Consider the following 144,179-nt stretch of genomic DNA (forward strand, 5'->3'; position numbering starts at 1 on the left):
ACTCTGTGAGGGAAATGAGGAAGTTAGATCTAATCAAAGAAGTATACCGATTTCATAATATGAGGGGTTCATGGCCAAGACAAAAGAAAGTATCACTGATGTGTTTGAAAGGTTCAATAAGCTGGTAAATGACTTGCAGCTCCATGACAAATACTATGAAGCTGAAGAGGTGAACTTGAAGTTTTTGCTCACACTCCCTGATCATTTGGAGCAGAAAATCTCAGCAATCAGAGAAGGGAGAGATCTAAGCAGAATAACATTGGAAATTCTTTATGGATACTTGAAAACTTATGAAGTAGAAATGATTCAAAGAAAATCATTAAGAACTGGACAATGGCATGTTGTAGATGGTTCAAGTTCCCTAATTGTCAATGAAAGCCAGACCTCTAATGATGAGCCAAGATCCCAGACTCCAGCTACCTCAACAAGTGAGAAAAGAACAAATGATTCACAAGAACAGGTTATTCTGGAACTGGAAGAAGATGAGTTCTACACCTTGGATGAACTTGATGAGCTTGATCAGTCAATGGCCTATCTGGAAAGAAAATTCTCTAACATTAGAGTAAAGAAGCCAAGATTCTTCAAGGGTAAAGGACAGTATTTCAACAAAGACAGCAGCTGGAAAGGAAAAGTGAAGTACACATCTGATAGCAAAAATGGTTACAAAATTGGATTTGTTGATAGATCAAAGATAAGGTGCTTCAACTGGGATGAACTAGGCCATTTTGCTACAGAATGATGGAAACCCAAGAAAGCAAAGAAAGACAAAGCTTATCTTGAACTGGAAGCAAAGTATGAAGCTCTTCTGAAGCAACAGCAAAGTAAAGCTTATATTGCAGAGGAAAAAGTTGGGATGATTCTGATAATGGTGACGATGAGGAAGTTAGAAATTATGCTTTAATGGCCTTAGAGCAAGGAGAATCATCCTCATCAAAATCACAGGTACCAACTCTCACTACCATTGATTTAAATGTGAGTCAATATAAGGAAACTATAGAAAAGATGAGCACATAAATATTTCACATACATACAAGTATGGTTGCTGCTAATGAAGAAGTTAGCAGACTGACAACGATAAATGAGAAGCTTGAAAATGAGAAACAAGAAACTGAACTGTTGTTGGTAGAGCTTGAAGCTGTAAGACAAGAAAATGCATATCTGAAGAACAAGCTCAAGTGTGCAAATGAGATTGAAGCAGTGCTAAGGGAGAAGCTGGAAAAGAATGAAGTGAAGTTGAAGTCCTTCAGGAATGCATCTGAGTTGGTTGGACAATATCATGAGAAAAAAAAACCATGTGCAAATATTGCTATTGTCCTTGACTATGATGCCTTGAACAACAAGAAGAAAGAAATATGTGACAAAGGAAAAGCAACAGAAAATGAAAATGTTCCAGCTATGCTGAAAAAGGTTATATCACCTATGTTCAAGGCATGTGAAGTTAACTTTAGTGAAGAAGAGTTGATCATCAATCAAGAAATTGCTGATGAGGATAAAGAGAAGAAAAATGCAGAAGCAACTCAATCTTCCAAAATTGAAGAGAAGCTCATGAATAATCAAAGTCCCAAGAAACCTGTCAAAGAAACCAAAACTGAAGATGCAAGAAAGAAAAAGAAAAATAGAAATGGAAAAATAGGGATAAACAAAAGCAATAATTTTTCTTATGTTGCAGATGCTTCAAGAAAGAAATGTGAAAAATGTGGCTCTATGAATCACCTAACTCACCTTTGTAAAAAGGCAGTTAGCAAGCTAGTTGAAGGAGTTTGCAAATACAATGAAGCAGATGCAGATGATCCCTACTCTTTCTGTGATAAATTTGACTGCATCCCTTGCAACCTTAAGGTGATGAAGAGTTGCCACAAACTGAGAGTAGACCTCAACGAAACAAGAGTTGGGTCTACAACACAAAGGAAAAATGCACAGCAGTCAATGAATTCTATTTTATCTGAAACTACTCATTCTACTTCTGCTAAATCAATTAACAAGAAGAAAGTGCCCAACACTGCTTGGGTTGCTAAACACACTTAAAACTTATTGTGTGCAGGGTAAAGTGAAGAAGGTCATATGGATCATTGACACTGGATGTTTCAGGCATATGATAGGCGATAAAGCCCTGCTATCATAGTTTGACGAGAAGGCTGGCTCTTTGGTGGCCTTTAGAGATAACAACAAAGGATTCGTAATGGGATATGGCAAGATTGTTTCTGAAAATGTTGTCATTGATGATGTAGCACTGGTAGCTGGTCTTGAAGTGAATCTTCTCAATGTTAGCCAATTTGCAGACAAAGGTTTTGAAGTTTTATTCAACAAAGAAGAATGCACTTTAATTTGCAAGAAAACTGGTAAAGTTGCTCTAAAAGGAGCAAGGAAAGGAAGCTTGTTTGTTGCAGACTTGGACTCAATAAATTAAGATGGAATTTGTTGCTTTTACACCAAGGCATCAGAAGAAGAAAGCAAGTTATTCCATAAGAAGTTGTCTCACTTGAATTTCAAGACAATTAACACCTTGGTCAAAAAGGAGTTGTTAAGAGAGATGCCTAAACTGGAGTTTGCTCAAATTGAAGTTTGTGAAGCTTGTCAGAAAGGAAAAATGAAAAGATCAAGTCACAAGTCAAAAAATGTGAATTCTATAAGTGCACCATTGCAACTTATTCACATGGACTTGTTTGGACCAGTAAATATCTTATCTATTTCAAGAAATAAATATGCGCTTGTATTGGTGGATGATTTCTCAAGATACACTTAGGTAGAGTTCATGCACTCTAAAGATGAAACTCCACACATCATAGTTGAGCACATCAAGAAGATAGAAAAACAGGCTGAAGATCACAATTGTGTAAAAAGATTGAGAAGTGATAATGGAATAGAATTCAAAAATGCAACATTGAGTGAATTCTGCAAAAGTAAAGGCATTGCTCAAGAATTCTCAGCTGCTAGAACACCTCAACAAAATGGAGTAGTTGAAAGAAAGAACATAACATTAGTTGAAGCTGCTAGAACAATGCTGCAAGATGCTAGGCTGTCAAAGTTTTTGGGAAGAGGCTGTTAACACTGCATGATACACTTAAAACAGATATCTCATTAACAAGGCTCACGGAAAATCACCTTACTCAATCATGTCTAAGAAAAAGCCTAATGTAAAGCATCTTCATGTGTTTGGAAGCAAGTGTTACATTTTGAAAGACAACTCTGAATATGTGGGAAAGTTAGACTCAAAAGTCTTTGAAGCAATTTTTCTTGGATATTCATTGGAGAGAACTATGTACAAGATCTATGTGATAGATCAAAAGAAGATTATGGAAAGCACTGATATGACTTTTGATGATGATAAATGCCCAGGCTTGGAATACCTTGATGAAAATGAAGCTGAAGCCCTTGCATTTGAAAACCTCAACATTGATAGTGATTCTAATGGAGAAGAGGAAGTTGATGCATAACAGATGATAAATGAAGAGACTATTAAACAAGAAAATCATGGGATTGAAAGCTCATCTCAAACACCTGAATTTGATAGCACAAACTCAGGGGGAGAAGGAGAAGAAGGATATAGCAGTCATACCAATAATGAAGAAAATGATGAAGGCACAAGTCAATAAACTCATACAAGGAAGTGGGATAAAATTCATACTAGAGAAGCAATTATTGGTGATCCTACTACTGGTGTGAGGACTAGAAGTGCAACTGCTAATGAGTGCCTATATGCATGCTTTCTGTCTAAAATAGAACCCAAGAAAATTGAATAAGTTAAAATGGATTGTGATTGGATATCTGCAATGCAAGAGGAGCTTAATCAGTTTGAAAGGAACAAAGTTTGGGAGTTAGTTCCTGCACCAAAGAATAGAAGTATTATTGGAACAAAATGGGTGTTCAGAAACAAGATGGATGAAAATGGTATAGTTACCAGAAACAAGGCAAGGTTGGTTGCAAAAGGCTACTCACAAGAAGAAAGAATTGATTATGATGAAACTTTTCTCTAGTTGCAAGACTTGAAGTAATAAGGATTTTTATAGCATATGTTGTACATTCAAATTTTATAGTGTATCAAATGGATGTCAAGAGTGGCTTCCTAAATGGTGAGTTATAAGAAGAAGTTTATGTGCAACAACCACCTGGCTTTGAAGATCCAGAATTTCCAAATTTTGTATACAAATTACTCAAGGCTCTATATGGACTTAAGCAGGCACCTAGAGCTTTGTATGATACATCATAAGATTTTTTACTTAAACATGGTTTTACTAGAGGAACTATAGACACGACTCTCTTCTACAAGAAACATGGTGAAGATATGATCCTAGTTCAGATCTATGTGGATGATATCATCTTTGGTTCTACAAATGAAAAGTTGTGTCAAAGATTCTCCAAGCTTATGCAGAGTGAATATGAAATGAGCATGATGGGGGAATTAAGTTACTGTTATGGATAAAAAACTAGAGTATACTAATTTCTGTGTTTATTGCTAAGGTTCGGGAGCTCAAGGCCTTTAATGGCTGCTCTCGTGTTTCGTAGCTTAACTCTGCCTTTACGAGATGCCTACATATCTCTGTGAATTAGAGAATCAAGCCAAAAAACGTAGTTTTAATTTGTGGGGTGAGGCCCCTTATATAGATGTTGGGAGTTCTTGAATTGGACTTGGGTTAGGAGACTTGGTGGACAAGTCTTGGAATTAGAATGGACTTCGGAGTCCTAGGAAGTATGAAGCTGATTCCTTATCCCATGAGGTTCCTTGGAGGCCAATCTACAAGGATTTATAACCCCACCAGGACTCATCTTAGTAGCTATTTTCTCCCTTATTAATTAATTATGAAATTAATTGATATTCAGGGTTTTGGGCCTTCTTTGTTCCATCAGGCCTTATTTGGTCCATCAGGCCTGATCAATGTGTTAACCTTTTTGGTCTGAATGTCATACATCTTCTTATTGGGACTTATAGCCCAATTCACGTATAATTAATGCAATATTAATTACGTAATTAGGATTTATTTACTCCCTATCATTTGCCCCCCAACTTTTGGGAAACAGTGGCTCGGTTTCGCAGAAGTTAAGTTTACTTGTTCCCTTACAAGGTATCGTTTTTACGTAAAGTGTGGAGCGACCTACACATTTACAATGATTTGTTTTCATCCCTATTATTTAGGAATTATCTTAATTTCCAGGAATTTTTCCTGAATTCTGGGATTTTTTCCTTTAATTCTGGGATTTTTCCTTGTTTTTCTGGATTTTTCCCTTAATTCTGGGATTTTTCCTCATTTTTCTGGATTTTTCCCTTAATTATGGCTTAAAATCGATCAGGGGACATACCAAATCGATCAGGAATCCTGGTCAAAATCGACCAGGATCCTGATCGAACTTACTGTGATATTGTTACTCTGATCGATTGAATCTTCGATCGATATTTATGCAAAATCGATCAGGGTTCCTGATCAATTTTGATCAGGATCCTGATCGAACTAGCTCACAAAACACCACTCTAATCGATGGAATCTTCAATTAGGAATTATGCAAAATCGATCAGGATTTCTGATCAATTTCGATCAGGATCCTGATCGGACTAGCTCATAAAACACCACTCTAATCGATGGAATCTTCGATCAGGATTTATGCAAAATTGATCAGGATTCCTGATCGATTTCGATCAGGTTTCTGATCGAACTAAGTAACTTTTTACCCTTATAATTGAATAAAATATCGATCAGGGTTCTGTTAGTCCCTTAACAATATAGCAAGAATTACAGAAGGGGGGTTGAATGGAATTCTTGAACCTTTTTCTCGAAATAAAAATGTTCAACTCGATTATAGATATATTTGTTTTGATTAGCACAATGCGGAATGTAAACTTAATTGAATCAAAACATAAGTAATTAAAAACAAGAGTCTTTAAAAACTTTCTGGTAGATTTGAACAATTCCACCAGAGATATATATAATATATCGAGAGGACTCTGTGTGCAGAAATGCTCACAACTGCTTACAAATGGAACTACTGAGAATACAGGAAATGCTAAAGATTCTGCTTACAAAGTTTTTTCTATTTTTGTGTTTCTCAGCTATCTCAGTTATTTTCTATTTGCTACTCTCTTGGTTTATATAATACCAAGATTACAAAGTCAAAAAGACTGAACAAATATAAAATCTAACAGTCTTAAGCTTTGCTGTTTTTCATCCTCTATTACCCAATTAATGGGCTTCCACAGTGTGTTTGTATACATCTCGACGGCTGTGTGTCAGCTTTCACTGTTCAACTATTGTTTGAATTCTTCATATGATTATCCGTCGACTTTCAGAACATCCGTTGATGGTTTAATTGATCATCCGCCGACTGCTATATTAAACATCCGTTGATAGTCATTTGATCATCCGTCGATGACTTTGTTAATCATCTGTCGGTAGCTATTTTGGCACTTGACTCTATTTCACTTATGCAGAATTACAAGACATCGTTTATGTATAATTAATCAACCTATTCTGCATATCTAGTTAAAGTCAACATGACTTATATGCTACTACAGATTCTATACAAAGGTGCATACGTAACTGTGCTACAAACTTATTATTACATAAGCTACTCACTCGATGGATAATAAGTTAATCATCCGTCGGGACTATAATGAGTTATCCGTCGGGACCATAATTCTTATCCGTCGAGTGCTACATAATTTCACTAAGTAAAATCTACTTAGATGTCGTGTTTATGAGATCATCAAGTACACAACATATGCACAACAATCTCCCCCAATTTATGTCTACTGGAATTGTAGCCATAAATTAAGAGATACTTGATGATAACAAAACATACTGGACATATATCTTTAAAAATAAGTAGATAAACTAAAAGTACTTCAATTAATTAAAATGTGCATGGTTTGGCTCACAGTCAATTCAAGATGCTCCTCTAGCCTGAGCAGATTTTTCTAGTTCCTTGAAGGTCTGGATCTTCTTCCAAGCTTTCTGTTATTTTCTTCAATTTGATTCTGGAGCTGCCTGTGGAATTCTAGTTCATCAGATTCTGAGAGATCTAGCTTTTCTTACATTTCCAAGAGAGTCTCATTGCTAGAGATACTCAATTGGTCTTCTAATCTGAAGAATCTTCTTACACCCTTGTCATCCATGAATTCCATCAGCCAGTAGGGCCTTAGATGCACTCTTCTCCCTGTGCATGGGATGATTAGAGTCTTTGGGAGTGCATCTTTAGCTCTAACACCCCTCAGCTCTTCAATCTTCTTCAATACTAGTCTTCTTGCAGTTACGTTGAACCCAAAGTTTTTCTTGAAGGATGAATAGACTTTAATCAGCACAACTTGGCTTTCTTAAAGAATCCTGTGAAGTGGCCACTAAATCTCCCTTCCTTCTTTGTACTTGAACACCAACCTTTCAGGTAGGTTTCTGTATGCATCAATTGCCCTTACTTCATCCAGTTCATCCAGATAAAGATTTAGATCTGAAAATTCTTTGATGTCACACAAGTACAAGTAGTCTCCCCTGTTGACCTTGGGTTGAGCTTTAACTACTGACTTAGATTTGAGAGGTGACAACTTCACTTTCTTGACTGCCCTTGACTTTGTCCTTTTTAGCTTGCTAAGGATTGGTAAGTTGAAGTCAGGAATTGGTATTTTATCCCACTCTATTGGCTCATCCTTTGGCACAATAGGTTCACCATGTATGTTCCTGTAGGGATCCACCACCCTTATATCTTCAAATACCACAGAGGGCTTTGATGCTTGAGTTGTAGCTTGAGTGGATTCCTTAGGAAATTGATCTTCCAATTCCTTGTCAACAACATCCAGTTTCCTTTTTGTTCTTCTAGCCAATTCTTTCTTTCTTGGGGATTTCTTCTGTTCTTCAATCTTCTTCTTTGATTCAGCAGATTCAGATGGTTGAGAGGGAATTTGTTGAGAAGAATTCACAGCCTGTAGCTTGGCCAAGATAGCAATCTGTTCTTTCTTTTGTTTAGACTTCTTTGCATCTAGAGCAGCTTGCCTCTTTACCTGCTTTAATCTGGCTTTTTCTTCTTTCTTTGCTTGAGCAAATTGTGGATGTCCAGCTACCACACAAATTTCCTTGCCATTTCTGAATATCTTAGCAATTCTCCTTTTTGAAGCTGAATCAGCTGGATCTTTAAAGAAGACAATAGATCTTGACAAAAGCTTCTTTTCATCAGGCTTGGGTGTCTCATACACAGTGTCCATAGGGTTCTTCCAAGATGACTTTGGATAATTTGCCCTTGGTTTAAGAATTGTCTCAGCCTTTGTAGACTTGATGCAGGAAGATTGTCCTTTTTCCAGATAGTTCATGCTCATCTCATTCATACCGATTGGCTTGACATGAGAGTGATGGATGGCTGACTGAACTGGCTCCTTGACTAGTTTAAACTTTTTCTGTATCTCCTCATCAATCTTATTCCAGTTGATCAAACTCAATTTTCCTTTTTCAGCAACTTTCAAATTTGCTGCTGCTGCTTTAATTAGATCTATACCATCTGCAACTGTTGGCTTGGAGATAGTAATTGAAGGTACAATTACTTTGCTGATTTGTACTTGAAGTTTCTCCCCCTCAGTTGGTCCTTTCTCCCCCTTACTTGATTCTCTCTCCCCCTTTTTGTTATCATCAAGTTGAGGAGTTAGGCCTTGTGCTTTAGCCAGTTGCATAAGAAGATTTGTCTGAGTCTGTTGATTTTGAAGAAGGATAGCCACTGAATTCTCAATAACTTGAACTCTGTTTTCCAGCTTGGCTAGCTTCTTTTCAGAATCTGATTCTCTCCTTAATCTCAGTAATAGATCGTGTATGGTACCATATGGGATTACTGGATCCAGCTTCTCAGAATTGTATGTCTTCAAGTCAGCTATATCTCTTTTTAGTTCATCCACACTCATATTCTGTCTTAAGTGTTGGATCTTCATGAGATGTAAAGAGTCTAGGTGAGCTTGAAGAATAGCCTTGGTACCAACATCTGAAGTTTCCTGAAGGGCCTTTTGAGTAGCCATCACTTGCTTGACCAAAGACACATCAAATTATCCTGGTGTAAATTCCTTTGTCCATGCCCATCCAGGTAAATTTAAAACAGAACTTGGGTCTTCATCTCCCCCTAAGTTCATGCTTTCATCCAAAGAAACAGAGTCATCATCATTAGAATTTACTCCAAATTCTTCAGATAGCTCACCAGCTTGAGAAGGCATCCTATTGACAGCAGCTTTATCTCTTTGAAGAGATTCTGAGGTGTGTTCTAAATTCAAAGTCTGTTCTGCCTCCACATTACCCTGAGCAGCCAACAATTGATAGGCTGACACAGGATGAGTAAAAGTGTCAGCATCCAAGGAAATGTTATCAATTTTAGCTTTGTAATGTTGCTGAAATTGTCTTCCCTTTTCAGCATCATCCACAATCATTGACTCACTACCAATGGCTGGATCCATCCTTATTTCTCCTGTACCTGCCTTTCTCTCATAATCTCTCTTTTGTTGCATCAGGGTCTCACCCTGGCTCCCCACCCTCACACCCTCACCTTCACCTACTAAGGTGGGACTCCTTTCACTCACTTTTGCCAATCCTGAATAAATGGATTGTTGAGATTCACTCTTTTCCTCTCCTTTTGCCTGGGAGCAACCCAGCCTCTCACTCAATGCACTCTCCTCTCTCAGTCCTAAGAGTGACTTTATTACCACTAAGTCTTCTGCACTAGAAATAATTGAAGTTTGAAGTTGTGTAAAGACACTCGACGGATAAGTGATATCCATTGGGTGAGTCGTAAAGCTATCTGACGGATAACTGCTGTTAAGCTTATCCGTCGGGATACAATCACTACTCGACGGATGATCAATATCCATCGAGAGAGTAGAAATGAATGAGGTGGGAAGAGAAACTATTGTTGACTCTGTGTTGATTGAAGTTATTTGAGGCACATATGTCACAATAGTATCTGAAAGAATTGGCAAGTGAGCCAACAAATCATCTAAAAGATGATGCTCACTTGCACTAGATTTTGGCTTCCCCAACAGAGTTAAAGAAGGGGAATCAGGAATTGAAGTGTTTATCATATCCACTTCCAGAGAGTTTGTTGGTGAGTATGGTGTTTCAGAGGCTTCTATTATAAGAGATTTTGGCTGTGACTCCACATTTATTGGAGCCACATCAATCTGAATTTGAGAAAGTGCAGGGACTGTGTCTTTAGCACCAGTTTGCACTGTGTGTGTGCCCTGTGCATCCCTAGTTGTTTTGGATTTCTTCTTTCTTGTGTAAGTTTGGGGTGAGCTTGTGTCCCTAACCCTTTTGGCCTGTGCTCTTGGCTGAGAGCTTTGTTCAATAGCCACATCCTTTTGGGAGGATGCAGCTAGAAGTGAGCTTTTGTCCTTTTTAAGCACTGCAGTTTGTTGGGAAACTTCAGTGTGGCTAGGTTGGGATTCACTCAACTCTCCAACCTTATCCTTGGGGTTTCTTTGATGTTCACCCCTTCCCTCACCTAACTGAACCTCCTTCACACTCCCCTATTTGGCTTTGGTAGATTTTTCAACTGGTACCTTTTGAGAGATACCAGAGGGGGTTTTCTTTGACTTGGATTTAGAAATTATAGTTGATTTGGCAGCTTTGGTAGGCAACTGTTTGGTCATTATCACAGTTGCCATAGCTACTCCTGAACTCAAAGAAATTGAGGAGATTGGAATAGTTGAGGGTATGGATGAACTTACCTCACTTACCTGAGGTGTCTGCATTACAGGAAAGTAGAACATTGGCACATCCCTATGATGGTTGGCTCTGTTCAAATCCGCAATGATTCTTCTCTCTTGAACCCAACAAGCTAATTTGTTGTTTGGGTTCTCAAGTACAATCTCTTGACAAAGATGATTAGCCAATATCATGAAAAATCTAGCATAATATACATTCTTTCCCCTTTTGGCTAACTCACCTAGTTTAAAACCTAACTCATACAAGACAAGGTCACTGAAATTGTAAAATTTATCTGTAACTAGCATATATAGCATGTTAAGCATGGAAATGTTCACAGAATCAAAATTACTGACTTTTCCAAAGAAAACTTTAGTCACAACATCACACATGAAACTCCATTCCTTCCTAAGACCTAATCTTCTAATCTCACTTAGCTTAGTAGTAGGAAGTGCATAATGCATGGAATTAAGCATATTAATAATATCAGTGTCAGTGTGTGGTGAGGTTATATTATCATCAGGAATTTTGAAATATGCTTTTATCACATCACTATTGATACAGAACTCATTACCTTTGATAGTTAGAGTGATGGTTTTGTCAGTAGAGTTGTAGATTGCAGTGGTCCACATCTCTTCAACAACTTCACAGTAAATTGTGGGTGATTCAAGCATGGCATAACTTAACTTGCAGTTCTTCACGAAGTCCATCATCTTGTGATAGTCTTCTGATCGCTGAATACCCTTATTGACCAAAGCAGTGAAGTTGTTCTTCTCATAAATGAACCCAGTCTGAGACATGATCTTTACTACAGGTGCCATTGTTAGAGAATGAAAGCTTGAAGAGAAAGAGGATATTTGCTTGAGAGAGAATAAAATAAAAGCAGTTGAATTTGAGAATGATAAAAGAAAATAATTGGAATTAAATAAGCTTTTATACTACCTGAAAAACAACGGATGAAAATAATAAAGAAAAGTAAATTACCCAATAGAAATTGCCAAAAATGGCCGTTTAAAAATAAACTGTAAAAATTCCACCCATTATCCATCGTGTAATACTTACAAACTGTAAGTATACTCGATGGATAATGTTCAGGGAATTAACGGTTAAGATTTAGACAATTCGACGAATGAGGATAAACTGTTATCCGTCGAGTTTTAAAAGATTCCAGAAAAGTAATTGAATTTTTTTTTATTTGCACGTAGTATATCGACGGATAACTCAACTCGATGGATAATGGTCATCCATCGAGATGCAAATTTTGACTTAGCCAAAATTTCATCCATGACTAAAAATCAGTTAAATTTCTGGCTACATTTCAACTTGCAAAATAACTAAGATAAATTCAAGAGTAATTAAGCATACCTAACTCACTTACCAACCTTGAAAAGGTGGATTCATCTAGTGGCTTGGTAAAGATATCTACAAGTTGCTTCTCACTTGGAACAAAATATAACTCTACAGTACCATTCATTACATGTTCCCTTATGAAATGGTACTTGATGTCTATGTGCTTTGTCCTTGAATGTTGCACTGGATTTTCAGTGATGGCAATTGCACTTCTGTTATCACAGAAAATAGGAATCCTTTCAACTTGCAAACCATAGTCTAGCAATTGATTTTTCATCCATAAAATATGTGCACAGCAACTGCCAGCAGCAATATATTCAGCTTCAGCTGTAGATGTAGAAACTGAATTTTGCTTTTTACTGAACCAGGACACAAGCTTGTCTCCTAAAAATTGACAGGTTAATGTTGTGTTCTTTCTACCAATTCTGCAACCTGCATAATCTGTTTTGATTTCATTGATATTAATAAAAGGCTTGTTTTGTTTTATTACGGGCTCTATCTATTTAAGTGTTTAAATAAGATATACCATAGTTTAGAGTAAAGCTTTTATGGATTATGATGAGATCATAATAGTGAGACCTAAAAGATGATAACTCTAAACTTAAATAGTTCCTGGTCATAGGATTACTAACTGGTAATTAATAATCCGCAAAGATCGGTACATACTATGCTTGCTTTATTTTGAAGGATGTCTGTTCTCATAGATATTTGTGTGGTGACACTATAGCTAGTATGTAGGTGCTTATTATAGAATAAGTTCACTGAACATGACTCGTACAGCTGAACAACTGATGGAGTTCACTCACGTGTCAGCAGTTGTTCAGATAGTGATAGTTGTACAAGTATCCTTAGACTTGAGGTCATCATAGTCATCTTGTGTACACTGAACTATGCTTTGGTTTAGTTCTTAGTCTCCAGGGACAATTATTAGGGCTCTACTGGGTATAGGAATTTGTACACGAAGATAGTGTATGATCAATAAAGGATCTACCCCTTCCAGTGAAGGAAGCGAATGTTCAAGGCTGATCCACTTATGCTAGTTCAGGAATCTCTGGCCAGAGTGAATGAAATTAGAAAGGAGTTTCTAATTTGCATAGAACTAAGCACAGTGAATGGGAAAGCAAGTGATTAAATAAGATAGGCTTACGGTAACTACTCACTGAATAGGTTCTTGGTATTCTAAGCAGTGAATTCGTATTATCCGGATAGTTGCGATATGCTGAGAAGTATCCCTCACGATGTAGAATAAATATGATTAATTAATTAATCATATTTAATAAATTAGAGAATTTATATAAATAATGATAAAATAGTTTTATTATTATTTATTTCTACTACCGGCTTAATATTGAACCTATAGGGTCACACCATAAAAATAAAATGATTTAATGGTGGAGGAATTAATTAATAATGGCTAATAATTATTTATTTATGAAATAAATAATTAATTGGAAAATTTAATAATTGATTAAATGAGATTTAATTGATTATAAATTAATTAAGAAAAGTTCTTAATATTATTAATTAAGAATTTAATTTTCGGAAATTAAATCAAGAGAGAGAATTATTTCTAAAGTATTTAGAAAAAGGATTAATAATTAAAAGGTGTTTTAATTATTAATGAGAATAATAAATGGGTTAATAATAATAATATTTTATGGGAAAATTTCACCTGAAAATTTTGCCTATAAATATACTATTATAAACTCTATTTTTATTCTAACCCCAACCCAAGAATTTTAGAAAAACCTAATTCTCTCCACCTCCTCCTCCTCCTTAACGTCGTTTTCTTGGTGGATACCGGTGGAGTGCTTCACGTTTGAGGAGCAGCTTCTAAGGATCTCCGATCGTTGCTTTTGGATCGCTATTAAAGGTTAGTAATCGATTCATATGTTTTAATCATGATTTATATGCTTTTATTTGGATTTTATAAGTGTAAAAAGTGTTTTACCATGCCTCCGCTGCGATATAAATTCAACAATCTGCATCTGAATAACCAGTTAGATCAAAACCAGAATCTCTAGGGTACCAAATGCCAAGTTTTGGTGTTCCCTTGAGATATCTGAAAATTCTCTTAATAGCTATCAAGTGAGATTCTCTAGGATCAGCCTGAAATCTAGCACATAAACATGTAGCAAACATTATATCTGGCCTACTAGTTGTTAAGTACAGAAGTGAGCCAACCATGCCTCTATAGCTTGAAATTTTCACAAACTTTTCAGTAGTGTTTAATTCAAGCTTAGTTGCAGTGGCCATGGGAGTTTTTGCAGATGTGCAATCTATTAGATCAAACTTCTTTAAAAGATCAAAAATATATTTAGTTTGACTAATGAATATTCCATCACTAACTTGTTTAACTTGTAAACCAAGAAAGTAAGTTAGTTCTCCCATCATACTCATTTCATACTTACTCTACATCAGTTTGGCAAACTTTTTACAAAGTTTCTCATCTGTAGAGCCAAAAATAATATCATCTACATAAATTTGAACAAGTATGCTAGAGCCATTAACATTTCGGAAAAATAAAGTTTTATCTACAGTACCTCTTGTAAAGTGATTTTCCAAAAGGAACTCTGAAAAAGTGTCATACAAGGCTCTAGGTGCTTGCTTCAGTCCATAAAGTGCTTTCAGTAGATAATAGACATACTCTGGAAAATTTGGATCTTCAAAGCCAGGAGGTTGACTAACATACACTTCTTCCTCCAAATCTCCATTCAGAAAGGCACTTTTGACATCCATTTGATAGACCTTGAAATTGGCATGGGCTGCATTGGCTAAGAAGATTCTGATGGCTTCAAGTCTTGCAACAGGAGCAAATGTTTCATCAAAATCTATTCCTTCTTGCTGGCAATAGCCTTTAGCAACCAATCTGGCTTTGTTCCTTACTACTATGCCATTTTCATCCATCTTGTTTCTGAATATCCATTTGGTGTCTATTGGATTCTTTCCTTTAGGCTTGGGTACCAGCTTCCAAACTTTATTCCTTTCAAATTGGTTTAGCTCCTCCTGCATAGCTAAAATCCAATCAGGATCTAACAACATTTCTTCTACCTTCTTTGGTTCTTCCTTTGACAAAAAGCTGCTGTATAGACATTCTTCCTGAGTTGCTCTTCTTGTTTGAACTCTAGAAGAAACATCACCAATAATCAGTTCAAAGGGGTGATCTTTTGTCCATTTCCTTGGTTGAGGTAGATTAGCTCTAGATGAAGAGACCTCAATGTTGTCTTGATGTGTGATTGAGTTTTGATTGCTAGAAATTCCCCCTGAGTTTGTGGATCTTTGATTTGAGAAAGGGGTACTTTCTATGGGTGATCTGCCTTGACTTCCTGCTCCTTTTGATAACCCGACGGATGGTGAATTTTGAGTACCGACGGATGAGGCAGGTTGTCTACCGACGGATAACACAGATTGCCTTCCGACGGATGAAGCATTTTGTAACTCGACGGATGTTGAGTTTTGTGCTTCATTGGTGGTAGATTTGTCTGCATTATCCTTAGACACTGTTTCTTGATCACTCTCATCATCACTTCCATCACTGACCATCTCAACATTGTCGAATTTGAGGCTCTCATGGTAATCTTCATCTTTCAGTCCTTCAATCTTTTTATCATCAAACACAACATGTATAGATTCCACAAAAATGTTGGTTCTTAGATTGTAGACTCTATATGCTTTACCAACAGCATATCCAACAAAAATTCCTTCATCTGCTTTAGCATCAAACTTCCCATTTTGATCAGTTTGATTTTTTAGAATATAACATTTACAGCCAAAGACATGAAGAAAGTTTAGAGTTGGCTTCTTGTTCTTGAACAATTGATAAGGAGTCATGCATCTTGCTTGATTAATTAGAGAGATGTTCTGAGTGTAGCATACAGTGTTTACAGCTTCAGCCCAGAAATATGTTGGTAATTTTGATTCTTCAAGCATTGTCCTTGCAGCTTCAATAAGAGATATGTTCTTTCTTTCCACTACTCCATTCTGTTGTGGAGTCCTTGCTGCTGAAAACTCATGCAAGATCCCATTTTCCTCACAAAATGCTCTCATGACATAGTTCTTGAACTCAGTTCCATTGTCACTCCTGATTCTTCTAACTTTGAAATCAGGATGATTGTTAACTTCCCTTGTGTGATTGATGATGATTTCACTAGCCTCATTTTTAGACTTTAGGAAATATGTCCAAGAGAACTTTGAGAAATCATCTACAATTACTAGGAAAAATCTTTTCTTTGAAATTGACAATATATTGACTGGTACAAACAAATCCATGTGAAGCAGTTGCAGGGGCTCTTCAATTGCTGAATCAAGTTTCTTCCTGAATGATGCTTTGATCTGCTTCCCTTTTTGGCAGGCATCACACAGTCCATCCTATGTAAACTCCACTAGAGGAATGCCTCTTACTAGTTCTTTCTTTACCAGCTCATTCATGGTCTTGAAGTTTAAATGGGATAGCTTCTTGTGCCATAGCCAACTTTCATCTTGACTTGCTTTACTGAGAAGACAAGTTACAGATTCTGCTTTAGTTGAGTTGAAGTCAGCTAGGTACATATTTCCTCTTCTCACACCAGTGAGAACCACTTTGTTGTTTTGATTGTTAGTCACAACACAGGCTTCTTTGTTGAAGGTTACTGAGTTGCCTTTGTCACAAAGCTGGATGATACTCAACAAATTGTGTTTGAGACCATCCACTAAGGCAACCTCTTCAATGATGACATTGTCCTTGAAATCAAGCCATATCCCACAGTATAACCTTTGCTATCATCTCCAAAAGTAATACTTGGGCCAGCTCTCTCCTTAAACTCTGTGAGCAGGGTAGAATCACCAGTCATGTGTCTTGAATAGCCACTATCCAAGTACCAAATATTCTTTCTATTTCTCTGCACACATCAAAATCAAATCAAGTTGATTTTGGTACCCAAGTTTCCTTGGGTCCTGCCTTGTTAGCTTTCTTCTTCTGTTTCTTAGGTCTTAACTCATTTGACTTAGGAATTTCAAATTCTTCCTTAGTCATTTGGGTTGGGCCTTTGAAACAATTTAATGTAACAGAATTATCATACATATTATGGCTAACAGGAAATGACATGCTTGGTGCAAACATGTTATTCCAGTAAGGCATGCTAAATGGCATTTGAGGCATATTGTATGCAGCATAATATGGATTAGGTGCAAGTGGCATATTAGCAAACTGTGCATTTATGTTATGTGTAGGCATAGCATTAACAGGCATGGGAGGCATGGCATTCATGTTAGGAAATTGAGGCTGAACAGACATGCGAGTAGGCATGGCAGATTTGCAATTAACAGACAAATTATTTACACTACCACACTTGACACAGATTTTTCTAGGGGCATATTTATCAGGTGTGTAGTTATTGTGTTTGTTAATCCCTACTTTACCATTCTTATTGTTTTTCTTTTTAGTATCTGTTTTAACCTCTATTTTCTCAAGTCTATCACTTAACTGTTTGACAGTCATGTGACCAAAATTTGCCTTTTTCCCTTTCTTAGCTTGACTTGACTCTCCTGAAACAAAGTTCTTGGAAACAGACCCATACTTATCATTTAGCTTGATTAATTTGGATTTGCTAATGGGTTTGCTTACAGCCGACGGATGAGGATTTTTATCATTCGACGGATAACACTTTTTGTTATCCGACGGATAGTCCTCATCATCCGTCGAGTCTACATCTGTCAGCAACCCATCTACCAAAATAGGTTCTAGTTTCTCTTTATTCTTTTTACAGGCTTCATCACAAAAAGACTCAATTCCATGAACTTTAGTGATTTGAGCATGAACATCCCTGGATGTTTTCCATGCTTTAATCACCTCTTGTTCACGCTCGAGCTGCTTCTTCAAAATTTCTTCCTTTTTCAAGGACTCAGTTAATTCCTCCTTGGCAATCTTACACTCAATTTTTAGTTTCTCAAACTCAACAAAATGAGACTCAAGCACATTATTCCTCTCACTTAAAAACAAGTTGTTTTCTTTGATTTTAGCATTTTCTTTAGTGAGAGACTTAAGTGTAACACACAAATGATACAATTCTGTAGACATGTCATTTATTGCATCATTACACTCAGCTTTAGATAAATGTGCAAGGTTTGTAGTGATTACCTAATTGCTTGAGGAACTTGTCTCTATTTCATCAGACTTGGCCATTAGGGCTAGATTGATATAGCTGACATCTTCATCTTCATCCAAACCATCAGCTGCCCAGTCATTCTCTTGTGTAATAAAAGCCCTTTCCTTTTGTTTGTGTAGATCTAAGTATTTTTGCTTATAATCCACAGACTCAAACCTTTTCTTACTGGAATCTGACTTTCTACACTCATTTCCAAAATGCCCTGCCAAGCCACATTTGAATTTTGACTTATCCACCATGTTTCTATTTGGCTTGGCTGCTCCAAAGTTCTTCTTGAACTTGAGCTTGGCAAATCTTCTTGAAAGAAATGCTAGGTGTTCATCAATGTCCTCCATGTCATCTTGGCTCAATGAATCTTCACTTTCTGCAGCTAGCCCCTTACCCTTATTCTCACGGACCTTTGAAGTTGATTCTACAGCTTTCATCTTCACTTCCTTCTCCTTTTCCAGATCAACAACTAGTGCAATGAATCCTCCTTTCTTCTTTCCTCTCTCCATTCTTTCATCCTGCTCTATCTCAAGCTCATAGGTCTTCAGAATGCCATACAGTCTCTCCAAAGTAAACTCCTTATAATCTTGTGAGTTTCTCAATGAGACTGTCATTGGTTTCCATTCCTTTGGAAGAGATCTGAGAAATTTCAGATTGGAGTCTTTAGTCTGATAGACTCTTCCATGCAACTTAAGAGCATTTAGTAGTTTTTGGAATCTACTAAAAATGTCAGTGAGTGACTCACTTTCTTCATTATGAAAATGCTCATATTGCTGAATCAGGAGCTGCATTTTATTTTCTCTTACTTGCTCAGTGCCATCACAAATTATCTATATTATGTCCCAAACTTCCTTGGCAGTTTTGCAGTTGAAGATGTTATCAAACATGTCAGCATCAACACAATTGAACAGAATATTCATGGCCTTTTTATCTTTCCTGACTTGTTCAATGTCAGGATCAGACCATTCATGCCTTGGCTTTAAAACAGATGGCTCGTTTCCTGTTGCAGCTCTCATTGGAACATGAGGGCCTCTTTCTATACAGTCCACATAGGCCTCATCTTGACAAAGCATATGAAGATGTATCTTTACCTTCCAATGATGGTAATTATCTTTATTAAGAAAAGGAATCTTGACTCCAACATCTTTCTTGTTCATCTTGCTGAATTGTTTTGATCTTTAAACTCTTTGTAGATTAAGAGTTTGCTCTGATACCAATTGTTAGTCCCTTAACAATATAGCAAGAATTACAGAAGGGGGGTTGAATGGAATTCTTGAACCTTTTTTCTTGAAATAAAAATGTTCAACTCGATTATAGATATATTTGTTTTGATTAGCACAATGTGGAATGTAAACTTAATTGAATCAAAACATAAGTAATTAAAAACAAGAGTCTTTAAAAACTTTCTGGTGGATTTGAACAATTCCACCAGAGATATGTATAATATATCGAGAGGACTCTGTGTGCAGAAATGCTCACAGCTGCTTACAAATGGAACTACTGAGAATACAGGAAATGCTAAAGATTCTGCTTACAAAGATTTCTCTATTTTTGTGTTTCTCAGCTATCTCAGTTATTTTCTATTTGCTACTCTCTTGGTTTATATAATACCAATATTACAAAGTCAAAAAGACTGAACAAATATAAAATCTAACAGTATTAAGCTTTGCTGCTTTTCGTCCTCTATTACCCAGTTAATGGGCTTCCACAGTGTGTTTGTATACATCTCAACGGCTGTGTGTCAGCTTTCACTATTCAACTACTGTTTAAATTCTTCATATGATTATCCGTCGACTTTCGGAACATCCGTTGATGGTTTAATTGATCATCCGTCGACTGCTATATTAAACATCCGTTGATAGTCATTTGATCATCCGCCGATGGCTTTGTTAATCATCCGTCGGTAGCTATTTTGGCACTTGACTCTATTTCACTTATGCAGAATTACAAAACATCGTTTATGTATAATTAATCAACCTATTCTGCATATCTAGTTAAAGTCAACATGACTTATATGCTACTACAGATTCTATACAAAGGTGCATACATAACTGTGCTACAAACTTATTATTATATAAGCTACTCACTCGATGGATAATAAGTTAATCATCTGTCGGGACTATAATGAGTTATCCGTCGGGACCATAATTCTTATCCGTTGAGTGCTACATAATTTCACTAAGTAAAATCTATTTAGATGTCTTGTTTATGAGATCATCAAGTACACAACATATGCACAACAGGTTCTTTCCTTTGTCGATCAGGACTCTGATCGAACTAAGTGGCTTTTTACCCTTTAGATCGAATGAAATATCGATCAGGGTTCTTCCATTTGTCGATCAGGACTCTGATCGAACTAGGTGGCTTTTTACCCTTTAGATTGAATGAAATATCGATCAGGGTTCCTTTGTCGATCAGGACTCTGATCGAACTAAGTGGCTTTTTACCCTTTAGATCGAATGAAATATCGATTAGGGTTCCTACCTTTTGTCGATCAGGACTCTGATCGAACTAAGTGGCTTTTCACCCTTTCGATTGAATGAAATATCGATCAGGGTTCCTACCTTTTGTCGATCACGACTCTGATCGAACCATTTCTTCAAAATTCTAGTCAATTTTTGACTCTTCAGTTTCCATTCCTGCTTCTAGAATACCCCTGAAACTTCCCTGTGGTGGGCTTTCCTCAAATTGGGCCTGGCTGTATGGGCCTAAAAATGCCTCGTCTTCCGATCTTTTCGCTTATAAAAGAGAAGTGAGAAACGAGAATCCTCACTTCACTTCTCATTTCTCAACTTTTTTCTCAAAAAGTCTCTCAAATTACTCTCAAGTTTCCTCTCTGCGATTTCCGGCAACCTCAGCCACCGTAGCTCCACCACCTTCAAGTTTTTCTGGGTTTAAAGCCTTCATCCGGAGAATATCAATGGCGGATCGTGATCTAGCTCATTTGGGGAAGATGAACACTTCCAAGAGAGGTACTGCCACTCAAATCCAATCTCCGTACACTTCTTTAATAGATATGATAAACTCTAGAGGCGATGAATATCCCTCTTTATCTGAATTAGATTCATACAACCATGGTAACACTTTCCACAAGTTTGAGGGTATATTGAGTCCATGAACACCACGTATAAACTTCCACCCCATCTTAGAATTACCCCAGCCGCCCATGGGGATAAGACATGTAACTGGGAGGGGGATACTTTGTTTATTTATAGAGAAGCCCTGACCACGGGTCTTAGGTTCCCATTTCCCGAATTTATTCCTCATTTACTTGCAGACGTAAAAATTAACCCTTGTCAACTCCCTCCTAATGCATGGAGGAATATTATATGTTTTATAGTTCTGTGTCTTAGTACAATTTTCCTCTTTCCATAGCTGTCTTTAGGAAAGTTTTCCAATTTTATAACAGTTTCATGGGTCAACCGGGCTGGGTTTTAATTCGCCAACGGCCCAAAATTCCCCATATTTTTTATAACAACTCTATAGTCGAGAACAACCCTAAATGGAGGGATGAGTTTGTTAGCCTGACCTGGGCTGGGGGTGATTGGGTCACACTCTTCCGTAGGCCCTTTTGGAAAGTGTCAGATGGGAGTCCTGGTAGCATCAGGTTAATTGATGAGGAGGAGGTGGCCTATCAAGCCCTCATTTTAGATGACGGAAAAACAGATACTTGGACTCTTTTAGAGGAGTTCTCGTTGAAGTAAGTTGGACTTTCTCATGCCAGTGATAAGGGTAACTCTACCTGCGCATCTATTTTACTCCTTCTTTTATTGCAACTCTATTATTTCTAGAATTTTAATATCTTTCTTCTCTTTCTTTCAGCTTGTGAGGCCATTAACAATATCAACAGGCCTAAGGAGGGGGAATCTGGCCGCCAGAAGAGGGCCAAGCTGAACAGGGATCCCAGGGGAAAGCCTGATGCTCCCACCTTCCTTAGGCCCCACGTCCTTATTGTAGAGCTGGGGGATGATGTGGATCCTCCACTTAAGGCGCACTCCTTTAGGCCTAACTGGGGCTTCAGGAGAAGTGACACGGTGGTTGGATCCACCAAACATGCCAAGGACTGGTCATACCACTCCATCACTCCCCACGACTTCACTAACATCGTCACGGGGAGTGACATTGAGATCATCGAGCTTCTGGGTTCCCAGGCCCAAGCTGCGGTAACATACTACTCCTTTCTTTTTTAATTTCCAACTTTCCTATTTTTAGGAACTCGTATTAATTCATGTTTCTTTGTGCAGAGCAACACCTACTTCCAGGCGGCCCTTCATCAGGCTAGGTCCTAGAAGGGGAATTTCGATGAGTTCGAAAGGGAGATGAAGAAATGGAAGGAGAGAGTTGAGGTCCTGAAGAAGAAGCTGGACACAAAGAAGGAGGAGCTGTCTAAGGCTCATTCGGAGCTGGTGAAACTTAGGAGTGATAAGGAAAAACTCATTGATGATTACATGGATTCCGATAAATTCAAGAATCTCATGGAAATCCACGATGTGGGTCTTTACTCTTTGCAGTTTACCCAGGGATGAGATGCAGCTGTGAAGGCGGTCTCGGAGAAGCATCCTGGCCTAGTAGATTCCAAGGACTTTATAAGTCCTGAGCAGCCAGAGACTGAGGATAGCTTGGATGCTCTCTTCAACTCTCCCCTGCCTGATGATCGTATTCTGGATCCCAGCACTGCCTCTCCTCCTGCTTCTCCCGCGAAGGACGCTGAGAAAGAAGGTGCCGATAAGGAGCAAGGGAATGAAGGCTCCCGCATGGAGGAGTAGTGTTTCTAGTTTGTAATTTTATTCATAACTTATTGTTGAACTTTATTTGTATCCGGAACTTATTACCCTTCGGGGTTTATTTATGCTGCTTTCTTCTTCATATCTTTCTCCTTTAACTTTCTAGCATTTATTATGCTTTTAATGTTAAATGACCTGAACTACTTAGCCCTTTGTGCAACAAGCACTCCTTATAATAGAAGAATTCTTAAAGTCTTCTTCTTTCAATGATCAAATCATGATCTTTGTTAAAATCACACAAAGTATTATCACAACTTAAATATCAAAAGGTTAAAATAATTTCAAACTCATTAATATGAAGTCTGGTTTTCCAAAACCTTACAAAGTATAGGTTCGACCCTTAACAATAATGAATCAACAATGTAGATATTACTGGAATTAGAATATAAAATCCTATGCAAGCAAAGCTTCCAGGTGCTTTTTAACCTACTTGTCATCTTGACAAGTGATAATCGTGCTCAACCACTTTACACATAGTAAATCTTCAGGTTTTGTGTATGCCAAGTTCTCGGGACTTCAAAACTATCTATAGTCTCTAACTTGTAGGTTCCTCTTCATTGAACGCTTTTAACCTTATGGGGCCCTTCCCAGTTTGGGGAAAGCTTTCCTTTCTGCCCTACTCCAGAGACTTCCACTTTCCTAAGGACTAAATCTCCTTGCTTGAAGAACCTTTCCTTAATCCTTAGGTTGTAATAGAACGAAGCTTTCTTCTGATAATTCACTATCTTCGCATGTGCTTCATCCCGTACCTCATCGATTAAGTCCAAGGCTAATCTTTGCCCCTCCTCATTTTCCTCAATATTAAAAGCCTAGATTCGGGGAGATGAGTGCGATATTTCTACAGGGACAACTGCCTCTTCCCCATACGCCAACATGAAGGGATTGGCTTCGGTAGTGACTCTACAAGTAGTTCTGTAATCCCAAAGTATTGGGAGTATTTCATCCACCCAATTATTCCTGGATTTCTCAATCCTCTTCTTTAGTCCATCCAGGATTATTCGATTTGCCACTTTTGCTTGCCCATTAGCTTGTGGATGAGCCACAGATGTAAATCGTAACTCAATCTCATTCTCTCCACAATACTTCTTGAATTCTTCATTATTGAACTTTGTTCCATTATCTGTAACAGGATACGGGGAATTCCATACGACACATGATGTTTTCCCACAGGAATTGTGCAACCTACTTAGTTGTGATTTTGGCCAATGGCTTGGCTTCAATCCATTTAGTAAATAATCAATGGCTACAATTAGGAACTTTCTTTGTTTCGTGGCCATAGGGAAAGGTCCAAGTATATCCATTCCCCTCATAGAAAAAGGGATAGGTGAGTTGATGGAGGTCAGCATCTCGGGGGGGGGGGGGGGTTGTCTAACGGCAGGCGCATGCTTCTAACAACGGTTTTCACATACTCTTTGGCATCAGTCATCATTTCTGGCCAATAGAAGCCTAAACAAGTTATCTTATGAGCTAGCGCTTTGCCCCCCAAGTGTTTCCCACAGATACCTTCATGTACTTCTTCCAGAGCCAAGCGTGCCTCATCGGGCCTGAGACATCTTAAGTAGGGAACCACATAAGATCTTTTATATAAAATCCCGTCTATCAAGGAGTATCTTAGTGCTCAAACAGCCAACTTCCGTGCTTCAGTAGCATCATTTGGCAACCAACCGGTTTGAATATGGGTCTTAATGGGATCTATCCATGACGTTCCCAGACCAATAGGAGCTACAAGCTTAACATCAATGCTCTGTCTCTTCAAAATACGGAAGTATACACTTCCTGAACTTTCCTCTATCTCAGATGAAGCAAACTTTGATAAGGCATCTGCCTTAGCGTTTTCCTCCCTTGGAATGTGTTCAACATAGCATTCATCGAATTGGGTCATCACAGCCCTTACTAGGCGAACATACTTAGCCATTGTATCAACCCTTGCCTCAAACTCTCCCTTAACCTGGGATATGACCAACTTTGAGTCTCCACAGACCTTTAAGTTCTTGACTCTCAGTGTCCCTGCTAGGCCGAGGCCAGCTATCAGAGCTTCATATTCTCCCTCATTGTTTGTAGTCAGGAAGTCTAACTTCATAGCATATTCAATCAAGAACCCATCAGGGCTTTGTAAAACTAGACCTGCTCCACTTGAATTTGTTTTTGATGCTCCATCAAAATAGAGAACCCAATATTCCTTCTCCTTTTCATCCTTCCCTTTGTCCTCCTTATCAACTTCCTTGTCTTGCGGTATAGTATCTTCATGTCCCCCGACTTCTTGGTTATGTATGGTACATTCCACCACGAAGTCAGCCAATGCCTGGGCTTTTATTGCCCTTCGTGACTTATAGTTAATGTCGAATTCTCCCAAATCTATTGCCCACTTGATCAGCCTCCCACTAGCCTTGGGACTATGAATAATATTTCACAAGGGCTGATTTGTTAGTACTTCAATCCTATGAGCCTGAAAATAGGGACGCAACTTTCTTGAAGCCATTACCAAGGCTAGTGCAAATTTCTCAATAGTTGAATAATTCAACTCAGCACCATGCAGAATTTTACTGACATAGTATACGGGTTTCTGGATTTTCAGTTCCTCCTTAACCAACACAGCGCTCAAGGCACTTTCTAAAACGGCCAAGTACAAGTATAAGACTTCATTTAAAGCCGACTTATCCAACAACGGGGCCTGATCCATATATTTCTTTAATTCCTCAAATGCCTTCTGGCTTTCCTCACTCCATAAAAAATCTTTTACCTTCTTTAAGGACTTGAAGAACGGAAAGCACTTGTCCTCAGACTTGGAGATGAATCGTCCCAATGTAGTGAGCTTTTGAACATCTTTGACAGTTTTTGGTGGTTCCATGTCCAGGATTCCCTTTATTTTCTCGGGATTGGCCCCGATTCCTCTCTTGGAGACCATTAATCCCAAAAACTTTCTAGACCCTACTCCGAAAGCACACTTTGCAGGATTTAACATCATCTTATGGTATCTCAGGACCTCAAAAGCTTCCCTCAAATGGGTTATATGGTCAGTCTTTACTAGACTCTTAACTAATATAGCATCAACATAAACTTCCATGGTCTTGCCAATAAGACCCTTAAAGATTTTATTTAACAACCTTTGATAGGTGGTTCCTGCATTCTTGAGACCAAATGCCATAACAAGATAACAGTAAACACCAAAGTCAGTGATGAATGATACCTTTGGGATGTCGTCCTTGTGCATCTTGATCTGATTTTATCCACTAAATCCGTCCATGAAACTCAGCATCTCATGTCCAGCAGTGGCATCTATCAAAGTGTCTATCCTCAGCAACAGGAAACAGTCCTTAGGGCATGCGTCATTCAAATCAGTAAAGTCCACACACATCCTCCATTTTCCATTAGCCTTCTTTACCACTACAGGATTTTCTAACCATTCCGGAAATTGAATCTCTTCAATGATACCAGCCTCCAAGAGCTTCTCTACTTCTTGTTTAATAGCTTATTGCCTTTCCGGAGCAAAACTTTTTTTCTTTTGCTTCACTTTTTTCCGACTTGGATCCACATTCAGCTTGTGAGTGATTAGTTCCGGGTCTATTCCTGGCATATCAGTTGTAGACCATGTGAACACATCATTACTTTCTTGCAAAAACTTCACCAACTTCCTTGTGTTGCTCCAATGAAAGTCACTTTCTCAGGATCGTCGGGAGCCAAAGGAATCGTAACCAAATCTTCTGCCGGCTTCCCTCGTTTCTCATCATTCTCTCGGATATCCAGATTTTCAATAGGAAAAACTTGCCCCCAACTCCATCTGCCCTTGAAGAGGCTACGTAACAACTCCTTGCCATTTTTTGATCTCATCTCTCTTCTCCAATCCCATTCCGGGTGGGAAACTTCATGACTGAATGGTAGGAAGAAGGGACGGCCTTGAAGGCATGTATCTCTGTCCTTCCCATGATAGCATTATAAGTTGAACTAGCCTTCACCACCATGAGTCCAACATCTGTGTTGCTTGCTTTGGTTCCTGGCCTATGGTTGTTGGCAACTTGATTATTCCTTCTACGGGGAACTCTACTCCCTCAAATCCATATATCGGCATATCAGTTGGGGTCAATTGGGAATCATTGTAACCCATCCTTAAAAAGGTATCATGGAGTAAGATGTCGACTGAGGCACTGTTATCTACGAGGACCCTCTTCATCGGGTTATTCCCTATTATTGGGGTTATAACCAACGGGTCGTCATGGGGAAATTCCACACCCTCCAGATCAGAATCATCGAAAGCCATTGTTATTCATGTCATGGCCCTCTTCGGGGCTTCTCCAACAATGTGCCTAACCTCTCGGGTATACGCTTTCCTGGAGTTCTTGGATAATCCAGCAGCGGTTGGTCCTCAAAAAATTGTGTTTATCACAGGCCCTCGGGGTTGCGGTCCTCCGAAGATTGCATTTATCACCGGTCCCCTAGGTTGGGGATTACGCCCTTGATCATCTTGATCTCTTCTGCGATCATCAAAGTTCTTTCTCACGTTATTGCTCATATCTCCTCCATCTCCAGTGTACTTGTTCAATCTACCTTTTCTAATAAGGAATTCATTTTTCATCTTTCAATTGTCTACACTCATTGGTGTCATGACCAACATCCTTGTGAAATCTATAATACTTGCTCTTATCTAGCTTGGTATGATCTGCCTTCAAGGGCTTAGGCCAACGAATATCCCGATCTTTCTCGATTTCCATCAAAATCTGGCTTCTTGGAGCATTCAGCTTAGCATACTCAGTGAACTTTTGTCCAGGTCCTCCCTTCTTCGGGGTTGAGTCATTGTTTTGCCCAGTTCTAGGATACTTCTCCTTTGCAATATATTCCAGATTGATTTTCCGTTTCTTGCCTCCAGTAAGCTCGTTACTTACTACAGTCTTCCTCATGCTCTCTTCCACCTTGATATACTTCACGGCTCTATCTTGGAGCTGTAACATGCTTTCAGGGGGGGGTTTGGCCAAGGACATCTTGAAGAACTCGTCCCTAGTTCCCTATTGCAGTGCTATCATGGCTACCTTGTCATCAAGGTCCGGGACTTTTAAAGCTTCCTTTGTAAAACGATTCAGGTAGTCTCTCAAGGATTCCTTCACTCCCTGCACAATACTCATGAGGGATGCTGAACTTTTCTCATGCACTCTCCCACTGATGAACTGCTTAATAAAAGCCTGACTTAATTCTCTGAAGGACCTAATAGAGTTTGGGGGTAAATGATTATACCATCTTTGGGCCATACCCGACAGGGTTTGAGGAAAGGCCCGACACTTAATAGCGTCAATCATGGGCTATAACAACAGTGTATTGGAGAAGGTTTTGACGTGATTAGCGGGATCTCTCGTTCCATCATAAGCTTTGATAGTGGGCATCTTGAACTTCCTTGAGATGTGGGCATTCATTATCTCTTTAGTGAATGGTGGAGTAGGATCATCGGGATCTCCAAGGGGAAGAAGATTGCTTGGATCAGCTCTTGGGACTACAGCCCTTCTTTGTGGCGGACCATCCAGGTCTATGATTGAAGGAGGATTTCTCCCCCTAGGTGGTAATGGGAGTCTGGGAGCTTGGTGCACCTCTAGGTCGCACTTCAGCCTCTGAATTTCTGCCTCGTGCGCCTTAATTCTCTCCTGCACCTCTTGGGGATTCACCCCTCGGGTACTCCTAGGACGTTGGTTGCCATCAGCCATAGGTTCTTTGCCAGCACGTCTCCTTCTTGGGGCCACTTCATCGTCCGAAGATTTGGAATCTCTCTCGGTATAAGGACCAGAAAACTCCTGATCCTCTGGGATAGGAGCCAAACCTTGAATGTAAGGGGGTGTTTGCCTCCGTGCTTCACTCCTTCCAGCATGCCCACTTCCTCCAACCTCGGGGTAAAGGGGCATCCCTTAAGGTGGGTTAGTAGTCACGATAGTTTAATACTCATACCCAATGGGTTGAGAATTCACAGGTGCATGCAATTGCTGAAGTTGGGAATTCATCCCTTGAATAGCCGAGGGAATTGTCCCTTGTGGTTGAGGTTCAGTTGCCCCTATCTGGGCTCCTCCTTGGGTAGCGATATAGGTCGAATGTGGAGGTACTTCCACGGTTGACGAAATCATTTGGGTTGTCCCCGCGGGTGTTCCTCCTTCAAGGGCGCTGCTTATTCTCCGTATTCTTGCCATGGTTGTTGTTGCGAGGTTCCCACAGACGGCGCCAAATGTTATGGATAAAAAACTAAAGTATACTAATTGTTGTGTTTATTGCTAAGGTTCGGGAGCTCAAGGCCTTTAATGGAAACTCTCGTGTTTCGTAGCTTAACTCTGCCTTTACGAGATGCCTACGTATCTCTGTGAATTAGAGAATCAAGCCAAAAAATGTAGTTTTGATATATGGGGTTAGGCCCCTTATAAAGATATTGGGGTCCTTGAATTGGACGTGGGTTAGGAGACTTGGTGGACAAGTCTTGTAATTAGAATAGACTTTGGAGTCCTAGGAAGTAGGAAGCTGATTCATTATCCCATGAGGTTCCTTGGAGGCCAATCTACAAGGATTTATAACCCCACCAGGACTCATCATAGAAAGCCTATTTACTCTTCAACTACCTGTTTCCCTTTCCTACGTCTTGCCTCTTCTGCTCATATATCATAAGCATCTATCAATAATTTACTCATAGAATTCTATTCAACACATACTTCTATCTACCCTTCATTTTACCCAAATCCGATTAACGGATTGGAAGTTATGCAATAATCAAGTAAACACCGAATATATAGACCGATAGTCAATTAACAAGTCATATATAGCACATAATACATAACGTAATCAATGATATATTATTTATAAAGAAGTCTCGGGTCATAAATAGGCTTTCTGGTATTTAAAATGATTTCTAAAACATTTTTCGGAATTCAAACGGGTCGTTGGATCAATTTCGGGTTAATAAACAGGGTTCGGTTGGCCAATTCTGGCTCTGAAATAATTTTAGAATAATTATCGAGCCTTGGAAATAATTTAGAATAATATTTTAAAGCTTGAAACTATTTTTCAGAATTTTTAAATCATTTTTAAATAATTAAATCTAATTAAATAATTAATTAAAATCAATTAATAATTAATTAAATCAATTAATCAATTAATTTTCGAATTAATTGACCAATTAATCAATTATAAATTAACTGAAATTAATTAACTAATTAATTTAGATTTATTTATGGATTAAAAATAATTTTCAGAATTAAAATAATAGTTTTTAGAATTTTCAGAAGTTAAAAATGAATTTTTATAATAAAAATAAATAGGAAATATGATTTTTAAATATTTTTAAAACAGGAATCCAACTTTTGCGAACTTTGGAAACTACAGGGACCAAACTGCATCGTTTTCAAAACTGCAGGGACCAAACTGCAATTTTGCAGTCCAGTCGCCGGAAAAAGTCGGGGATGGCCGGAGAACACGGGAACACGTTCCCGGCGTCCTCACCCCACCAACACCTCCAGATCACATCTACAGGTTACCAGGAACACAAACATGCAATCAATTCATTCTAACAATCCCTGAATTGGCCGGAATTTGGCCGTGAAATTTTCCAGTTTCCGGCGAACATCGGAAAACTTCAAAACACAACTCCGTTCTCTACAGACCTCGTTGGTTCATGAAACTTATACGACTAAATTGCAAATTTCACAGAGAACACAACCCACTATAACACAACATCAATCTATCACAGAATAAGAAACCCCCAAATTTCAATTAAGAACATTCATACGGGTTATAAACCCTAATTTTGAAATTTGAAAATTAAACCCACTTTTGAGCATGTTATTGAACTCCAAATCAGACGTATGACATATGAAAATCATCAGGAAAACAAGCTCTACAACATGAAATCATCAAATCATACAAACAATCATCCGAACAAAAATTCATATTTTAAATAAAATAAATTCAAAAATAAATAAATTTTTAAAAAAATAACCTTGATTTCTGCAGTGAAACAAAGCTCAGAATCTGATAGAACACTTCAAATCCGTCATTTTGGTTACTCAAGCTTTGAAAACAGAGATCGGTAACGCCTTCGTTTTGCTGTTTGATTTTTAGAACAGTTTATGTAATTAGGGTTTTTCTCTAAAAATTATAGAATTAACTATCTGCAAATGATTTTGATACGAAATAAATTACGGTAAAAGGCTATTTATAATTACGGAAAATTAGTATCCCGTTGGATCATTCCGGATATAAAACAATACGTTTATTTGTAAAAACTGATCCAAACGGTAATGGTTTTCGGGATAATTATCCAAATCAGTACAATTTGTACTGCGGTCTTGGTCTCAGCGCCTGGTTACACGTATTACGAAGTGATAATTGTGATAGTTTAATAAAAAGCTCCCGTTTATCGAAAATACGGGTTTTATTGATTTATCGAAATGAATATTGTATCAAAAATGTTGCGCCGGGACCCGCGCAGGACAAACCGTACGCCGGATCGAAAAAGTCGAAACATGGAATATGCTCGGAATATTACAATTAGGTTAGGAAGGAGTTCTCGAAAGAGTTTCGAGTTCCAAAAACGTAACAACGGTTGACGTCGGTTGGTTCCCGTTTTTATAAAATTGATTTTAATTACCCGGAAAAAGATTTTAGAAATTTCAAATGATTCTTATAAATCCATAAACCAACATAAAAATAATTAGGAAGATATGACAATTATCTATATTTTATTTTGGACATATACAAATTAAAATACTCAATTAATATTACTTTTGAGTAACCAAGTACAGATAACACTTTAACAATTAATTCACAGAATAGATACTGAACACACATAATAATTATATAGTAGCAAAAATAATTACACGATATATCCCGGATATTACAGTTTCCATCAGGATTTAATATCAGAACTTGACTATTATCAGATTTTAACAGTCATCAGAACATGGCGTCTAAACTCAAAAAATGAATGTTTGTTACTGTGATTCTTTATACAAATAATGACTTGTTTCTTCAAAGTAAAATCATCAGAACTTCCATCAGAACTTGTCCTCAGAATTTATGAAAATAACACTTAACTATTTGTGAAAAACAACTTAATCACCACAATAATTTTCATTATTCATATGGAGTGAGAGTGTGTGCATTAGCAGAATATCAGATAAAGATTAAAGTCTGATAAACTTCAGTAAATCTTAGAAATAAGGCATAACTAAGAAAAGTGCTTAAAATCTATCACTAATAATGAATTCTACTATAGGATAAATTTGTGCATGAGTCCACCTCAACTGTTTGTGCTCATTTTATGCATCTTTTAGAATTCTTTTTCACAGTGGCTTCTCAGTAGAATTGAGTCACAACTGCTATCAAAATTTATGCTATTATCAGAGTATTTCTCCAGTAATCAGAGAATGTGAAAAGTCACCAAGAAAAATTTATTTTATTTTCTAATGCATATTACTTAATACCAGCAATGCACTAGGGTCTTCCCTTCCACATATTTACTCTAGATCTCAAAGGAGTACCTGACTTTAATTTTTTTTTTCTTTTCTTTAGATAAGTGAGGCTTATCAGCATTTAGTTTATCCTTAAGATTTACTGACATCGGAATTTGACAGATAAGAAGCAAGAATCTAGTTTGTGACTTAGTAATAAGATACACAAAGTAAATTTGACTAAGCTCAAAATCAGAATTTGCTTGTGTTAATGAATTTCCACATAAACAACTAATTCAAACATGGGATTTCTAGTATGTTAAAGACTACTAGGTCAGCATCTAGCACAGTAATTCTCATTGGATTGAATAGTCACAGAACATTCAAATCACTATCAGAGTATATAGATCCACATCAGATAACAATCAACATTTCATGTATTTCAATTGAAGTACACATTACATGAAGATAAGACAATCTGTAAACACTGATCATAAAATCTGATGCACGAGAACAAAAAACTAAGCAGATTTAGAGAAAGAACCTGAAAACATTCCAAATTCATTTACCAGTCTTGTAAAAGTAGCTTCACATAGTGGTTTTATGAAGATATATTCTAGTTGTTGATCTGTTGGAATAAAATGCAATTCCACTGTACCTTCCATCACATGTTCCCATATGAAATGGTATCTTATGCTGATGTGCTTTGTCATTGAGTGTTGAACAGGATTACCGGTCATAGAAATAGCACTTTGATTATCACAGCAAATAGGTATTTTAGAAAATTCTAACCCATAATCCAGTAACTGATTCTTCATCCAAAGAATCTGTGCACAACAGCTTCCTGCAACAATATATTCTGCTTCTGCAGCTGATATGGAAATTGATTTCTGTTTCTTGCTAAACCAAGAAACTAATCTGCCTCCAAGAAATTGGCAACATCCACTAGTGCTTTTCCTGCCTATTTTGCATCCTGCAAAATCTGCATCTGGGTAACCTATTAGCTTAAAATCTGATTCTCTAGGATACCACAATCCTAGATCAGCTGTACCCTTGAGGTACTTGAATTGTTTTTTCAAAGCTATTAGATGAGGTTCTCTTGGATCAGCCTGAAATCTTGCACAAAGACAGGTATCATACATGATATCAGGTCTACTTGTAGTTAAATAGAGTAAAGATCCAATAATACCTCTATAGTTAGTAATATCTACTGATGAACCGGTATCTTTATTTAACTTGGTTGCAGTGGCCATGGGAGTGGATGCAGTTGAACTGTCTTGCATTCCAAATTTCTTGAGTAAATTTCTGGTGTACTTGGATTGACAGATAAAAGTACCTTCTTCATTTTGCATGACTTGAAGTCCCAGAAAATAATTAAGTTCTCCCATCATACTCATATGATATCTTGACTGCATTAGCTTTACAAACCTTTCACAGAGTTTGGCATTTGTAGAACCAAATATGATATCATCAACATATATCTGTACCAAAAGTAAGTCATTTCCATGGTTGATGTAGAACAGTGTTTTATCAATTGTACCTCTTTGAAATCCACTTTCCAGAAGGAATTGAGCTAAAGTCTCTTACCATGCTCGTGGAGCTTGCTTAAGGACATAAAGTGCTTTGCCAAGCCTCTAGACATGATTTGGAAATTTTGAATCTACAAAGCTTGGAGGTTGTTCAACATATACCTCTTCTTCCAATTCTCCATTGAGAAAAAAACTTTTCACATCCATTTGAAAGACTTTAAACTTTTTGTGAGCAGCATAAGCCAAAAAGATTCTTATGGCTTCCAATCTAGGAACTGGTGCAAATGTTTCATCATAATTAATACCCTCTTGTTGAGAGTAACCCTTAACAATCAGCCTTGCTTTGTTCCTTGTAATTATGCCATCACTATCAGTTTTATTTCTGAACACCCATTTTGTGTTAACAATGGATCTGTTCTTTGGTCTTGGCCCTAGGGTCCAAACTTTATTTCTTTCAAATTCATTTAACTCTTCATGCATTGCTTGCACCCAATCAGCATCTTGAAGAGCTTCTTCCAATTTCTTCGATTCAGTCTAAGATAGAAAAGAATGATAGAGACATTCATTTGATGTTGAAGTTCTAGTTCTGACACCTGCTTCAGGATCTCCAATTATTAAGTCAGGTGTATGTGATTTGGTCCACTTCCTTGCAGATGGAAGTTGATTTCTAGAACTAGATCCTCCCCCATGATCCATATTGTCTCCATCAGCATTTTCTGATGCTCCCCCTGTAGTCATGCTCTCTGAGACTTCAGAATTTGAGTTAGATCCTTCAGGATTTGAAGAATCAGAGTTTCCAGAATTATCAGAATTTAACTCATCAGAACTTGATGAATCAGAACTTGAAGAGCCAGTGACAGGTTCTGATGCTTCTTGAGAGTCTTGAGTTGTGGTAGGATCTTCAGCTTGCTCCCCCTGGACAGATGCATTTTCCTTTGGAGTTGTTACCATAGTTTCAATGACATCAGAACTTAACCCGTCAGTACTTACAGGATCAAATTTTAAGTCATCAGAATTTACAGAATCAGAATTTAAATCTTCATTTTCAAATCTCAGTTGATCATGATCATTAAAATCTTCAAGTCTAGTATTCTTCTTATCATCAAAAGATACATTGATAAATTCTTTCAGTATGTAAAACCCCCGGAGTTTAGGAGCGAATTGGACCCAGTTGCTACCAGAATTTGGCAAAAGGAGATGGAAAAAGCCTTTACCCTCACTCAAGTAAGTGATAATCTCGAATCAGACTATGCGAGTTATTTTCTTAAGGGTGAGGAAAACTATGGGTGGGAGTCCACTCGTGCTTTGGAAGGAGAAGGTCCGGTTTCTTGGAGCAGATTTACAGAGTTATTTTTGGAAAAATATTTTTCGGATTGTTTGCAAAATCAGTTGGAGGTTTAGTTTCTGGAGTTGAAACAGGGTGAAAAGAGTGTGGCTGAATATGAGGCCAAGTTTACGGAATTGGCCCGATTGGTACCCGATTATGTAAGTACTGAAGCCTAGAAGGCAAAGAGGTTTCAGCAAGGATTGAAGCCGGAAATTCGCAGTGGAGTTGTAGCTTTGCAACTCAAGACATATCCCTCTGTAGTTCAGGCCGCTCTAATAATCAAAAGTAATCAGAAGTTGGCCGCCAAAGAAAAGGGTGATAAGAAGAGAAAGTCTAAGGGAGCTACCGATGAGACGAATCAAGGAGGATCTGGTCGGAAATTTCAGAAGCAGTTTGGCCGAAATAAGAATAAAAGATTCAGAAGACAGAGTTTCTCTCAAGCAAGGCCTAGTGCTACCTCAGTTGCTTCCACTCCAGCCGAGTCAGTCAATATAGCGGTGGATTGTAATGTTGTGTGGCAGAAGACATAGTGTTCAGTGTAAAGGGAATGTTCAAAGTTTCAAATGTGGTCATAAAGGTCATTATGCATCAGAATGCAAGTCAGAAAACCCAGGAGTTACTTGTTATAACTGTGGGAAGGTTGGACATATTGCGAGGAACTGTGGAACGGCTACTCAAGGTACTCCATCCCAAGGACCAGCATCCAGCACAGCTAGAGCCTGAACCTTCAAGATGACCAAGAGGTCCAATGCTCAGGATTCAGATGTAGTTGCAGGTACACTTTCTCTCAACCCGTACGTGTTAAAGTTTTATTTGATTCAGGAGCATCTAAGTCTTTTATATCGAAGAAATATGTGAATAAAATAGATTTAATGTTAGAAGACTTAGTTGAACCTTTGACTACAGAAGTGGCTAATCAGGATAAAGTCTCAGTGACTCAATTTTGTCCTAAGTGTCAACTAAAAATTCTCGAGCATACTTTTTTGGCTGACCTAATACCCTTCGATCTAGGAGAATTCGATGTGATTTTAGGAATGGATTGGTTGTCTCAACATAAGGCATATATTGACTATAAGAGGAAGAAAATTGTGATGTTTACAGAGGCCAATATTAGGGTAAATTATCAATGACAGAGGAAGGAAAAGAAATTTCTCTCGATATTGAAGGCAAAGAAACTGTTAAGACAAGGATGTGAGGCTTACCCGACCCATATAGTAGATGCTGAGAAAGAGGCACCTAATCTGGACGAGATTCCAATAGTATTTTTGGACATCTTTCCAAATGAGTTGCCAGGATTGCCCCCGGATTGTGAAGTCGAGTTATTTATTGACCTCGTTACCGGAGTAGAACCAGTTTCAAAGGCTCCATATCGAATGGCCTCAGTAGAGTTGAAAGAATTAGCTAAGCAACTTCAGGAATTGTTGGATAAGGGAGTGATTAGGCCAAGTGTATCCCTGTGGGGTGCACCAGTGTTATTCGTAAAGAAGGACGGAAGTATGAGGTTGTGCATTGATTACCGGAAGTTGAATAAGTTGACCATCAAGAATAAGTATCCCCTACCCAAGATTGATGATTCGTTTGACCAGCTTAAAGGAGCGTGTTATTTCTCGAAGATTGATTTAAGATCGGGCTATCATCAATTGAGGATTAAGCCTGAAGACATATCAAAGACTGTGTTCAGAACCAGATATGGACATTACTAGTTCCTAGTGATGTCATTTGGATTGACCAATGCACCAACAACTTTCATGGATTTAATGAATAGGGTTTATAAGGAATACTTGGATAAGTTTGTGATTACATTTATTGATGACATCATCTTCTACTCAAAGACTAAAGAACATCATGCTGAACACTTGAGGATTGCCCTACAAAGGTTGAGAGAAAAGCAGTTGTACGTTAAGTTTCAAAGTTCAAATTTGGGTTGGATGAAGTTCAGTTTCTGGGTCATGTAGTGGGTAAGGATGGTATTAAGGTGGATCCTGTAAAGATTGAGGTTGTATCACGATGGGAACAACCAAAGACCTCGACGGAAGTTAGTAGTTTTCTTGTATTAACAGGTTACTACCGGAGATTTGTAAAAGACTTTGCTAAGATTGAACTCCATTAACCAGGTTGACCAGAAATAATCAAAAGTTTTTTTGGACTGAGAAATGTGAGGAAAGTTTCTAAGAGTTGAAGAAAAAATTAGTAACAGCTCTAGTGATAGCATTTCCTGATAAAACGGGGAACGTTATGATCTACAATGATGCTTCTTTGAAGGGTTTGGGCTGCGTGTTGATGCAACATGATAAAGTTATCTCTTACGCCTCCAGACAGTGAAACACCCATGAGCAGAAGTATCCAGTGCATGATTTGGAGTTAGCAGAAATAGTGTTCGCGTTGAAGCTGTGGAGATATTATTTGTACGGAGAAAAGTGTGAGATCTTTACGAACCATAAGAGTTTGAAGTACATATTCACCTAAAAGGATCTAATTATGAGATAATGAAGATGGTTGGAACTGATTAAAAATTACGATTGTTCTATTATTTACCACCCAGGCAAAGCCAATGTAGTGGCAAATGCCTTGAGCGGAAAGGAAAGATTAAATGTGATTAGGATTGCCGAATAGTTAGCGAAGGAATTGGAGAAGCTGGAAATTGTAATTCGAGTTCCAAAAATTAATAAGGAGAAATTGTATGAGATTACCTTTCAGCCAGAACTAATGGAAATAATTAAAAAAATGTCAAGAGAAGGTCATGAATCAAGGATTTGATAGTTGATTGGAGAAGAAATTTGTACATAAAAGGATAGCAAAGGTATGTTTAGTTTTTCTTCTAGGATATGGATCCTCAATGTGACTAAGCTGAAGAATGAGATTTTGCAAGAAGCCCATAACTCTGGGTTTTCTATCCACCATGGCAGCACTAAGCTGTACCAGGATTTGAAGCAGAACTTTTGGTGGCCAGGAATGAAAAAGGAAATAGCCGATTGGGTGAGTAAATGTCACACTTGCCAAACAATAAAAGTGGAATATCAAAGGCCAAGTGGATTGTTACAACCCCTAAAAATTCCGCAATATAAATGGGAAGAAATTGCGATGGATTTTATAGTAGGATTACCAAGGAAAAAATTGAACCATGGTGCTATTTGGGTGATTATTGATAGATTGACTAAGTCTCCACATTCTTTGCATAAGTTAGTTAAGATGTATTTGGATGAGATTATGACCAGGCATGGAGTTCCTATTTCAATTGTGTCTGATCGAGATCTAAGATTTAACTCGAGGTTTGGACGAAATTCCAGGAATGTTTGGGCACTAAGTTAAAGATGGATACCGCTTATCATCCCCAAACAGACGGTCAAAGTGAAAGAATGATTTAGACAATAGAAGACATGTTGAGGGTGTGTGCTTTGGATTTTAAAAGAAACTGGGATGATCACCTGCCGTTAATTGAGTTCTCATATAATAATAGTTATCATGCCAATATAGGAATGCCACCTTACGAAGCTTTGTATGGATATAAGTGTGAGTCCCTACTTTATTGGGATGAAGTAGGAGAGAAGAAGTTGTTAGGTCCTGAGTTAATTCAGCAAACCAAGGACACATTTGTATTGATTCGGAAAAGATTAGAAGCCGCTCAGGATAGACAAAGAAAGAATGCAGACTTGCATCGAAAGGACATAGATATAGAAATAGGAGTGTTGGTATTGTTGAAAGTGTCACCTTGGAAAGAATTGGTTAGATTTTGACAGAAAGACAAGCCGAGTCCTAGGTATATCGGACCGTTTGAAGTATTGAGAAAGATAGGTAAAGTTGCCAATAAATTGGTGCCGCCGCAGCTGAAACATATCCATAATGTGTTCCAAGTATCTATGTTGAAGCGCTATATCCCTGATTCGAACCAAGCCATTGAGTATGAGCCAATCAAACTTCAACCAGATCTGTCCTACGTGGAGCAGCCAATCCAGATCCTAGACCGCAAAGAGCGAGTCCTTAGGAATAAGTCGATTCCCATAGTCAAAGTACTTTAGAGAAATCCTCGATTGGAAGAGTCCACTTGGGAATTAAAGTCAGATATGCTTGACAAATATCCTCACTCGTTCAATTAGTTAAGATTCTGAGGACATAATCTTTTTAAGGGGGAAAGTTACAACGACTCGTATATTTGTAATTATTTAAGTGTAATTATTAAATAAATAAAATATGATATGGTTCTGTCAGCTGGGAGTTGTATTTGATATTATTTGCATGTGCTTAGTGGTATACGAGAATTGTTTGTGTGATTAATTGTGGAGTCATATTGGTTTATTTTTTAATGTTAAAAGTGATTTTATGGAATATTTATTTTCAAAAATATTGGTGTTAACTCTAAAATTATTTTTGTGGCTTTATAATTTCAATAATTATTTATTGGAATTTATAAAAATTAGAAAACATTATTTCATCAATTATTTATCCCTAAATAATTTTCTGATTGTAGTTTAGTGTAAATTAATTATTAAATTTCAGAATGTTTCAAAAATCATGAAACTTATATTTTCTTAAGTTTGGAATATTTCGAGAATTATAAAATTATTTTGGTAATTTTTCAGATTAAATTCACCCGCACGTTTGTTAGCTATATTGTAAAATGCGGGTCTGATGTGTGTTCCAAAAATATTTTAAAAATTATAAAAACTTTATATTATTAGTTTTAAATTATTCCGGAAATTTTAAAATTATTTTGGTAAATTTTAGGGTTATTTTAACCCATAAGTTGCTCGTTAAAATCGTTAATTATTGTGTCAGATTCAGGATAATAGCGAAATAAAACAGATAAAATTTTATTTATCCTTATCTCCCTATCTTCCTCTCGATTGTCTCTCATCCTCTCGTCTCTCTCATCTCGCAGTTCTCTTCTTTCTCCCTCCGTTTCTCCCTCGATTTCTCTCCCTCACAATCTCTTCCGTGTTCATCCCTTGATCGCACTCTCTATCTCTTGATTTTCTCTCTATTTCCTATCTCTCCCCTCCTGTTGTGTTGTTCTATTTTGCTCCGCCGCCGCCTTGTTTTTGGTTATCTGTTCTGTTTGAGCTTCTTTATATATATATATATACGTGTGTATACGCTCGGGTGTGTGTTATGTGTGTGTTGTTCTATTAGTCTGTGTTGTGTACCATGTGTTGCCGCCTGGTTTCTATTTTTTTCCATCCGTGTGTGGTGTTTTTCCGGTTGCTGTTGTGTGAATACGGATTTGGGATTTTCATATTTTCAGCTTGAAAAATATTTGATTAATATTCGTGAAATGAATTTGTTGCGTGCGGAAAATTATTTTAAATCGGTGAAATTCATGTTGGAAAACCGAATTAATAGGGTGTCCGCGAATTTTACCGCCGTCGGAGATGAGTCTTGGCGAGCCGACGGTGGACCGTGATGATATAATCTGAGTCCTACAATTTATAAAAAAACAATAATAAAAGCTAATAATTAATAGTTAACATTTATATCGATGTTTGGGAATGCAAATTGTGAATTATTGTTGTTGGTTGCGTCGATTATGTTTCGACGAGAAGTCCGATAAATAAAGGAGACGCTGCTTGATTTCTGAAAAATTATTTTCGGGTATACGGGAACGTATCATGTATTTATCGGAAACGTCGATCAAAAATATATAATTATATTATACGAAACCTAATTATGTGTCAAGACAAAATATTTTGTAAATAATCGATTACCCTATTTTCTAAAATGACGGGTATACGTATTTCCCGAAATAAATACCGAACGAAATTTCAAAGACGTGAACCCTGATTGTTATGTGTATTACAATAATACATATAACTACGATTCGAGTTTTGATAATGCATGGGTAGTATATTAGTGAGGATATATCAAGCATATTCGGTTGTCTAATTTTGGATGTTTCGGTTCTGTAGATCCCAGTCAAAAGCCCGAGCATCCAAGTCGGTTCAAAGCCAACTAGTGATAGTTGTTAAAGTGTATTAAGGCAAGTACCCCTGAACAAATCTTTTACGATTCAGTAATATATGAATAACTGTTGATTTAAATTGCATAGTGGAACATAACGTTTTAAGTTACGTATCCCCTGTATTTAAAAATGTTTGGTTAAATTCTATTTTGGGGAAAAGTAACTTCTGAAAATACCTATCTCTCAAATGTGATTAATATAGAAAAGGTTTTGAAAAGTGTGTTGTGATAGTATTGTTTCAAAAGGAGATAGGTAGGAGTGGTGGAAAAATGAATCAGATATTGGATAACGTTCGTAAGTGGCTAAGTCGGTTGTGTGCCATATTTTCACCGATTAGTCCAGCATAACTTATCAAGTACCTAGCTAGTCTCTGCGGATCAAGTATGAATTGTGTGAAAGCCCGATCATCTTTTCTAGAGAAATTGTGTGATAGCCCGGCCAGCTATCCTAGATAAATTGTATGGAGGCTTGATCAACTATTCCTAGATAACATCCAATATATATATATATATATCTGATTGAGGTTTTATGGTTCCAGTAATGGAATAAATGGTTTTGTAATCCCCGTAACGGGACAGAGGGTTTTGTGGTTCGTGTAATAGAACAGTGGATTTGAAAATGAAAATAGCATGCTATAATTGGACTCTGGTATTTATACAGCACACAACTGATGTTATTGTTTTACAGAGCATGCAAGTTGTTGATATCCAGTTTATACCTGTTTTACTTGTTTTTGTAACAAGTTATGATTTATATTCATATAACTATTTGTCATAAACTGTTTTACTTGTTATTCATATAGTGGTACTGTTGAGCAATTGATTGCTCACTCTTGCAACATGTTTTGTATATACATATATCGCAGATGTCTATGAGACCCTTATGTCATAGGCAGGGCCAGATTCCAGTTCCTCTCGTAATAGGCTCCTCTGACAGAGTTGTGTCAGACCAGACGTTGTCTGTTGAGTTGATGTAATCAGTTAGTTGTGTCAGGTTTGTTTATATAAGTTGTTTTGTAATAATTGTATAACCTAAATCATACTTGAACCTGGAAAAGATCTTATAAAGGGGTTGTGTTTATGTTGAAATAAGAATGAGTTGGTTGTATCAAATTTGTGGTTTTTTGCTGTTCGTGACGTCAACTCCTGACTCCGGGGTTGAGGCCGTCACACGTGGTATTATATATTGTAGACCGAGAGTCGGTCGGTATAATTATTAAAAACCCGGAAGTACTCCGGAGACGTGAGATTAATAATTCCTTATCCATGTTTTTATTATAATAAATATTCCAAGAAACTCGATGTCCTCTTGCGGTTGATTAAATACCTCAAACTTTTAATGAACGATTTCCAAAAATCGTATTTCATCAACTTATATGTTATTTAACTGATGAATATTATTTCAAATATTTCATTTAAACGAGAAAGTATTTATAGATGATTTCTTTAATTATTAACTTCAAATATTTATTATTTATTAAAGATTTAATTTATTTAAACATAAATAAGTTGAGAAATATTATTTCAAATATTCATTTAAAATACAATTATTCGAGGTTTGATTATTTAATTATTAATTAATTAATAAATATTTATTATATGATTTTATATGATTAAAAATCATAAATTCTATTTTAATATATTTTCTGAATTTCAGAAAATCATTTTAGTATTTTCCAATCATCAAAAAATATTATTTTGATCTATTTTGAATAATTTGACGATAATGTCAAAAGAAAATCCTCCTTAATTATTTATTTGTTGACAATGATCAACTCACATTATCACAATACTTCCTCAAAATATTCTCAGAAGTATGTATATATGTCGGTGTGTACCTATAAACAAGCAGTATGCTTAGGGAACAAAATAAGTTCCAGATATATGATAGGATTCATAAAGAACAAGGAGGGGTATGTAACGCCCCCAAATCCGGGGTTAGAGGATTTGGTCGCCACTATAAAACCTCAATCCAAATTAACCTGTTAAATCAAAATGCAAAAGCCAGCGGAAGATATTTAGCATAAATGACCCCAACTAGTCCAAGATCTTTTAAGGTTACAGTTCTAGAAACAAGAATTCCAAATTCCATAGATAAATATTTCACTTTCTTTTCAAACTCTTTTCAACAAATTCCAAACTCAAAGCTAAAACCCCTAGTATAACTTCGAAAAAAGTATACTAGGCCCAACTATAAAATACACAAGTATAAAATAATATAATATAAACAACTTTTCATAATAGAACTTACACTAGCCCGCAAACCCTAAACTAACCACCTTCCAAAAACTTCTTCTTTGCTTCCTCGAATTACGCGGCTAAACAGCGCTAGCTAATCCTCACTGGAGGTTAAATTTAAAAACAGGCAAGTATGAGCGAAAGAAATGCTCAACAAGTTAATTATAGTATATATATGGTCGTTTTGATATAAAACCGACATCTGCAATGGCGCAGAACAGTTTAAAATCATAATTGCCGAAACAGAATTTTATTAAAGAATCGGATAATTGTTTCTCACTGTATTCAAAACTCTTTTGATATTTTTGAGCGAAATGCTTCAACAATACTTTGAATATTGACGAGGATAAAATTCGTAAAACCGTGTTTACAGAAATATCGTAAACAACAATAATATGAAATAATGATTATGGACTGAATCACAAACTTTATTCAAAAACGAACTCTTGATATTACTACTCATTTTGTTCTCACATCAAATTAGATATCAATACGAACTTTGATGCTCACAGCATCCCATACTGAAGTTAACATCAATCATCTGTTCTAATACCACCTTTGATATTTAACAACAAAGTAAGTATCAGCATAAATCAGAAACTGAATCAAAACTGTATCTCACCTTTTATTCAAAACCAAAACACATGATAAATCATTTATTCTATGATTATCAAAACAATATAATAATTTATATTAGAATCCTCGAACGAAGGTGTGTTGCTGCCGGTGATCAGCCGCGGAGCAACACCGGTATGCCGAAGCATATCCAACTAAACAAAGGGGTACCCAAGGCACATATCAGCCTAGCAAGGTGTTATATCCCGTATAACACATAGCTCACGCTGGACCGCCACCATGGCCTCTTCCGCAACCATCCAATCTTAAAAACATTTTATTGAAAGGGGTCATAATACTGGACACCCTTATAGACTTTTATTCCCCCATTTACTTGGGCATGAATACTCGCAAAACCAACTCATTTTTCTCAAAATCCAAAACATTTATAAAATCATTCATTTGATAAGTAAAATCACTTAGCTATCCTGAACATAGAATAGCATAAGAGTATTTGGATAATAAGAATTTAATTCAGCGATATGTAAAACATTTACCTATTATGAACTGAGAATAGGGAAAGCAATACTTGCATAATAAGATTCAAAATAAATACCACTTGAACAATAAGTGATGATAGGGATACTTGCCTTTGAGTTTTTAGCAGTTAGTCACACTCGTAGAAACGTAATTATCTAAGTCTGGCATCTAAAGGCATCACCGTCTTTTACTTTACTAAATCTCTGATCTACTGCTCATGCAGTTGTTACAAGCCTGATATGCAATACCATTCCATTTCATTCTTTGCTCAACGTCTTGTCCTCATCAACTCGAATGATCTGCATCTATAGTTAAAAGATACAATTTAATCATCTCAACGATAATAACTCGACGAACTACGTGTCAAAACCCTATTGTCTACCCATACGATAGCCCACACATAAAGAAGACAGCCAAACACAAGACTATTGACCCATGTACGCTTGTATTTCATATAGCACATAATCATATAAGCCATGTATCACATAATTCATATCACATATGACTCAGTTCGTCAAAAGGTAGGTTTCAGATTGTTCAGAATTGAAATCAGGTCAATAATAGTGTTTATCGATCAAATACCAGCTCATAATGACTCACAAATTAAATGACATTTCAATATAAAAGAAATTTAGGTCTCAAAATTATTGGAAGCAAAATGTTTTTCTGAGTCTATACGCGCGTATTAAACGCACGAACGATTTATTTATTACGAATAAAATAAGAAATAAATAGAATTAAATCAATTAATAATAATAATAATTGATTTTTAAATACCAAAATATAGTTTTTAAAAGCTTAAAAATATTTTTTTAAGAATTATTTAAATTAATTATAAATAATTTACATTTATTTAACTATTTATAAATAAAATTAATTGATTAATTGAATTAATCAATTAATTAAATTCATAAATAATTAACTAAAATAAATTATAAATAATTAAATAAAATTATATTTTTGAAAATTATAAAAGAAAAGAATTTTAGGAATTTAAAATAGTTAAGGAAATAATTTTTTTAGAATTTAAAGTAATAAGTAAATGATTTTTGGAAATCAAATAAATGATTTTTTTAAAACTAAAATTGAATTTCTGAATAAATCTTAAAAAATAAAAGCAGAAACAGAATTCAGGTGGGGAATTTGGGGGAAAATAAATCAAAAGCGGGTCATCTCTCGGGTTTAAAAACGGGTGAGGGTTAGGGTTAGGGTGCGTGGGGGAATGGCTGGGGAAGACGACCGGAACAGTGGTCTAGTCGCCAGAATCTTGGTATCTCCAGAATCCGGCCCACGACCGGCCGAACCACCGTCCTCAACTCGGCTGAAAACCCCATCGCTTCACCCTGCTTTTGCCACTAAAACGTCCTAAACTCCGTCCTCTAGCTTCCAGTAATCTCAGAAAGGTCCAACAATCCCAGAATCAAAATTCCGTTCAAAAACCGATCAACTCCAACCATTATCCGGCGACCTTAACGGTAAATCGCGAATTCATACAATCCTTAACCAAACTCAGTGATTCTAGTCTCAAATTAAAGCTTGAATCAATTGGAATTTATCCCTAAACTTTAAATTAACCCAGAATCAAGCATAACTTCAAAAATTCGACTTGAAAAATTCAATAAACTAAGAACTTCGAATTCTACTAAATCAGAACTAGAATTAACATTTTAATACACTAAATCGACCCTTGCAACCACAGGAACATTAAACAATCAACACAAACATCAAACACTTATTCAGGAATAAAAAACGTCTTAAGAACAAGAACACCAAATATTCGATTTTGCGATATACCTCACCTCGGATTCTGAAATTGATACCAATAGAACTCGTCGAGAGGATGATTTTGACTACTAGAGCGTCCAATTTGGTTCCTTAAATCGATCAACATCAGTAATTCAAGTTTGTGCAGAGAATTACACCCCCAAAGTATATGTTCTTGGATTTTTGTTTTTAATAAAAATAAAATGAAATAAAATAATTAATGAGGCTATTTATACTTTTTGAAAAATAAATACCCTAACATAAATTAAGGGTGTTTGTATCCCTTAATTAAAATAATTAGGCCCCAAAATGATAATTACGGGGAATAATTTTAAAAGTAATAAAACATAAAATTTATATCAAAATTCCTCAAAAATTGCGAATAATTCAAAAATACAAAAATAACGGTTATTTGAAATACGTATGATTCTATAAAAATAAAAACGTAAATTTTGTGGGCTTTGACGTCCCGCTGGAGTCCCGGTCCGTTAATTTTTGAAAAACAGAAAGGCTTCTTAGAAAAACAAAAAATCCCGAAAACACATAAAATACATTTAACACACATAAAACGAGATTAAACGAGTAACGCAAGTAAACACGCGTCCAAATTATGGATCAATTCATATAAATGCAATTTAAACACGTAACGAGTATCCTATTGGATCATATCGGATCCAAAAATAGATTACTTCGCCGCTAAGTAACTATAGAAATGATACAATTTGATACCGGTATCGGATAATTATCCAAACCGGGCTTCTTATAAAACACTTTATATGAAAATAATGTAAAAATATCCTGTCTCTCAAGAATACGAGGTTTGTTGGTCTATCAAAATGTTTATCATATCGAAAATTGTACACCGGGACACGTACGGGTCAAACCGTAATCCGAATCGAAAAAGTTAAAACACGAAAAATGTCTGAAATTACCAGATTCGGTTAGGAATGAGTTTTCGGAAGAGTTTCGGGTTGTTAAACGCAAAAACAGTTGAAGTTGGACGATTCCCGGCGTTATAAAATAGTTTTGTAATTACTTAGAAAATAATTAATAAATCCATAAATCATTATAAAATCATATAATAGTCCAAAAATTACTAGAAAAATATCACATTATCTACATTTTATTCTCGACATATAAAAATCAAAATACTTACACTTTATCAAATATATACAACCAAATATGAATATCAATCATCAGATAATTCACCAAAATTCCCATAATAATCACATAAACAATTTCAAATAATAATAATAATAATATCTAAAAATATGGGATATTACAGGGTAGACTCCAATACTTTGTGTACTGGAGAGACTACTAATTATAACCGCATGAGAAGATACTATAAATACCGATGAACATGTGAAGTACGCGTACCTGAGGGGGATGGACGCATAATGTGTACCTGAGGGGGATGGACACATAATGTGTACACGAGGGGGATGGACACATAAAAAGGCATGAATACGGCCAGGATGATAACATATAATAAAGGGAATCATCCTTCTACATGTAGAAAATATTATATTTTACTGTTATATTACTGATCATCGTGTAGCATGGGCTCCAGTGAATGTCCTGTTCTTCTGTTTTGAAATTGTTATGCAATACTGTAACTAAAGACAAGGCGCTTAGTTACGGAGAGCATTATCAAGATATTTTGAAATAAATAAATTCCGATGTGAATTAAAATGAGAAGGTGTATATCACCAAGAAAGCTATTCTTCTGAGGATATAATATTATCGAAAGCATTGGCAAGATATTTTGATATATATAAAATATCTGATTTGATTTAAAGAGAAAAAGGTTTATACCACCGATATTTTAATCTTCCTATTATACGATAAAGTATGGAAGTATTATTTTAATAGTCATTTTCAACTATTTTATATCATTGCTGAGCGTTATTGCTCACTCTTGCTTTCTATTAAATGTCACAACACAACAGATGACCAGTATACCGGTGAGGAAGCGTGGAAGATGCAAAGTCTCTTGGTAATTACTAGTAGCTTAGTTTAAGGCGGGCTATATCATTCAGATAGGTATAAGATATTAGTAGTAATTATTGTAACTTCATGTAGAGGTTACGAATAATTTTTTGAGATCCGGTAAAGTATATTTGAGTTGTAATAACATATGGTACTTATTGTACATCGTTTCTAAGGCTATAACTTGTGTGTGTGTGTCTGATTGGGGGTTAATGATATGGAATTATTGGTTTATTGAGTTAATATAGGTTATACATGATTGAAGGATTGCGTGATGACCCAGATTCCTGACCCCGAATTTGAGGGCGTTACAGAAATAATATCAGAACAATAAGTTATGGAACTCAGAGATGAGAGTGTTATGAGTTTTTCTAGATGCGAGATTGTGTAAGAGCTCATATAGAGTTCGTCATTGGACTGCTGGATGTAGTACTAATGAGTAAATTAGGATAAATTTATAATTGAGGAATTAAACCTTGACTAATGGGATCATTGAAGATCATCAGAATTGTAACACCCTCCAAATCCGGGGTATAGATTTGGGGCATTACTAATAATAACTACTCACTAATCTCGCACAAGCGGAATATAATTGAAATAGTTACCCCGAACTACTACTACTCAGGATCTTTTAAGGTTAAGATTTGAAAACAAGAACCACATACTAACTTTATTACAAACCAAATAAAAACAATCCGTCTCAAGAACTCTCTTTATTACAAAACTTTATTCTATCTACATGCTCACCACACAACTTTTATTCAAACCATAATAGTACTTATCCTGTTACACCTGATCTGATAACTCAAAGCTCTCTTCAGGGATAGGGATGAACACCCTTGGTATAAGAGGGTCCCGCTGCTTGACTCGCTTCTTGACTACGCGGGTTCTAATGGTTTTCATTCTCTACCTTAACTGTAAGACAATAGGAATAACAATAAAAGAGGATGAGCCAAAATTGCTCAACAAGACTGCAACAACATAGATAGTATAAAAAGAGAGAAATAAGTGAACCAATAAGCTGCTGGTTTGATCAACCATCTGAGTCTGTATAGACTAATAATTTGCCAATACTGGCGAGTGCCAAATGAACAAAACTGGAAACAAGAACCAACATATGCACCATAACCCGCTGATCAGTCAGGATACAGTGCGAATCTATACCCAACTGTATAGATCCAACCACCATAAAGAGTACTCAGGCAGCTATGGCCTATTAATTAAAGGTCTGAGTAAAACCCAACCTGTATCGTAACCATCCAGTCCGAAGTTTAGCATCCGGAACAATCGGAATGCTTTTGATGTATCCCAACATCAGGATATATCATAATATATGTAACAAGGGTAAAAATATTGGAATATGAATAGAGGATTCTATAAATTGGGAGAAATCAAGAATCGAAATGAAATAGAAACAAAAATCAATAGATATGTATCAGTGCATATGAACAAGAATTATCAAAGTGTAATTGATATGTAAAATGGAATATAATTCACTATTCTGAATTTAGAATAGGGGAAAAACTTGCCTCGCGCATACTTAACATGATTCAACTCACCGCCTTTTATCCCTAGCTTACTCTGCCTTGCTAACACTGAACCAATCATGGAAAGATAGTTGTTTAGATAACTTACTATATACGTGTATCTGGAATTGATATCACGTAACCTTATAAGTCTACCCATGCGTTTTTATCTGATTCGCATATATACACATATATTGATATAGCACATAGGTTCACATAATCACATAATGCACATAATCAATTTTTAGACTTATAATTATTTTTTTAGAATTGATTCTAGACTCACACCTGCATTAACTAGCCTTATCTGACTTTATTATAATTTTTCGGGATTATTCGATTAAATTATACCCCTATTAGGGCCTACGAACTATTAATTATCACAAGACCACTCTCTTCCGGAAGAAATTATAACTTACAATTATTTTTATTGGATTCGTTTCATTTTTCTGAGTCTAGGGGTCTTCGTTTCGCTCAAATCGGACTAACGGTTGAATTATTATGAATTAAACAAGATTTAATTAATTAATAATTAATTATAAATAATTAATTATAAATAAATAATTAATTATTTTAAAATAAAATAATTATTTATTATAAATAATTAATTATAATTAAATAATCCTTAATTATATTTTTAAATAATTAATTAATAATTATTGTATTTTAAAATAATTAATCCCTAATTATTAGAATTAATTATAATTTATTAAAATTATTTACAAATTATTATCACTTACTCAATTAGATCGATTATTTACAAATAACTAATCGATACAAATAACTGATACGATACTTATCGAATAAATAAATATTATTCGAATCATAATTCAACGAGCAACTACTCGTATAAATACGAGCTACTCGCGATTCTCGAATAACTATCGAACTGTTATTATTATTATAACTTATACAATTCGTTAATTAATTATCGATATTTAATTATTCGATATGAATAATTAGTACGATATTCTTCGACTAAATATCGCTCGATTAATAATTCTAACTTAACGAATCCCGACTCGAATAGGTACGAGTTACTCGGAATATTTAACTAATTAACGAATTATTATTCATATTATTCGATTATTTTTAATCCTTATTTATTAATTATTTACCTAATTATTAATTAATTACCTAATTATTAACTAATTAGAGAACTAATAAATAATTAAATAGATAACTAATTTCAAATTTCTAAATTAATAAAATAATTCAGAAATTATTAATAATACTTTTCAGAATTTAAATCTAATTTTTATTTACTTTTTAGAATTATTAAAAACTGATTTTTACTTTAATAAAATATAAATAAGTAATTAAAATTCCAGAAACATAATTCTGGAACTGATTTTTGGTTTTATTGGATCAAATCCCGAGTCGGAACCGGGTTGGAAACCGGGTCGAACCCGGGTCTTCAAGAACACGGCCAGGCTGCCCAGAATCCGGCAATGGTGACCGGTTCCGACGAGTTTTCCGACGAGCAATTCCCAGCTTTCAGGCCATCGTTTCTGCAAGGTTCTTGTCCCGTTCGACTCCACGTGACTGCAGCAATACAACCCCGTTGTCCTCTTTCGTCTCCGTTGCACAGGTTGTCTTCTCCGGCCAAGAACAGAGCATCGGTCGGCGAGCTCCGTCACGAACTCCGGCGGCTTCGATTTGGCACAACCACGAACCATTTGAATCGATTCTTTGCAGGTTTTCATTCAAAATCACTCGAGAAACACACCCATGCCAACAACATCGCCTAATAACTCCGGGAACAATTTTTCCGGCCAAATCAAACAATTTTCCGGCCAAATACTAAACTCACAGATTCTTACACGAAAAATTACAAATAATATATCAAAATAAAGCTTATTAGTTCTACAATCAAACCCCTATAATCAAAACAATCTCAGATTCATACAAAATCAAAAACGAACTAAAATAAAATTGTATAAACTTGAAACTAAGAACTAACACTTAGAACAATCGTTTGTTCAAATAAATAACATAAATCGATTGTAACCAAGTACAGGAAACTATACCAAGCATCAAAATCAACCCAGAACCCCAGAATCAAAAACCCCCAATTTCAGTTCATGAACCCTAAAATATGAATTGAAAATCTAAGCATCAAAACATGAAATTGATGGTATGAACAGAAAGTAGAGATCAAGAGCTTTGTTTTGGTTACTCACATGATCAAAACGGGTAACAGAATCACTCTCAAATCTGCAGTTTAATTCCCTGGTTGTTCTTCACCCCCACTTTCTAATTTTTTTATTTTCTGATTTTTAACAATTAATTAATGAATAATTAATAATAAAATAGGTATTTATACTAATGAAAATAATACCCCTAAATAAAATTAAGGGTCTAATTATACATCTAATAAAAATATTTGGCCCCAATTTTTATAATTTTTGGGTATTAATAATGAATTTTTAAATATCCAATAAATACAAAATTAATGTCAAAAATTCCCAAAAATTGTGAATATTACAAAAATGCAAAGAAAAATAATATATGATAATTTCATGATCATATAAAAATAAAAATGTGATTTTTGTGGGGCTTTTGGTACCCGAAGGGGTCCGGAAAAGTCGTTTTTCGCGAAAAAGGTAAATTTGTAAAACGTTTAGGGGTTCAGAATAGCGATATGGGATAGGGCATTTTTGGCAAAATAGGGCCAATGATTTTGTTTGAAATACGGGCTTTTAAAACATAGTTTTGAGCTGTACAGGTTTTGATATAATATATATATAACTGATGATAAAATGCTCAATAAATATCCAAAACATGTTTGGATCAAAACAGCCAACACATAGCACATATCAGTTAGGGTTTAATGACTTAACACATTTAACCATATAATAATACACATAATTTATCATTATTATAATATAATACAAGCGTAATTCCTCGGTCATTACATTCTCCCCCCCTTTAACAAGATTCTGTCCTCAGAATCACATTATGCAAATAACTGAGGATACCTTTCTAACATTTCACTCTCAAGCTCCCAGGTTGATTCCTCAACCACTGGGTTTCTCCATAAAACTCTTACTAATGACACAGACTTATTTCTTAATATCCTCTCTTGCCTATCTAGAATTCTTATTGGCTGCTCTACATATGACAAATCTGCCTGAAGTTCTACTGGTTCATATTCTATTACATGCCTTGTATCAGGATTATACTTCTTAAGCATAGATACATGAAATACGTTATGAATGTGCTGCATATGGGGTGGTAGAGCTAATTCATACGCAACCTTCCCAATTTTCTTCAAAATCTCAAATGGTCCAACGTATCGTGGCTTCAATTTCCCTTTATTGCCAAATCTGGTCAATCCTTTCCATGGCGATATTTTGAGCAATACGCGTTCTCCTTCCTGATAGTCCACATCCTTCCTTGCTTGGTCTGCATATCTGCTTTGCCTGTTTTGTGCTGTCTCGATTCGTTTTCGAATGAGTTTAATCCTTTCTTTTGTCTGCTGAATTAATTCTGGACCCAAAATCTTGCGTTCTCCAACTTCATCCCAATGCACTGGTGATCTGCATTTCCTTCCATATAATGCTTCATACGGTGGCATTCCAATACTGGCGTGATAGCTGTTATTATAAGAAAATTCCACTAGGGGTAAATGTTCATCCCAACTACCTTCAAAATCGATCGCACAAACCCGTAACATGTCTTCAATCGTTTAAATTGTCCTTTCACTTTGACCGTCAGTTTGCGGATGATAGGCTGTACTCATATTCAACTTCGTTCCTAGACATTCTTGGAATTGTCTCCAAAATCTTGAATTGAAACGAGGATCTCGATCCGATACAATTGATACTGGTACTCCATGACGCATCACAATTTCTTTAAGATATAAATGCACTAGCTTGTCCAATGAAAATCTCTCATTAATTGGAAGAAAATGTGCTGATTTCGTCAATCGATCAATAATAACCCAAATTGCATCGTGATTGGCTTTCGTCCTTGGAAGTCCCACTACGAAATCCATCGCTAGATGTTACCATTTCCATTCTGGAATGTCTAATGGTTGCAATAACCCACTAGGACGTTGATGCTCTGCTTTAACTCGCTGGCATGTGTAGCATTTACTCACCCATTCTGCTATCTCCTTCTTCATATTCGGCCACCAAAAGTTTTCCTTCAAATCGCGATACATTTTCGTGCTTCCTGGATGAATGGAATACTTCGAATTGTGCGCATCTCGCATAATTTCTTCTTTTAATTCTACTACGTTAGGGATCCAGATTCTTGACGTAAAACATAAAATTCCTTCATTATCTTTCTTAGTTGTAATCTCTTCTCCTGTTAAGTTGTCGTCTTGACTCATCACTTTATCTTGATAATGGCGAATCTTTTCTAGCAACCCTGGTTGAAAAGTCATAGCGTAAATAGTTCCTGCAGATTCATGAGGAATACGAATCTCAATTTCCAATTTGTCGAATTCTTTAACCAATTCTTCACATGAAGTTAACCGATTCAATCTTTCTTTTCTGCTTAGTGCATCTGCTACAACATTTGCTTTTCCTGGATGATAACTGATTGTAACATCATAATCTTTAATCAATTCCAGCCATCGACGTTGTCGCATGTTCAGTTCCTTTTGCGTGAAGATATACTTCAGACTTTTATGATCCGTGTAGATTTCACATTTTTCACCGTACAGATAATGTCTCCAAAGCTTCAATGCAAATACAATTGCTGCCAATTCCAGATCATGCGTAGGATATTTCTGATCATGAGGTTTAAGTTGTCGCGACACATATGCAATGACGTTACCATGTTGCATCAACACACATCCTAAACCACGATATGAAGCATCACTGTAAATAACAAAATTTCCTTGCTCGTCTGGCAGTACTAATACTGGTGCAGTCACCAACCGATTCTTCAACTCTTGAAAACTTTCTTCGCATTTACTATTCCATTCAAACTTTTCACTTTGTCGAGTTAATTTGGTCAACGGTGTTTATATCTTCGCAAAATCTTTGACAAATCTTCGATAATATCCTGCCAAACCTAAGAAACTTCGAACCTCTGTCGGCGTCTTTGGTCTTTCCCAATTCAGCACAGCTTCAATCTTTGCTGGATCAACTTGAATGCCTTCTCTGCTGATGATATGCCCTAGAAACTGCACTTCTTTCAACCAAAATTCACATTTTGAAAATTTTGCATAAAGCTGCTCCTTTCGTAATATCTCCAATGTCGTTCTTAAATGCGCTGCATGCTCTTCTCCCGTCTTTGAGTAGATCAAAATGTCATCAATAAATACAATGATAAACTTATCCAAATACTTCTTGAATATTCGATTCATCAAATCCATAAACGCTGCAGGTGCATTCGTTAATCCAAAAGCCATCACAAGAAATTCATAGTGTTCGTACCTCGTTCTAAATGCTGTCTTTGGAATATCTTCGGCCTTGATCTTTAACTGATGATAGCCTGATCGTAAGTCGATTTTCGAAAACCATGCTGCTCCTTTTAATTGATCAAATAAATCATCGATGCGAGGTAAAGGATATTTATTCTTGATAGTTAACTTGTTCAGCTCACGATAATCAATACACAGTCGCATACTGCCATCTTTCTTTTTCACGAACAATACTGGCGCGCCCCATGGGGATACACTTGGCCTTATAATTCCTTTGTCAAGAAGTTCTTGCAACTGCTTTTCTAATTCCCTCATTTCAACAGGTGCCATTCGATATGGAGCTTTCGAAATTGGTTCATTCCCTGGCGTCAAGTCAATAGTGAACTCGATTTCTCGATCTGGTGGAAGTCCTGGTAATTCGTCTGGAAAAATATCAAGAAATTCACAAACTAATGGAATATCTTTAATCTGTTGTAACACCCCCAGATCCGGGGTCGGGGATCTGGGTCGTCACGAGTTCCATTTCCCTTAATAACACCCAATCTTAATAATTACTCAACTACTCTGTACTGTGACCCCACAATAAACACACACACCACACGTTATAGTCTCAGAGATGAACATCCAAAAATAACCACAAGTCATTTTATTCCACAATTATATGTCAATACACCTTAAAAAGGTTCTGAATAAATTTACATTTCATTGCCATTATTACAATTCATAAATATACATAAATCTGGTACATCAAAAGTTGAAGCCTAGTCTATTGGTAGTTCCCTACCTCAGCTACAGTGACTTCAATGCCTATAGGAAGCTGCGAAACGCTTCCTATCCGATCGCGAATTGGGAGCTTGGTCCTGTTCATCTTATCTATCTGATGTTGTGTGATGAAAGAAGAAAGCAAGGGTGAGCAGCAAGCCCACCAAAATAATATGTATAATGATTAATAGTATATGAGTCTACTCATAATACTCATGAAAATCTTGGTCAAAAGAAATGAACCAAGTTTGATATCTTAATGCGATGAAGTCGCAAAATATTCAGTATATACATATATACTTTTCAAAATATTGGAAGTCCTCTTCCATGCATAATATACACAAAGTCCCATTGTATAACTGTATAAAAATATCGTTGCAAGGTGATCTCATATATCTAACCTTGTCTCAACGTTTTTCTGAAAATCTTTGTCATTCATAAGACAATTATTAATTAGATATAAGTTTAAAAGATGAAGTTACCCAATACTTCACTACACTTATATCATATATAAAGTTACTTGAACTGCCACCGTTCGAAGTATTATAAGTTTTAAGAAAAACACCCCATAGATGAGACCACAAGTTAAGACTTGAATGGATTCAATCTTTGAAATATTATTGAATGAAAAAGTTATGAGATACTTTATTTAGTCCCGGTATATATATATCCACATATATATACCCCTTTAAACATTTCCTGGAACCTCTGTTATGTAAAGTATGAACAGAGTTTGAAACATCCAATGAATTTTGGAAAGGAAAAGAATTTTGGCATAAACCCGATATCTTGCTGATCAGGCAAAGATACCAATAAGTAACCTTTTCTACTGTAGATGGATGAATTCCTCACCGGTCATCACCCTGGCCGCATTAGGACCTCGCGCTCGACCGTACCCCGGCCCCTCACGCGTTGATGGACTGCCACCCAGCCACTTACACAATATTAGACCGTACCCCGGCCTGTCGCTTATGCCGACTCAATGAGATGGGCTTACTTCCCGAACGTTGGGCAAGTAATCAATTCATTTACCAAATCTGCAACCTCGTTGCGAATATAAAATACACCACAGAGCCGGATTCCCCAGGTTTTGAGCGAGTATTTAAATCCCCTTTAAAAAGGAAGATCTTAAATATAAAAATGAGTTTTGGGATCCGCTCTGACTTTTAAAAATCATTTTGAAGACTCGAAAACACTTTAAAGAGTGTTTGGAGTAAGGCTGATTTAATGAAGTAAATCAGTCCCCAGAATATTTAGAAAATGACTGAATATTATTATTTAATATAATATTCCCATAAAGAATAATCTTTATAAAAATAATTGAAGTAGAAGTATTAAAACTTATACTTGAAATAACATTAAATAACCAAAGATATACTTATATGAAAGTATTATCTTTATTTGAATAATCGAAAATAAGTTTGATTATTGAACATTTTTCTTTAATAAAATAAAGAATATATCTCAGCAAATAATCGGAGTCATAGATCCTCAAATGAATATTCAATAATATTCAATAAATAATATAAACTGCGTCATAAGCCCTCGAATAATATTCGAAATAATATTCAATAATAAAATGAAGTTTAAAGTTATCGAATAAACCTTATTCGATTAATAATTTGGAAAACTATAACCATACATATATATAAATATATATATATATAAATATCCATATCCATATATATAAAATCTACTCGGGATCCTCGACTCCCGGTTTTTGAAAATATTTTCACCTTTGGGTCCCTATACTAAGGGTATATGCAAGATACCGCTATCCTCTAGCATAGGTATTATCAACTGAACCAACAGATATATATTTCAAGAATATGAAACAGGCATGCATATATACCATATCACATGCTACAATATATCGCAAGAATTTTCTAAATAACCAACATGCATCTATCGCAAGATAATGCATATACAAGTGTATACATCACAACAACAGTATAACGGATAGAAAACTTGCCTGAGCGACTGGGGGTTACGAATGGCTCGGGACGAGTCTGGTAACCTATAAGCAACAAGTAAGTTGGAATTAAACCAAAGTCACTTGTAAATCTATACTTTAACTAACTTAGACTCTAACGCTTGTTTTGCGCTCACTGATTCGCTTAAGTCACTCGGGTACCCTCGGCTCCACCATTTTTAATAATTTAACCTTTACGAGTTTTAAAGCGATTCCTTCGCGAGTGACTTACCAACTGCCTAAAACACTTACCATAAATGTTTCATGCATTAATTAACCCTTTTCGGTCTTTAACCTACATTTCAAAGTAAGGCGAGGGGAAAAAGTTTCGTTCGCGAAACGCCGTTACTTGAAACGGTCGTTTCTCCTAAACCGTTCATCGGAATCAAACGAACCACATATCAAAACGAAGCTCGTAACATGAACTACCTAAACATGACAATGGTCAAAACCTAGCAGTGAGTTCAAGGGTTCTGATGTTAAGAACAAAAACAGTCTACGGTAAATCGGACATTACGACGGCTATGTTTACACGATTTCCCAAATTTAAACCAACTCAAAACAACCACAATCCAACCCCAATTCATAACCCAATCCAAACTCCATCCAAAATACATTACAACAGCCCCAAACCAACTCATTATAATCCATTTACTTACTCCTAAAACTTGAATTTAAACTATACTACATTCTTTAACCAAATCTTAAGATTTCAACAAATCAATCACCACCATTCCAACCCAAACTCTTAAACAAACAAGTTTCATGCTTCACATATACTATACTACTCATAACCATTCCTAAATACTCAAAACTAAAGCTAGGGTTTGTAGTTTATACCTTCCTTGGAGAGTGGAGAATCAAGAGGATGGCTTGGAATCACCTTTAAAGCCCTTAACCAAGCTTAATCTAAACAAAACTTCAAGAACACAAATTTTAGTTCTTGAAAACACTATTCACCATCTTCTTTGATGATTTATAGAAAAAGATTGGCTTGGAATTAGAAGCTTAAACTTATAGGAAGTATGTAACTAAACTAGGGGGAGCTAGGATAATTACCTTGGAAAATAACAAGTGGAGGAGCTTGGACTTCCCATTTCTTAAGAAACCACCCGAGAGCATGAGGAAGAAGAAGAGATATTTTTGTGTTTTGCTTGGTGAAATGAAATGATTTGCTTGGTTGGTTGATTTTTGTTGTTTGCTTTAGTGAATTACCTAGTTGCCCTTGGTTTTTGTGTGGTTAAAAAGTCACCACATCTCCTTCCTTTCTTGTCATGCCTATGTCATCCTCATGATGTCATTCTCCCTTCCTTGTCCTCTTTCTATTGGTTGGATGACATCATTCCCACTAATCCCTTTGATTAACTTCCTAATCGTTTGCCTAATGACCGCTGATCTGTTATACGGTTCGCTTAACTTTCGTTTTCGTTTATCGTTTGAGGGATCATACCCGGGATCTTATTACTTAGGTTCCCTTAACCTTTCTCAATATATTATATTCCTTTTATGATCCTCTCCTATAATCCTTTTATTTAAATCCTTTTTATCCTGTTACCTTATACTCAATTCTCTCCGTATCTTGTGGATTTCCGGGAAAAACCAAAGTGTTCGGAATTGGATTCTGACGATCTTTACATACACTTATATACTTCATAGAGTACTAATAATATCCCAGAATATCCATAACAGAACCCCTACATAGTGTGGCATGAAAAGTTTTCTCATTCAGCAAAAACACTATTCATAAGGGTTTCAAAATTTCTCAAAAATTGGGGTTATTACAGTCTCCCCTCCTTAAAAGGATTCCGTCCCGGAATCAGATAGAAAATGAATAGGGATACTTTCTTAGCATTACACTTTCTAACTCTCAAGTAAATTTTCCCACATTGTGGTTCTTCCATCAAACTCTGAATAGTTTGATAACCCTTCTCCAAAGCACTTGTCCCTTTTCACTCTATAACCCTTCCTGGTTGCTCCATATAGGTTACGTCGGGTTACATATCTATGCGCTCATATGCCCCTATTTGACTGGCATCTGAGTTACACTTCCTTAACATTGATACATGAAACACGTTACGACCTGCTACATGTTCGGGGTTAGGGCTAGCTCATATGCTAACTTCCCAAACGTCTTAATATATCCAAGGGTCCAACAAATTGTAGACTTAGCTTTCCTTTCTTTCCGAACCTCATCAATCCTTTCCAAGGGATACCTATAACATTACTAGGTCCCCTATTTCATACTCTTTATCCTTGCGTGTCAAATCAACATACTTATCATGTCCATCTTGGGCTACTACCAGCCGTCCTCTGATTAGATCTATCATATCCTTGGTCCTTTGGACTACTGCGGGTCCGAGCATCTTGCGCTCTACGACTTCATCCTAACATAAGGAAGATCGACATTGTCTTCCCTCAAGGATCTCATAAGGCGACATCTCGATAATGACATATGATCTATTGTCGTAAGATAACTCAATCCGAATTTAGTGATCATTCCAAATTCTTTCAAGTCTATTGCACAGACTCTCACTATAGCTTTTAACATTAAAGCTTTTGCTTCTCAATACCCATTCTTTTCCAGTTCGTAATCGCTATCACCTTCCGTTCCTAATATTATACTGGTTATACTTTTGCTCGTTAGCATTCTATAACCTTTTAATAACCACGTCAACCTTAGTATCACGAATGTGTTCCCATTCCGCATACTACCACCACTTTATTACTCCTTTTTCAGTTATTTCTATTTTCCAAAGTTTGATTAATCATATAGAAGTAAAGGAATTTGTTGAGAGATCACTATGATCATGAACACTTGTTATATCGCATAGTTAGTACAGAAGGTGGCCAGCCTTTAGTACTTGACAAGCAATTAAACAACATGTGGTATCCTACTAGGCTTCTATCACAAAGATATATAGTCATTCGGCAATACCTCCCCTTCTGGAAGGGTTGTTCTTCTCAGCTTACATGAAATGAAAAGAAGAGAAAAGAACGAACTGAAGAGAATTGTATATATGAAAAAAAATATACTGCCACAAAATATCTGGCTTGGAATCTACCTCTGAACTATAGAGGTTTGTCATAGAAGAACAAAACATATATGTATTTATATCAACATCAAGTATTATAGCATCGCATTTCACGTGCTTAACTATTTTCGCTATCCCGTCCATCATTCTATGGACCCATGCTCTTCCTTGAGCTTATACACAATTACCTTTGAAACTCCCTCGACATCGAAAATTGAATCTGGGATCTCATTCTAGACATCATCGTTACTTGAATTCTATGCTTGCACCGCAACCTTCCTCGTATAATAATACGACTCTCTATTGATAAGAAAGAATAATAATTTACTAGGTAGATACTCTACTTAATTAGTCTATCAATGATAACTTATACACTACCACGACCCGATTAGTGGTACTCAATCCCAACACCCATTCCAATACAACTCTCACGGTTGTAATCAGCTCACTACTCGCAGAATCATTACTGCCTTACTATGGTCCACCACTGACCTACTGTCGTCATTCACGTTCCATGAAATCTTAATATCTAACCATACGAAGTCCATACATGTCGTATCAAATCCTTCTAAGGAGGTAACATAATCACCATTCACGATTCATGAAGAACACTCCTGATTCTGACATACATACATGACATGAAGCAGATAAAATTGCAGAAGAGTTTCGCTCAAAGCAACGATAGCAGGTTATTACCATTCTTAATCATATGCCTTCAATAGAAGAATTAACTCAAAGGTTTGTTTGGTCCTTTTTGGAATATGGTCCTGGCTTATTCTCAAGATAGTATCTTCTGAGATAGATAGCCCGCTCATGGCGATTACACGAATTAAACCTTTACCAACTACTATTACGGCTGGGTATTGCACAGTCATCAGAAGGAATGTCAATCTTCCAAACCATAATACAACCTTCAGCTTTTAACCATCATCACTGTATCCTTTGGCACAAGCGCCTACAATTATCCTTTTACCGTTAAAGTGTCGGCCACCTCTTTGGCCTTTCCTGATAGTAATAGTTCCTTACAGTCAATGTCATTTTAACCACCTCCAAATAAATTTTCTACCTTATTTCAATCACAGCTTATGTGAAAATGCTTTTCTTTAATATCTGATGAGTAAAAAAAAAAACAATATCACCATTTTTCCATAAGTTATTGCCTCAATCTTTAGAGGCTAATCACTGTCAAGACTGACTCTTAATCATACTTAGAACATCTTTTATCTTAAGTCCTAATTGCCCTGAACAGTTTCGACCATTACTGGTTCGATCCATACTTTCTCGTGGTTTAACACGTGCCCCACTTGGCATCATTATAATTACGTCATATTTCCTTTATCAACATTTCTATTCTTGAGAATTTTGAATATTACCTTTCTCCTTGTAAAACCTCTAAGGTTATCCTTCAATCGTTCCTCCTGTATTCCCTAGATACAGGGCATATCAAAATACCATTAACTAATACTAGAACCATTGTCTATATACTTCTGAAAAATTTCTCCACTAATTCTTAAAGGTTGTTGCTACCTTAACCCTTTCCCAATCATACTGTCAAAACTCATAATGTCCCTATTAAGGGTGAAATGCAAACCTTTATGCATTCCCCTAGGATTCATTTTAAGTTACCGATGTTCTAGCCTTAATTCCACCTTTAAAAGGTACCTGCATCCATCCATGGATAAATCAAGTCATATATCCTTGACAGATTATCTTATTCATCATTCCCACCTCGATAGTCGATACCTAGTTTCATAATAGCATCCTTATTCAAATTGAGGTCAATCCATATGGCCTCCAAAAGATAACAATGGTCATCCGCTTTTCTTGCCTAATTTGGTAACGATAACAAGGATGTTCTGGAGGATATTGGTCGTGTTCAACGTGAACTTCTTCTTAATAATTCCTTATTTACTTTTGTTGTTTATCTCAACAGTCACCTCGATGTTGGGATATCTTTCATATCTGGCGTCTCCCTTTCTGGGTATCATGCCACCGGTCTTACACTTCACCTTCTTGAAGGTCACTTCCTTCATCCAATTTTCTTAATTTCTTACTTTCTTGTCTCCTCAGTCTATCCGCGTCTCCTTATTTATCCTTCGAATTATCTCAAGGTTTCCTCGAATCTTCCCAACTTACGGGGGATAAAATATATGTATCTCTTATGCCCTCAACCATCAATTTTGACTCATGGTGAATCACCCTCATCCTGACGATTACATACTCTTCTATTTCTATTTCTACGAGTCTTTAGGGTTTCCTCATACCCAACTCCCTTATCATTCCTCAAACTCTATTGCCGTTATATTCCTTTCTCTTATCATTATTTCATGAACCAACACAACATAAGCATTGATTCCAACATCCCGTCATTCTGGATTCGTGTCCTCAGAACGAATCTTGACAACTTTTACAACTTAGATTCATAATTTTTCATACTCGTCTGCCTTTGTTCTGGCTCTAAAGCTTTTACACTATCTCCTTATCTTTGGGAATTACTTTCCCGAAAACAATTGACTGAACTTAAATCAGTTTATTCTATCCTCTGGCTCCGTGCCTTTCTTGGTCTTTCACCAGCAGGTGGCCTCTCTCTTAGGAGGGTAAGTGACAAAAACAGTCTTTTGTGATTCGTCAATCATTCAGAATCTCAAATGATTCCTCTATTTCCTTTAGCCAGGCTCTTGCCTCGACTGGGTCAACCTGTTCCTTGGAACTCTGAGAGCTTAGAGACTTACAGGTCCTGAAAGAATTTCCTATCGCATTGTTTCCTCAAGGTGGTGGTTGGGGATAATAGTCTAAGTTCTGTCTAGACAGGTCCATGAATTGCCGTATAGGAGTACCGTCTCGGGTCTCCTTTCCTTACTCGACTTTCTGTTTCCTTAGTATGAAATGTTTCATCCTACTCCCCATAATTGGGGTCATCTTTTAATTTAAAATCCTCATTTTCCACTCCATTATGTCATGGGTTCCTTCTATCTTGATGGCGACCTCCCTGACTATCACGTTCAGGGTTTGCTCTAAATCTTATTCCTCCAACTATGGCTCTCATCTAAGTTCTCATCCTTACGCTCTTGAACTTTTCGGAACCCAAATTCTATAGGAATACCTCATTATTCCCTTATCATCTTTCTCGGTATTAATCTCATATTTATTTGTTGGCTCTCTGCCTTCATTCATCACCTTTCTCTGGCATCGTATGCTCTTTTCCAATAATTCGGTCTCTATTGCAATCTCAAACAGCTTTTCGGTACCGGCTCCGGTTACCTTCACTACTATTTCCAAAATCTCTTATAAACTCTCCCAAAGACATTATCATCTTGAGTCTCTCCTTTTTACTAAGGGCATCAGCCACCATATTGGCTTTCCCCGAATGATAAAGAATCTCTCAATCATTATTCTTGATTAGCTCTAACTGCCTCCTCTGGCATATATTGAGCTCTTTTTACGTGAAAATGTACTAGAGCACTTATGGCTTAGGTAATTCTCGCACTTCTCTCCATACAAGTAGTGCCTCCAATCTTTAGGGTAAAACTATTGCCACGAGCCTAAGCTCATGGGCGGGGATATCGAATTTCATATTACCTTAATTGTCTTGACGCGTATGCGATTACCTTGCTGTGCTGTATGAGAAGCACCCTAATTCCTTATGTGAAGCGTCACTACACTTCACAAAATCTCATTTTCCATCCGGCAACGCCAACATAGGGAACGTCACCAACCTTTGCTTCGGTTCTTAAAAGTTGTTTTCGCATTTCTCTGTCCATTCGAACTTCTCAGTCTTACGAGTAAGCCGCGTTAAAGGGGCTACTATCTTTACAAACTTGAACGAACCTCCGGTAGTGACCGGCCAATCCTACCTCTGGGAGTTGCCCTAACCATGGTCATCAATTCATCAGTGGTCCTTTATTCATTCTTGTCAGGATCCTCCACGAGATCCTCCTCAGCAACAATCCCATCTAGGACAACATCCTCAACCGCTACATCCTCAATATCAACATTATCCGGTCCTGCATTAGGACACTCTATCGGATCCACAATCCGATCTCCAATTAGTAATAAAACATCATCGCGCTGTTGCTCCTCAACCTCAGGGTTCGGAGTCCCGCTACTCTATACGATAACGAACTACGCTTCTATCGCTACATTTATAAGGGTTCCCATAAGGGTTTTAACTGTCAGTACTACGTTAGGTAGTCCGACTATGAACTTGGCAAGAGTTCTTATTATCTTAGTGAACTTATTATCTTAACGTCCCATCATCTCTGAGATTTATAACGCTTAGCTCTGATACCATTTCTGTAACACCCCCAGATCCGGGGTCGGGGATCCGGGTCGTCACGAGTTCCATTTCCCTTAATAACACCCAATCTTAATAATTACTCAACTACTCTGTACTGTGACCCCACAATAAACACACACACCACACGTTATAGTCTCAGAGATGAACATCCAAAAATAACCACAAGTCATTTTATTCCATAATTATATGTCAATACACCTTAAAAAGGTTTTGAATAAATTTACATTTCATTGCCATTATTACAATTCATAAATATACATAAATCTGGTACATCAAAAGTTGAAGCCTAGTCTATTGGTAGTTCCCTACCTCAGCTACAATGACTTCAATGCCTATAGGAAGCTGCGAAACGCTTCCTATCCGATCGCGAATTGGGAGCTTGGTCCTGTTCATCTTATCTATCTGATGTTGTGTGATGAAAGAAGAAAGCAAGGGTGAGCAGCAAGCCCACCAAAATAATATGTATAATGATTAATAGTATATGAGTCTACTCATAATACTCATGAAAATCTTGGTCAAAAGAAATGAACCAAGTTTGATATCTTAATGCGTTGAAGTCGCAAAATATTCAGTATATATACATATATACTTTTCAAAATATTGGAAGTCCTCTTCCATGCATAATATACACAAAGTCCCATTGTATAACTGTATAAAAATATCGTTACAAGGTGATCTCATATATCTAACCTTGTCTCAACGTTTTTCTGAAAATCTTTGTCATTCATAAGACAATTATTAATTAGATATAAGTTTAAAAGATGAAGTTACCCAATACTTCACTACACTTATATCATATATAAAGTTACTTGAACTGCCACCGTTCGAAGTATTATAAGTTTTAAGAAAAACACCCCATAGATGAGACCACAAGTTAAGACTTGAATGGATTCAATCTTTGAAATATTATTGAATGAAAAAGTTATGAGATACTTTATTTAGTCCCGGTATATATATATCCACATATATATACCCCTTTAAACATTTCCTGGAACCTCTGTTATGTAAAGTATGAACAGAGTTTGAAACATCCAATGAATTTTGGAAAGGAAAAGAATTTTGGCATAAACCCGATATCTTGCTGATCAGGCAAAGATACCAATAAGTAACCTTTTCTACTGTAGATGGATGAATTCCTCACCGGTCATCACCCTGGCCGCATTAGGACCTCGCGCTCGACCGTACCCCGGCCCCTCACGCGTTGATGGACTGCCACCCAGCCACTTACACAATATTAGACCGTACCCCGGCCTGTCGCTTATGCCGACTCAATGAGATGGACTTACTTCCCGAACGTTGGGCAAGTAATCAATTCATTTACCAAATCTGCAACCTCGTTGCGAATATAAAATACACCACAGAGCCGGATTCCCCAGGTTTTGAGCGAGTATTTAAATCCCCTTTAAAAAGGAAGATCTTAAATATAAAAATGAGTTTTGGGATCCGCTCTGACTTTTAAAAATCATTTTGAAGACTCGAAAACACTTTAAAGAGTGTTTGGAGTAAGGCTGATTTAATGAAGTAAATCAGTCCCCAGAATATTTAGAAAATGACTGAATATTATTATTTAATATAATATTCCCATAAAGAATAATCTTTATAAAAATAATTGAAGTAGAAGTATTAAAACTTATACTTGAAATAACATTAAATAACCAAAGATATACTTATATGAAAGTATTATCTTTATTTGAATAATCGAAAATAAGTTTGATTATTGAACATTATTCTTTAATAAAATAAAGAATATATCTCAGCAAATAATCGGAGTCATAGATCCTCAAATGAATATTCAATAATATTCAATAAATAATATAAACTGAGTCATAAGCCCTCGAATAATATTCGAAATAATATTCAATAATAAAATGAAGTTTAAAGTTATCGAATAAACCTTATTCGATTAATAATTTGGAAAACTATAACCATACATATATATAAATATATATATATATAAATATCCATATCCATATATATAAAATCTACTCGGGATCCTCGACTCCCGGTTTTTGAAAATATTTTCACCTTTGGGTCCCTATACTAAGGGTATATGCAAGATACCGCTATCCTCTAGCATAGGTATTATCAACTGAACCAACAGATATATATTTCAAGAATATGAAACAGGCATGCATATATACCATATCACATGCTACAATATATCGCAAGAATTTTCTAAATAACCAACATGCATCTATCGCAAGATAATGCATATACAAGTGTATACATCACAACAACAGTATAACGGATAGAAAACTTGCCTGAGCGACTGGGGGTTACGAATGGCTCGGGACGAGTCTGGTAACCTATAAGCAACAAGTAAGTTGGAATTAAACCAAAGTCACTTGTAAATCTATACTTTAACTAACTTAGACTCTAACGCTTGTTTTGCGCTCACTGATTCGCTTAAGTCACTCGGGTACCCTCGGCTCCACCATTTTTAATAATTTAACCTTTACGAGTTTTAAAGCGATTCCTTCGCGAGTGACTTACCAACTGCCTAAAACACTTACCATAAATGTTTCATGCATTAATTAACCCTTTTCGGTCTTTAACCTACATTTCAAAGTAAGGCGAGGGGAAAAAGTTTCGTTCGCGAAACGCCGTTACTTGAAACGGTCGTTTCTCCTAAACCGTTCATCGGAATCAAACGAACCACATATCAAAACGAAGCTCGTAACATGAACTACCTAAACATGACAATGGTCAAAACCTAGCAGTGAGTTCAAGGGTTCTGATGTTAAGAACAAAAACAGTCTACGGTAAATCGGACATTACGACGGCTATGTTTACGCGATTTCCCAAATTTAAACCAACTCAAAACAACCACAATCCAACCCCAATTCATAACCCAATCCAAACTCCATCCAAAATACATTACAACAGCCCCAAACCAACTCATTATAATCCATTTACTTACTCCTAAAACTTGAATTTAAACTATACTACATTCTTTAACCAAATCTTAAGATTTCAACAAATCAATCACCACCATTCCAACCCAAACTCTTAAACAAACAAGTTTCATGCTTCACATATACTATACTACTCATAACCATTCCTAAATACTCAAAACTAAAGCTAGGGTTTGTAGTTTATACCTTCCTTGGAGAGTGGAGAATCAAGAGGATGGCTTGGAATCACCTTTAAAGCCCTTAACCAAGCTTAATCTAAACAAAACTTCAAGAACACAAATTTTAGTTCTTGAAAACACTATTCACCATCTTCTTTGATGATTTATAGAAAAAGATTGGCTTGGAATTAGAAGCTTAAACTTATAGGAAGTATGTAACTTAACTAGGAGGAGCTAGGATAATTACCTTGGAAAATAACAAGTGGAGGAGCTTGGACTTCCCATTTCTTAAGAAACCACCCGAGAGCATGAGGAAGAAGAAGAGATATTTTTGTGTTTTGCTTGGTGAAATGAAATGATTTGCTTGGTTGGTTGATTTTTGTTGTTTGCTTTAGTGAATTACCTAGTTGCCCTTGGTTTTTGTGTGGTTAAAAAGTCACCACATCTCCTTCCTTTCTTGTCATGCCTATGTCATCCTCATGATGTCATTCTCCCTTCCTTGTCCTCTTTCTATTGGTTGGATGACATCATTCCCACTAATCCCTTTGATTAACTTCCTAATCGTTTGCCTAATGACCGCTGATCTGTTATACGGTTCGCTTAACTTTCGTTTTCGTTTATCGTTTGAGGGATCATACCCGGGATCTTATTACTTAGGTTCCCTTAACCTTTCTCAATATATTATATTCCTTTTATGATCCTCTCCTATAATCCTTTTATTTAAATCCTTTTTATCCTGTTACCTTATACTCAATTCTCTCCGTATCTTGTGGATTTCCGGGAAAAACCAAAGTGTTCGGAATTGGATTCTGACGATCTTTACATACACTTATATACTTCATAGAGTACTAATAATATCCCAGAATATCCATAACAGAACCCCTACATAGTGTGGCATGAAAAGTTTTCTCATTCAGCAAAAATACTATTCATAAGGGTTTCAAAATTTCTCAAAAATTGGGGTTATTACATCTGTGGATTTCCCTTATCAGCATCACGTACATAGGCTAAATAAGCTTGACATCCTTGGCGTAACAATCTTCTCGTTTGCATTATTGATAGGAATTTCTGCTTTTGCTTCTCACCTTTGAATATTACCGTTTCATTTTCTTCAGTTTGCAATTTCACTCTCTTATTCACACAGTCAATTTGAGCATTATTACTAGATAGCCAATCCATTCCTAGAATAACATCAAACTCCCCTAACCTAAAAGGTATCAAATCAACTGAAAAATGACATCTTCCTATCTCAATATCACAACTCGGGCATACTCGATCTACTACAACCTGATCATTATTCGCTAATTTTATGACTAACACTTCATCTAACCACTGTACCTCACAATTTATTTTAGAGATAAAAGCTTCAGAAATAAAAGATCTAGTAGCTCCTGAATCAATCAATACCAAAGCATTTACGGAATTTACAGGAAGTGTACCTGCAACCACATTCGGACTCTGTACCGCTTCCTTCATTGACATGTTGAAAGTCCTTGCTTTGGGCTGATATTGCTGTGGTAGTGGAGGTGGAGGTAATGCTAAAACTCTTGGAATACTAGCGGCCATTGCAATTCCTCTACAGTCTCTGGCGATATGTCCTTTTCTCCCACATTGAAAACAAGTAACTTCTGCTTTTCCCATCGGACATTCTCCAGAATAGTGTCCCCTTTGCTTGCACTTGAAACACGTGACATTTGGCTTGTTGCAAATTCCCGTATGCTTTCTACCACACGTTCTGCAATCAGGTACAGGCGGTCGAATAAGCCTTTGCTGAGTTGGGGCAGGTAGTCGATTACCCATCCTCTGGTTTTTTTGTTCTGGCCTCCTAAAGTTTACTTTTCCTCGAGCTTGAAATCCCGGCCTTTTGTTGAAACGATTCTAAAAATTCCCTGGTCCTTTCTCTTTCTGAGCTGCTTCACTTTCTCCTTCAATAATCATAGCCTTCTGAACAATAGCCGTATAAGTTGTCAATTCAAACACAGCTACCCTACTACGAATCCATGGTTTTAGTCCTTGCTGAAATCTTTTGGCCCGCTTCTCGTCCGTATCCACCTGCTCTGGAACAAACCTTGCCAATTCAGTAAACTTGGTCTCATAATCCGCAACCGATAAGTTGTCTTGTTTCAGCTCTAGGAACTTGATCTCCATCTGGTTTTTCATAAAACGAGGAAAATATTTCTCCAAGAAAAGATCAGTGAATCTATCCCAGGTCACCACACCTTCTTCTTCCAAAGCTTTCTTCGATTCCCACCAGTAATTAGCTTCGCCTTTCAGGAAATAGCTAGAAAAATCCGTCTTCTGCTCTTCCTCAACCTTTACCAACGGAAAAGCCTTTTCCATCTCTTTCAGCCAAGCTCTCGCTTTTGTAGGATCCGTGGAACCCATAAATTCCGGTGGCTTCACCGACTGAAATTGCTTGAAAGTGGTCGTAGGCGCTGCTGGTGGTACTTGATGTCCTGGATGAGCGGCTTGCTGTAACATCTGTTGCTGGAACTGCTGTTGTTGCTGCTTGATTTTGTTGCATCATCAACATTTGCTGTTGCATGAGATTAAACATCTGATCCATCTGTTTATTATTATTTTGGCCCTCGGTGTTCCCATTCGATGAATCGGGTTGTGTTTTTCTTTTAGGTGCCATCTTTCTGGTAAATAAACAACGGTCTTCTTTAATAATAGTATATTAAACATATATTAAAACAGTCGATTTGAGAAAATAAAACAGCTTATTAAATAACTGAATAGATAAAACAGTATGATGTGTTTTTTTTTACATAAGGATACAACTTGATCGTAAATAAAACTACATTTGTAAATATGCAATGGTACTGAAATAAATATAAATGCTTAAATAACTGAAAATAAAATAAAGAAATGTGCAAAAGATCATCTCGTATATATACATGTAGAACACCAGCTACAGGTGTCAGTGCTTGATACAAAAACCTATGATATAACAGTCATACTGCTACTACTACTATCGGTCAAAGTCAGTAACTACACTCATACACACTAGTCATACAATACTATGCTGCCTCTATCTATAAAATATACATAATACCACACTCATTGATCTGCTGGTCTCAAAATCCTGGTGGTACGTGGCTCAACTCCTCCTGCAATGCCTCTAGCACTGCCTCGGTAAGTCCCAATGCTCTGCGATATGCTGTCTCTGCACTAAGATCCTGCTGTCTCAAATCAGTAAGTTGCTGCGAACTAACCCGGTGAATATGATGTAGCCTCTCTCTCAGTATATAATCCGGTCGTAATGCTTTGACAGGACCATCCGTCTGTGTCTCATACAACCCAAGGATCTCCCTACACTGGTTCTGCCATCTAATCCTCTCCTCCCTCTCTGCCTGAAAGCACTGGTAAGTCACGGTATGATGCTCCCGAAGATCAGTGCTGGAACCTCGAGAAGGTAATGGTCCATCCACCACAATATCATCCATAAACTCTGGCTGAGGAAACTGATAAACTCCTGGAACAGGTGCATAAATGGCTAATGGGGCAGGAAATAAGACAGGCTGCTCCATCGGCGCATACACTGGCGGCTCTGCCTCTAACTCCATATGTGGCAGCTCTGGAATCTCGACTGGTGGCATAGGAATCTGAGGCTCTAAATCCTCCCACTGCGGAAGATCAATCATGTCAGGAATATCGAACATCGGGAACTCTAGTGGTGGAAAATCTGGTATCTCTGGCTCAAAATATGGAAAATAATCTACGAAACCTGGTACCTCTGGGGGAAGTGGTATCTCTGGTGCTGGCTCAGGTGGCAATGGAGGTAAGATCTGCTCTGACACTGGGGCTACTATCGGTGCATCCACTGGATCTGTCTCGGTCCTCACCGTAGATGATGATAAAGAAGCCATCTAATATACATAAAAATAATAACACAAAAACAATCAAATCACAATCCTAAACTCATAACTTCTAATCACATAGACAAACAATCCTAACATTCTTACTCTCATCCTATCTCATTTTCCTATCTTATCTTAGCCCTAACGTTCTTGTTTTCAAAGGTCAAACCTAAGCTCTGATGTCAACTGTAACACCCTCCAAATCTGGGGTATAGATTTGGGGCATTACTAATAATAACTACTCACTAATCTCGCACAAGCGGAATATAATTGAAATAGTTACCCCGAACTACTACTACTCAGGATCTTTTAAGGTTAAGATTTGAAAACAAGAACCACATACTAACTTTATTACAAACCAAATAAAAACAATCCGTCTCAAGAACTCTCTTTATTACAAAACTTTATTCTATCTACATGCTCACCACACAACTTTTATTCAAACCATAATAGTACTTATCCTGTTACACCTGATCTGATAACTCAAAGCTCTCTTCAGGGATAGGGATGAACACCCTTGGTATAAGAGGGTCCCGCTGCTTGACTCGCTTCTTGACTACGCGGGTTTTGATGGGTTTCATTTTCTATCTTAACTGTAAGACAATAGGAATAACAATAAAAGAGGATGAGCCAAAATTGCTCAACAAGCCTGCAACAATATAGATAGTATAAAGAGAGAGAAATAAGTGAACCAATAAGCTGCTGGTTTGATCAACCATCTGAGTCTGTATAGACTAATAATTTACCAATACTGGCGAGTGCCAAATGAACAAGACTGGAAACAAGAACCAACATATGCACCATAACCCGCTGATCAGTCAGGATACAGTGCGAATCTATACCCAACTGTATAGATCCAACCAACATAAAAAGTACTCAGGCAGGTATGGCCTATTAATTAAAGGTCTGAGTAAAACCCAGCCTGTATCGTAACCATCCAGTCTGAAGTTTAGCATCCGGAACAATCGGAATGCTTTTGATGTATCCCAACATCAGGATATATCATAATATATGTAACAAGGGTAAAAATATTGGAATATGAATAGAGGATTCAATAAATTGGGAGAAATCAAGAATCGAAATGAAATAAAAACAAGAATCAATAGATATGTATCAGTGCGTATGAACAAGAATTATCAAAGTGTAATTGATATGTAAAATGAAATATAATTCACTATTCTGAATTTAGAATAGGGGAAAAACTTGCCTCGCGCGTACTTAACCTGATTCAACTCACCGCCTTTTATCCCTAGCTTACTCTGCCTTGCTAACACTGAACCAATCATGGAAAGATAGTTGTTTAGATAACTTACTATATACGTGTATCTGGAATTGATATCACGTAACCTTATAAGTCTACCCATGCGTTTCTATCTGATTCGCATATATACACATATATTGATATAGCACATAGGTTCACATAATCACATAATGCACATAATCAATTTTTAGACTTATAATTATTTTTTTAGAATTGATTCTAGACTCATACCTGCATTAACTAGCCTTATCTGACTTTATTATAATTTTTCGGGATTATTCGATTAAATTATACCCCTATTAGGGCCTACGAACTATTAATTATCACAAGACCACTCTCTTCCGGAAGAAATTAAAACTTATAATTATTTTTATTGGATTCGTTTCATTTTTCTGAGTTTAGGGGTCTTCGTTTCGCTCAAATCGGACTAACGGTTGAATTATTATGAATTAAACAAGATTTAATTAATTAATAATTAATTATAAATAATTAATTATAATTAAATAATCCTTAATTATATTTTTAAATAATTAATTAATAATTATTGTATTTTAAAATAAATAATCCCTAATTATTAGAATTAATTATAATTTATTAAAATTATTTACAAATTATTATCACTTACTCAGTTAGATCGATTATTTACAAATAACTAATCGATACAAATAACTGATACGATACTTATCGAATAAATAAATATTATTCAAATCATAATTCAACGAGCAACTACTCATATAAATACGAGCTACTCGCGATTCTCGAATAACTATCGAACTGTTATTATTATTATAACTTATACAATTCGTTAATTAATTATCGATATTTAATTATTCGATACGAATAATTAGTACGATATTCTTCGACTAAATATCGCTCGATTAATAATTCTAACTTAATGAATCACGACTCGAATAGGTACGAGTTACTCGGAATATTTAACTCATTAACGATTATTATTCATATTATTCGATTATTTTTAATCCTTATTTATTAATTATTTACCTAATTATTAATTAATTACCTAATTATTAACTAATTAGATAACTAATAAATAATTAAATAGATAACTAATTTCAAATTTCTAAATTAATAAAATAATTCAGAAATTATTAATAATACTTTTCAGAATTTAAATCTAATTTTTATTTACTTTTTAGAATTATTAAAAACTGATTTTTACTTTAATAAAATATAAATAAATAATTAAAATTCCAGAAACATAATTCTGGAACTGATTTTTGGTTTTATTGGATCAAACCCCGGGTCGAAACCGGGTTGGAAACCGGGTCGAACCCGGGTCTTCAAGAACACGGCCAGGCTGCCCAGAATCCGGCAATGGTGACCGGTTCCGACGAGTTTTCCGACGAGCAATTCCCAGCTTTCAGGCCATCGTTTCTGCAAGGTTCTTGTCCCGTTCGACTCCACGTGACTGCAGCAACACAACCCCGTTGTCCTCTTTCGTCTCCGTTGCACAGGTTGTCTTCTCCGGCCAAGAACAGAGCATCGGCCGGCGAGCTCCGTCACGAACTCCGGCGGCTTCGATTTGGCACAACCACGAACCATTTGAATCGATTCTTTGCAGGTTTTCATTCAAAATCACTCGAGAAACACACCCATGCCAACAACATCGCCTAATAACTCCGGGAACAATTTCTCCGGCCAAATCAAACAATTTTCCGGCCAAATACTAAACTCACAGATTCTTACACGAAAAATTACAAATAATATATCAAAATAAAGCTTATTAGTTCTACAATCAAACCCCTATAATCAAAACAATCTCAGATTCATACAAAATCAAAAACAAACTAAAATAAAATTGTATAAACTTGAAACTAAGAACTAACACTTAGAACAATCGTTTGTTCAAATAAATAACATAAATCGATTGTAACCAAGTACAGGAAACTATACCAAGCATCAAAATCAACCCAGAACCCCAGAATCAAAAACTTCCAATTTCAGTTCATGAACCTTAAAATATGAATTGAAAATCTAAGCATCAAAACATGAAATTGATGGTATGAACAGAAAGTAGAGATCAAGAGCTTTGTTTTGGTTACTCACATGATCAAAACGGGTAACAAAATCACTCTCAAATCTGCAGTTTAATTCCCTGGTTGTTCTTCACCCCCACTTTCTAATTTTTTTATTTTCTGATTTTTAACAATTAATTAATGAATAATTAATAATAAAATAGGTATTTATACTAATGAAAATAATACCCCTAAATAAAATTAAGGGTCTAATTATACATCTAATAAAAATATTTGGCCCCAATTTTTATAATTTTTGGGTATTAATAATGAATTTTTAAATATCCAATAAATACAAAATTAATGTCAAAAATTCCCAAAAATTGTGAATATTACAAAAATGCAAAGAAAAATAATATATGATAATTTCATGATCATATAAAAATAAAAATGTGATTTTTGTGGGGTTTTTGGTACCCGAAGGGGTCCGGAAAAATCATTTTTCGCGAAAAAGGTAAATTTGTAAAACGTTTAGGGGTTCAGAATAGCGATATGGGATAGGGCATTTTTGGCAAAATAGGGCCAATGATTTTGTTTGAAATACGGGCTTTTAAAACATAGTTTTGAGCTGTACAGGTTTTGATATAATATATATATAACTGATGATAAAATGCTCAATAAATATCCAAAACATGTTTGGATCAAAACAGCCAACACATAGCACATATCAGTTAGGGTTTAACGACTTAACACATTTAACCACATAATAATACACATAATTTATCATTATTATAATATAATACAAGCGTAATTCCTCGGTCATTACAAGAATGATGGGAAGAAAATTTAGAATTAAACCTGATTTGGAAAAAGAGATGTTGATATAGAAGGCGGAGCTGAGTCTCCAGAGCATTTGAGGTAAAGATAGTATTACCAACACCATATGTTGAGTTGGATAACCCCAGCCTCGTTACTCATAGTTATTTACAAGTTTTCCATGAGGGAACATCACATATGAAAACCATAAAGTCTCATTATGATTACACATTTGAGGTTAATGAGTTACCCGGAATAGTTCGATGTATTATTTTGTTATGAGGACCCAATACCTTATGAACATTGTATTCGCCAGAGATAATATCCACTAAACTCTTGATGATTTTATTGCCCTTAATAAATAGTTTAACACAGTATGAGGACGTTATCATAAGACGAGCAAGCTATATGATATTATGAGTATGCTTCATATGTTAGACCATGATGGGTCAACCCAGAGATCGAGGACTTTATAAATTGATGTTAGATCCGTAATAGAATTACATAGTATTACAACGAATGATGCTTCGATCTTAGAACCTACTAAATGGAGAGACCAATAAGTCTAGAGTGGAATTTTTTGGTAGAAATGTTGTTAGAGACTACGTATATATACTCGTAGACCTCTATATAATCGGTAACATAAGTTCACATATAGACACATGCCACTAAACTTATGGACTGCATTGAGATCCCGGAGAGATTCCTCTAATCTGTTCCTAGGGGAAATGGCCACTTTTAATTCATGATAAACACATGTAGTAGGACATTATCGGCTTAACATATGCTTTTGGAATAATCGGTAGTAAAGTCTTCGAGGAAAAGCAGTGGAATGACAGCTATATTTGTGAGGCTGAACTAATGAGTGACATTTTAATGATGATTGAGAGACACACTATTTAGTATATAGAATTATAAAGGCGAAGACTTGGGATCATCCTTAGACGGGTAATGATAAGATTTAGGATAATCAGTGACTTATTTTGGTATCTACTTGCCGTCATGCTAGTCCATACAAACTGTTTATCATTCATATTGCCTTGATAAGTCATATCAGACAATCCTTTTTAGTTCTCTACCTTGAACTTCTGATATGACCAACTTTAATAAAAAAAATTCGAATCAGGATATATCCAAGCCTTTTGTGTGATCCACAAACTTTCTATTCAAAAAATTATGATTATCTTGTTTAGGCTTAGGCCTATTTATACTTTCATTCAAATTATCCAAGGAAATGTTTGATAATTGATTCCTTGATTAATCGATGAATACTCCTTAATGAATATTAACATTTGATTCTCTCTTTCATACTTACATTCCTCAGTCAAACTCATAAATTTTCATATTCAGGGATTCCTCGTGAATTATTTTCTTCTATTCGAGATGAGATTGTATTTCGAACATTGACATCATCGTAAGGATATAAAATTGATATTGATGTCCCCGAGTTAAATCATATTCAGATTGTGGAGGCACCTTTGGGTAGGCTATTTCATTGATAAGAAATATTTGATGAGAGGCGATCATTTATTCCAATGTCAAGCACATTCTGTTCAGAGTTTATATTTGCCTTTTTTCCCAACTTAATAACTCTTTATTTCAAACTCGTTATCCGAATAGCCACAAATTTTAAGTGGCTACGATGATAAGATTTTATATGATCAAACTGAATCTACTTAGTTGTATGAGTTAGTTGGAATTTTAATTGATATGATGAAAATCTAGCTAATTGTCCTAGCTAGTTGTTGTATGCCTAGCCAAATTGAGCTCGCCATTTTCTTAGTCGATTATTAGTCTTTCTTGAGATGGTCTGGTTATTGTTTTCTAGGTCCATTTCCAATCAAATATATATTTTCAATGCATTATATATGTAAAAATATATGATGATGGAATTTTCAAAAAATTATTTATTTGTGACCTAACTAGGTCACCCACTCAAACAAGAATTCATATTCATTTTTATGAAATGTTTTGTTGTTTAAATGTTTTATTCCTTCGTTCATATAATGAATATTCATTTGAATTCGTAAAGTATTTGAACAACAATATACTTTTTTTGTTATCACGGGATATAATTCATTTTTAGATTAACATTACTATTGAGACCTTAATGGTTGACATTTTATTGATAAAGTTTCCTTTCATTATTTCAAAAGAAAAGTATTATTCCAATGTGGAAATCTGACAGATAATATTTTTATGAGGTTATTATCAATCATTGCTTTCAAGGGATATTCTCTATAATATCATAATATACATTCTAAGGATATGGAAGAATAATCCTTGTGATATTCATTCTTCCAATTCATATATCTTTTGAGTGTTGCGGCTTTTTTATTCAGAACTCATTATTTCTTGAGATATTCGATTTTGAAATCTTATTAAGATTATCTAAATTACACCGATATCGTGAAAATCACTCTTCCAAGGCTGATTGCCTTCTGAACAGAGAGAGGTATAATTGAGATACGATTATTGTAATATGAGATTGAAAACATAGTGTTATGATTGTGCAATTGGAACATCATGATGAGTAAATTGGTTTAAAGTGGGAATAATATATGTAGAACATATCATAAGAATCTTTTAATATGATTATAGAAGGATAATATGAGATATACATATGTGATGTGAAAGAACGCTTCTACAAAAAAAAATTGGGATGAATATTTGATGGATTCAGGGAATGACCAAGCCTGTACAAAATTTAAGGTATGAAAATTTCAAGAAATGAGAGAAATGTATGTAACAGCTCGACGTTAAAGATATATGTCAGTAAAAATAGGATTGTGTGTGAGTTATAATGATGTGACTAAGAAACTTAAGGACCGTGACATAAGGTCGACTTAGGATAATCGCTATAAAGTTCACACTCAAAGGTGTGAAGACTTAAACTTATGAGGAAAAGTGTAGTTTTTTCTAGACTAATGTATATAATACACGGAACACGAGGTAGATGCTATAGTTGAAATTGATTAAGGACTAAGATTGAGAAATTTATTATCACCAAGGAAAGACCAATGTGGTGGCTGGCACATCAAGGAGAAAATGAGAAATTAAGGATGCTAAATGTCAGAACAACTGATGAGAGAGTTGAAAGAAGGTATAACTGGAAGTTAAGATGATAGAAAATAAATAGAGGAACTAATTGAGTCAAAATTCGCTTAGACCGACCAAGAAATTAGTGTGGTATCAGAAAATAACAAGAAAATAAGAAAATATTTTTTACGGTAAATAACAAAAAAACGTATTTAATTGAGGGGACATTATGAATAACTAATTTGGATAATGATGTTATTGATTGAGCAAGTAAAGTACTCGACATGTTTAAAAATGAAAGCAGAATGATGAAGATTAAATAGGAAATTGCAGCTTGTAAATGACCCGAATTCGAGTAAGAGTTTATTATGAAAATTTTTGAAGGAGGATTACCAAGGACCAAGTTGATCCATTGTGTTATTTGGAGGTTATAAATGATAGGCAAAATAAGACTGCTTATTTGTATTATGCGAACAATAGATCTCCACTCCACCAAATTTGTTATGAACACGAAAGAAATAACTGGTGAAAGAGAATCCCAGTGGCAATTGTGGCGGACAAGAACCCAACATTTATTTCCATAATTGGATTACTTCCCAAAGTATTTTGTGAAAAGATCGAGCAGAGGCAATACTTAGAGTTTGCAGATCAATAAGTAGAATGAGAGGACTATAGAAACAGTTGAAGATACATCATGCGCCATGCCATTGATTACGACAACTGGAAAAATCGCTTATCATCGATAGAAATTTAGCATAGTTACACCTACCATGCGAGCATACGGAAAATAGGCGCCGATGTCCCTTACCATACAAACAAAGTGAGAAGACAAAAGATGTTAATACTAATGTAAAATAGAAGATAAATAAGATCGTTGAAATCCTAAAAAAATAAAAAAAAATGGCAGCAGCTCCAAATACACGTTAATAGGTCCAAGGCGCTAGTGAGAATAATGAATACGATGATGAAGATATTATATTACTATGAATATCATACCTGAAAGGATTGACGAAGAACAACAAACAGTGGGAGCTAATCCAAAACTCACCGAGCACTTCAAGATTCTTAATCATATCAATCAGTCTCATGCAAAATGATGTTCCTTCGGAATAATAACATGACTACGAGGTGTATTGCGTATTTACGATAAGAACTGTTAAATCCGACGAAGCACATGACAAGAGATGAGCGTGTAGAAATGTAATTGAAAATTCTTACATAAAGCGATGGATAAAGATGATATAGCGGAAAGAGCAAACGTTAAGGAACAAAACTTCAGCAGTGTAAGAGCGATGAAGATGAATGAATAAGTCTATGCTACAGATCTTAAAGGAAGACGAAGTGAATAGTTAACATTAATTGAGTTTATCGACAATGACAGTTTTCATGCTTGCACTGGAATGTCTCCCTTCAAGCTTTACGCTAAAGAAGATGTTATCATCCCTTGTACTTAAAGAAATTTGTTGAGCAAAGGACACTCGGACCCGATTCAATTCATATAAAAGAAACCATATGCCTTATCAGGACCCGACTAGTGATAGTCCAGGACATACAAGAGAAGTATGAGGACCAAACTTGTAAAGACATAGAATATAAAGTAAGAGTCCTAGTATTGCTGAAAGTGACTTCCTGAAAGGAAATGATGATATTTGGAAGGAAAGCAAAGTTGAGCCCAAAGGTTCATTGGACCATTAGAGATCTTGAAAAACATAAGAAAGTTGGCTTCCGAGTTAGCACTACCCCCGAACTATTGACAAGTTTATAAGGTGTACCACGAGTCAATATTAAGGATCAATTTCAATGACAACGCAAAACATAGGATTGCATCCAGACTTACCGTATGTGGAGCAACCTATAGAGATCAGGGATCGCGAGGAATGAGAGCTCCGAAATGAAGTTGTCAAGTGAATGAGAGTTTATGGAGGAATCAAAATTTTGAAGCATCAATGTAGGAACTCGAGGATGTTATGCAAGAAAAGTATCCCCATATGTTTGCAAAACTGATTCTGGGACACAATCCTTTTAATGGGGGAAGATGTAAATATCCAATTTTTTGACATCGGTAAAAGATTTTATGAATAGTAATCTTGCGGGTTAATAAAAACTTTTGCGGCCACACTATATAAGAATATTCAATTTAAGTTTTCGAGTTGATATTATGATTATAAGTAACAAATGAGTGTATGTAAAAGTCGTTAGTTTCGAGGAAAACCCATTATTACAAATAGCCGTATTTTACGACTTATCGAGGAATACGGGTGTTACAGTACGATCAAGAGATTTATGAGAATTGGAATTCCACAAATTATAACCGAGTTCAAGTATAAGAAAATATAATGATTTGCGATAAAAAGATTTATACCACGAACCACTTATGAGGATTGATTGAGATTAATAGAGGATAATTAAGTATTTACAAAAGTAAACAAATAAATCAACCAAGTCCATGCAAAAACAAGATTCATGAAACCAAGATAGTACCACAAACCAAATTGGATGATCATAATTATAATCTTGTTAGAAAAATGGTTCTTTATAAATAAGGATTTTTGTTCTTCATCATGAGAAATTTGTACCAAGCTAGGTTATAGGCTTGTAAATTTGATGCATCTTGACCACACTTTACACACATACACACACACACACACACATATATATATATATCAAAGAGTAGCCAACAATCCAAGAAATAAGCCAAATAAACTCTCTCTCTTTTTCTAGAAAACAAGCAGTCCGGATTTTCAAGAACATGGGGAAAGAAAAATTCAAAACTCAAGTTCTATAGCTTCAAAAATCACAAAATTTTAACCATATACCCTATATATCATAGATAAGGTGTGTACCAAATTTTAAGCTCGTTCAAGGAGTTTTCAATTTTTAGAGAAATGTTTGATGTTGAGGGTGAATAGTAACTCTGAAAATCACTAACTTATTTTCTTGATTTTTCATGGAAGTTTAACGCTCCTAAAGCTAGACCAAGCTCTTCTCAAGTATTTTAGGACTTTAGCTTCAATAAAGATATTAACATCATCCACCCTTTAATTTACTTGAGTTATAAGATTGAGTTTGAGTTATGTTTAAGTATATGTTGATTCATAGAGTTTGAATTATAAAAAGTTAGATTTTGATGGTTGATTGCTATGGATTGATATTGGTGATCATTTCATAAAGTTTAGAAACTGACCTTGCAAAAAAAATGATGGAATTGGTGTTTGAGTTGTTTCTAATGGATTTAACATAGTTAAAACCGAGAATCATTATGCGTGTAGCCGTCATAATGTCTGTTTACGTTTATGACTACTTTAAAGATTGTTTTAAAATTTTCAAACTTTTATTTTCAAACACCACTTGATATGACTGTAAATAAATTATTTTCTAGTTTGTAACCATATAAAGATCGTGTCGAGGTGATTTACAGTTTAGGAGAAAAGTTCATTTTAGTTAACGTAGTCGACAAAACCAAACTTCTATAAGGTACTGACTTTGAGGATATAAAAGAAGCCCTTAAACATTGTTAAAAGTTATGAAACTTGAAGAGTAATTCAATTGAACAGTGAGGAAGGTCTCTTTTAAATTTTAAGCTTAATATGTTGAATTTTCAATTTTATAAAAATGTCGGAGCCGAGGTCACGCAAAGTGAAACTACCAAAACGTCTACTGCCTTTGAACTGCTGCATCGGGATTTTCACCTTTGTAAACAGAAAACCACTTTTGGATAAATTGTTCTAAATCTCGTTTAGATCATGCACGCAAAAACGGTGCATCGATTGAGTTAATGATTTGAGAGAAAATAACGGTTTAGAAAACTATTGACAGCTTAGTATAAGGTGAGCTATATAATTCAAATAGGTATAAGATATTAATAGTAATTATTGTAACTTCATGTAGAGGTTACAAATAATTGTTTGAGATCCTGTAAAGTACATTTGGGTTGTAATAACAGATGGTACTTGATGTACATCATTTCTAAGATTATAACTTGTGTGTGTGTGAAAGAGAGAGAGAGAGAGAGATAGAGATTACTGGTCTGTGGTATGAAATTATTGGATTATTGAGTTAATACAGGTTATACATGATTGAAGCATTGTGTGACGGTCCAGATTCCTGACCCCGGATTTGGGGGGCGTTACACTTTGTTAGTCATGTTATATTGTTTTTTTTATCTTAAATTTATTGTGTATCAACAAGCAGCTTAGATACCAACTGCTAAGCCTTTAAATCAAACTGTATATGGGGTGAATATAGTCATAATAATCAATTTGATCAAACACAATATTATAAAGAATTAATTACTGTATTAATGAATAAAAACTGATTAGTAATTATAAAGTACCCTCTTAAAAGATGGAAAGATATCACTGAGAGTTGTTAGGTTACATGAATGGTATAATATTACACAACACATATAATGTGAACCTAATATATGCTTATATACTGGACAAATACACAATCAATTTAATTGATACGATATACATGAATAAGAAATCTTAATACATATCCAAATGTTGATTTCTACAAATAAGTAACAACCATAATAGCCCGTACGAGACACAAGCCATTTTCTAGCAATTTTCTAGAATTCAAAAGTGTATAATATTTTAAACTTCATCTTTCGCGAGTTTTGTTAGAAAATAAATCTTATAGTCAATGACAATTTGATTAATGTTTACAAAAAGTACATCTTAAAACAACTTAAACCCAATTATTATTAAGATTATTGAGTGATGATATATCGCAACTTGTTTATAGTCTGTTTTTTTAACTTTAATGATTTTGATCATGACAAATATTTCGATTGTGTTTGATGTCCGAGTTTAATATACTGATATTAATTATAGTTTGTGTATGTCCGGTATATGTATTTAGAATATGTAGGTATGTATATTATGTATGCTTGAGATATGTATTTTAGAATATCATGTGTAGTCGTGTTAATGTAAGTTAGGTACATGTTATTTTTTTGTATATGGACCACTTAACATAATTTTAATCATTTTGAAGTTTTGTTTTCGAATGATTTCAACCTTTTTCATTAATTTTCAAAAATTCTCTTTAACTCTATTAAAGAATTCATGTGATCATTTATGTGATTATTAAAAATATGTTTTTTAAACACATAATGGATCGAATCAAATCTTTTAATTAGTATATGTATAAGTTTTTATTCATATATTATATTTTAAAATGTTAAAATAATTTTAAATATACCTAGTTACCTAATCTTTCAGGTCTCTTATATAAATATAATGTGATGATTTATTACGCTAAACAGGATGTTTAAAGTTTTACGACATTACCTAATTTTGTATATGTTAGGTAATGAATACAACGTAGGGGGGTGAATGTGTTTTGGATGTTTGTAAGGCTTTTTTAATGTTTGTTACTTGGTTGACAAAGCAGACTAGAAATGTAGTAATATTATGTTAGCTGAAATAAAATAGTGCAGACAATATTTCAAAACTCACTTAATTTTGTATTAAAATCAGGCTAGTGTTTTGCTACAAATCCCCGGTTCTTAGTAAGTAAAGAACTCTGCTTCTTCCTTGAGAGAGTTACAACCAAAACTAGATCTGTTTTATCCAACTTAAAATAAAGGACCAGTGTTATACTTTATAGGTTAGTAACCACAGGTTTACACAGCATGCAATAAGATGTACTAAACCCTACTTTAAGTTATTTTTAAAGCTTTCCATTTCTGGCTTAGTGTATCTTTGCAAATCGTGCAGGTCTGTGACTTTTCTTTGTCAGTTAATCTTGGCCTTTGATCTTGCACTCTTCAAGCTACTTTTGTAGACTTTTCAATCTAAGTGATTAGATCATTTGTTGATTTATAATCTTGAATATTTAACTTGTCTGCATCTTGTACTTGAGGTTCATATCGAGATCTCCAGTTTGATATATAGAGAACTGACATCCTGTTAAGCATAATGGTTTATCGAGATCTCTTAGTTCTCTATAAGTGCCTTTGACTTGTCGAGGTCTCTGAGTTCTCTATAAGTGATTTTGGCTTGTCGAGGTCTCCAAAACTCTGCATATAGAAATGACTTGTCGATATCTCCGAGATCTCTATAAGCATTTTGACTTGTCGATATCTCTGAGATCTCTAGTGAGAAAATTGACTTGTCGATATCTCCAATCTCCATATCTTCTTTTTAACTTGTCAATATATCTGAGTTCTCTATATGAAAAATGACTTGTCGATATCTTCAATCTTCATATCTTCATTTGACTTGTCGATATCTCTGGAGTTTCTTTATAAACCAATTTGGACTTCTCGATAAGTCATTCTGGAGTTCTCGAATGAATTCTCTATATGACTTGATCTGCGACTTGTCGATATCTTGACTTAGAATATTTTTCATAAAACAAATTTATTCAACTCCAAGCTTCTGTATCATTTCTTTGAGGCATGATCTGTCTTGATCTTCTTCCAGAGTTTCTTCTTAGGCTTGAACTTTTTACAAGAAAATACTCCAGTCTAATCTTTTAACCATTTTACAAACTCAAGTAATACAATACATAATGCAAATTTAATTACCAATACAATTGAATCTTAGGGCTGTCAGTTTGACTTAGTCTTGTTATAGTACAGGCATGTCTTGCACAATAATCTCCCCCAATTTGTGAGAATATTTCTTATCATAAATTTAAGCCTAGTTAAAAGAATAACCCCAAGTTATAATGAAAAAATAAAATTTACATAGAAATTGACAGAAATACAGGTACAATTTTTATACATCGAGTGATTACATGAGTTTGATAAGTACATTAATTACATGAAATCCTCATAGCTTGGCTGCTTTTTAATAAGGTCCTTAAGATTTACTAGAAATTAAAGTTCCACTATGATTGCAGTTCCTCTTAGAGCTTCCACAAGCTTGAGCAACTCATCCAATGAATAACAATTCAAGTAACCAGCTCTGAATTTTGAGAATCTGCCAACCTTTATGTTTAGAAAGTGTCCATCCTTAGAAATTCTGCTCAACCCCTTTGCCTTGAGCTTATTTGATCTTTGTTCAATTCTTGCAATTTCTTTTGCATACTTTTTATCATTTTCTTCCTTTTTAACCTTTGCCTTTGCATTTCTTTCATCCATTTCTCTCACCCATACACACAACACATCCTTCCAAGACCTTGTTATTGTGTCTTTATCCTTCATCAAGCTAATCACTCTTTTGAATTCTGTGGTTGAAAGTGTATCCATTAAGTTACTGCCAAGTAAAGTAAAGGTGACATTCTTGTAATATATTCAGACTTCCGTGTAGGATACAACCTAGACTTTGACTATTTATTCACCTAATTGTTGAAAGTAGTCATCATCTGTAATGCACCAGTTTAGTGGCACAAAATCAGTTTGATCAAAACAGTTCCAGATAGCCCTCTCAGTAACTTATAATTTCTTTGGTTTTCTCCCAACGGTCTTGTAATGAGTTTTGATTGGTGGCTAGAATGAATGAGGATTTATGATTTTCTTCAAGATGGATTGGCTAGATGTGATTGTTATTTTGAGTAGGGAGTTTGCAGTTGGCTTCTACAAAAACTTTGGCTTAGTGGTTAAAGATAGTTGAATGTTTGAGCTTGTAGGTTTAATGGCTTGAGCATGTTGGATTTGAATTGACTAGACATTTTTCTTTGCTCCTGAACCATCCTCTTTCTTCTCATCATTTCCCTTCTTCTTAGCATCTCTTTTCTTGTCATCTTCTTTGTTGCCAGTTGCCTTGGAGGATTGACTTGGATTTGAGCCCGAAGGTTTTTGATCATCTTTCTCCTGCTCATCATCATCCAAGTCATTCTTATTGAATTGTGTTTTGGGCAACCTGGCTTCAGGATCTCTCAGCTATCTCTCCAAAATCTTAATCATCTCTTCATCTTCACTAGTCTTGTTCTTTTTAGTCTTCAACTCAGTTTCCAAGGTCATTATGAGCTTCTTCTGTGCCATGACACAATGTATAGGAACAAGAAAGTTCTTGAGTTGTTTGGTGGATGGACAATTGTATGTCACTCCCTTTCTTGGCTGGAGATATGCTTCTGGAAAAGCAACTTCTTGAGCTTTTTGAAGTTCCTTAAGCAAGAGAGTGTCTTCATTAATTACTCTGTTGAATTTTTAAATGAATATATCCAATTCAGATGCCCTTTTTGATGTGAGAAAATAAAGGGACATCTGCATACATCTATCCACACCTGAGTCATTGATGTTGATCACAATTCTCTTTTCCTTAAATTTAGCCTTGGTTATCAAAATCACCCTTATGAAACACAGTCTTTTTCAAAGCCCTCTTGTAGGTGATGAAGTTGTTGTTGAGAGAAGCCCTGAGAGCCTTAAGTAAATCATCAAATTCCTTGATCAAACTAGGTCCCTCGGCTGATTTTATAAGCTTCTCCATTCCAACATCAACTTCTTTGGTTTTGCCTTTTTGAACAGCCTGAACAGATGTTTGGGCAGATGATGATCTTAATAACCTAGCCTCAATCTCCCCCTTAGTCTAGTTAGCAGGAAAGATATGAAGTGTAGGGATTTCAGGCCTAACAACTTTTGGAAGTGTAGGCAAAAGAATGTTGAGTGCTCCTATGATGGCTCCCAATGAGACTGAGTTCTGCATTTGTAGATGCTTATGGGAGTCCACCAAGGTTTGAATATTAGCATGTTGACTTTGGACCATTGCTTTGAGTTGTGATACTTGAGTTGTCAATGACTCATTGGCTGACTGTAAATTGGGGACTTGAGATTAGAGAGCTTGAATTTGCAAGTTGGTTGATGTTAACAGTGGTTGTTGAGAGCTTGAAGATAGAGAAGTTCCAAATGTAGCTTGCGCAGCTTCCTTGATTCCTTCCATCAAAAGAGCAGATGGCTCATATCTAGCCTGATGGAGTTGATCCAGTTTGACCCTGATGTATTAGTATTAGTGATTTTCTGTTGAACAACTTCACGCAGAGCTATAAATGACTCCCTGAGATTCTTGATGCTCTTGTCTACAGACGATAAATCAAACTTGGCCATTTGATCAGTAAATCTAGAGAAAATTTTCTTGATTTCCACCTGAGAAGGAATGATATCATTCAGCTTATCCTTGACCAGTTTCCTTGTCCTGTCTTGATGATCAGTCAATCGCAGTTTTAGAGCTTTACCAAAGAGATAAAAAGCTTTAAATTGAGCTTTGTAGACCTCAGTAACTGCATCATAGACTTTTTGTGGAGTTAGAGATTTAGCATTACTCCCAAAACTGGTCAAGTACTCTTCTCTGAACCTTGTTAACACTGCATCCATCTCTAAACTAAAGTCTTTGTCCATCCAGGCATCATAATTTCCATCTTGTTCGGCTTCATTTAATATTTTGGCCTACGGTTCTTAAACTTTTGTCCGATAGGAAAGCTTGATAGCTTGGTAATCTTGGTTAGACATATCTGAGGTGAGAAGCTGTTGTGAAATTTGAGCAAGTCCAGATAATTGATCAACTAAAAGATCATCAATAGTTGTTGGTTAAGCTTCTTCCTCCTGTAGCCATTGTGAGATCAAATGAGGTTGTGGTTGAGAAGGGTTAGAGATGGATGGCTGGTCTATTGGGTTTGAAATGGAGGGTAGAGACTCAATAGAACCACCTATGACAGATGTCACAGTTTAACTCACAGATTGAACTGTGGTTAAGACAGTTTGTTATTCTCCACTTATGGTGGGAACCTCCATTAGAATTGGAGGGGAGTTGACTAGGTTACTGTCATGTACTCTAGCCTCAAACCCTTGTACTTCTTTCAAAGTACTGTCACTTGAATGTGATGTACTTTCCTCCCCCATAGCAGGATTATTGGCAATTGAACTCCTAGCTTCAATTGTGAGTGGAAGTTCAACTAAGGTTTAAGGGGAGTTGTTCCTGCAAGAGGAACCTCTAATTAAATTGGAGAGGATTTAGATAGCTCCCCCTCAGGAGTACTACCCTCAAACCTTACAACATGTGAAGGTTGATTCGTACATGAAAGTGTATTTGAAACTACCACAGGGTCTTCAGTAAAAATTGATGAAACCCCTATATTTGTGTTTGTGTTTGTGCCATGAAGGTCTACCCCAACATGTAGCCTCTCACCAACTAGATTTGGGTCCTGGGTGGTGAGCACGATTTTATGAACCATGTCACATGATGTTGGCAACACTTGAGATTCAGATTCAAGTGTTTGATTAAATTAAAAAGAAATTTGAGAAATTAGATTTTGAATTTTAGAATTGAGTATTGGCAGATCCCCCTGAGTAGATGAGAGAGCTTCAAAAGATGTGTTCTCTTTGTGTGTGCCATCCTTGTTTCTTCTTTCATACACCTGAATTTGTTACTCTTTACATGGTGCACTAGGGAGAGTGCTCTTTTGAATAGAGACATCCTGTTAAGAGGATGCCCCTAGAGTTTGTTTTAATCCCTCTTTTACAACTACATCCTTTTGGGAGGATACAGAGATAGCTTGAGTGGTCAACTCAGTTTGTTTTGCCTTCTTTGGTTTCTTGACCAAGGTTGACTCTGGTTTTGTTTGATCCTCGCCACTCTCATTTATTACTGTTAATGGTGCCTGTTTTCTCTTCTTTTTACTCACTTCACCCTTTTGAGAGGATGAAGTGGTTGATTTCCTAGATGCTATAGGTAAAGAAGAAAGGGTCTCAGTATAAGAAGGCCCATGTTGGTGTTCCTGTGTTTATACTTCCACAGGGATATGAGCCATTACTGCACTAGATTCAATGTTAGACCTCATGTCAGGCATAGGGTAAAGGTAAGTCCTGAATCTCTCCAACATAAATCGAATGATTCTAAGACTTACTGGTACCTTATTCTTTGTATTGGATGAAATTTTGTCAAAATTTACATCCCGACAGATGCTCATTATCCATCAAGTTTAATCATCCGTCGGAATATAATTTGTCAATAAAAATCAATTATCTTTCTGGAATATTTTATAACTCGACGGATAACTATTTTATCTTCATCCATCGAATTATCTCAATCCTAGCCGTTAATTCTCTGAAAATTATCCGTCGAGTATACGTACAGTTTGGAAGCATGACACGACGGATAAGTGACAGAATTTTTACAGTTTATTCATTTTTAAACGGCTATTTTGAGTAATTTTTATTGGTCCTTTATTTCACTTTATCATTTTTGTCAGTTTATCTCTGAGTGTTGGATATATTTGAGATGTCATGTCTAATATGATTCATGTTTAGTTTTCAGATCTTAACAAACAGGACATATCACGACTTAGTAAAATCGGGACTTACTGGAAGTAAGAACTTAATATAAGAACTTAAGGTTATATCAAAACTTAAGTGCGGGAAGACTTTCATATAAGGAAGGAAGCTGATTTACAGTAGAAGATCGAGACTAAAACAAAAGAAGATATGCATGGAAAGAGTTAGAAGACTGGAAGACTTGTAGAAGATATCTAATTGATATATTTTAGGAGACAGAATTGTATTCCATATCAATTAGAAGTTATCTTGTAACTGTGTACTATATAAACACAGACTTAGGGTTTACACTATATGTGTTATCATTATCGAGAAGACTATACATTGTAACCTAGCAGCTCTTAGTGATATTTGTTCATCACTGAGAAAGAACAACAGTTCTTATTATAACAGAGTTTATTCAATATACTTGATCTTTGTTACATACTTGTGTTAAATCGATTTGATTGTATTAACACTGTATTCAACCCTCTTCTACAGTGTTGTGTGACCTAACAATTGGTATCAGAGCTTATCTGTTAACACGCATACAGTAAAGATCCAAACAATCATGTCTGAAGAAGCACAAACTCCAACCAAGCCCACCAAAACTGAAGAAACTCCAAAGACTCAAACCCACAGTCGATATGAGACTATTAGGGTTCCCATACTGAGACCTTCTGAGTATCCCATATGGAAAGTGAAGATGGCTATGTTTCTGGAATTTACAAATCCAGAATACCTTGACATAATTAATGAAGGACCATATAAGCCTACCAAGCTCTCTGTTGTAGTTGCTGATCAACTAGCAAACACCATAACAAAGGAGAAAGGTGAGTACACAGCTGAAGACATCTCATCTATTGCCAAGGATGCAAGGATAAGGCATTTGCTGCATAGTGCCATTGATAATGTCATGTCAAACAGGGTAATTAATTGCAAAACTGCAAAGTAGATATGGGATGCTTTGGAGACAAGATGCCAGAGAACTGATGCAATCAAGAAGAACAGGAGGTCTATACTCACTCCAGAGTATGAGCACTTTGACTCAAAAGCTGATGAGTCATTAACTGAATTATATGACAAGTTTGCCAAACTCTTGAATGATCTGTCACTGGTAGACAAGGAATATGATCTTGAAGATTCAAATCTAAAATTCCTTTTAGCTCATCCTGAAATTGGTATCAGTTGCTCGTAAAGTCGAGGAGGAATCTTTTAAAGTTGTTTCCTCAAAGAGGGGCAAAGGAAAGGCTCTCATCATAAAGTCTGATTCAGAGTCATAATATTCTGATGATGATGATTCAGAAACTAAAAGTTTACCTGAAATGGATGCTGATGAAGAGATGATGAAATTGTATGCTCTTATGGTGAAGGGTATCATAAAGATAACCTACAGGAAATTCAGAAAAGGCAAGAAGTTTTCCAGGAAAAGTGGAAGTTCTGATAAGAAAGGATTCAGAAAGTCTGAAGGTAAAGGAAAGTCTGAAAGAGGAGACAACTCAAATGTCAAATGCTATAACTGTGGTGAAAGAGGTCACATATCTCCTGACTGCAAGAAAGGAAAAAGTTACAAAAGCAAGGCACTTCTCACAAAGAAGAAAAGTTGGACAGTCACTTCAGATTCTGAACATGAGGTGAACTATGCCCTGATGGCAAATGCTGACAGTAGCCCTGAAACTGTTGAATTGAAGGTACCTCAAACAACTTATGCCTTTCACACTGATGATATTACTAAGTTGAGATTATATCTTAAAACCATGTTTATTAGTTATAGAGATCAGACTTTAACATGTGAAAGATTAGCATCTGAAAATTTTGCTTATAAAAAGAGAAATGATTATTTAGAAAAGGAGTTATATTTTCTTCATCAAACTAAGAAAAAAAAAGATGATGTTTTATATGTTAGAGATGAAGTGTTAAAATTGAATGAATCTCTAAATGCTGACTTAGAAAAGGAAAGAGAAATTATCAGAACTTGGACTAACTCTGGTAGAACAACTCAGAATTTATTAATTAGTGGAAACTGGAAAGAGGGCTTAGGTTATGGAGATGATAAAAGTGAAAAAGGAACTGAACAAATTGAGCCAATTATTGTTAAACAGACTGCTAAGCCAAAGGTAAATCATGTTAAGTTTGTAGCAAAAACTATAAAGTCTGATTCTGAAAAGATGAAAGAGTCTGTGACAGAAGTCAAAGATAAGTCAACTTCTGACAAATTAAAATAGGATAAACCAGCTGAAGTCAACATAGGCTTAATGACAAAGAAGCAGCTTAAGCATAAGCTGAAAGAGATTAGGAATGTCAACAAGGTAAAGGAAGCTAGGAAAAATAGGAATGGAAAGGAAGGTGTGAACAAAAGTAATAATTATATGCCTGTTCCTAATGCTCCTAAAAAGAAATGTTATAACTATGGAAACTCTAACCATCTTGCTTCTTTTTACAGGAAGAATAAAGATATAAACTCTTTACCTCCTAGATCAGGAGTTATGAATCAGTCTATTAGGTTTAAACCATAAAATCCTTGTTTTCATTGTGGTAGTTTATGGCATTCCATTTATACTTGTAAGGAATATCATAGTCTGTACTATGATTATTATCAAATAAAACCTTTTTGTAAAGAAAGTTACTTTAATTCCTTCTAGTATAAAGTCTGATGCAAAGTCTGATATAAATTCTGATAAACAGGATGTTAGCATAAACTCTGAAATTAAGTCCGCTGCAAATGCTAACAAACTTGAAAAGGCCAAACGATCCAAGCAAGTATGGGTCCTTAAAACTAACCATTAGTGGTCTTTGTGATTACAGGGCAACAGGAAAAACATCCTAGTGCTGGACAGTGGATGTTCAGGACATATGACTTAAAATAAAGCCCTGCTATCAGATTTTGTGGAGAAAGCTGACCTAGGAGTTTCTTATGGAGATGGCAACATGGGAAAAACTCTGGATATGGAAATATCAATCTTGGGAATGTCATCATTGAAACAGTAGCTCTTGTCTCGGGGCTTAAACACAATCTGCTAAGTGTAAGTCAAATATATGACAGAGGTTATCGTGTGGATTTCTTTGAAGAACACTGTGAAGTTCTAAGCAATTCTATAGGTAATGTGGTTCTGAAAGGTTACAGGCATGGTAACATTTATGAAGCCAGACTTTCAACAAGTTATGATGGTTCTGCAATCTGTCTGTTGAGTAGAGCATCAATTGAAGAAAGCTGGAATTGGCACAAAAGACTCTCTCATTTAAATTTCAACAACACAAATGAGCTAGTAAAGAAAGATCTTGTGAGAGGACCGCCAAAATCAATATTTGCTCCTGATGGCCTTTGTGATTCATGTCAAAAGGTAAAACAAAGAAAATATTCATTCAAGAGCAAAACTGAATCTTCAATTCTTGAGCCATATCATCTACTGCATGTTGATCTATTTGGTCCCGTCAATGTCATGTCTATTGCAAAGAAGAAATATGCTATGGTTATAGTGGATGAGTTCACAAGTTACACTGGGTGTATTTCTTGCACAAGAAGAACGAAACTGTATCTACTCTATCTGATCATGTCAGACAACTGGATAAATTGGTCAAAGATTCTATTAAAATTATAATAAGTGATAATGGCACAGAGTTCAAGAATTCAATCATGGAAGAGTTCTGCAAAGAGCATGGAATCAAACAGGAATTTTCAGCACCTGGAACTCCACAGCAAAATGGAGTTATAGAAAGAAAGAACTGGACTCTCACAGAAGCTGCACGAACTATGCTTGATGAAGCAAAGCAACCAACCTACTTTTGGGCTGAAGCTGTGTAGACTGCTTATTTTACACAGAATGCTACACTCATAAACAAGCATGGAAAAACACCATATGAGATGGTGAAGAAAAAGAAGCCAAATCTGAAATACTTTCATGTATTTGGATGTAAGTCTTTTTTTCTTAAGACTCATCCTGAACAGCTGTCAAAATTTGATCTAAAAGCTGATGAAGGAATTTTTGTTGGATATCCACTTTCCATAAAAGCCTTCAGAGTCTACAATTTGGAAACAAGGGTTGTCATGGAATCTATCAATGTATCTTTTGATGATAAGAAGATTACTGGACTTGAAGATTTCAATGATCATGATCAACTGAGATTTGAAAATGAAGATTTAAACACTGATTTTGTAAATTCTGATGACTTAAACTCTGATCCTGTAAGTTCTTATGGGTTAAGTTCTGATGTCATTGAAACTGTGGCAACAAATCCAGAGGAAAATGCACATGTCCAGGGGGAGCAAGGTGAAGATCCTACCACAACTCAAGACTCTCAAGAAGTATCAGAACCTGTCACTGGCTCTTCAAGTTCTGATTCATCAAGTTCTGATGAGCCAAATTCTGATAATTCTGGAAACTCTGATTCTTCAAATTCTGAAGGATCTAACTCAAATTCTGAAGTCTCAGAGAGCATAACTATAGGAGGGGCATCATAAAATGCTGATGGAGATATCATGGATCATGGGGGAGGATACAGTTCTAGAGAACAACTTCCATTTGCAAGGAAGTGGACTAAATCACATACACCTGACTTGATAATTAGAGATCCTGAAGCAGGTGTCAGAACTAGAAGTACAACATCAAATGAATGTCTCTATCATTCTTTTCTATCCCAGACTGAACCAAAAAAAGTGGAAGAAGTACTTCAAGATGCTGATTGGGCGCAAGCAATGCAGAAAGAGTTAAATGAATTTGAAAGAAATAAAGTCTAGACCCTAGTGCTAAGACCAAAGAACAGATCAGTTGTTGGCACAAAGTGGGTGTTCAGAAACAAAACTGACAATGATGGCATAATTATAAGGAATAAAGCAAGGCTGGTTGCTAAAGGCTACTCTCAACAGGAGGGTATTGATTATGATGAAACATTTGCACCAGTTGCTAGATTGGAAGCCATAAGAATCTTTTTGGCTTATGCTGCTCACAAAAAGTTTAAAGTCTTTCAAATGGATGTGATAAGTGCTTTTCTCAATGGAGAATTGGAAGAAGAGGTATATGTTGAACAACCTCCAGGCTTTGTAAATTCAAAATTTCCAAATCATGTCTATAGGCTTGACAAAGCACTTTATGGCCTTAAGCAACCTCCAAGAGCATGGTATGAGACTTTAGCTCAATTCCTTCTAGAAAGTAGATTTCACAGAGGCACAATTGATAAAACACTATTCTACCTCAACCATGGAAAGGACTTACTTTTAGTACAGATATATGTTGATAATATCATATTTGGTTTTATAAATGCCAAACTCTGTGAAAGGTTTGCAAAGCTAATGCAGTCAAGATATCAAATGAGTGTGATGGGAGAACTTAGCTATTTTCTGGGACTTCATGTCAAGAAAAATGAAGAAGGTACTTTTATCTGTCAATCCAAGTACATAAGAAATTTACTCAAGAAATTTGGAATGCAAGACATTTCAACTACATCCACTCCAATGGCCACTACAACCAAGTTAGATAAAGATACTGGTTTATCAGTAGATATTACTAACTACATAGGTATGATTGGTTCATTACTCTATTTAACTGCTAGTAGACCTGATATCATGTATGCTACCTGTCTTTGTGCAAGATTTCAGGCTGATCCAAGAGAACCTCATCTAATAGCTATAAAAAGAATTTTCCAGTACCTCAAGGGTACAGCTGTTCTAGGATTATGGTATCCTAGAGAGTTAGATTTTAAGCTAATTTTAAGCTGATCTAGGAAGCTTCCAATTTATTGGAGGCAGGTTGGTTTCTTGGTTTAGCAAGAAACATAAATCAATTTCCACATCAACTGCAGAAGCAAAATATATTGCTACAGGAAGCTGTTGTGCACAAATTCTTTGGATGAAGAATCAGTTACTGGATTATGGGTTAGAATTTTCTAAACTACCTATTTACTGTGATAATCAAAGTGCTATTTCTATGATAAGTAATCCAGTTCAACACTCAATGACAAAGCACATTAACATTAGGTATCATTTCATAAGGGAACATGTGATGGAAGGTACAGTCGAATTGCATTTTGTTCCAACTGATCAACAACTAGTAGATATCTTCACAAAACCACTATGTTAAACTACCTTTACAAGATTGGTAAATGAACTTGTAATGGTTTCAGGTTCTTTCTCTAAATCTGGTTAGTTTTGGTTCTCATGCATCAGACTTTATGATCAGTGTTTACAGATTGTCTTATGTTCATGTAATCTGTGCTTAAAATATAATTCATTAAATGCTGATTGTTATCTGATGTGGATCTATATACTCTGATAGTGATTTAAATGTTCTCTGACTATTCAATCCAATGAGGATTACTATGCTAAATGCTGGCCTAGTAGACTTTAACATACTAGAAATCACATGTCTGAATTAGTTGTTTATGTGGAAATTCATTAACACAAGCAAATTCTGATTTTGAGCTTAGTCAAATTTACTTTTTGTATCTTATTACTAAGTCACAAACTAGATTATTGCTTCTTATCTGTCAAATTCTGATTTCAGTAAATCTAATGGATAACCTAAATGTTGATAAGCCTCATTTATCTGAAGAAAAGAAAAGAAAAAAAATTTAAAGTCAGGTACTCCTTTGAGATCTAGAGTAAATATGTGGAAGGGAAGACCCAAGTACATCGCTGGTATTAAGTTATATGCATTAGAAAAGCAAATAAATTTTTCTTGGTGACTTTTCACATTCTCTAATTACTGGAGAAATACTCTGATAATAGCATAAATTCAGATAAACAGTTGTGACTCATTTACACCGAGGAGCCACTGTGAAAAAGAATTCTAAAAGATGAATAAAATAAGCATAAACAGTTGAGGTGGACTCATGCACAAATTTATCCTATAGTAGACTTCAATATTAATGACAGATTTTAAGCACTTTTCTTAGTTATGCCTTATTTCTAGGATGTACTGAAGTTTATCAGACTTTAATCTTTATCTGGTATTCTGCTAAATACACACACTCTCACTCCATATGAATGATGAAAATTACTGTGGTGATTAAGTTGTTTCAGATAAACAGTTAAGTGTCATATGCATAAATTCTGAGGACAAGTTCTGATGGAAGTTCTAATGATTAAACTCTGAAAAAACAAGTCAGTATTTGTATGAAGAATCACATATACAAACATTCGCTTTTTGAGTATAGAAGCCATATTCTGATGACTATTAAAATCTGATAATAGTCAAGTTCCGATATTAAATTCTGATGGAAACTCTAATGCTTACATGGCATTATTCTTTACTTGACTTATTAGTGGTAAATACTGTAACAGTCATATTTAATCAGAATATAATTAGGTGAGATAAAAACAGTCATAATCATTTGGGTTAGTGGTAAACGTGTTTGTCTTGAAAAACTGCATGTACACGTTAATTATTTCTTATTTCTCGTGCCCACTAACTCTGCTTTAACTACTTACTGGCTGACAGGTGTACAAATGTCTGTTTTACTTCTAAAAAGGACTGTTGAGTGGAGAGAGTATATATATAGGAGTTAAAAGATTTTCTAATCTTTTACCTACTTTTCTATTCTTAATCTCTCTTATTCTCTCTCTCTAATATTGTTTGAAGCCTGTTAATCTTTACTTCATCTACTTGAACTGTATTTCTTGATGAATGTTTTGATTAAAATTGTGGTTACTAATAATTTGTGCTGATTTGACAAACAAATGTTGAATTTGAATCGACATATCTTGAGTTACACTTGAGAAAGTAGAAGCAATTGAAAAAGCTCAAAAGAAGCAACATGCCCAAATCTCTGAGGTTCTAGCAAATCAAGCTTCTCAACAGGCTCAATTGAATGATATCCAATCTTCAGTGGAACTTCTTCTGTCACTCCTATTATCAGATGATGCCAAAAAGGGGGAGAAGATAGTTAAGTCCAATTGCTCTAATGATCAAATACTGAAGAAAAAAGATAATGAAGCTGATGACCAGGGAAACCCTAGCAAGGGTAGAGGTCAAGTTCAAAGTAAAGGGCAGAGCAGCAAGGTTTCTTCAAGGAAACTAATTACTGATGCAAGCAAATCTTATATTCAAAAGAAGACAAGTTCTGAAGCTGCTCAAACTCAAAATCTGATAGCAAGTACCGAAACTCAAAATCTAATATCAACTTCTGATGAGCAAAGTCTGATGACAAAGCCTGATGTTCTGATACAAGGTGGAAGTCGAGATTCTCAAAAGTTCATGCAAACTCTGAAGCTCAAGGGAAAGCAGATTACAGTCTACTACAAGGAACCCAAGATTCAGACACATGATGAGAAAATTTCTAGAAGATTATTTCTGAAGCATAATCCAGGAATGGATTTGGAAAATCTCAAGGAGGAAGAAGCTAGATTTAAAGCTGAAAAGAACAATCTAAAGCCAAAAGCTTATGTTGCAAAGAAACCTCCAAGGTCTAAGGTAAAAGGCATTGTGATCAAGGAGAAGTCACATACTGAGGCATCAAAGCCCAAAACAAGATCACAATCTGAGATTGATCCCAAAGACAAAGGGAAAGGAAAAGTTGATGAACCAATCAAGCCACTGGAGATGAAAATTCCTCAAATTCTGATAAAGCCAGTGTGCAAAATGGTTCAAGTTATTGATGATAATCTTGCTGAAGATGAAGATGTTCAAACTCTGAAAAGAAAGAAGATTTCTGAAGAATCAAAGGCAACCTCTGACAAGGTTCAAGTTGTTCAGAGTGAAGAACAACAAGCTATAACTGAAACAGCAAGTTCTGATAAAGTCATCAAGTTAACTTCTGACAGTGCTCAAGTTGATTTAGAAAAAATGGAAGTAGCTGATAAAAAGAAACTTCTGTGGAAAAATGTCAAACCATCAGATCCAAATAAAAGCCAATTGTTGTCTACTTTCATGACTATTGGGTTAAATGCTAGAGAACCAAGAGACAGGGCTGGACTAGGTATCGATGAAGCTAAAATTAAAATAGGAGTTGAAGTTGCTACTAGAGATCCATTTCTAATAACTGACAAACCTCTTGAAGATGTTACACAGAAACACCTTGATAATGTTATCTCTGTTCAAGTGGTACTGGATACTCATGACAAGAACAATGTCAAGGAAAATCTGATTCTATTTCTTGAAGATGGAAGGATATATCAAATGTCAGAATCAGATGTACTGAACAAAACTCTGAAAGAAATTCAATCTATCATTACCTTTTAGAGGTAAAGTCTGATATTACCAGGAGATGGTCAAACTTCATATTGAAGACCATTAGAGATAAAGAAAGAATTTCAGGTTCAAAAGTTACAGAATTCATTCCTAGTATTGTTAAAGATGATGGAAGTGAAACTCCTATTAAGAAGAATTATGCTAAGCTTGAAGTCTTATTGAATGGGAAATATATGTGCTACAATGAAGATTCTTCTCATCCTATAGTAATAAGACTGAATGATGGCTTAGAAAGAAACCATATCTCTGCTTTAAGGACTGTAATCTATCATATTGGAAGTCAGAATGAAGAGATGAAGCAAGTCAAGACTACACCCTCTCAAGTCCTGAGGATTAAAGAAGAAAAGCTGATATCAAGCTTTGTCAAGAATCAATATGGATTCATATTGACTCAGTGAGATTGGTAAAAGCTACAAGGATTGTAAGTTATAGTTAGTTATCTAGTTAAACTCTTATTGCATTTGTACTTAAATGTTTTTGACATCATCAAATCTATTAACTTGTATATTTTGCTTAATTTACAAGTTGGGGGAGATTGTTAGATATATTTGAGATGTCATGTATAATATGATTTATGTTTAGTTTTCAGATCTTAAAAAACAGGACATATAAGGACTTACTGAAATCAGGACTTATTGGAAGTCAGAACTTAAGGTCATATCAGAACTTAAGTGCGGGAAGACTTTCATATAAGGAAGGAAGCTGATTTATAGTAGAAGATCGAGACTGAAACAAAAGAAGATATGCATGGAAAGAGTTATAAGATTGGAAGACTTGTAGAAGATATCTGATTAATATATTTTAGGAGACAGAATTCTATTTCATATCAGTTAGAAGTTATCTTGTAACTGTGTACTATATAAAAACAAACTTAGGGTTTACACTATATGTGTTATCATTATCGAGAAGACTATACATTGTAACCTAGCAGCTCTTAGTGATATTTGTTCATCACTGAGAGAGAACAACAGTTCTTATTATAACATGGTTTATTGAATATACTTAATCTTTATTACATACTTGTGTTAAATCGATTTGATTGTATTAACATTGTATTCAACCCCCTTCTACAGTGTTGTGTGACCTAACATTGAGATAGTATAAAAGCTAAATTCCTCTTCATTCTTTTCTTTTATCATTCTCAAGATTCAATTGCTCTAATTTCTTTCTTCTCAAAAGCAAACTCTCTCTCTGCAAACTTTCAAATCTTTAGCAATGGCACCTGTAGTGAAAATCATGTCTCAAACCGGTTACATCTATGAGAAAAACAACTTCTCAGCCTTAGTAAACAAGGAGATTCAATAGTTTGATGACTATCACAAAATGATGGATTTTTTGAAGAACTGCAAACTCAACTATTCCATGCTGAAATCACCCACCATTTACTGTGAGGTTGTAGATGAGATGTGGACAACTGCAGTGTACAACCCAACAGACAAGACCATCACTTTCACTCTAAAAGGTAAGCAGTTTTGCATAAATAGTGATATTGTCAAAGCATGCTTTAGGATCCCTGATAATACTATAACTGCTTCACACATAGACACTAACATTGTTAACATGCTTAACTCTAGGGGCTATGCACTCACTACCTCTAAGTTAAGTGAAATTAGAAGGTTGGGTCTTAGGAAAGAATGGAGTTATCTGTGTGATTTGGTAACTAAAGTGTTTTCTGGTAAGATTAGAAATTTTGATTCTATCAATATATCCATGTTCAACATGCTTTACATGCTAGTTACTGATAAGTACTTTAATTTCAGTGACTTGGTTTTGTTTGAGTTAGGCTTTAAGTTAGCAGAACTTAATAAGAGAGGTAAAAGTGTCTATTATGCTAGATTCTTTATGATGCTTGCTAACCATCTTATTGAGAATATTGTGATTGAGAACCCAACCAACAAGCTGAATTGTTGGGTTCAAGAAAGAAGAATAATTGCAGATCTTAATAGAGCAAATTATCACATGGAGGTACCCTTATACTATTTTCCAGTAATGGAGGGACCTCAGGTAAGTGAGGTAATTTCTACTGTCTCTACTCTTCCAACCTCACACATTTCTTTTCCTTCTAGTGTAGCTATGGCATCTATGCCAATGACCAAACAGATGACTACCCAAGCTGTCAAAACAAAAATTCCAAAATCCAAAGCTAAGAAAACCCCCTCTGATTTCTTTTTAACAGAAATCAATTGTAAAATCTACAAAACCTAAAGAGGGGAGTGTTAAGGAGGGTAAGAAAGGTGAGGGATAGGGTGAAAATAAAAGAAACCCTAAGAATAAGGTTGGAGAGGTGAGTGTTTCCCAGCCTATCCACACTGCAGTTTCTCAACAAACTGCAGTGCTTAAAAAGGATTTAAGCCCATTACTAGTTGCATCCTCCCAAAAGGATGTGACTATTGAACAAAGCTCTCATCCAAGAGCACAGGCCAAGAGGGTAAGGGACACTAGCTCACCCCAAACTTGTATCAGAAAGAAGGAATAAAAAAACCCTTGGGGATGCACAGGGCACACACTTAGTGCAAACTAGTGCTAAAGACCCAATCACTGCACCTTTTCAAAGTCAGGTGGATGTGGCTCCAATAAATATGGAGTCACAGCCAAAATCTCTCATAATTGAAGCACCTGATACACCAAATTCTCCTACACACTCACTGGATGTTGACATGATCAATACATTACTTCCAAATTCTCCATCTTTAACTCTCTTGGAGAAGCCAAAAATCCAAGTAAGTGAGCATCATCTTTTAGATGATTTGTTAGCTCATTTACCATTCCTTTCTGAGACTGTTGAGACATCTGTGCCAAAATTTTCATCAATATGCACAGAGTCTACAATAGTCTCTACTCCAAACTCTTTCATTTCTACTATCCTGATGGATATTCATCATCCGTCGAGTAGTGATTGTATCCCGACGGATAAGCCTAACAACAGTTATTCGTCGGATAGCCATACTACTAACCCGATGGATATTCATCATCCGCCGGGTGTCACTGCAAAACTTCAAATTTCTTCAATTCTTACAAGTACAGAAGACTTAGTAGTAGTGCAAACACTCTTAGGACTGAGGGAAGGGAGTGATTTGAGTGAGAATCTGGGTTGCTCCCAGGAAAAATGAGAGGAAAAGAGTGAACCAATGCAGTCTATTTCTTCAGGACTGGAAAAAGTGAGTGAGAGGAGTCCCACCTTAGATGGTGAAGGTGAGGGTATGAGGGTGGGAAGCCAAGGGGAGCCCGTGATGCAAAAATAGAGAGAAAATAAGAGAAAGGAAGGTACAGGAGAAATAAAGGTGGACATCATTGTTAGTGAATCAATGAATGTCAATGAAGCAAACATTGAGGAACTATTTCAGCATAGTCAAGCTATTATAGAATCCACCTCTTTGGATGCAGAGACATTTACTCATCCTGTTCCTGTATATCAACTTTTGGCTGGACAGGCCAATGAAAATGCAGAAAGGATGTTGAATCTCATGCACACTACTGAATCCATGCACAGAGCAAAAGATGCCATCATAGCTATGTCCTCTACAGCCAGTGATGACATAGATTATGAGACTGGTGGGTCAGCTGAATTCTTTGGTGATGAGGGTGATGCTAGTGAAGGAGAGTCACTGGACATAGGGGAGGAGTAGGCCCTAGCTCCTGATCTGGACTGCCATCTGGGGCATTTTCAAAGCAATTTGATGAAGATTATTTCAAGACAACCCTCATTCAACTCATCAGCCAGACACAATCAGCTCTACAATCAACAACCAATGCTAGCACCAAGAAGCTCCTACAAGCACACCTGGCCTCTCTGCCGTTATAACAAATCCAAGGTTTTCAACACAGTCAGGATGTCCCTTCTATCAAAAATGAGATTGAGCAAATGAAGAAGGACATTACTGAAAGATTGGATGCTAAACTTCTAGAAGTTACAATGCTTGATATTAAGAGACAACTCAGGAAGAACTCTGAGCTTGCCACAAAGATAGATTCCTTGGATACCCAAATGACTGCAATGGAAGCTTCTCTAACAGCTATCTACATCAAGCTCAGCAAACTCAACTTCTACAACACCTAGTGGCGGCACAATCTTCATCCTCCACTTTACTTGATGATAACAAAAAGAGGGTGAAAAGCTCAAGTAAAGGGAGAAAGGCTCAAGTGAGGGGGAGCTACAGCTAAACATACAAGTCAGCAAAGTGATTGTGCCAACAATTGCTTTCACAAAGCCACCAGTATTGGACAATATTGATCTAATCCAAATAGCAGCTGAAAAGCTTGAGTCAAAATCAAATCCTAAGATGCTTGATGTTACAGCTTTAGAGAATGAACTAAAAGAAAAATGGAGAAAGATAGATGTAGATATTCAACAAAAGTTTGGGCCAATTCAGAAACCAGACATAGTCTTCAGTCATCACTCTCAAGTCATGAAAATCTCTGTGAATGACATAAGTATGAACTGTCTGGAAAAGGGTCAAACTTCCTGCACCAAATCTCCAAAAGCAGATTTAATCATGAATCTTAAAAGAAACTATCCAAAGTTTTCATACAAGAATCCTATGGATACTGTGTATGAGACACCTGGGCTGTAATATCTGGGATATCGCATGTAATTATTTTTATCAATAAATGAGTATTGTGTGATTATTATGTGAATTTTGGTGAATTATTTGTTGTTTGATAATAATATTTAGATGAATATATGTGATAACATGTGAGTGTGTTAATTTTATTATGTCTAGAATAAAATATAGATAATTAAGGTATTTTCTGATAATTTTTGGAGTATTATATGATTATATATTGATTTATGAATTTATTAATTATTTTCTGAAAAAATAGAAAATTATTTTATAAACCCGGGAATCGTCCAACCTTAACCGTTTTTAAGTTTTTACAACCCGAAACTCTTCCGAAAAATCCTTCCAAATCTAATCTGGTAATTCCAGACATTTTCCGTGTTTTGACTTTTTCAATACGGTTTGACCCGTACGTGTCCCGGCGTACCAATTTCGATACGATAATTGTTTCGATATATCAACAAAACCCGTATGCTAGAAAGACGGGATAATATTATATTATTTTCGTATAAAGTGTTTTATAAAAGACCCGGTTGGGATAATTATCCAATATGGGTATTAAATCGAATCGTTTTTGTAGTTACTTAGCGGCTAAGTAACTAATTTAACAATCCAACACAAACCAATATTCCATAAATATATATAGCCCTTCTATTATTTCATTTTATTCGTAATAATCATAATTAATCAGTAAAAAATAAGAAATACAGAGAAAACCCCTAAAAACGATAAGTTCTTGGAAATCAAACGTACAAACGAAGGCGTTATCGAACTCCGATTCGGGCGTGCAACATATCAAAATGAAGCTCTCGAGAACCTCTTCCAAAATCCACCATCTTTTTTGCCCAAAAATTAAGGTATTTTTCTAATTTAATTATTTTATTTCGAATTATTTATGAATTAAAATAGGAATTTTTGTTCTTGATATTGTTTGTGTGATTCGATGGCATAATCATGTAGATAATGTTCTCCTGATCATTTTGGTATATTATGTGATGAATTTGGAGTTCAATAACGTATAGAAGAGGTTTGATTCTCAGATTAATTGAATTAGGGTTTTTAATTACTTTGAATGTTCTTAATCAAATTTGGGATTCTTGATTCGCTGATTCCGGGTATGTGTGAGTTGTGTTAATCGATAGATCGTGTAAAAATACGACGATTCATGTAACCATTTGCAGTTTTGGACGCCTGAATAACGCCGTCGGAAAACCTCCGAACTCGCCAGCGTTAATGGCAAGTTCGTCGGGGAACACGATCCAGGGGACAAAAACGTTAGATATTATAGCCTCTGTGTTGCTGGAGTGGATTAGAGTAATTCCCCTCGAGAAATATGATCTGACAGGGTGTAATTATCCCGATTGAAGCTGGCCGAAAACGGCAGTTCATCGAGTTCCGGGCGGCAATCCGGCGGGTCGTCGACCCGGTTGTTGACCCGGATTAAACCCGGTTTCAATCTTTATTTCCCCTAAATTGAAAATCAAAAATTGTTTTTGTTTTATTTTATTTTACAAATTATTTGAAATTCTGTTTTAATTCGAAAATTTATTTTAAAAATTCTAAAAATCTAAATTTAATTTTGGAAAATTATTTTAAATTCAGAAAAATGGTTTTTAATTATTTAAAAATAAATCTAATTTATTTTCATTAATTTTAATTAGTTTTTAATTATTTTATTTAATCGATTAATTTGATATTAATTGATTAATTGATTTAATTAATTATTAACTAATTTTAATTGATTTGATAATTAGATTTAATTATTTAAAATTGTTTTAAAAATTTTGAAAAATAGTTTCGAGCTTTAAAATATTATTTTAAATTATTTTCAAGGCTCGATAATTATTATAAAATTATTTTAAATTCATATTCGTGTATTCAAACCCAATTATTTATTTATAAAATGATTCGGAGTCCTGTTTTAATTCCGAAAAATGTTCAAAAATTCATATTAAATACTTGGAAAATTATTTTTAACCCTGAATCTTCCTTGAAGAATTATTTTAATTGAATATCTTACATGCTACGTGTTATATGTGATCTAATTGTTGTATAAAATGACTATATGTGCATTGCTTGACTGTTTTATTCATAACTTGCAATCCGTATGTCGGATTTGGGTGAAACGAAGGGTAGTTAAAAGCTTGTATCGAATAGAATGTGATAATGAGTAGTATTGATAAGTACATGTGATATTTAACAGAGGAAGCGAGGCATAGAAAAGGAAAGAAGATAGTCAGTGAGTGGGAATCAATTGATAAGAACTAGTAAAGTGAAGGCAAATCGATAAGGCAAGTGTTTCTTCTCCTCTTGATTATATTACAAGTAATTTGGAACGCTCATCATTATGTTGCATTTACTCTAAACGGTTATTATTCTATATTGCAAGTACTTTGAAGTACATACCCCAAACCCTGATTCTTATTGATCTCGAGCCATAAGCCTGTTTCTTCATAAACCGTTGATTGTTGAATTCACATATACAACCCCACCTACACGATACTACTCCACAAATACATACCTACCGCATACTGATTCCTGATACAAAATTGCCTATCACCAACCCTTATATCTTGTGTAATAGAAGACCAATTCTTGTAACTCTTTAACCCTTGGGTCTTCTGCTTTCTGTTTCTTTCCTTGATTGAAATCTAACATTTGTGATTTCCTAGTTATTTCATGGAATTACAGATCATCCTATGTATCAAAGTAAATGTTATTTATGATTCAACTATTTAGTTACATTGCTTATCACATTGTGATTCTAGAATTGGATTATTTTTAACTATGGACCAGATTCATGGTCGGACCAGATTCGTGGTCATAATAGGCCAATACGTGCCTTGGATCCAGTATATAGAGCAAAGCTGGGAGCCTTGCTCGGGGTTAGTGCGTGACTGATCAGCAGCCTAACCTTGGTTTTTAAAATGAAAATAAATATCCAATCCTAATCATTGCTTATCAATAAACTTGATTCCTTATATCATTTCAATTGATCATTGTTAATCTCAGTTTCTGTCTTTGTGACTTGCTGAGCTAGTTAGCTCACTCTTGCAAAACTGTTTATATTCTTTTCCAGTGAAAAAAGGAAACTGGTGGTAGCGAGGATCCCCAGACAAGTGTGCGAGCTAGGTATCCAGGTTGAATTGGAATAGACTAGTAGAGGATATTTGGCTTGATTGTGTTTATAGTTTGTAATAAAGTTGAAACTTCAGATGTAAGATAAATAAACTGGGTTTTGGTACGTTTGTGTAATAAATAAGATTGTGGCTTGTGGACATACTTTGAACTGCATCGATCCGTGGATTAAGTAGGGTCATTTTATATACATATTATTATATTCATAACAGGTTTACTATGGTGTGTGTGTGTTGGTGTGTGTGTATTGTGGGCCCCAAACTTCTGACCCGGGTTTGGAGGGCGTTACAATTTGGCATCAGAGCTACGGTTTAAAATCACTGCCACAAGCCTAGATTATCGTGAAGGGGTAGAGGGTTAAGACTAGTATTAAGAAATAAAGAAATAGAACGTCGAGAAGTTGAGTACGACTAAATAGTAGGTTTTAGTATGATTCGTGCCGAGATTCGAGATTCTTATTTAGCAACGTGATTTTCGGATAGCAACGATGGCAGATTCCTTTATTTCGATATCATCCGATTACTCGGAGCCTTTCATCGTAGGACCGTTATCTGATCCATGTCCTACTCTTTCGCCGTTGTCATCCATAATACTTATTGTGATGGATGCACCAATGTGAATTATTCTGTCTTTAAGTGTGAGATTACCTATTCCAGGACCTCCACCTGTTGATTCTGACTCTACTAGACATTCGGCTGGGGGTGCGTCTTAAGATTTTTTTGATTCCATTATAAATCAGATTCTCTCCATCCCTACTTGTGAATTTTTCTATCTAAACATAGTTTCTTTTCTCGGTAATTTTATTGGACGATTGGGGCAAATAATGAATATGTGTTGACTATTTGTCTGTGTGATAAAAAGGTCTGGTGGGATGCCAACGAATTATGTGTTGTGAACTATGCGGTACTAAGACTGGCCATCTTATGTACTTGTATGGTTGCTCTCAGTCAGACCTACATCTTCATCACTATTCCTTCTCATTCAATTTCCTTGGTTTTGAAATTTCATTTGTTATTCCATGATAATGAATTTCTTCAGTAATCTCTAGTATGAGGCTATTATGTTGGAACGAGAAGCCCTGTTGGTAGATCCGGGGATTTCAACACATTATCAGGACTATAGATATCGACAGAAATGCGAAGGAACTTTGGAATGAGATACAGGTGACCCAGGGAGTACTTGAAACTAGACAACAGAGATGATGGGATAGCTAATATGTGTATAATAATGTGGGATAGGTAAAATCAGACTTTTGGTGGGAATATAATTAAACAAGACTTGCTGACTAATGGATAGGCCTGTTGTACCTTTGCCTTCAATAAAACGTTTTATGCTTATACCACCAAACTTCGATATATACCAATGTCTTTCCTTTTCCCAGCATTGTTATTACTATACTATACTTGTTTTATCTTACTGCACCAGATATAAACTCTTGTGATAACATGTACCCTTTTTCCCTTACCTCTTTACATTCTGTAAAAAAGCATGCAATTTACTTAGTTCAATGATTGAAAATGTTTTCAAAAATAGATGTTTCAATTTTACAAAATCTTTTCAAAAAATGGACTTGATTTAAAGGCTGAATAAGTTGTTTGATTCTTTACAGAAAATGCCTCCCTGAAGAAACCCCGTGCTACCAACCAGAATGAAGAAACCAATAACAACAACAACAATACCCAAGACAGCAACAACCAGAATGCCAACCCAGGTCCCATAGACGTAACTATAGCCCAGATTCTTCAGATCTTGGCCCAACAGCAGAGGCAGACTAACCCTCAGGTAACCTTTAAGACCTTTTAGGCGATAAATCCACCAGAGTTCAAGGGTTCTGCAGATCCGATTGAGGCAACAGTTTGGTTGAAAGAGATTGAGAAGGCATTTGCCTTAGTCAAGGTAAATGAGGAGCAAAAGACTGAATTTGCAAGTTACTATCTGAAGAATGAAGCCACCTACTCGTGGGAAACTATTAAAGTGTTGGAAGGTACTGATGATGTTGAATGGGAAAGATTCAAGGAGTTGTTTCTAGAAAAGTATTTCCCTCAGTTTTTTCAAGATCAAATGGAATTAAAATTTGTAGAGCTCAAGCAAGGGAATATTTCAGTGGCAGATTATGAAAGCAAGTTTGAGGAATTGTCTAGGTTTGTGCCATCTTATGTGGACACTGATAGGAAGAAAGCTAAGAGGTTTCAGCAAGGACTCAAGCCATAGATTCGTGGAAAGGTGGCCATATTTGAATTGGACACGTATGCGGGAGTTGTGTAGAAAGCTATGATTGCGGAGACAGAAAGTGAAATATTTCAGAAAGAGAAGGAAGGTAAGAAGAGGAAGTTTAGAGGGAATGAAGGACAGTCCCAGATAGGGAAGTTTCCAATTTTCAATCAGAGGAAAGGTAGGCCGAAAAAGTTCTAGCAAAGGGCACTATTTAAGGGAGTGTCGTAACCAGCCAGCCAGAGAGTCAGCTAACAGGGATCAGCCTACCAGGAATCAGGCCGAAAAAGTTCTAGCAATTGGGTATACCTGTTTCAAGTGTGGAAAGCCAGAACACATAGAAAGGGATTGCAAGGCACCAGTTCCAGTCAATAATACACTGTGAATCATGGGAGCCCCTCCAGCGGTGAATGAACCTCCCAGAGCTAGAGTTTAGGACATGTCTGTGAATGATGCTATCATGGACACAAATGTTATGGCAGGTACGCTTACTGTGAATTTCTTATGTGCTAAAGTGCTAGTAGATTCAGGAGCAAATCGATCATTTATTTCTCGAGATTTTATTGATAAGTTGAATTGCCCAATTGAATTGTTAAGTGAGATTATGACGGTAGAATTAGCAAATCAGGAGCATATATCTATGAACCAAGTGTCTAAGAACTATGATATTGAGATTTCTAGTAGTAAGTTTGACGCTGACTTGATACCATTTAAGTTAGGAGAGTTTGACATTATTCTAGGAATGGACTGGAAATCTAAGCATGATGCTCAGATAGACTGTCGTAATAAGAAGGTAATTTTGGAGACGTCACACGAGAAGGCAGTGACGTTTAAAGGTCAGAAGCAAGCAAAGAAGTTCTTGACGATGATTCAAGCTAAGAAACTATTACAACAAGGATGTGAGCATTTCATTGCCTATGTGATAGATAGAAGTCAGCAGCCAGCAAAACTGGAAGACATTCCAGTGGTAAATGAATTTCCAGACATATTTCCAGACCAACTACCAGGACTTCCTCCAGATAGAGAAATTGAATTTGCAATTGACTTAGCACCTGAAACGGAACCAGTATCTAAGGCCCCATAAAGAATGACACTGGTTGAAATGAAGGAGCTAGTGAAGCAATTGCAAGAATTATTAGAAAAAGGAGTGATTCGACCCAGTGTATCCCCATGGGGTGCATCGGTGTTATTTGTTAAGAAGAAAGATGGAAGCATGAGGTTATGCATCGACTATCGAGAACTTAATAAGCTTTTGATCAAGAACAAGTATCCATTACCTCGAATTGACGATTTATTTGACCAACTGAAGGAGCCAAGTATTTTTCTAAGATTTATTTGAGATCTGAATATCATCAATTAAAGATCAAACCTGAGGATATATCGAAGACAACTTTCAGAACAAGGTATGGTCATTATGAATTCTTAGTGATGTCTTTCGGATTGACCAATGCCCCAGCAACATTTATGGACTTAATGAACAGAATTTTCAAGGAATATTTGGACAAGTTTGTAATTGTATTTATCGATGATATTTTGATTTACTCCAAGTCAACGGAAGATCAGGCGTAACATCTAAGGAGAGCTTTGGAGATTTTGAGGAAGAAGAAGTTGTATGCAAAGTTTTCAAAGTGTGAATTCTGGTTACAAGAAGTTCAATTTTTAGGGCACGTAGTGAGTTATGAAGGAATCAAAGTGGACCCAGCGAAGATTGAAGCTATTACGAATTGGGAAAGGCCTAAAACACCAACGGGGGTGAGAAGTTTATTGGGATTAGCAGGATATTATCGACGATTTGTTCAAGACATCTCAAAGATTGCAACGCCTTTGACAAAGCTTACCAGGAAAAATGAGAAGTTTATATGGAACGAGAAATGTGAAGAAAGTTTTCAAGAATTAAAGAAGAGATTGATCACGGCACCTGTTTTGTCACTTCCAGATGATCAAGGGAATTTTGTTATCTATAGTGATGTTTCTCATAAGGGACTAGGTTGTGTTTTGATGCAGCATGATAAAGTTATTGTGTATGCGTCGAGATAACTGAAACCTCATGAGCAAAAGTATCCTACTCATGACTTGGAATTAGCGGCAATAGTATTCGCCTTGAAGATTTGAAGACATTACTTATATGGAAAAAAGTGCGAGATCTATACTGATCACAAAAGTTTGAAGTACATATTCACCAAAAAGGAGCTCAACATGATGCAAAGAAGATGGTTGGAGTTGATCAAGGACTATGATTGCACGATTAATTATCATACATGAAAAGCGAATGTGGTGGCAGATGCATTAAGCAGAAAGGAAAGACTAAACATGCTGACGATACCTGAAGAATTATACAGGGAATTTTAGAAATTGGAATTGGAGGTCAGAATTTGCAAACCTAGTGAAGTAAAGATGTATAGCATGACGTTTCAGCCAGAATTACTAGAGAAAATAAGAAAATGCCAAGAGGAAATAATGGATCAGGATATCAATCGTTTGGTTGGAGAAGAGTTATGCCCTCAGAAGGACGCTCAGGGTATTCTTAGATTTTCATGAAGAATTTGGATACCACCAGTGGCAGAACTAAAGAATAAAATCCTACACGAAGCTCACAATTCAAGGTATTCCGTTTATCCGGGAAGTACCAAGATGTACAGAGATTTAAAAGAAAATTATTGGTGGACGGACATGAAGAGAGAAATTACGGAATGGGTTAGCAAATGTTACACGTGTCAGAAAGTTAAGGTAGAGCACCTGTAATAACTCAAATTTTTGAGACCCTGTAAAACGTTTAATGAATAGTAACCCTGACAGGCGGGAAAAACTTTTGATCCCACACTATATAGTGCATAAGAAAATAAGTGTATCCTAGGAAGAATAAAGATCAACTTGCAAAGATATCAAGTCACCTTCCAAGAAGCAACCTAGAAATCATCCAAGAGAAGCAACCAAGTGCTATAAATACCCCCCCCCCTCACAAAGCTCCCATTCGGCTATTTTGAAGAAAAAAGAGGAAATTGCAATTCAAAACTCCAAGCTGTAGTTCTTGTAAAATCCCACAATTATTTCCCAAGCCTCCTAGCAACTAAACTAAGGTAAGAAAAATCTTTCATCTCTTTTTATCAAGGTTTGATAGGTGGAATAAATTCAAGAAACTCACTAGTGAATAGTATGAATAGTAACCTCTCTTTGGTTTCTTGATTTTAATGGTGGTTTTAGGTTCCAAAAATCATACCAAGCACTTCCAAGCCTCCACCATCTTCAAGAACACATCTCAATCTTTCAAGAAAGGTAAAAATCTTTGGCCTAACTTTATTTAAGGTTCATGTTTAAGATCCATTTAGTGGGTGTTAGTGAACCTAGCTTACTAAGTGTTGTTGATGAAATCTTGATGATTAAGTTAAGTAGATTTAAGGTTGGTTGTTGTTGCCTCAAGAACATGATGTTATTGAGATGAGTTTGTGTGTTGATGATGATATGATGATTGTTGGTGGTTGTGTTGGTAGTTAAGGCGTAAACGAAACCCCGATCGTAAACGTAACTTCGTTAAAACCAACAAACCGTAACTTTAAGTTTCTGCAGAAAGTCTCGAAGTTGTAAACTGTAGATTCCTGAGAAATAAACTTTTTTTAAGATAGACAATGTTATAAGGATCGTTTAGGCGCTTGAATCGCTTAATTCTGATTTACGGATCAAAAGTTATGATAGTTTTAGTAAAAGTGTTTTACGCGACAAAAACTGCTACGAATCACGAACTTTGAAAATATAAAGGATAGACTTAAAAGTATTCATAAATCATGAAATTTTTACAGAGAGTAACATATGTAGTTTCCTAACTGTCATATAAATTTCAAGTAAAAATAATGATTTCTCAATTTTATAAAAATATCGGAGCCAAGACCGCGCGAGTAGAAACCGTAAGAATCCTTAAGCGGAGCCGACGTCGATATTGAGAATGAACTAAGATACTTAGGAAAATGAAGTGACCATAAAGTGTTTATGACTTAAAAGAAATGTTAAGGGTAGTATGAATTGAGAGGGTGTATAATGAGTAGCACATGAGTGCGAGTTACCATAAGTAAGACGGAACCTAACGAAATGAAATATGTTTATGGTTATAGATTTCCGAGCAGAACCTAGAGCATCCTCCACCTCGAGATACCCAGGCAAGTTTACAAACCCAACTCCATTTTTACTGTTGTGTTATGAAAGGATTGTTTTACTATCATCGCTTAAATACCATGTTTGCCATGATACATTGTTTTTGAATCTTCGCATAATATAGCGATGTTGTACGCTAAGTATATATCGTGAAATGTTATTTCGCTTTAAGCGTAATGTATTATATAAGACCGAGGGTCGGTCGGGATTTAAGATAAAACCCGGGAATCGTTTTGGAGATATTATAGGACGGATATAAGTCCATAATAGTATATTTTAAAGGGACTCATCATCCACTTACGAAACATTAAAACACCTCGAACTTTTAAAACGATTTCCCAATGAGCATATTCCCTCAACTATATTTTATTGATTCGGATAATAAATATTATATACGTATTCCTTTATTATAGGAGTAGTATACTTCAACGTTTATTTATTCAAACCCGATTAATCATTATAGATTATTAATTATGTAAACACAAACTAGTTGAGGAATATTATTTAAATAAATCTTTTAGAGAGTAAACTCATTCGAGGTATGATTAATATCAATTATCATTTAATTAATTATAGACTATTATTTAATTAATTATTATTTATTAACGGACTGTTATTGATAAAAATCATAGATCCTGATATAAAACATACTTCCTGATTCAGAAATATCATTCGAATAATTTCAGATCGTCGGTGAATATTATCCCGACTTATTGTTATATTGAATATAGTTTCGAGAAGAAACTTTTCCCCTTATTAATTATCTATTGACAACGGTCAACTCACATCCCTAGTACTTCCTCCGAAATTCTCGGAAGTACGTATATACATATATATACACTTATATTTAAAAAGATAAACTATCTCTATCAACAAGCAAAACGCTTGGGGAACTTTGATGTGGTTCAAGTTCTCGAGATTGATAGAATTTTGTTGAAGGACAATGGAGGGGTAGACTCTGGTACTACTTTTGCTGGATGGGCTACCAAAGGTACCGCAGGCGAAGGTACTTTGTGTACTCAGAAACTTGTGAAGTATGTGCATACCCGAAAATGGGACACGTAGCCCGAATGCGGCCAGGGTGATACCCGAGAGATGGCGGTATTCGTCCTTTTACTAGTAAAGAAGGTTACTTCTGTAGGACGACTGATCATCGTATGCGGTGGCTCCTGTGAGATGTCCAAACTCTTCCAATTGGAATTGATATGCAATACCGTAACCCAAGCCTAGGTGCTGGGATTACTATTAAGGTATTCGCAGGTTATAAAACCCCCTTAAAAGAATTATTTTCATAAGAAGGTGTGGGACACCAAGAAATCTACTTTTAAATAAAACATATATATAATATATGATGTTATTATACAGTCATTTTCATACTGTACATTATTATGCTGAGCATCTTAGCTCACACTTGTTTTCTTAAATTGACACAACACAACAGTGAATCAAGATGCCTGCCATGAGAACCACAGCCAGGAAACGGGTAGGAAATGGCCAGCTATTCCGTAGATTGTTTGGTGCAGTACCTCAGGTAGTCGGAATAAGCTAGATTAGTTTTCAGATGTTTATCGTTCGGCTTATTTATAAGTATGGTTTATGTAAGATAAGAAATAAGAAACGTATATTCGGCCGGCGGATTAACCTTACTTAAAGGTCACCCCCGGTAAGGCTAATTATATTTGTGTTGAAATAAAATTTCTCTAGTAATGATGGTTCGTTTCTAAGACAATAACCTGTAGTGTGTGTGTATTAAGTGTGGGGTCGTGAAGCGTGAGTATTTACATATCGTAGTGTAAGTTGTGTAAGTTTAGATAGCGTGGCTTCCGAGACTCCTGACCCCGGGTTTTGGGGCGCCACAGAACCAGAGACCAAGCAGCTTATTATAATCATTGGAGATTCCAGAATGGAAGTGGGAGCACATTGCTATGGATTTTATAGTTGGATTACCAAGGATGAAAGCAAATCATGATGCTATTTGGGTTATAATGGATAGACTAACCAAATTAGCGCATTTCTTGCCTATCAATGAAATATTTTCACTAGATAAGATGGTTCACATCCTGTGTCTATTGTATCTGATCGAGATCCATGATTCAATTCGAGGTTTTGGAAAAGTTTTCAGGAATGCTTGGAAACCAGGTCAAACATGAGTACGGCTTATCATCCGCAGACGGACGGTCAAAGTGAGAGAACAATCCAGACTATTGAAGATATGTTACGTGTTTGTGCTATTGACTTCAAAGGAAATTGGGACGAGCATTTACTCTTAGTGGAATTTGCTTATAATAACAGTTATCATGCCAGTATTGGAATGTCTCCTTATGAAGCTCTTTATGGGCGCAAATGTCGATCACCAGTATACTGGGACGAAGTCGGAGAGCGTAAAATACTTGGACCTGAATTGGTGCAGCCTACCAAAGAGGTTGTGGAAGTCATCCGGGATTGGCTAATTGTAGCGCATGATCGTCAAAGAAAGTATGCAGATCAATCCAGAAAGGACATGTAATTTGAAGATGGAGATCTAGTGTTATTAAAAGTGTCACCTTGGAAAGGATTGACTAGATTCGGAAAGAAAGGAAAACTCAGTCCTAGATACGTTGGACCTTTTGAAATTCTAAAACGTGTCGGCAAAGTAGCCTATGAATTGGCGTTACCCCCGCACATGGAGCACATTCATAATGTTTTTCACTTATCAATGCTTAAGAAATATAACCAAGATTCTAAGCCTGTAATTGAGTATGAGCCGATAGGACTTCAGGCAGATTTATCATATGTAGAGAATCCAATAGAGATTCTAGAGAAGAGAGAAAAGATACTGAGAAATAAAGTTGTAAAGTTAGTAAGAGTATTGTGGAGAAATCCAAAGGTTGAAGAGTCAACCTGGGAACTAGAAAGTGATATGCAAGAAAAGTACCCTCAGTTGTTCACTTAACAGATTCTGAGGACAGAATCCTTTTAAGGGGGGCAGGATGTAATATCCGGGATATCGCATGTAATTATTTTTATCAATAAATGAGTATAGTGTGATTATTATGTGAATTTTGGTGAATTATCTATTTGTTTGATAATAATATTTAGATGAATATATATGATAAAATGTGAGTGTGTTAATTTTATTATGTCTAGAAAAAAATATAGATAATTAATGTATTTTTCTAGTAATTTTTGGAGTATTATATGATTATATATTGATTTATGAATTTATTAATTATTTTCTGAAAAATTAGAAAATTATTTTATAAAGCCGGGAATCGTCCAACCTCAACCATTTTTACATTTTTACAACCCGAAACTCTTCCGAAAACTCCTTCCTAACTTAATTTGGTAATTTCGGACATTTTTCGTGTTTTGACTTTTTCAATCTGGATTACGGTTTGACCCGTACGCGTCCTGGCATACCATTTTTGATACGATAATTGTTTCGATATATCAACAAAACCCGTATTCTCGAAAGACAGGATAATATTACATTATTTTCGTATAAAGTGTTTCATAAAAGACCCGATTTGGATAATTATCCAATATGGGTATTAAATCGGATCATTTTTGTAGTTACTTAGCGGCTAAGTAACTAATTTAACGATCTAAAATGATTCAACACGAACCAATATTCCATAAATATATATAGCCCTTTTATTATTTCATTTAATTCGTAGTAATCATAATTACTCAGTAAACAATCAGAAATACAGAGAAAAACCCTAAAAACATTACGTTCTTGAAAATCAAATGTACAAACGAAGACGTTATCGAACTCCGATTCGGGCATGCAACATATCAAAACGAAGCTCTCGAGAACCTCTTCCTAAATCCACCATCTGTTTTTGCCTAGAAATTAAGTTATTTTTCTAATTTAATTATTTTATTTCGAATTATTTATGAAATAAAATAGGAATTTTTGTTCTTGATGTTGTTTGTGTGATTTGATGGCATAATCATGTAGATAATGTTCTCCTGATCATTTTGGTATATTATATGATGAATTTGGAGTTCAATAACATATAGAAAATGACGTTTGATTCTCGGATTAATTGAATTAGGGTTTTTAATTACTTTGAATGTTCTTAATCAAATTTGGGAACTCTTGATTCGCTGATTCAGGGTATGTGTGAATTGTGTTAATCGATAGATCGTGTAAAAATACGACGATTCATGTAACCATTTGCAGTTTTGGATGCCTGAATAATGCCGCCGGAAAACCTCCGAACTCGTCGGCGTTAATGGCGAGTTCGTCGGGGAACACGATCCAAGGGACAAAAACGTTAGATATTATAGCCTCTGTGTTGCTGGAGTGGATTAGAGTAATTCCCCTCGAGAAATATGATCAGACAGGGTGTAATTAGCCAGATTGAAGCTGGCCGGAAACGACAGTTTTATCGGGTTCTGGGCGGCAAGTCCGGCGGGTCGTCGACCCGGTTGTTGACCCAGATTAAACCCGGTTTCAATCCTTTTTTCCCCTAAATCGAAAATCAAAAATTGTTTTTGATTTAATTTTATTTTACAAATTATTTTAAATTTTGTTTTAATTCGAAAATTTATTTTAAAAATTCTAAAAATCTAAATTTAATTCTCAAAAATTATTTTAAATTCAGAAAAATGGTTTTTAATAATTTAAAAATAAATCTAATTTATTTTCATTAATTTTAATTAGTTTTTAATTATTTTAATTAATCGACTAATTCGATATTAATTGATTAATTAATTTAATTAATTATTAATTGATTTTAATTGATTTAATATTTAGATTTTATTATTTAAAATTGATTTAAAAATTTCGAAAAAATAGTTTCGAGCTTTAAAATATTATTTTAAATTAATTTTAAGGCTCGATAATTATTATAAAATTATTTTAAAGTCATATTCGGGTATTCAAACCATATTATTTAATTATAAAATGATTCGGAGTCCCGTTTTAATTCCGAAAAATGTTCAAAAAATTATAATTAATAATACCTGGAAAATCATTTTTAACCACAAATCTTCCTTGAATAATTATTATAATTATTTTTAAACGATCATTATTCTATATTGCAAGTACTTTGAAGTACATACCCCAAACCCTGATTCTTATTGCTCTTGAGCCATAAGCCTGTTTCTTCATAAACCGTTGATTGTTGAATTCACATATACAACCCCACCTATACGATACTACTCCACAAATACATACCTACTACATACTGTTTCTTTCCTTGATTGAAACCCAACCTTTGTGATTTCCTAGCTATTTCATGGAATTACAGATCATCCTATGTTTCAAAGTAAATGTTATTTATGGTTCAACTATTGAGTTACATTGCTTATCATATTGTGATTCTAGAATTGGATTGTTTTTAACTATGGACCAGATTCATGATCGGACCAGATTCGTGGTCATAATAGGCCAATACGTTCCTTGGATCCAGTATATTGAGCAAAGCTGGGAGCCTTGCTCGGGGTTAGTGCGTGACTGATCAGCAGCCTAACCTTGGTTTTTAAAATGAAAATGAATATCCAATTCTAATCATTGCTTATCAGTAAACTTGATTCCTTATATCATTTCAATTGATCATTGTTAATCTCAGTTTCTGTCTTTGTGACTTGCTGAGCTAGTTAGCTCACTCTTGCAAAACAGTTTATATTCTTTTCTAGTGAAAAAAGGAAACTAGTGGTAGAGAGGATCCCCAGACAAGTATGCGAGCTAGGTATCCAGGTTGAATTGGAATAGACTAGCAAAGGATGTTTGGCTTGGTTGTGTTTATAGTTTGTAATAAAGTTAAAACTTCAGATGTAAGATAAATAAACTGGGTTTTGGTACGTTTATGTAATAAATAAGATTATGGCTTGTGGACATACTTTAAACTGCATCGATCCGTGGATTATGGTAAGTAGGGTCATTTTTTATATATATATTATTATATTTATAACAGGTTTAATATGGTGTGTGTATGTGTTATGGGCCCCAAACATTTGACCCGAGTTTGGAGGGCGTTACATAGGCCAGATGAGAAGAAGCTGCTAGCTAGGTCAATTGCCTTCTTCAAAGATCCAACTGATTCAATACTAAAAAGAAGATTAGCTAAGATTTACAAAAATGGTAAGGAAATTTGTGTGGTGGCTGGACACCCCATGTTTATGGAAGCTAAGAAGGAAGAGAAAGAGAGAATCAGGCAAAAAAAGAAGCAAGTTGCTTTGGATGCTAAAAAGCCTAAACAAAAGAAGAAGCAAGCTACTATCTTGGCCAAGCTTCAAGCTGTAAAAACAACAACAGAAATTCCTGTACAACCAACTGTAATTGCCGAACCTAAGAATTTGAAAGTGCAAGAAGAACCACAAGAGAAAAGAAGATTCAAATACAAGCTCCATTCCAAGAGGAAATTGAACTTTAGTGATGAGGAATAGGAAGACCAAATTCTCAAAAAGCCTACAACTATAACTCAGACATCAAAACCCTCTGTGGTATTTGAGGAATTCAAAGTGGTTGATCCAACAAGGAGTATTCATGGTGAGTCAATTGTTCCTAAGGATGAGCCAGTAGACTGGGATAGTTTGCCAATTTTTTGAGCTAAATTTACAAATCTTCAAGACAAAGAAGACAAAGACAAGAGCTAGCAAGAAAGTGAATCCAGTGATTCTCAAATCCAAGACCCTAGTCAGATCTAAATCTATATTTAACAAAGGAGATATGTTGTACATCTGTGACATCAAAGAGTTTTCTGACATTAACCTCTACTTGGATAAATTGAAAGGAGTTAGAGGAATTGATGCTCATAGACATCTCCTTGAAAGACTGGTATTCAAATACAAGGGAGGAAAAGAGATGATATGACCACTTCACAGGATTCTTCTAGAAAGCCAATATATGTTAATAAAGATCTACTCATCTTTTAAAAAGAACTTTGGATACCATGTTACTGCTAGTAGATTAATTCTAAAGAAGATTGAGGAGCTGAGGAGTAATAAAGCCATAGATGCACTTCCAAAAACACTATATATTCCGTTCACAGGAAAGAGAGTGCATTTGAGGCCCTATTGGCTGATGGAATTCAGGGATGAAAAAGGAGTTAGAAGATTCTTCAGATTGGAGGACCAATTGAGTATCTCTAGCAATGAGACTCTTTTGGAAATGCAGGAAATGCTAAATTTCTCAGAAGCTGATGAACTTGAATTTCACAGACAACTCCAGAATCAAATTGAAGAAAACAACAGAAGGCTTGGGAAGAAGTCCAGACAATCAAGGAAATAGATCTATCTGCTCAGACTAGAGGAGCTTCTTGATATTGATTGTGAGCAATTCTTTGTGTACTTTGCATTGTTCAATTTTCAGTAATATTGCAGCACTTATCAGTTTTATCTACTATTTTCAATCTGTATTTTTGAGTGTTTTTTTATCATCAAGTTTCTCTTAATTTATGCCTACAATTCCAGTAGACATAAATTGAGGGAGATTGTTGGGAATATGTTGTGAACTTGATGATTAATCATACAAAACACCTAAGTAGATTTATCTTAGTGAATTTTGTATCACTCGACAGATGATCAAATATAGTCCCGACGGATGATTCAATATAGTCCCGACGGATGATGATTTGATTTCCATCGAGTGAGTAGCTTATGTAATAATAAGTATTGTAGCACATTTCTGCAAACAATTTTATGTAGATTCTGTAGTAGCATATGAGTCATGTTGACTACTAGTAGATATGCAGAATAGGTTGATTAATTATAAAAATAAGATGTCTTGTAATTCTGCATAAGTGAAATGAAGTCAAGTGTCAAATAGCTACCCGATGGATGATCAACAAAGCTACCCGATGGATGATCAACAAAGCTGCCCAACGAATGTCAAGAAAGTACCCGACGGATGATCAATTCAAATATCTGTTGACAGTGACAGCACAGTCACATGCGCCGAGTGTTTGTAAAAAGGAATGTGGCAGCTTATTTAGCAGGGTTTTGAGAACAAAGAAGCATTACCATTTCCATGCAAGTTATGCAGATTTTCAAAGATGCTGGAATAGAGTAGTGAAGCAGCATAGAGTTAGACTTGATAGGTTTTGTTTTATTATCCTATCTTATTACCATGTAAACTTGGTGATATATAAACCAAGTGTAGCTAGTAGAACAAACAACTAAGCAAACACATTTTAGAAGAGAAATAGAAAAAGATGTAACTGTTAAGAATTTCTCTATTGTTTGTTTGTTCACTTGTAAAGCAGCTATGAGTTATTCAAGTTTCATAGGGTTCTCTCGATATATATATATATATATACATTCAAATCCACCGGAAAGTTATAAAGATTTGTGTTTTTATTACTTGTGTCCTGATTTATATAATTCTTTTATTCCGCAATTTACAAATCAACCACTTATATATTATTGAGTTAGAACAGTTTTAAAAATCTCAAAAAGAAGCCAGAGTTACATTCAACCCCCCTTTTGTAATTCTTGTTGTATTGTTAGGGAATAACAGAAACTTACAGCAAAAACAATCAAACAATGCACATACAATCATATTCTACAGCAATTAGAACACATATAGCACATAACAAGTAAGATATTTGATCAAAATAATTTTTCAAAGAAGATTCGGGGTCAAAATGATTTTCCACGTATTTAATCAAATTTTTGAACATTTTTCGGAATTAAAACGAGACCCCAAATCATATTATAATTAAATAATAGGGTTCGAAAACCCGAATCTAGCTTTAAAATAATTTTATTATAATTATCGAGCTTTGAAAATAATTTTAAATAATGTTTTAAAACCCGAAACTATTTTTCAGGATTTTTAAATCAATTTTAAATAATTAAAATCCAATTATTAAATTAATTAATAATTCATTAAATTAATTAATCAATTAATATTAAATTATTTGATTAATTAAAATAATTAAAATTAATTAATAAAATAAATCAGATTTATTTTTGAATAAATAAATAATTAAAACAATTTTTCTGAATTTAAAATAATTAAATAAATAGTTTTCTAATTTTTAAATAATAAAAATATCATTTTTAAAATATACTAAACAGAAATCCAGTTTTTGAAAGTTTTTGCAACTGAAATACTAAATATGCGAATATGCAAAAGTTCGGGGGATCAAACTGTAATTTTACAGTCATCTCCCCCCTCCGTCGACGGGAAGCCATGGTCGCCGGCCATGAGATTTTCCGGCGACCTGTTATCCGCCCAGAAATGCACCAAAATAACAGGGATTGAAGTTCCTTCATCCAGGAACATGATTATGCAAGTGGATTCACCAGAAAATCAATGAGCAAGCCATAAAAGCAACTGGAAAATCACGCCGCCTAGGTTGTGGCGCCCTCCAAACTCGGCTCAGAAGTTTGGGGTCCACAACACAGACACAACAATCGCAACAATTATCCAATCACTGCTTCAAACCAACAATATCAATCAAAATCCACACATTTTCAAATTCCAACTCAATCACAATTATTAATTATTACTCGTATTTTATTTTCATTTATTTATTTTCAAAATATTAGGGCTCAGATATATATCATCATCGTCCACCGTCCGCTCGTCGAAATTCATCGCGGACGGCGGTAAAATTCGTCGGTGCCCGAATAATTCCGGGTTTCCACACGAATTTCGCTGATAAATAATTAAATAACTTTCTGCACGAAGATTACATCACGAATACTAATCAAATTTATTCCTGCATAAAACAAGTAAAAACGAATTAAATTATCAAAAATCACTGTACATACACAGCATCCATATGAACACACGCGCGCCGGCCACCACGCCGGAAAACACATGGCGGTGGCCGGAAAGAAATTAGGGGACAGCAGCAAAACACAGCAAAACGCACACAACTGATATGCATATGCAAATATATATATATATAGTTAGGTATATACATACATAAACGGAACAGGATACCAATTCGAGGTTAACACCGATCAGCAGCCGAAAAGAGGCCAACCACCGGCAGCTGTAAGAGGAACAAATCGGAAAATAAAAAGAAGAAGAGGAGAATCGAGTGGGAGTGGCAAGATCGAGAGATTACGGGAGAGAGACACAAGCCACGCCGGAGAGAAGACAGAATAGGGGGGTATATCCCCTTTGTTTTGTATTATTTTTTTATACTACAGCAACACAATTAACTACTGCCACGTATCACAATAAGGAAGGTAATGCCTACACGTGTCATGTTATCTCGGTTTCTCCATAATTAATAAAATAAATCAGATTTATTTTTGAATAAATAAATAATTAAAACAATTTTTCTGAATTTAAAATAATTAAATAAATAGTTTTCTAATTTTTAAATAATAAAAATATCATTTTTAAAATATACTAAACAGAAATCCAGTTTTTGAAAGTTTTTGCAACTGAAATACTAAATATGCGAATATGCAAAAGTTCGGGGGATCAAACTGTAATTTTACAGTCATCTCCCCCCTCCGTCGACGGGAAGCCATGGTCGCCGGCCATGAGATTTTCCGGCGACCTGTTATCCGCCCAGAAATGCACCAAAATAACAGGGATTGAAGTTCCTTCATCCAGGAACATGATTATGCAAGTGGATTCACCAGAAAATCAATGAGCAAGCCATAAAAGCAACTGGAAAATCACGCCGCCTAGGTTGTGGCGCCCTCCAAACTCGGCTCAGAAGTTTGGGGTCCACAACACAGACACAACAATCGCAACAATTATCCAATCACTGCTTTAAACCAACAATATCAATCAAAATCCACACATTTTCAAATTCCAACTCAATCACAATTATTAATTATTACTCGTATTTTATTTTCATTTATTTATTTTCAAAATATTAGGGCTCAGATATATATCATCATCGTCCACCGTCCGCTCGTCGAAATTCATCGCGGACGGCGGTAAAATTCGTCGGTGCCCGAATAATTCCGGGTTTCCACACGAATTTCGCTGATAAATAATTAAATAACTTTCTGCACGAAGATTACATCACGAATACTAATCAAATTTATTCCTGCATAAAACAAGTAAAACCGAATTAAATTATCAAAAATCACTGTACATACACAGCATCCATATGAACACACGCGCGCCGGCCACCACGCCGGAAAACACATGGCGGTGGCCGGAAAGAAATTAGGGGACAGCAGCAAAACACAGCAAAACGCACACAACTGATATGCATATGCAAATATATATATATACTTAGGTATATACATACATAAACGGAACAGGATACCAATTCGAGGTTAACACCGATCAGCAGCCGAAAAGAGGCCAACCACCGGCAGCTGTAAGAGGAAGAAATCGGAAAATAAAAAGAAGAAGAGGAGAATCGAGTGGGAGTGGCAAGATCGAGAGATTACGGGAGAGAGACACAAGCCACGCCGGAGAGAAGACAGAATAGGGGGGTATATCCCCTTTGTTTTGTATTATTTTTTTATACTACAGCAACACAATTAACTACTGCCACGTATCACAATAAGGAAGGTAATGCCTACACGTGTCATGTTATCTCGGTTTCTCCAGAAATTCGCGAATAATCGAACCAAGTTGCACTTAAAACAAATTCAGAAAATTACGAGAATAGTTTTAAAATATTACAAATATCCCGAAGTTTATAAAGACATAAATTTTGAAATTTTAAGTTAATTTCTTAAACACAATTTATACCCGCTTATATCAATGAAATGAAACAACGAGCGAGTGAAATTAATCCCGAAAATTTTCAAAATAATGTTAAAATTCTCGGAATATTCCAAACTTAAATAAATATGAGTTTCATAATTTTTGAAGAATTTTAGAATTAAATATGGATTTTATAAATAAAAGCAATCAGAAAATCATTTAAAGATAAATAATTAAAAAAATATTGATTTCTCAATTTTATAAAATCCTAATAATAATTATTGTAATTATAAAAATAATTTTAGAGACATTCCAAGTATTTATGCAAATAAATTTGCACCAAATCCACTTTTGAAAATGAAAACAATCCAACACGACTCCATAATTAATCACACGAACAACCCGGTATATTATAAATCACACATCAAAAATCAAACAAAACATAGCGGTCAAAACCAATACACATATTTTATTTATTTATTAATTCCATAATTACATAATTAAATAATTCAAAAATACACGAGTCGTTATATCCTTCCCCCCTTAAAAACATTCTGTCCTGAGAATCTGGTCTAACTAAATAAGTGAGGATATTTATCAAGCATATCTGACTCTAGTTTCCAAGTAGACTCTTCTACTCGAGGATTTTCAACGTATTCACTATAGATATATACTCATTTCCAAGGACTCGCCTTGAACGATCAAGAATTTGGATTGATCACTATATACAGAACAAACTTGGACAAGAACCCGTTGGCTCCTAATCAATGGCTTAATTCAGATCGAATGCTTATTGCTTTAACATTGACAGGAAAACACATTGCATGTACACACTGTTGTGACGGTCACATCAATTCATGAACAACTTTATCTATATTTATCAATACCTCGAATGGTTCATTAATTTTAGGACTTAACCTGTCCCTTTTACTCAAACTTATCCAGTCTCCTTCAAGATGAAACTTATACTAACACTACTAGTCCTATTTCTATACTCATACTCTCTCTCGATACAATTTCGCCTTCTTTCTTTGTCTACTCCGAGCTGCTTCAATCAATATTACTATGCTCTTGGTGTGTTGAATTAACTTAGAATTTGACAACTTTCTTCCTCCCACTTTATCTTAATAACAATGGGTCCTACACTTGCGTTCACATGAAGCTTGGTAAAGTGGCATTCCAAAGCTGACATCACTGATAAATGATCATTCTATTGTTTCCTTAAAACTCAACCTCTCCACATATCTTGTTTTTCCTGAATCGCTTCCTCACTTTGACTCTTCGTTTAAGGATGATAGGCGGTGCTCGTTTTCAACTTGGTTTCCAAACATTTAAACATCTCTTACTCTTTTTCATCAATTAAGGCTAAAAAGTAATCTCATATATTCACGTATTATCACCTTTAAGTATTTGAACTTCAGATTCCACTCTTTCCAATTCGTTTATTAACTCCTCGGTGGTCTTAATTACATCCAATCCTTTCTGTCGGTATAAGGCATCTGTTACCATACGGCTTTGCTTAGGTAGTTGTTATTGGATTAATTCAGAATCTTTTGCTAACCTTAGTCAAAATTTCATTCTTGAAGACTCCACGTATAGTTGCTTTCCTTCTAATCTTTGGAAAAAAAATCCTTGGGCATCCCACGCAGACTTTCTTATTCCTTGAGAGATGAGGATGTTAACAATAAATACAGTTTGCTTATCCAAGTACTCCTTATACACCACGTTCCTTAATTCCTTATAGCCACCTGATACACTTGTTATTTCACATAATATCATCAGAGCTTGCAATGCTCTTAACTCACTTTAATCGTAATCTCTGATATGTTCTCAGGTCGGATCTTAAGTTAATCTTGGAGACATAACACACTTCTTTGATTAGGTCTCATAGGTAATCAATTCTTTATAGGGGTCACTTATTCTTATTCATTGTCTTTCCAACTCCCGATACTCAGTACATACTCTCATAATTTTATTCCTTTTCTCCCTCAACATTACTGGTGCATTTTACGATTCGCTTCTTGTAAAACCACTCTTTGGTATGCCTTGTCCATTAAGCCTCCGATACTTCGCCTTAATTCTTTGACATATCCAACACTTCCTAATCTATTTTGAAATTTCCTTCTTGTACCGGGTTATCACTATTTTTCTTTAAATTCTTGTATATCCTGGTATTTCTTCAGTAAATCAAATACTTTATATTGTGCATTCCATGTAGGATCTCATTTCTTAATTCTTTTACTTGCAGCATCCGAGTGCTGGAAGAAAACCTAGAAATATCATGATCGTTCTTCTGGGTGTATAATCTTCCTCTTGCTAACTGTTAACATCATGATCCAGTATCTTCCCTCGACATCTTTTTATCTTTTCTTTAACAATTCTGACTGAAAGGTCATACTACCCATCCTTGTTTCCTTTGGATTATATATCTGGCTTCTAACTCCAACTTCTGAAATTCCACAGATAATTCTTTTCGGTGCAGTCTCTATGTTCATTTTCTCCTTTTTGCTTATCATTTGACACTACATTTTCTTTTCTTTGTGAATACATACTTTAAATTTTTATGGTCCGCATAGATCTCACACCTTTCTCCATACATATCATGCTCCCCAATTTTTCAAAGCAAATATTATTACTGCTAATTCCAAATAATGAGTAGGGTACTTCTGCTCATAAGGTTTCGGTTGTCTAGATGCATATACAATAACTTTATTGTGCTGCATCAACACATATCCCACTCCCTTATAAGAAGCATCACTATAAATTACCAAATCTCCTTGATACCTTCAAAGTGATAAAGCAGGTGTTATAACCATTCTTTCATTTAACTCCAAAAAACCTTCTTCACCCTTCTCCATTTCATATAAACTTCTTGCTTGTCCTGGTTAGCTTCGTCAAAGGTATTGCAACTTTCAAGAAATCTTGCACAAATTTTCGATAATAAGCGGCCCATGATAAAGCTTCTTACTTCTGTTGGTGTTTCTGGTCTCTTTTCATTCATTGCAACTTTAATTTCTATTGAATCTCTTTTGATCTTCTCCACATTGACTATTTATACTAAGAACTATACTTTATACAACTTCTTTCTTCTCCGACTCCCCAACTGTCATTAAATGCTTCGAATGGTCCTCCGTTGACTTTAAGTAACACAATTACAACTTATCTGGATATTCCTTAAAGATTTTGTCCATCAAGTTTAAATATTATTGGTATATTGGTTAATTCAAATGGCATCACTAGAACTTTATAGCAGCAGTACTTAGTTCTGAAAATTATCCTTGATATGTGTATAGATTCAATCTCCAATTGGTAATGCCCAAATCTTAAATCAATTTTAGAAAATACTTTGCTTCTTCTATTTGATCAAACAAATCAGTAGTTCGAGGTAACAGATATTCACTCTTGATAGGAAACTTGTTGAGCTTTCTTTATTCAACGCATACTCTCATACTTCCATTTTCTTATTAACAATTAGTACCGGTGCACCTCCTGGGATACACTGGGTCTAATCGCTTCTTCTTCTAGAATCTCTTGCATCTGCTTTGCTAACTTCCTCATTTTAAGTGGTGCCATTTTATATAAGGCCTTGGTCACTGGCTTCGTCTCAGGTGCTAAGTCAATCGCGAGCTTCATTTATCTATCGGGAGGAAATGTTGATAATTCATCTGGAAACATATCTTGAAACTCCTTAATTGCTATAAAATCTTCAAATTTTGTTTGTTTCTGACTTTTATTTATCTCATAATCACCATAATGCTCACATCTTGATCACCGTAATCATCATTAACAAATTCTTTACCATCCTTTTTCCTTTATACCTCATCATATTCTCATTTAACGTCTTCAGGACTATCTCTTCATCACGATGATTCGTTTGGGCATCATGCTTAAATAGTTAATCCATTCCTTAGAATAATGTCAAATCCTCTTATCTCAAATGATATCAATTCTTCACAACTTATTGCCAGAAATCTAAATTTCACCATTGGTGCTTACTTATTTAACAAATACACGTTTTTGAATTTGCTAATCCTTTAGTTATAATCTTAGTAATTCAACGGAGTAAATCATCCTATCAATAATACCTTGGGGAATAAATATTCAAATTACTTCCACATCTTTCAATAATTTAATGCATAAGATATCCACAATAATTATTCACGTCACCATTTCCGTATTCTGAATAACATATTTTACAGACAAATCATAAGCTCTCGTTCTTGGAGACGTATTCCTTATTAGAGTAGATTCCCTTGGCTCTTAGTGGATCCTTCACGGGGGCTAGTGATTACAATCCATATGCTCTGGTCTCCTTCCCGGGAATAAGAGGTAGCTGGAACTTTGTCCGCTTGGTTCATAATACGTTGATTTATTTGAAAAACTTTTGCAAAGAACGACGGTATAATGAAATAACTAGAAGGGTTCATAATTCAATAAACTTGAAGTTGAAAAGATAGAAGAAATAATGATTTGGATATGTACGAGACAACCATATTGGTACTTAAGATGGCCGGTTTTTTGTACCATAGGGCATACAGCACATGATTAGGTGGCATCCCACCCGACTCTTTGTCATTCTGACAAAGTGTCTTACCATAACACTGTTTGTCCCAATCAGAAAGCAAAACTTGAGGGAAACAATTAAATTTGAAAGGAATGCAATATCCTCCTTTTTGATATCATCATAAGGAGTTTATTAAGAAAATAAGTTCATACATTTTTAGGAATTAAATAGGAATATACGTTGTAATATTGAGGACAAAAATGATATCATTGGTCACCATCCACATTCCACTTGTGTTCATCTTTCGAGCTTGTTCGATCATATTTCCATTGTTCCATATAACAACTTTAGAAAGTATGTCAAAATGCCTTCGTAAATTAAACATTATGGTAGATTCTTACTTGTCATATCTTGTTTCTTTAACATCGCACCTACACGTATAATACTTTAACAATTCAATCATAATGGTGTCCCTACCAGATAACCTCGAATCATTCAACATAGCGATGCTTTTGTTAATAATATTCTTGTTTTAGAGAAAATCTGGAAATCTTCTCAATCTCCTCCAGTCATACTCAGGCTTCTGTTAAATCAATGAATTCTTTGAGCTTGGATAGTCCTAGTAATTGGATGAGTAATTGCTCCGTACGCTGAGTCTGTTGTTAATCTTATCAAACAATATTTGTACCTTTCTGTTAGGAATAGTTAACTTCTTCATAATCGTGGATCACTTTGTCCTATGAATTAACAATACTAAATCTAAAATAAGTATCCTTCCAGGTAATCCGGGTCTTTTGACAAACAAGAAACTCAAGTAGTAACTTGACAACCAATGTTTAAAACTTATTTTTATTCAAAAAAGCTTTTAGAAATTTTGTAAGGAAAAATCCTTTTTCTACAACTTGTTAAAATTTTGAAAATCATAAATCTGGTTGTCCTTACTGTATGAGTTGGTTGTTGTCCTTCCAACCTATAACAAGGTACCAAATTAAAGGAACGATCACATAAAGGTCCATTCACTTCAATCTACCTTTTCTCCTTTATTGGGTCCATTTGCCTTCCTTAATCGATGATCACTTCAATTGTCGTTGCATGTTATCTTATTCGTAGCTTCACATCAAGGCTTCCATACTGGTAATACTCCCATTATCAACTTTGCAATCGTTAAGTGGAACAGACTATCCAATAGTCAACAAGTCGGCTAATGCCATATCACCTTGTTACTAAAAATATATCATATTGTCATAACACCATTAATTATCTTCAAGAAAGCTCCAGAACCATAATCTCCTCTAACTCTCTTTTCAATACTTATTTACTCCATTCCACAAGCTAGTCACGGGTGGCCTAATCACCAATAGCTTCTTGTAACCAGGTAACAACTATCCTCCGAAACACTTGAATCTTCTTTCTAAACTTCTTCTCACCTTTATTTGTATCTCAATACTCACCATTTACTGCGACTCCCGCATCCATCCTCATAGGTACAATTGCTTCATAGGACAAGTTTTAAACTGAGAGTATAGAACAGGGTGTAGGGTAAACTGAAGAGATACACTCACAGCCGAATGTCTAGTAAAACAAGAATACACAGATGGAGGTTCTTAAATAGGTAGTCTCATATTAAGAGGTGGTGGAATAGCGTAGAATAGCTTGAAGAGGTATAACTGTTAAAACAGAAGGTAATACTATTCATATTGACGGAAGAACAAGGTGCAATTCAAATCTGGGAGAAGATGACGATCCTCGAACGGAAGGCTCCAAACGATCAGATGATACCGGGAAATCAGGATCTGCCATTGCCGTTGTCTGGAAATAACATCGCAAGCTAAGAATCCTGAATCGCAACACGAACCGTGCCGGAGACCTACTATATAGTCACACTCAACCTCACAACGTCCTATCTTTATATTCCCTATTCCTAATCCTAACCCTCTACCCAATCCCGACAATCTAGGCTTGTTTCAGCGACTTATAACCTGTAGCTCTGATACCAACCTGTGGTGCCCTCCAAACTCGGGTCAGAAGTTTGGGGTCCACAACACAGACACAACAATCGCAACAATTATCCAATCACTGCTTCAAACCAACAATATCAATCAAAATCCACACATTTTCAAATTCCAACTCAATCATAATTATTAATTATTACTCGTATTTTATTTTCATTTATTTATTTTAAAAATATTAGGACTCAGATATATATCATCATTGTCTACCGTCCGCTCGTCGAAATTCATCGCGGACGGCGGTAAAATTCGTCGGTGCCCGAATAATTCCGGGTTTCCACACGAATTTCGCTGATAAATAATTAAATAACTTTCTGCACGAAGATTACATCACGAATACTAATCAAATTTATTCCTGCATAAAACAAGTAAAACCGAATTAAATTATCAGAAACCACAGTACATACACAACATCCATATGAACACACGTGCGCCGGCCACCACGCCAGAAAACACACGGCGGTGGCCGGAAAGAAATTAGGGGACAACAACAAAACACAGCAAAACGCACACAACTGCTATGCATATGCAAATATATATATATACTTAGGTATATACATACATAAACGGAACAGGATACCAATTCGAGTTTAACACCGAACGGCAATCGAAAAGAGGCCAACCACCGGCAGCTGTATGAGGAAGAAATCGGAAAATAAAAAGAAGAAGAGGAGAATCGAGTGGGAGAGGCAAGATCGAGAGATTACGGGAGAGAGACACAAGCCACACCGGAGAGAAGACATAACAGGGGGGTATATCCCCTTTGTTTTGTATTATTTTTTTTATACTACAACAACATAATTAACTACTTCCACGTATCACAATAAGGAAGGTAATGCCTACACGTGTCCTGTTATCTCGGTTTGTCCAGAAATTCGTGAATAATCGAACCAAGTTGCACTTAAAACAAATTCAGAAAATTACGAGAATAGTTTTAAAATATTACAAATATCCTGAAGTTTATAAAGACATAAATTTTGAAATTTTAAGATAATTTCTGAAACATAATTTATACCCGCTTTTATCAATGAAACGAAACAACGAGCGCGTGAAATTAATCCCGAAAATTTCCAAAATAATTTTAAAATTCTCGGAATATTCCAAACTTAAATAAATATGAGTTTCATAATTTTTGAAGAATTTTAGAGTTAAATATGGATTTTACAAATAAAAGCAATCAGAAAATCATTTAAAGATAAATAATTAATAAAATATTGATTTCTTAATTTTATAATATCCTAAAAATAATTATTGTAATTATAAAATCATAAAAACAATTTTAGAGACATTCCAATTATTTATGCAAATAAATTTGCACCAAATCCACTTTTGAAAATGAAAACAATCCAATATGACTCCATAATTAATCACACGAACAACCCGGTATATTATAAATCACACATCAAAAATCAAACAACACATAGCGGTCAAAACCAATACACATATTTTATTTATTTAATAATTTCCCTAATTACATAATTAAATAATTCAAAAATACACGAGTCGTTATATAGGTTCATTTTCCGGCAAGGCTCGATTAAGACAACTAAGGAATCGTTTGTTAATTTCAAATACACCAATCAGTTTGTTTTTCCACGATCTACACAGCCAAGTAACCAATTTCATGTAATAACCCCTAACCAAGAAATGCCTAATTTTCAATTAAGAACATTTAAAGCTATAAACCCTAATTATAAAATTCGAGAATCAAACACACTTTTCTACATGTTATTGAACTCGGTTTTTGACATATAATATACCAAAATGACTAGGAAGAAAAGATCTACATGATTATGCCATCAAATCATATAAAAAACATCAAGAACAAAAATTCATAACTTAATCTATAAATAATTCGAATTAAAATAATTAAATAAGAAAAATACCTTGATTCTTGAACAAAAATAGATGGTGGATTCAGAAAGAGGTTTTCGAGAGCTTCGTTTTGATATATTGCATGCCCGAATCGGAGTTCGATAACACCTTCGTTTGAGCGATTGATTTTCAAGAACACAGTATTTTATTAGGGTTTTCTCTAGTTTTCAGTGGTTTGTATTGTCTGAATATGATTATACAAGTGAAATGAAATGAGAAAAGGGTTATTTATATATACAGAATATTAGTACGTTCTGGATCGTGTTGGATCGATAAATACGTTGCTTTGCCGCTAAGTCACTATAAATACGATCATTTTGGATAAAATTATCCTGTTTTGGATAAACACTATCCTGTTTTGGATTAGCACTATCCTGTTTTGGATAAGCATTATCCTATTTCGGATAATTATCAAAATCGGGCTTTTATAAAACGATTTGTATGAAGATAATGTTATCGAAAAGGGTTTGCGTATCGAAAATATTGCACCGGGCCGTGCACGGGTCAAACCGTAATCCGGATCGAAAAAGTCAAAACATTGAAAATGTCCGGAATTACCAGATTAGGTTAGAAAGAAGTTTTCGGAAGAGTTTCAGGTTATAAAATCGTAAAAATGGTTGAGGTTGGATGATTCCCGGCTTTAAAATAATTTTATAATTATTCAGAAAAGAATTAATAAATTCATAAATCAATGTAAAGTCATTTAATACTCCAAAATTTACCAGAAAATACCTTAATTATCTATATTTTATTCTGGACATAATAAAATTAACATACCTAGACTTTACCACATATAAACATCCACATAACCACACTAATTATCAAATAATTCACCAAAAATCACATAAAATCACATAAAAATTATTTATTGATAAAAATAATTACATGTCATGTCTCGGATATTACAACATAGACTTTGTAGGCAATTCTCTCCAATGAATTTCCCAGAAAAATTTCTTCAAAAACCTTAAAGTCAAATTTTGTCACATATTCAGAGTCTTCTTTCAAAACATAACACTTGCTTCCAAACACATGAAGGTGCTTCCAAACACTTGCTCCCGGATATCTCATGCTTCACATGAGATGTCTGTTTTGAGTGTAGCATGTAGTTTTGATAGCTCCTTCCCAAAAACTTGTTGGCAATTTGGCATCTAGCATCATTATTCTTGCAGCCTCCACTAATGTTCTATTTTTCCTCTCAACAACACCATTTTGTTGAGGTGTCTTAGCTGCTGAGAATTCTTGAACAATGCCCCTGTCTTTACAGAATTCAGTTAAAGTTGCATTTCTGAATTCTGTGCCATTGTCACTCCTTAACCTATTCACACATTCCCGATCTTCAGCCTGCTTCTCAATCTTCTTGATATGTTCAATTATGATGTGTGGAGTCTCATCCTTAGAATACATAAATTTTACTCATGTGTACCTTGAGTAGTCATCCACCATCACAAGTGCATACTTCTTTCTTGAGATTGATTAGACATTTACTGGTCCAAATAAGTCCATATGAATAAGTTGCATAGGTGCACTTATGGAATTCATAGTTTTACTCTTGTGCCTTGATTTCTTCATTTTTCCTTTTTGACAAGCCTCACAGACCTCATTTTGAGAAAACTCCAGATTTGGAATGTCTCTCACTAACTCCTTTTTAACTAGAGTATTGATTTCCTTAAAATTCAGATGAGAGAGCTTTGTATGCCACATCTTACTTTGTTCTTCTGATGCCTTGGTGTAGAAGCACCAAATTTCATCCTCATTTGCTGAGTCCAGGTCTGCAAGAAATAAGCTCCCTTTTCTTGCTCCTTTCAAAGCAGTTTCACCAGTCTTTTTGCTGATAATTTGACATTCTCCTTTGTCAAATTAAATATTGAATCCTCTATTTGTAAATTGACTGACACTCAGGAGATTCACCTCAAGGCCAGCTACCAATGTTACATCTTCAATGACAATATTTCAAGAAATTATCTTTCCATATCCCATTCTGAAACCTTTGATGTTATCTCCAAAAGTCACTAATGGGCCAACCATCTCCTCAAATTGTGATAGCAGGGCCATATCACCTGTCATATGTCTTGAGCATCCACTGTCTATGATCCACATGACCTTCTTCATTTTTCCCTGTACACAATAAGGATTAAGTGTGTTTAGTAACCCAATCAGTGTTGGTTACTTTCTTCTTGTTAACAGATTTGGTAGAAGTAGAATTTGATGATTCAGAAAGAATAGAATTCATTGATTGATGTGCATTTTCTTTTTTAGCCGAGGACTCAATATTGACTTCCTTAAGGTCTACTCGCTTGTGGCAACTTGTTATTACTTTCATGTTCCAAGGTATGCAATCAAACTTGTCACAGAATGAGTAGGGATTACTAGTCTTTGCTTTATTATACTTGCATGCCCCCACTCCTGGCTTGCTAACAACCTTTTTGCAAAGGAGAGTTAGATGATTAACAGAGCCACACTTTTGACACTGTTTCCTGAGGGCATGTGCAACAAATACAAAGTTATTGCTTTCGTTAATTCCAACCTTCCCATTTTTGTTTTTCTTCTTCTTTCCTGTATTCTTAGTCTTAACCTCCTTGATTGGCTTCTTGGGAATTTGGTCCACAATGAGCTTCTTCTCACCTTTAGGATTTGGAGTTGCATCTGTGCATTTCTTCTCATTATCTTCATCAGCAAGCTCTTGCTATATCACCAACTCAACTTCACTAAAATTTGCTTCACATGCCTTGAACAAAGGTGCATCCACTTTCCTTAGTATAACTGGGTCATCTTCATCTATAATTGTTTAGCCTCTATCAACTTCAACCTTTTTATTGTTGTTCAATGCATCATAATCCAAGCCAATGGCTATATTTGCACATGGCTTATTCTTCTCATGGTACTGATTAACTAGATGAGATGTATTCCTGAATGATTTCAGTTTTACCTCATTCTTCTCTATCTTTTCTCTTAACATAGCTTCTATTTCACTAGCACACTTCAGCTTGTTCTTTAGATATTCATTTTCTTGCTTGACTGTCTCAAGCTCCACAAGCAGTAGCTCAAACTTCTATTTCTCACACTCAAGCTTCTTATTTTCTTTTGATAACCTACTGACCTCCTCAGTAGCTGCTACCATTCTATTATGTATATGGAACATTTCTATGCTCATCTTTTCAACAGTCTCCTTATATTGACTTTCATTTAAATCAGTAGTGGTAAGAGTTGGTACCTGTGTTTTTTATGAGGATGACTCTCCTTGCTCCAAGGCCATGAGTGCATAGTTTCCTACTTCCTCATCATCATTATTATCTGAATTATCCCAACTCTTTCCTTCTGTAATATAAGCTTTGCCCTGTTGCTTTCTTAGAAGAGCCTCATACTTTGCCTCCAATTCAAGATATGCCTTGTCCTTTTTCACTTTATATGGCTTTCTACATTCTGTGGCAAAGTGGCCCAATTCATCACAATTGAAACATCTAATTTTTGATCTGTCAACAAATCCAGTCTTGTAGCCACTCTTGCCACCAGAGTTGTACAGAGTTTTTCCTTTCCAGCTGGTATCCTTGTTCAATGTCTGTCATGTGTTTGTGAAGAACTTTGTCTTTTTTACTTTAATATTAGAGAATTTTCTTGCTAGGTAAGTCATGGATTGATCCAACTCATCTAGTTCATCCAAGGTATAGAACTCATCTTCTTCAGTTCAAGAATAACTTGCTTCTGTGGTTCCTTGTTCTTTCGCTCATCACTTGAAACAACTGGAGTCTGGATTTCTAGTTCATCATCAGATGACTGGTTGTCATTAACAACTAGTGCACTTGATCCATCAACATGTGCCCTTGACCAGCTCTTAAATATTTTCTTTGAATCATTTCTAGTTCATAGGTTTTTCTAATACCATACAAAACCTCCAGTGTCATTCTCCTCAAGTTTCTCCCTTCTCTTATAGCTGAAATCTTATGTTCTAAATGATCAGGAAGGGTGAGCAAAAACTTCAAGTTAACCTCCTCAGCTTCATAGTATTTGGCATGAAGCTACAAGTCATTAATCAGCTTGTTGAATCTTTCAAAAACATCAGTTATACTCTCCTTTGGTTTAGCCATAAAACCCTCATACTGATATACCAAGACCCTCATTTGATTTGACCTAACTTCCTTGATTCCCTCATATAGAATTTCTATTTTCTCCCAGATCTGTTTGGCTGTGTCACAATTGATAATGTTATTGTACATTATATTGTCAAGTGACTCTATCAGAATTAGTTGCAAGCCACTATCCAAGGAGACTTTCTCCTTTTCAATCTTAGAGTACTTTGAGGGATCTTTAGGAGCATAATGAGATGGAATTACCATGTCTCCATCTGTAGATTCCTTAACTATTTCCATGGGAGTAAAAGGCCCATTCTTAAGAATTTGAACATATAATGGGTTGTCCATCTTTATAAACAGCAACATCTTCTTTTTCCATAATGTATAGTTGGCTCTGTCAAATGGTGGTGTCTTGATACTACTAAGCTTCTGTGTATCATTCTTCCAAGATCTTTAATCTGTTTGCTTTCAGATTTTCCTCTGATACCACTTATTAGGTGATGAATACAACACATAAGGTTTAATGTGTTTTGGATGTTTTTAAGGCTTTTTGAATGTTTGTTACTTGGTTGAAAAAATATATTAGAAATGTAGTAATATTATGTTAGATGAAATAAAATAGTGCACACAATATTTCAAAACTCACTTAATTTTGTATTAAAATCAAGCTAGTGTTTTTCTACAAATCGTGGGTTCTTAGTAAGTAAAGAACTCAGCTTCTTCCTTGAGAGAGTTACAAGAAAAACTAGAACTGTTTTATCCAACTTAAAACAAAGGACCAGTGTTTACTTTATAGATTAGAAAACACGGGTTTACACAGCACGCAATAAGATGTACTAAAACCTACTTTAACTTATCTCTAAAGCTTTCCATTTCTGGCTTAGTGTATCTTTGCAAATTGTGCAGGTCTGTGACTTTCCTTTGTCAGTTAATCTTGGCATTTGATCTTGCACTCTTCAAGCTACTTTTGTAGACTTTTCAATCTAAGTAATTAGATCGTTTTTTGATTGATAATCTTGAATATTTAACTTGTCTGCATCTTTTACTTGAGGTTCATATCGAGATCTCCAGTTTGATGTATAGAGAACTGACATCTCGATAAGCATAATGGCTTATCAAGATCTCTTAGTTCTTTGTAAGTGTCTTTGACTTGTCGAGGTCTCCGAGTTCTCTATAAGTGATTTTGGCTTGTCGAGGTCTCCAAAACTCCGCATGTAGAAATGACTTGTCAATATCTCCGTGATCTCTATAAGCATTTTGACTTGTCGATATCTTTGAGTTCTCTAGTGAGAAAATTGACTTGTCGATATCTCCAATCTTCATATCTTCATTTTAACTTGTCGATATCTCCAAGTTCTCTATATGCAAAATGACTTGTCGATATCTTCAATCTTCATATCTTCATTTGACTTGTTGATATCTCTAGGACTTCTCTATAAGCCAATTTGGACTTCTCGATAAGTCATTCTGGAGTTCTCGAATGACTTCTTTATATGACTTGATATGTGACTTGTCGATATCTTGACTTAGAATATTTTCCATAAAACATATTTATTCAACTCCAATCTTCAGTATCATTTCTCTAAGGCATAATCTATCTTGATCTTCTTCCAGAGTTTATTCTTAGGCTTGAACTGTTTACAAGAAAATACCTCAGTCTAATTTTTTAACCATTTTACAGACTCAAGTAATACAATACATAATGCAAATTTCATTACCAATACAACTGAATCTTTGGGCTGTCAGTTTGACTTAGTCTTGTTATTGTACATGCATGTCTTGCACAACAGTATCAAATTAAACAATTGCGCGGGCTTCAATATTCATTAACAAACTTTTGAATAGAAATATAGTTTTAGTTATATGAAATAATATACAATTTTCTTGGTCATATGATAATTGAGATCAAATCTTGAGTATTTTTAATAACCGGGCCAAGTCCCTCACTAAAACACTAATTTTTGTGGATGTATAATGTTACAAATACCCCAATTAATTAAGTTCACATACTCATCGAACTAACAAACAAACTACTGAATTTGAGAGTAAAGAATGACATTTCAACTTAATAGGGCTATGAAATTATTTATGAAAAACATTCAAAATTTGTGTATATTTCAAAAATTAATTTTGAGTTCCAATACTGAGTTTAGAATAAGCTTATATATTAGTCCAAATCAAAAATTGAATATAGTTATGACTTGTTGGTACAATTAATAGTTATATTTATTGACCCAAATTAAAAATCGAATATACTTTTGATTTGTTGGTACTTTTAATAGTACTCGGTTTATCTTATAATTATTGACTTTTTACGGTCAACTAGACCAAATAACTAAAATTTAGATTTTATTCTCTTAAAATTACATTTCAAATATTTTCTAACAATATAAATTTTATAGTTATTTTCAGTTAAATTGTAGATGTGTGTTTGTGTGTGTATGAGTGTGTTTGTGTGTGTATAAGTATGATTCATAGTCAAATTGATCAATCCGACATTAGAAAATTAACCAAATCAAGATGTATGAGACGAAGAAAATAATACGCGTGTTCATAAATTATTTAGATTATCTTATTATTCTTAATGCGATATTGAAATATTAGAAATCTATAATTTAATTGACATATCAAAATATTATTTGTACAAATATATTAATTATGATTTTAAGTTCGAAATTCTATCAATTAATTAATTTAAATTAAATATATACCATATATAATATATTCACACTATAATATATATTATACTATTGCATATATTTATTTCTTTACATTTTATTAACTTATCGAGATTTTATTGTAGATTTATTTATTTTTATTTCAATTTAATTCATTATGTTTGGTATCACGAGAATTTAACAAAATATTTAATTTAAGTTGACTACATACCATATATTATTAATTTATGCTATGTAAATAGAAAATGTAAAAATAAAAAGGATTAAAATTATTAGCAAGTCTTAATAAAATTAAATATTAAAACACCAAATACTTATCACTTTAGGGACACAAGCACACCTATTATGTTTCTAATTGATAACACATCCGATTAATTGGCTTAGTGGTTTGCTGTTGCGTTAAGCAATACTGACACTCAGGTTCAATTCTCACAAAAATCATTCATTTTGAACAAATAGAAGGGAAAATTAGACACTTCATGCTGATTAAAATGTTCATGAATAAATTGTCTCATGATTTTTATCCCATGTTCTCCTATTATATATAAAAGAAGAGAATTTTTATACCGACTAAGATTCAACAAATTATGTCTTCTTAATAAAATCAATCTTTTATTGGAATCCAGCTCTGACTGATGCTGACAAACAAATACTGATAATATACTCTGATCAATCAAATATTGATACAATGATAAAGTATGATATCTTTTAGTTGTAGATCCTGATGACAAACTATGATGATAAATTTTGATATCATCAATTATATCTAACATATCCCTTGTTGTAATACAATATTTAAGGTATAACTAATAAGATTTTTGGTGTTCAAGAATTTTAATAAATGTTCCTGTTGTACGAGGCTTAATTCAGTCATTAAAAGAAGTCGACGTATCTCTAACGGGCAGTGAAACAAGCTAAAATGTATTCAAAAAAGGTATTTATGTAAATGCTCATAATCTAAAATAAAATAAAGTAGGTTGTTATTCCCAGTGAACTAACAATGAGATTTACAGAAGGGGGGTTGAATGTAAATCTCAAAACTTTTTCAAGTTTTGAGCAGTTTCTAGGCTATGTGTTTTAATGAACAAGTGTGTGTGAATTGCTTTCAGCTAATGCAGACAGATATATATTCAAACACAAATGTAAAGAACACAGACTTAAAAACTTTTCTGGTGGATTCGTTGTTCCACCAGAGATGTGTTATTTCAGAATATCTGTGATTCAAAGAATTAAATCACAGCTGCGTCCTAGTACAAACTAGATGATTTTCTCTCTGGATTTTTCTAAACAGCTCTGGAAAATTCACACTCTAATTATTAGCTTCTACTTGGTTTATACAACACCAAGTTTACAAGTGAAGACAAAACTGTAAAATACAATTTAAAGATTCTTCACATGTTTCTTCTTCATTTCTCTATCCAATGCAATTTAAGTTTAGCTGTGAATCTTTGAATACTTCCTTGTTTGCACCAGAATGGAAATGCTACATTTTCTTGATTCCTCCTAGAGGCTGCCACATTCCAGTTTTTCTCTGTCAACCCATGTGCCTCTGTCAGCTTATGAATAGTCACTATCAACTGTTAATTGAACAAAGAATCCATTGAAGCTTTTATCCGTTGATGTTTTATCCGTTGAATCTTTATCTGTTGAAGATTTATCCGTTGATGCATTAGCAGTTGAAGCTTTATCCGTTGGAGCACTCATCCGTTGATGGATGTTATCCGTTGAAGCTTTAGAGACATCCGTTGAAGCTTTGTTTCTCATCCGTTGAAGGCATTTAATATATGTTGATACAACTTCATTTATACAAAATTACAAGGCATGAAATATTTACAATTAGCCCACCTATTTGCATATCCACTAGTAGTCAACATGATTGATAATTTCCCTCAACATATAAGAATTACAACTTAAATACAGAGAATGAAATGTGCTACAATACTAAACTTATTTTTAAGTAAAGCTACTCCTTCAACGGATAGCCAAAATGGTCTTATCCGTTGAGGCTACAAACACTAGATTTCTACTTAAGTGTTTTGTTTAACTTATCATCAAACTAATACACATATTCCTAACAATCTCCCCCTATTTATGTCTACTAGAACTGTAGGCATAAATTTAGGTTTAACTTGATGATAAAAAAACACTTAACAAACATATGAATTGAAATAAAGTAGAAATTCAAAAGTGCTGCAAAAGTGTGTATACTAAGATAGAATTGAAGAATTACATTGTTTCCAAGGGTGCTCCTTTAGCCTGAGCAGATTAATTTCTTTTTCTTTGATCCCTTATTTTCTTCCCTAGCCTCCTGTCATTCTCCTCTATTTGGAGTTGGAGTTGTCTGTATAATTCAGCTTCATCTTCTTCATTGATGTCCAACTTAGATTGCATATCCTTGAGAGTTTCATTACTGGAAATCTTGAGCTGATCTTCAAGTCTGAAAAATCTTCTGACTCCTTTACTGTCTCTGAACTCCATCAACTAATGAGGTGATTTATGAATTGTAATTCCTCTCTCTTGGATGAGTAATGTTCTAGGCAAGGCATTGGGCTCCCACCAAGTTTTCCTTATGCTGGCAATCTTGTTGAGAATCTCAGTTTTGGCAGTCCTGGTAAAGCCAGAATCCCTTTTTATGGCTGAGTAGACTCTAACCAAGGTAGAATAGCCTTCATTCTGAATCCTGTAGAGAGGCCAAGTCCTTTCCCCACTTCCTTTATATTTGAACAGTAGTCTTTCTGGAAGCTGTCTGTAGGCATCTATTCCCCTTACTTCCTCCAGCTCATCCAGATAGAGTTCAATGTCTGAAAATTCCTTTATGTCACAAACGTGAACATAATCATCCTTTGAGGCTTGTGGCTTAGGCTTAGGCTTCTGAGTGAATTTGATTGAGGTTAGAGGAGGTGTTGATTTTATTTTCCTTTTCTATTTCTTTGATGGTGGAGAAGTGGTTAAGAAGGTGGGCAATTTGATGGTGTCCCAATCAATTGGTTCCTCCTTAGGAGTGATTGTTTCACCATGGATGTTTATGAAGGGGTTAGGCACAATGGGTTTTAAAACAGAACTTGGGTCTTCATCTCCCCCTAAGTTCATGCTCCCATCCAAAGAATTGGAGTCATCATCATTAGAATTTACTTCAAATTCTTCAGATGGCTCACCAGCTTGAGAAGGAATCCTATTAACAGCAGCTTTATCTCTTTGAAGAGATTCTGAAGTGTGCACTATGTTCAAAGTCTGCTCTGCCTCCACATTGCCCTGAGCAGTCAACAGTTGATAGGCTGAAACAGGATGAGTAAAAGTGTCAGCATCCAAGGAAATGTTATCAATTTCAGCTTTGTAATGTTGTTGAAATTGTCTTCCCTTTTCAGCATCATCCACAATCATTGACTCACTGGCAATGGCTGGATCCACCCTTATAGCCTCTGTACCTGCTTTTCTCTCATTTTCTCTATGTTCTTGCATCAGGGGCTCCCCCTGGCTCACATACACCCTCACACCCTCACCCTCACCTACTAAGGTGGCACTCCCCTCACTTACTTTTTCCATGATGGAAGAAATAGCATGCATATTTTGACTCTCAACCACTCTTTTTGCCTGGGACCAACCCAGCCTCTCACTCAAATTATCACTCCCTTCCCTCAATCCTAGAAGTGATTGTACAGTAACCATGTCTTCTACACTTGGAATTGAATCAATTATATGGGTAGAGACCATCAACGGATAGGGAGTATCCGTTGAAGTGGAAACTGATGATATCAATGGATAACTGCTGTTAAGCTTATCCATTGAAGAACAACCACTTGTCAACGGATGAGAGATATCTGTTGAA

This window comes from Apium graveolens, chromosome 9 (genome assembly GCF_009905375.1).
Source record: "Apium graveolens cultivar Ventura chromosome 9, ASM990537v1, whole genome shotgun sequence".
NCBI lineage: Eukaryota > Viridiplantae > Streptophyta > Magnoliopsida > Apiales > Apiaceae > Apium > Apium graveolens.